This window comes from Suncus etruscus, chromosome 14 (assembly GCF_024139225.1).
Source record: "Suncus etruscus isolate mSunEtr1 chromosome 14, mSunEtr1.pri.cur, whole genome shotgun sequence".
In the NCBI taxonomy this organism is placed as follows: Eukaryota; Metazoa; Chordata; class Mammalia; order Eulipotyphla; family Soricidae; genus Suncus; species Suncus etruscus.
Genome location: NC_064861.1, coordinates 16,113,620 through 16,218,907, shown reverse-complemented (window position 1 = coordinate 16,218,907; position 105,288 = coordinate 16,113,620). Strand labels below are relative to the sequence as shown.

At 37.1% G+C, this 105,288-nt stretch overlaps 1 protein-coding gene and 1 pseudogene across 1 annotated transcript; both read left to right on the top strand.

The window, feature by feature from the left end:
* The first annotated feature begins 47,381 nt into the window (after positions 1 to 47,381).
* NDNF (neuron derived neurotrophic factor) lies at positions 47,382 to 94,170 on the top strand. The gene is made up of 4 exons (XM_049786911.1): positions 47,382 to 47,474; positions 84,774 to 84,962; positions 89,035 to 89,159; positions 92,147 to 94,170. Exons 2-4 carry the CDS (start codon positions 84,775 to 84,777, stop codon positions 93,538 to 93,540), a joined length of 1,707 nt encoding a protein of 568 aa, XP_049642868.1. The 5' UTR covers positions 47,382 to 47,474; position 84,774; the 3' UTR covers positions 93,541 to 94,170.
* A 3,814-nt stretch (positions 94,171 to 97,984) lies between these two features.
* Positions 97,985 to 105,288, top strand: part of LOC126028304 (glutathione S-transferase omega-2-like) — an 11,533-nt pseudogene continuing 4,229 nt past the window's right edge.

The following is a 105,288-nucleotide window of genomic DNA, read 5'->3' as shown; positions in this document are numbered from 1 at the left end:
TCCTTACATTATGTTTATAGCTTTGATGCATTCATATGTACAAATAGAAGTAGTTCAGAGATACTACTGCAATTAAATGTTTCTTTTTTCTGTGGGTTTGACTAATTTATTAATGAAACATAGCATCACTTCTTAAGCCAATCAAAATGGAAAACAAATAAACCCAACTGTATTGTAATGGCCTAATGGGTCTCTCAAAATTCATTGTATTCAGAAGTATTAAGTTCAAGAACTGGAGAGTTAGCACAGTGGGTAAAGTACTTGCATTGAACACAGCAGACAGAAGTTCAATTCCTTGCATTACATATTGTCCCCAGAACCCTGCCAAGAGTGACTCTGAAGTACAAATCCAGAAGTAAGCCCTAAGAATCACTGGGTGTGGTTCAAAAAAACAAAACAAAAATATCTATTAAGTTCACCCTTTTGGTATAGATTCTACAGGACCCACTGGAGAGTCTCTTTGTGAGGAGATACAGCACAGCAGAGTGAATCTTAATATGTATTACTTCTAGAAGTACTGAAGAAAGACCAGGATGTCAGAAAACAACCCCAAGCATAGTAGTTCTATCTTCTAGAATTATTCTGTTTAATTAAAGCTTTTTTTTTTAAATTTCTGGATTTCTAGAAACACTTTATTTCTAGAAACAAAGTCATATAATGGGAAGGTGAAAGAGCCTTAGGAAGTTAAATACATTCAGCCTCAATCTGGCACTCAAAGATAATTATCCTCAAAAATCATCCTTTTATTACATTAATTCTCTAAAGCTTTGTTTTTGCTACCACTTCTGAAAGAGACAAATCATTCTTGTGCAATACGTCAGTGGAAGTGAATCAGAAAAACTGCAGCATTAACAAGTTAGTTGCATTAGATGTTTTGGTAAGTTTTCTTTTTCTTTTTTTTTTTTAAACTTTCATTTCCTGAGATTAGAGAAAAGGTCATTGCCATGTTGACTTTTAATGGTGAGTTGTTAGCCACCAGAATAAAAAGTGAGCACACATACAAGGATTTTAATAGGCTCTATAGATCAGTTCAACAGCAGAAAAGTAAGACTTAACTATCCAATTACTACTCCTAAAGTCACTCTATGACTAATTAGCAAGTTGCCAAACATTGGCAAGATTGTGCAAATGGTAATGAAATGGGAATAAATCCAATTTAAGTGAGACCTAATTTAATTTGAACTCCCAGTGGTGACCACAATGTGGGCAAAAGATTCTTGCCTAGAGTGCCACTGCAAAACTGAGCAGACAGATGTTGTGGTTCTGGTCTTTGAGTCAGCCAAGCGCTCCTGCATCCCTCATCCTGCATCCACTGAGGACTTGTCTGTCTCAGCATAAACTCAGACCCCCTGTGCTGTGGCATTGCTTCATTATCACACACAAGTGGAGGAGACTGTGTGTGAAAGAGAGCTACCTCTCATTGAAAGGAGATGAAGTCACTTTACTCACTTTCTCTGATTTAGGAGAAAAATGTTCAGGCATATTTGGGGATTTTGGTAACCATGAAGAATGTGTTCTTTGATTTAAAAGTACCACCTGAAGAGAAAGTTTGTGTTCACTTTTTTCTTAGTTGGGATGTGAAGAAGAAAAGTGTCCTGGGGGTCCAATTAGTTCTGAGAGTGAGGTCAACTTTTATTGCTTATTAACATTTGAGGAAGGGGAGGTATTCATTTCCCTCAACAACAAAAAGAATACTTTGGACTAGATTATAAATCTAATTTTCTGAACTAATTTCTATATGAATCTCCTTAGTTTATTTACTGGGCAGCAAGATCCTACAAGACAGGTATAATTATTCCATGTTATAAGATGGTTAATAAGGGCAAGAAACAATTTAGTCAGTTTTCTCTCAGCAAGAAAATGGCAGATCCAGATTGAACAGGAAAATAGACCATACAGTTCTGAGTATGCTCGAATTTGCATTTCAGGACACAAAAGCAAGTCAGATTTACTTTTATGGTTTTTAGGTGCTTTATCAAGTCACATTACAGCAGTCTTCTCTTTTCTGGGGAGTCACACCTCAGCAATGCCCAGGGGCTGTTCCTGATTCTGTAATCAGAAAACACTTCTAGAGGACTTGGGGGACAGTATTGGATACTATCGAACCATATTGGACACAGGCAAAGTGAACACCCTAGCTGCTGTACTCTTTACCAGAATGCTAGAAGAATACTAGCAGTATTCTTTACCAGAAAAAATATTCTTATTAAAAATGGTACATATTGTACAGAAATTATTCCCTGGGTTAGACAAATGTTTCATTTTTGCTAAAATATGAGAAAAATGAAATGAGTAAAGTTTATGTTAAAGAGCATTAAGTAGTTTAAAATTGCATATTATTTGCATATATCAACATTAGTTTTGTTTTGGTCTTAACCATACTCAGTGGTTCATAGAGCCTACTCCTAGGTCTGTGCTGAAGGGAGATCATTTAGGATACTGGGGATTGAGCCAGTGTTGGCTGCAAGCAAGAATAGTATTAATTTCTTTAGCAATATTTTGTATATAAATTAGTCACTAGTAAAATAAAATATAAAAGGTTAATGATCTTCCTATTAATCCCAGTTAACAATGATTAAATTTATTAATTTCAAAACTGTCTAGATAGAAGCCACCTCACACTATCTTCCTCTCAGTGTGCTGCTTTTGCTGAGTCTATATTTGGAGGGAAGAGGAAAGACATTTTATTCTTCTCAATGTTAGGGTTCCTTTGTGCTTTTTTTATTTCTGCCATTCCTTTTCCAATGTCCATTGAAAAAACTCATAATTTTGCAATAAAGTCACTGACATTTCTGTCGCAATCAGATTACATGGTCTTTCTTTCCCTGATTCAAAGTTGCCTATGCTTCAATTACACAGTTCAGAAGAAAAGAAAATGTTTGCTGTGATACCTAATTGTCAATACTTTTAGAAATAACTTTTCAGGGCTGGAGTGGCAGTGCAGTGGTAGGACACTGGCCTTGCACATGGCTGTCCCAAGATGGACCTTGGTTCTATCCCTGATGCCCAGAGCAATTTCTGAGCACATAGCCAAGAGTAACCCCTGAACATCACCGGGTGTGGCCCAAAAACAAACAAACAAAAAAAAAACAAAAAACAAAAAAAAACAAGAACTTTTCAAACCTTCTTTATTATTTTCTTTAAATCTTATCTAAAGCATTTAGGGGCTACTCCAGACTCTGTACTTGGGGGATCCTCCATAGTGGTACTCATGGGAACATGTAGTACCTAGGTTTGAGTCCTGAATGCAAACCTTTGAACTCTTTCTTATTTTCTTACATATCTACCTCTTCGCTTTCATCCATGTTCTTCCAAGAGAGAAAGTCGTTTGATATGTGTATGGGGGAAAGGGAGAGTTGAACTCAGTCCCATAGTAAAGCACATTTTTATAATTTCCATTCACACACTCATTATACATATACACACAGATATATTCTATCTCTCTGATCCTCCAAGCCTGCAGGCAACACTATGAAACTCTTGTTTTTCTAATATGACTAGGTAGATTTATTTAAATTTAAGTTTTTCTAAGGACTGCAATATCTTTGAGCCTGAACTAAAAATTTGGGTTACATATACAATAGCTACCACATTTATAAGATAGAATGCTTGCTATAAACTTAATTTTAGATATATCCTAATAGTCCACTCCCATCACCAACCCTATCAACAGTCTTTTAAACTCAACTCTTTGGTTCTTTAAAAATATTTTGTCAGGCAAGCGACACCATCACTGCAGGGCCTGAACTATATATAAAACCTATAACCATTGCGACCACTGAAACAGACAACAGTGTGCCACAAACTTATGTTACAGGTCCCACTCATAGAGTTTTTGCAAATTTCTATTATCCCTTTTCCTTTTTTTCTCTTTTTCTTTCTTTCTGCTTCTTTCCTCTTCTTTCTTCTTTTTCAATGCAATCTATGTTACTATTACATCATAAAGCCCATGCTGTCAGTTTCTTTTTGGAAAGGAACCTCGATGCGCAAAACATGGCATATAATATATATAATACATATGGTAGACACCTCTTATGGTGCTCACTATCATACTGCTTTGTACTTTAGATGTGAAAATCATGCTTATCCTAAAAAGCTCCATTCACAATCTAACTCTGAAAGATTCATTTAGCAGTTTACTCCTGCATTGATGAAGTGGCTAAAAATTGGAAAACTTTCCAACTCCAAGGTGCCAACCAAATTTTTTAACTTATTTTTTCTCTTTTTTCCTTCTTCTCTCTTTCTTTTTCTTTCTTTTTTTTTTTTTTTGCCTTTCCCTCCTAACCTATATTTTAGCTAAGTATGTATCTTTTCTTAAATCATTTACTTTTTTTTTTTTTTGGTTTTTGGGTCACACCTGACAGTGCTCAGGGGTTACTCCTGGCTGTCTGCTCAGAAATAGCTCCTGGTAGGCACGGGGGACCATATGGGACACCGGGATTCGAACCAACCACCTTTGGTCCTCCTGGATCGGCTGCTTGCAAGGCAAACGCCGCTGTGCTATCTCTCCGAGCCCCAAATAATTTACTTTTTAAGCACACAGACTTTCCTATGAGGGTCAGATCTCCAGCAATTTATGAATAGATTTCTAATGTCTGTCTTTAAATTGGGCATGAGTTTGTATACAGTGAACTCCTCTATGTCTGTCCAATCTATAATGTAAACAATCATGCCTATATTGTATATAGCCCCTCTTATATATTATCCCCCCCCACCAGAACTCATTCTAACCTCTAGTCCCCTCAATCCTGATCAATTATCTTTTCCTATTTAACCCTCTTTACCCTCAGTTCTTAACTTATTGGGTACTGAGACCGACCTCCTGCCCCAATAAGACATTACTCAGCTTCCAAAGTGAAAGGAAATCCTCTCACTCCCACAACTAGTGCCCTGGCAAGAAGTTGCGACCACCACTCCTGCTGACTCATTCTATACGGCCCTCTTTCTCACACTCCCTTCCCTAAATGTGGACTGTTGCATGCTACTGAATTCAGCTCTAGAAGGACCCCCAGCTCAAGGACACTACCTGATTCCTTACTGCAGCAAACCATTTCTCAAACTCAATAAGGCCATGATGTGGGGTGAAAAAGTGCCTTGGATCTCATTCCCTCAAGAATATCTCAAAAGACATAATGAGGATATCTATATTTTCTCTGTATATTTAATACCTCAATAGTTATAACTCCAAATGTAAAATAACCTCCTTTATCCATTTATTTTGTATTATTTTTATCTGTGTATTATAATTATTTTTATAATTATTTTATTATCTTTTAAATATTTTTTTGGTTTTTGGGTCACACCTGGCAGCGCTCAGGGTTTACTTCTGGCTCCATGCTCAGAAATCGTTCATGGCAGACTCGGGGGACCATATGGGTTGCCAGGATTCAAACCACTGTCCTTCTGCATGCAAGGCAAATGCCTTACCTCCATGCTGTCTCTCCGGCCCCTATTTTTATTATCTTAATTTTGCTTGTTTTGTTTCTGCTTGGTACAAAATTCTAGGAGAAAAAGTCTAGCTTGGGATAAAAACTCAGGTCAAATCTAAGGCACAGAGAATGTATAGCCTGTCATTCTTACCCTCAAAAGCAGCAGCAATATAATATGACACCATTCCCTTTTGCACAGACATACTAAAGAAGGGGAAATCTATGTATAGTAAGAAGCTCTTATATATTAGGGATAAAAACCCATACATTCTATAATACAGGGTCATATCCCACCCTGAATACTTGTCATGGGGACTCGACTTAGACTCCATGTGATAGGTGACTGTCCAACCCTAACCTCAGATCGCAACCTTAGAACCAACACAGTTTTCTGCAACAGCACCAGGAATCAAACTTCCCCCAAGGAGTTCCTAATACCAAGCTGTCACCAACTTGTGCCAGGTTGATACGCAACAACTTGATCTGAGAGCAGTTTGCTCTACCTCATCAGCTAAGGGTAACATAAAATCAGAAGACACTCTGTCCATTGATCTGTAGAAAAACCAAGATCACTAATTACAGAAGACTGACTTTGACAACTGTGACTGAGCAGAACTCTTCCTGGGACCAATAAGTAAGATGCTAGTCTAGGCTTCAGCATAGGATTTGTAAAAAATCCAAGATCACTAATTTCAGTGGTCTGGTTTTTTTCCTTTATTTAAACATCTTGATTACATATATGATTGTGATTAGGTTTCAGTCATGTAAAGAACACCCCCTTCACCAGTGCAACATTCCCACCACCAATGTTCCAAATCTGATTTTGACAACCGTGATGAAACAAAACTTCTGGAACCATAAGGAAAGACTCTACCCTAGGCCTCGTCCTAGGATCTGTGCAAAAAAAAAGATCACTAATTACAGAAGACTAACTATACAACCATGATGGAGCAGAACTTCTAGAACCATAAAAAAAGCTCCTAGGAGCTGTGCAAATACCAAGATCTCTAATGTCTGAGGACTGGTTTTGTTAGCCACAACTGAGCAGAACATTTCCTGGAACCATAAAAAGACTGTGGGGTTTGACAATAAGTATGTCCGGAACCTGTAGTTGTTAGCATGACAGTACAGTTCAGGAGTGGAGAAACCCTGTATCTCTTAGGCCAATGGAATTCCCTTTCTAACATCCCCAATACTTATTGGGCCTATGCAAATAAACAAAAACAAAAACCTTGCCACACAAGCCTTACCCGTTTTTTTTCTTTTCATTTCTTTTTCTCTTTCTTATTTTTTTTTTTTGTTGTTGTTTTTGCTGTTGTGTTTTTTTGGAGTTTTGCAGTTGCTGGTTGTTTTCATTTTGTTTTGTTTTTCCAACAGAATGACAGAACTTGAATTATCTTGTTCTGCCTCATAAATTGAGGGGGGAGGAAAAATGAATGATACCAGGAGCAAACAGTTGCTTGAAATTTGAGTGGAAATAAAAAAAATGATTAGACCTAAACATCAAACCCAAAGTCAACAACAACAGAATCAATACCCCTAGTCTACAACAAGCTATACACAAAGAGGACCTGTTACACTAGCACTCCAGGTGGCAAAGTGGAGAAGTATCAGATGCAAACTGGGAACAGGAGTGGAGGGAGGACAACACTGGTGGTAATTCATTGTCACTATGTATCTTAAATATAATTTGAAAAACTTGTAATTCACATTGGTTACAATAAAAATATTAAAAAATATTTTTCACAATAGCATACCTGGAGCCTGCATTGATCTGAAAATAAAATTCTGATGGTAGGAACAAGGGATGAGCTTTAGACATAGTTATACTCATATGAAAAAAACAGTTCTACAAAGAAAAAAATATTTTGTCATATGTGTATACGCAAAGAATGGCAAAAAAATTAGTTTCACTGAGGAAAGTTATTCTTATATAATAATTTCTAAAGGTATCAGAGAAACATGTTGCTTTTTTGTTTCCTAAATAGTCATTTTGAGTTCTTTTTAAACGTATCTTAATATCCGGGCCCGGAGAGATAGCACAGCGTTGTTTGCCTTGCAAGCAGCCGATCCAGGACCAAAGGTGGTTGGTTCGAATCCCGGTGTCCCATATGGTCCCCCGTGCCTGCCAGGAGCTATTTCTGAGCAGACAGCCACCCTTGAGCACCGCTGGGTGTGGCCCAAAAACCAAAACCAAAACAAAACAAAACAAAACAAAAAAACATATCTTAATATCCTTTAATAATAATGATCTCTATGATGTCTCCTAGACAAATGACAACCTAGTGACAAATCCAGGGTAGTTGGTCTCTTGTATTTTTGGAGTTGAACTGAAAATCAGTAGAATACCTAAAGGGACCAGTGATGACTATATTATATAATTATATATTAATTTCCTGTGATCTGTCATGTCCTACAGCTTCCCTTACATTTGTGTACTAAGCTAAGCCAATACTTCCTTCATCAATTAGTTAAGTCCGTCAGTTCATTCTTTCTAGTTTGAAGATCATTATTAATAAAAATATGGGAGTTAATACAGTTTATGACAAAGGCACTGTGAAGAATATCTATCTATCTATCTATCTATCTATCTATCTATCTATCTATCTATCTATCTATACATCATCTTTGAAAACTGAGAATAGGCATAATAGAAACCTTATCATAATAGAATTAGAGCAACATCATCAAATGAATTAAACACTCCATTACTTACGTTTACTAGTCGTACACTCTAGTCTTTCGATCATTGTCCAGATATTGGTAGGTTGACACTCACAAACAGTGCTCAGGAGTTCAGGGATCCCTCCCAACAATTCTCAGTCATCCTAGGATTGAACAGGAGTTGGTTGCATGCACTTCACATTAACTACTATACTACCTCTCTAGTCCCTGTGCAGTATATTTTAATGTATATTAGTGGGGAAGATGCAAATAAAAAATAAAATGTAAGTTTTCATTTAAATTTTCTCTTACATCTGATGAAATCCCATTAAAGAGAGTTTAATGAAATAACCTTGGGAAAAGGTCCAATGAAATAAAAGCACCAGATCCCAAGTCTAATTTTCTGATTTTTTTCCAAAGGGCTTGTGTGCATATAACTGATGATTTGCATTTTAATAGGTTGCTAATCACTGCTAATAAATAAGTCATAAGAAATATAATTCCTTTGTGTAAGAACTATTGAGTTCAACTTTAGATAAAGCACAAAATCAGTAGAATAATGGAGTTTCTTTCCAGAAAACTCCAACTCTAGAATAATATACCAAAAGATTTTTTGTAGCAAAATATTAAAGCAAACACAAAATGGACCCTCAATATAAATTTAAGGTTAAATCCCTAGTATTTTCCACATTTTTCTTTCGATAAATGCATTTTTAGACGGTCGATTCTATACATATCTTAACTTTTCTCTTGATCATTTTCCTTGTAATGAATAAATATTTTTATGTTTGTATAAAACTGTGTGTAGTAGGAATGCATTAAATAGGATATTAAAATGCTTTTTAATTTTCATTTGATCCTAGGTTTTCCATTGTCTCTAGAACTAATATCTAATTTATACAAAGCACAGAAGGTAATTACCAAAATGATATCAATCTAAATCAAGCAAAATATAATATTCAAGCATTTTAGGGCAATACTGTCTGTCTTCTTAATAAAATGTGTTTTAATAATCAGCAATATCTGAAAATATATTTTCTCCAATGAAAATTATCTTCTAATTTGTATTTCTTATTTTCATATTTTTATTAGCACAATAAAATTCAGAGATGATGCTAGGGGTATGGGACATCATCAAATCAATGGATTTTTCACCACTACAATTCCTTTTTCTGTTTTATGCTTAAACTGTTTTTCCTCTCCTGCACTAATAGCAAATAGATATGACTTACTCTTCCTTTATTATTTACTTTTTTAGTTTTAATTCTAAATTTAATTTATAGTCTAATTTGATATACCGTATTTTCTGGTGTATAAGACAATCTCCTACTTTTCCTGTTAAAATATAGGGTTTGAGACCCAGATAGCCGCATACCGAGCAGTTGGATGAGATGTGGTGCTCAGTAACTCAGCTCCTCTGTGTGCCCTGAAAGATTAATCAGGACAAGCAGAGGACTGAATGATGACGCCAGGCAGCTGGATGGGATGCAGCAGTAAGAGGGAGGAAGATCACTCGTCCCTGAAGCTAGAGTAAATTTAAGCATCCCGGATACTGGCATATAAGACGATCCCCAACTTTTAAGAAGTTTTTCATGGGTTAAAAAGTTGTCTTACGTGCCAGAAAATATGGTATATTTTTTATTTTATCTGTATAGTTTTATTTATTTTAACTTTTTTGTTTTTGTTCTTGGTTTTGGTTTTTGGACCACAGCTGGCGGCTGCTGAGGGATTACTCTTGGCTCTATGCTCAGTAATTGCTCCTGGCATTCTTGGAGGACCACATGGGATGCCAGGGATTGAACCCTTGTCCATCCCAAGGCAAATGCCCTACCCCTGTGCTATCATTCCAGCCCCTTTTTTAACCATTTTTTATTGAAGTTCTAGGATATACAATATGTTAATTATAATTTGCATGCATGCATTATTCCAGCATCACACCCATCACCAAAGTGCCCACTTCCCTCCAACCAGTGTCCCAAGAACTTCCTATCTCTCCTTTTATGATACCTCAGATCTATGAACCAAACCTCCGTTTTCATTTACTTCTGTCATTTGTTGCTTTCTAACTATGTTTCTTTAAATTCCATATATGAAGAGAAACTTTTTGAAATTTCTTTCAAAATATAGATGACTAAACTTAAACTCGTGAAATTCCACACAATTGTCAATAAGTTAAAAAAACACTTTTTTCAAAAGCTGTATATCTTTTTATATGCATATAACTTGTTAACAGATTTTTATAGGCATATAACTTGTTAATTATATGAATAATTCTACTCCTGCTACATTTTACATTTACATGAAAAGGTAAATTTTCAAATACACAAATGTGTAAGAGAAGACAATTAAGAAAAATTAAAGAGCGGACCAGAGAGAGATAGCACAGTGGTTGGCGTTTGCCTTGCATGTGCCCACCCAAGAAGGACCTGGGGAACGTGGATTCGATTCATGCCATTCCATATGGTCCCTGAGCCTGCCAGGAGAGATTTCTGAGCGCAGAGCCAGGAATAACCCCTGAGCATCAGCGAGTGTGCCCACCCCCCAAAAAAAAAGAAAGAAAAATTAAAGGAAAAATATGATCGGCCTAAAAATGTTTTTTTTTATCCTTAAAAAAGCAATATGTCTTTATATTAAAATATATTATAAGTGCTTAAACAACTACTTCAGTTAGTAAAATGTAATAATAAAAAATCTCTACATGTAAAACATCACCTGATAAACATAGAATATTTAATGTAAATGAAATGGTGATTCATTATAGAAAAGTATATAATCCCTTAGCAAGCTAAAATATATTAATCCTATTTCTATAAGCCTCTAACAATATGACAGAAGTCTCTCTTTAAGATTATACCTGGAATATAGATCAAATGAAAAACTTTACAGAGTTAAAGTGGATTTTTAAATACAAGGAAGTAGAAAACCAATGCTTCTGACATTAAATTAATTCAATTTATTTCTAGTTTTATTATAAGCTTTTCAAGTGAAAATAATTACATGTGACAAACTTTTGAATTTCTTTTTTGAACACTCATTATTGCCATATCACCAAATAATTCAGCATGTATCACATTCAATTTCTATAGTGATTCAGGAAAGAAGGAGTGTGCTAAACTGCTTTTCGAGGGGGGGGGTCTGGAGAAGAGCTCAATAGTGTTAGTGTATGTTTTGCATGCAGAAGACCCAGATTCAGTTTCTTGAGAACAAAACCAGGAGTACTCCTCAAACACTGCCAATTGTGGCCCAAAAAAAGCAAATATAAGAGTAAATATGTAAAATTGAAAATTGTTGAATTTACATTGTGAACTGTTCACAACCTGTTCATATTTTTGGTGAGAAAGAGCACAATTTGAATTAACACACAACAAAACAGAGATACCATTCAATGTTTTATCTTAATAAGGCAGTGGCTAAAAAAGGTTAATTATTTGGGGGTGGGTTTGAAGAAATAAGAGTAGAGTGTTACAAGGGCTTTGATCCTTGGCATCCGCTATGGTAGCCTGATCACCACCAGCAGTAATCCATCCCTGAGTGCTGATCCAGGAGTAAGTCCTACACAAGGTCTAGATGTGGCCCAAAAACAAACAAAAAAAGTGATTATTGGGACCTTTCTTATGAAGCATCCTATTGTTGTTTGGATATATATTCAAAGAAATTTAATAAATAAAGTAAAATCTTCTAGCATAAAGAGACATTGGGTTTTACAAAATGATTACTGTTGGTATATAGAACAAGAACATTTGTTCACAAAAAAGGATGAGCTTGGTTTAGTATTTATTAAAGTTTCCCCCTAAGTAACCTTTAATGATAAGACAAAAACAAATATGTTTGAACATAGATGCTTTGGGCTGTTTTTTTATCTCAGATTAATACTAAGGTCAATTTTGTAACTGAATCCATGATATATGTTTCTGCAGATAAAATATTGAATGAAATTGAGATGCTGATAAAATATATAATATATAACACATAGATGATATTTATCTCCTTAAAACTATTGACTAAAATTGGGTGTAAAAATGTTTTATATATATTCACTGACTCCTATACCACATTCTTCCAAGAATGTTTACTCTGTAGTTTTAAAAAATTGTCAGTACAGTTTCTTGGAATTTAAAGTCTTAATAATATGTTTCCAATGATATTAGATCACAATATCAAACTTTATCACTAGATGCTACCATTTAATGATTTACAGGAATGTGGGAATTCCTTAGTTCAATGTTCCAAACTTATTAGTACATTTAAAAATAAGTATCAGAAAGGTAGACATCCAAATAAAGGAAATTTGGAGGGTTTTTTTTTTGGGGGGGTCATACCCGGTGGCACTCAGGGGTTACTCCTGGCTTTGCACTCAGAAATCACAACTGGCTCAGAGAATCATATGGAAGCCAGGGATCAAACCCATGTTCTTCCTGGGTCAGCTGCGTGCAAGGCAAACACCCTACCACTGTGCTACTACTCTGACCCCACTTTTTTTTAATAACATATTTATTTAATCACATGATTACAAACATATTTGTAATTGTGTTTCAGTGATAAAAAACACCTCCCCTTCATCATTCCCACCACCAATGCCCCCCATTTCCAGGGACATTTTCCAAAATCATGTTGAGAAAAGCTATCAGGGACCTTATGGCAAGAGAATAGAATCTTGACACTTGGAGTGCTATGAGCTTCATTTCTAAAAATTCCAAAAGTCTTTTCAGATGCCTTAGATATGATAAAACAATAAATAGTTGGGATCTTCATACTTAATGTGTGACTTTGAAGTATAAAACAAAGCCATATGTAGGTCTCTACAGAATTTTCATTCACAGGTCATGTAACAAGGTTTTGACTATTTTTCCAAACTCTTATTTTCAGTCATAATCTTCTCAGTTGAAGGCTTTTTTTTTTTACTTTTTGGGGGGTTTTGGTTTGGGGGAAACACCCGGCAGCATTTAGGGGTTACTCCTGGCTCTGCGCTCAGAAAGAATTCCTGGCTCGGTGGACCATATGGGACACCAGGGATTGAACCAGAGTTGATGCGAGCAAGCCAAATGCCCTACTTCACTTCAGCCCCTTAGTTGAAAGATTTATTTATTCTTTAGCTTATTATTTTGAAACCTCCTCATCTTCCTGGCTATTATGGTGATGGTGATGATTTTCCATTGTAAATGCTCAGTTGTATGTAGAGAGAGATTAAGAATGACACCAGGATTTATTCAACAGAATTATGGATTTTAATCAACAAATTTCTGACAACTGCAACTCAGTATGTTCCTTCACAAAAAATGTATTATCTCTAAAGCTCCTAGGACTGACAACTTCCTGCCCCAAATTGAGGATTGTTTAACAATTTAAATCGGCAACATTGGCAATGAAAACAAAGAAAAAAATGTTGCAGTGTTGGATACAAAACTGTCTAAGAAGATCAAGGCCAACCCCAGTAGTGCTTCATAATAAATTGGCATCAGAAACTAAAATTCTGGCACTGATCAAAGATAAGAAAGAAAATACTAGTTTACAGATGCCAACCATATGGCCAGAATTCTTGTTTGGCAAATTGAAGTCAGTATTAGTGTCAATAACAGATATTCTGGAAAACCTTTCTTTGATATTGTAAACAAATCTCTTTGGAGGAATCTCCCCCAAAGTAACAACACCTGTGAAGCAGTAAAGGTAGACCCTGAAATCCTCCCTCACTATTTGGTTCATTTCTGACCGACATCCTGATCCTTGCTTCCACCCTCCTGTGTCCGTGTTTCATCGGATTGATTTCAAACATTTTTCAAAAAAAAGTATTAGTCTGAAAAAGAGAAATAAATGTCTGCTATTTCTTCAGACTTTCCCCATCAAACACAGTGTGCAATGAAAGCTACCTAGTTTTGTATCTAACATTTTCTTTAGATTCACACTTTGTGAAGGTCTATACTAGGAAAGATAATAGCGAGGAGAGTATCCTACATATTGGGCATTCAAAATACTCATAGATACCATAGCAAAGGTTTTGAAACATACCTCGATGTCACCTAAGTGCTTAGAGGAAGACTGATTTCAAGTGAGTTAGTGAGACACTTTTTCCATCAGTGTCTCTAGGATTTGTGTTTATCTATCTTCTATTCCATCCTCATTTTTGGCATATGTCAATAATCAGAGTACATCATGGGAAGAAGTATAATTGAGGTGCCTTTGTGTGTAGAGTTAAATAACACTCCACATTGGTCCTGGTGTTTTGCAGTTATATGGCACATTCCAGACAGACCACGAAAGCAAAGCATGTAACTTAAAGGAAACAGACATTTTCCCAGTATGACTGAGCAGCAACCAGAGGGTGCTATAGTGGCTGGGTCACATTAATCTCAACCAGTCTTTATTTTACCATCTGGTTCCTTTTTTGAGAGCTCCTTCCAAAAGAGGTATCCCTAACTAACCCATCAGGGCCTTCTCTCCTATACATCGGTCCATAAAGAAACAACAAAGGAAATCAATTGTGCTGATTTCTGTGTAAGCCCACATGCCAGGCTTGTTAGCAGAAGCCTCCTCCTTCACCCAGCCTGGGTAGCCTTCACAGTCAGGAGTCTACATTAAGTCCCTTTTAATGAGAGAGCTCAATAGTACCAACCTTTTCTTAAAGGAACTGGGCTCCACTCTCACCCCTTAGCTCTTTGCAATAGCATTTCTAATAAGACTCGAATGCTACTCAACTGGTGCTATTTTTTTCTTTTTCAGAAAAGCAGAGTTATGTTAAGCATACTTCATTTTAAATAGGCTCCCATCATGAATTGCTTTCCAAAATTAGCATCTAGGTGGAAGGTTACATTGAATAATTTTCACAGGTAACATGTACTAGTCACTCATAGATAATTTCAGGAAACTCCTTCAGCAATTTTAGCTCCTTCCATATCCATATGGAATAAACTGTTACCATTTCTTGGGTAAAGCATAGTGAAGAGATGTGTTCAGCAGTCAAAGAAAGGACAGAGTGCAAAAGCTATTTCTGGTCTCAATTATTTCAGTGAAGCATTTCAGATGAAAGAAGCCACTGAATCTAGGAGTGCTTAAATAATGCATAAGCAAGCAGAAGCTTGCTGCATCCCAGTGGTGAATCTTTTGATTGAATATCCAGACCTGCTTGTGGATATCACAAGGAAGTCTGTTCTATACTAGTCATTTACACTTGTTTCCAGCTGACAATGTTCTTCAAATGCAGAGTTAGTATGTTCAAAGATGTGATTAGTGCCAGGCATTACTCAGATACATGATAGATATAAATATATGCCCTCAAATTTATTTTTATGAAATCTTTTTAAAAAATACCCATTGAAGTTGCATTGGTTTATAACACATACCTATAAGTCTTTCATCATTAAATTGAAAATTCTAAACAACTTTGAATGTCTTTTTAACTTCTAATCTTCGGTTGGCATGATCTAACCAATCTTGCCTAACTTTGTTATCCACTCTTCTACTGGAATGTCTGACACATAATAGGTACTGAGTTCCTGTTTGTTGTCTGAATGAATACATAAATTTATCCACCAAAATTAATCTCAGGCATTCTCCCCTGAAAAGAGCCTCTGACAGCAGCCATCTCTTCTGGCTTGCCCTTCTGAGTTCTTAAGGGGTGCTGTGCTATATAACTTAATGTAGAGCAGATAAGCATTGACCTTCAAGCATCTTTCCATGTCTTCAATGAATGCACCTTTCCATCACATAAACGAGTGCTCCTTTTTTGTTTTGATCTTTCATTTTTTTTCTATTGATTTCCACTTCATTGATTTCTGCTTTAAGCTTCTGCCTACCTATTTTGGGTTCATTTTGTTGATCACTTTCTAATTTTATAACTTGTATCATTAAGCTTTTTATATAGGCCCCTTCTTACTGATGTATGCTTGCAAAGCAATAAATTTTACTCTTAACACCGCTTTCGCTGTGTCCTATAAATTCTGATCATTTGTGTCTTCATTGTCATTTGTCTCCAAAAATATTTTGATTTCCTCTTTGATTTTTCATCTCTGACCCATTAGTTGTTTAGTAGTATGCTGTTTAATTTCCAGGTGTTAAAGTTTTTCTTCTGTATCCTTTTGTAGTTCACTTCTAATTGCAGTGCCTTGTAATCTGGGAAGGTAGTCTGTACAATTTCTATCCTCTTGACTTTATGAAGATATGTTTCATAGGCCAATGTGTGGTCTATTCTGGAGAAAGACCTGTGTACCTTGGAGAAGAATGTGTATCCAGTTTTCTGGGGATAAAGTGCCCTATATATATATATATATATATATATATATATATATATATATATATATATATATATATATATATATATATATATATATATATATATATATATATATATATATATATATCTGCTAGTCTACTTTCTTCCATTTCTTTTTTCAGAGCTTTTATATTCTATTGTATTTCACCCTGGTTAACCTATCAAGGGGTGAAAAGGCAGTGTTGAGGTCTCACACTATTATTGTGTTGCTATTGATATTTTCTTTCAGATTTGTCAACAACTGTATTAAATATTTTGCTGGTCTCTCATGGGTGCATAGTGTTTAGGAGTGTGATTTCTTCCTGTTGTACATATCCTTTGATTAGTACAAAATGTCCATATTTGTCCCTTATAAATTTTCTGAATCTAAATTTGTGTCATCTGATATTAATATGGCTACTCCAGCTTTTTTTAAGGGAGTAGTTTGCTTGGATGATTTTCCTTCAGCCTTTTATTCTGAGTCTTTGTTTGTTTTGACTATTCAGATATGTTTCTTATAGGCCTCAAAATGTTGATTCAGCTTTTTAGTCTATTTTGCCACTCTGAGTCTCTTAACAAGAGCATTTAGTTCATTGACATTGAGAGAGATAATTGTCATGGGATTTAGTGTCATCTTTGTGTATAAGTTTGGTGTGTCTGTTGATCTGTCTCGTCTTAAAGTAGACCTTACAGTTTTTCTTTTAAGGCTGGATTTGAGTCTGTAAAGTTTCTTAGCTGTTGTTTATCTGTGAAGCTATGTATGCTTCCTTCAAACCTAAAAGTGAGTCTGGCTGGGTGCAGTATTCTAGGCAAAGCAGTCATTCATTAAGAATTTTGTGTGGGTTGTTGTTGTTGCTGTTGTTGTTGTTTTGGTCTTTGGGTCACACCTGGCAGAGTTCAGGGTTACTCCTGGTTCTGCACTCAGAAATCACTTTTGGCAGGCTGAGGGGACCATATGGAATGCTGGGATTCGAACCACCATCTGTCCTGGATTGGCTGCATGCAAGGAAAACGTCCCCCTGCTGTGCTCTATAGCCTCTCTATTATTAAGTTTTGTTACTATAGCCCACTGCTGCCTTCTGGACTTGAGGGTTTCTTGTGACAGGTCTTCTGTAACTCTTAAGGATACTACTCTTTTGAATACAATTTCTATTTTTGTTATTACTGGTATCAGTATTCTATCCCTATCTGTGCAATAGGATGTATCTTGGGGTGCTTTTCTTTGCGTCTCTTTTATTTGGTACTCTTGGGCATGCAGTATTTGTTTGCATGCAGTCTTTAGTTTGGGAGTTTCTCTGTAATGATGTCCTTGACTATTGATTCTTCCTGGGTATCTGGGACTCCAATGATTCTTAGGTTGTTTCTGGTGAGTTTATCAAAAAATTCTCTTTTCATCTGTTCACTGCATTCTTTGAGTAATTTTTCCATTGTCTAATCATTTGTTTTAAAGTTCTTTTTCAATCTCTTCTGCTGTATGGAGATGCTTTGCATATCATCTTCCAGCTTGCTGATTCTGCCCTCAACTGCTGTTACTCTGTTGGAGAGGCTTTTTATTGAGGTTTTCATATCATCTATAGATCCGAGTTTTTCAGTGCTGTTATTTCAGTTTAGAATTTTTAAATTTCTATCTTTTTGGTATGTTCAGCTCAATCTATGCTTTCTTTGAGTTTGATGAACATCCTCCATATTTCTACTCCAAGCTCCTTATTTGAGAGATTAACTAGGTGATTGCAACTTTTCGGATCATCAGAGCTGCCGTCTTCATTCTCTATGCATGATGTTGTCTTGCATTGTTTCCCCATTGACACTCTTGTAGCATAGATTTTTACTACATGTTGTGATGGGGTTCATGGGCTAGAGGATGCATGCAGCCGTGAAGTGAAGCAGAGCAGCCACACTCCTCTGGCTCCACCCTTCATGGGCAGAGTCAGCCTACCTTGTGCAGAGCCCTGAAGAGATTATGTCCACTCGGGCCTTTCTTGGTTCATGCTCGGCCCTGAAGAGATTTGTGCTGGGACCTTTCTTGGCTGCCTCACGCAGAAAAGCAGGAAACCAAGCAGAGAGCAAAGCAGGAAAACCCAAACTAGTGCTAATTGAGAGCAAGTTATTGACTTCATTTGTGTGCTTCTCGGAACTGTACTTTGCCTACAATGGAACTCAGTTTATTTCAAGAAGTTTTGTATATGGGGCAAACCCATGGAGTTAGGATAAGCCACACAAGTTTCTGTTAATGTTGGAAAACTAAGGTCCAGCAGGTAACCATCCAGAAGCTGCATCAAAAGCTTACTTTATCTACAGGATGTTTTTTTTTTTAAGCTATGACTCTCAGGCTGAAGTGAAGTTATGCTCTTTGCAAGAAAAGGAGAAGTCAGTTCCAACCACTACCTGGAGTTCACTTTCTTTGTCTTTTCTCACAGAAAAAAAACATGCAGAAAAAGACAGAGCATGAAGCACGATAGTTTTAATAAAGAATACTGATAAAAAGCACCATATTTGCCTGAGGGAGAGGGTAAAGTCCTATAAAGTAAAGGAGGCTATACAACTAAAGTAAGGATATAAAAAATTCCAGAACTGAGTATACTGAGTTTCTTTGGAAAGTTATTCATACAGTGTCTTTCTCAAAGTGCTTCAGCTTGGTTTTTCCTACAAGTAGGAATGTATTACTAGCCTTTTGTCTTTAAGGTGCTGCTGTGAACTGGCATCAGGATAACTTCTTTACATCTCAGATTATATCTCTTTGAGTATTTCTTGGTTTTATGGCTTTCTGAAATTCATTGCCAAGGGAACCCCTACCTGACCATCTACCACAAAATGAAGCAAAAAAGGTAAGATACAAAGAAGCAAACTGACAAAAATAAAGCAGTCATCGGGTCAGAATTTGCTTCTATCCTAAAAGGAGAAGCCTCTTTTCATTTACTTTATACTTCAGTATTTCACTTGAGTGTTAACATATTATCATTTTTCTGGTAAAGTAGAACATGCCACAGACTTGATTGTAGACAGTAAATAGTATTTCCAACTAGAAGTGTGAACTTGAGAAAGCAATTCCAATCTTCTAAAGTTTTTATCAGTTTCCTTAAATAATTTGTTGAGAAATTACTATATTGATTCTGTGATAATTTTTATGGTACAGACTATTGTGAAGAAGAATGAAACTACATATATGTAGTTGTGGATATTAGCATTATTTACAAATGGCCACATGCCTCAGCTCTGACACATTAAATACAGCAATGATGTTTCTAAGGTTCACTTTTCATATGTTCTGGTTTCATTGCTACTTTTTTCTTTAGGTAACATTTAGGAGTATTATTTCAAATATTTGTATAGATATAACTTCTCAGGTCTCTTTGTTTCTTTTCTTCTTTATTTGGGGGGTTGGGGGGGAGCATGCCTCACAATGCTCGGGACTTACTCCTGACTCTGTACTCAGGCATCACTCCTAGTGGCACTTAGAGAACCATATGGAGTGCTGTAGATCTACTCTCAGTTAACCAGTTATAAGACAAGTCCCTACCTGTTGTGCTAATTCTTGGGTCTCTCATGTCCTAATTTACAAATATGCTTAACAGGTTTTGTTTTTTTTTTTCATCAAAATGTGGAGTCTACCAAGTCTATCATCAGATCTAACATTCCTTCTACTAGATAATTCTGAAGAGAAATAATTAGAGCATTTTAGACATTCAAGGTTATTTGCATCTGAGTTAATTTGTAGTTCACACACACACACACACACACACACACACACTCACACACACACACATTTGGCTTTTGGGCCACATCCAGTAGTGCTCAAGGATTACTCCTGTCTCTACATTCAGAAATTACTCCTGACAAGCTCAGGAGACCTTATGGGATGCTGGAATACTGGAGATCAAATCTGGTCAGCCATATGCAAGATAAATGTCTTACCTACTTGTTATTACTCTGGCCCATGTAGCTCATATATTCTTAAAAATTATGTAAGTCTTCTTCAAACAGTGAAAAGAAAAACAAAACACAGGCCTATTTATAATGAATGACCATTTTATAATTATAAAGCATATTTTGTCACCCAGAAAATAAATAGGAATTCCTGAAAATATATTAATTCATATGTCTCAATACACTGACCACATCAGGTATCAACACCTTTAGAATATATCATGTTAAATAAAAAATATAGTGACTCTAGACCCTAGTTTCTTAAACTGTGGGTTGAGGCCCCATGTGAGGTTGCATAACTGAATGTGCGAATAATAAAAAATTGGGAGGGGGTCCCTGTCCTCCATTAGTCTTTTGTGGGACAGAGGGTGAGCTCAGTGGGGAGAGCTCAGCAAGTTAAGACCAGCTGTGCCTGTCATTGGCTGTGACAGCTGAGGCTGTGACACAGGCTAACTTTCCACAGAATCTGCATGGTGGGCTGAGTTGGGGTGCCAGACCCTCTTTCAGTTTCAGTTTCTCCCCTTCTTGGTGCTGCCCTCTTTGTCTTCGAGTCCTCTGTGGGGCCACCTTCTTCGCCTGTCTGGAGCAAGGCCAGTGGTGCTGGGGTCCCAGGGGAGGCTGCCTGGGACAGAAAATAGCCCTTTCCCAGGAAAAGTGGGGGCCTAGCGGGCTCGGACAATTCCAGGGCAGCCACCCCTAAAAAATTGGGGAAAGTAAAAATTAACTCTACATCAGCTGGTTAATAAAGCTTGGGTTTTTTTCTGGCAGGAATCACCCTCATTGTACTGTTCAGGCAAAAAAAAAAAGGAGATTTTGAGTGAAAAAAATTTATGAAGCCCTTCTTTAGGCAATATAAAACTGTACTGGAAGTCAGTCTGTCTGCATTGGACTGAGCCAGTTAGTTATAGCCAAAAATATACAGAGTACAAAGAAGCAGAAAGATCCTGTCTGAAACCAGATACCTGGAAATACAATGTGCACACTTTAGAATATTTATTCAGTGCTTATTCATATTAATGCATAACCAAATTAAAATAAATAGTGGATTAAATCAACCATTTTTGTTTTTGAAATAAAATCAGTTAGAAACCTGTAACTAACATGGAACTGTACATAGAATATTAAGATTTTAGTCCATAAGAGGCCTGATAATAATGACTAGAACAATGACCTTAGGTTCGGGCTTATAAGTTTAGCATAGCAGTAGGGCATTTGCCTTAAATGTAGCCGACCCAGGACGGACCCAGATTCAATTCCCGGCATCCATATGGTCCAGGAGCCTGCCAGGGATAACCCTTGAGGGTCACTGGTGTGGCCTAAAAACAAGAAAGAGAAAAAAAGAAAGAAAGAAAGAAAGAAAGAAAGAAAGAAAGAAAGGAAGGAAGGAAGGAAGGAAGGAAGGAAGGAAGGAAGGAAGGAAGGAAGGAAGGAAGGAAGGAAGGAAGGAAGGAAGGAAGGAAGGAAGGAAGGAAGGAAGGAAGGAAGGAAGGAAGGAAGGAAGGAAGGAAGGAAGGAAGAAAGAAAGAAAGAAAGAAAGAAAGAAAGAAAGAAAGAAAGAAAGAAAGAAAGAAAGAAAGAAAGAAAGAAAGAAAGAAAGAAAGAAAGAAAGAAAGAAAGAAAGAAAGAAAGAAAGAAGTTTACTCTGAAATACCTGTTATCTGCCTTTAAAGATAACATAATTGAAAATAACACTGCCATATCAATAAAAAATTTAAAAACCATGCAGGCATTTTGGAATCTTCCAGATGATTAATACTTAGATGATAGGGCCTGAGTGGTGGTACAACGGTAGGGCATTTGCCTTGCACATGGTTGACTCAGAAAGGACCTTGGTTCTATCCCCCAGAGTCCCACATGGTCCCCTAAGCCAGGAGTAATTTCTGAGCACATAGCCAGGAGTTACCCTGAGCATCACCAGGTGTGGCCCAAAAAACAAACAAACAAACAAACAAACAAAAATACTTAGATGAAACAGCACCTTTGCTTTATTCACTAATAGGTTGACAACTATAACTTATATTGATACATTTCTTGTGTTAGAAAGTTATCAGAATACAGTTTCAATCACAGTCTAAAATATATTCTAGCTGAAATGAATCAATGAAAGGATTATATTACATTACATTTGGAAACATTTCGTATATGATTATTTGGAATCAGCTGTAGTTTGTTTCTAGTAATCCACTTTTCTCCAGTGTGGCAATATATTGAACTAAAGTACATTCCTTTCCCATCCCCCACTTTAGATACATTCTTAAATCTATCAAAGGGTTTATTTACAGGTTATTTCTAAGATAATTACTTGATTTCTATTTTTTCATTATCAATTTAATATATTCAATAAATTCTTTTGTCATTTTTGACATTCTTGAATGCTCTTGTCAATTGACATTCTCTTGTCAATGTTTCTTGTCAATTTTTTTCAATGCTGTTTTCATTCAAAAAAGAAAACAGAACTTTCCCAACATTTGTGACTAAAGATTTGTTTATAAGTAAAATGTCCACTAGATGGAACTATTGCCTCAAGAGAACAAGGGTGGTCTAGTTTAGATTATTTTAAAACGTTCCCAAATGAAAGCTACATGACATAAACTCAAAAAAAAAAAAAATTTCCCCCACACCCCCTGTACTGTTTTTTTGTTAGTGACATTAACAATTTTAAAAGTCTGCCACTTGATAGCTTAAAATCAGAGAGTCTCTGCATCGCTAAGACTTTAGTTAATATATCTTACCACTAAGTTCTCATTTTAAAACTTTTTTTCCCTATTTTAATGACGATAAATCAAAGTATCTTAAATTATAGCATGATCCTAAAAATAAAGGTCCTGGGGACTTGCTTAATGAGTCAGAAATTTAAAAAGAATCTCTTGCAGCTAAATAAGAACCCTAATGCTAAAGCATTTAACAGGTATGCCTGTCATGTTATCATAGGAACAATACATTGCATAGTCTTGTCTTCATACACAACTGTATTAAAAGTGCATATTTGGCTATTTGCTCACTCAAATAGCATATAAAGTTGCAAAATTCATTCCATTCATGTTTGCTGCCACTGAAGACAACATACAAATTCTCTCTCTCTCAACTATCTTTAAGTCGCCAAATTTGTCTTTTATTTCAGGCTACTTAAGGCAGTTTCTGAAGCAGTTTTTCATTTCTTACTGTAATGTTTGTGACTGATAACTTTAAGCCCTAAAGCTCATTTTGTTTTATAACTAACAATGCTTCTGAATTCATTATTAACTCACAAAATTTAGAAAGAACAGTTCTGAGTAACAATGTGAAAAAATATATAAAGGCATTTACTTGAAATCTTTATACTGCTAACTTAATGACAAGTTTTCTCCACATGTTATCCTCACTAGTGTCTACTTTCAACAATTGATAAAGGGAAATCAGTCAGCCCCTCAGTAAACTCTCTGAGGTAATAATTGGAAATGTCAAAGACTACTTATTTCATAAAGACTAGTGTGAGTCACCATGATGTCACTGAAAAGACTGTGGTTCTTTTTTCTTGTAAAAACTGATGAGAAGGGTGTACTTTCTTTGCAACACTACCTCAAAGTTATTTCCCCAAGTTCTCACATTAGATATATTTAGAGAATAAATGTTCATTCTTACATGATTTATTTATATAATTTAAAAAAGAAATTAAGGCTCTCAAAAACTAACATGACAATTTCATATTTGTTGTTGTTGTTATTGCTGTTTTTGCTTTTTTTTTTTTTTGCCACACCTGGTGACACTCAGGAATTACTCTTGGCTCTGGGGTCAGAAATTGCTCCTGGCTCTGGGGACCAAATGGGACGCTGAGATATCTAACTGCGATCTGTCCTATGTCAGCCGTGTGCAAGGCAAATGCCCTACTATTGCGCCATGGCTTCGGCCCCGACAATTCTATATTTTTAAATCATTTATCTAAACAGAATTTCAAACATTTGGTTTTCACTTCATACGGTATGTTAGGCACAAACATAAAAGCAGTTCACACCCTGTAAATGTTGCTTATAAATTCTTTGTACTTTGGAACTTTTAGAAGCACTTTTTCATCGTAAAGCTAGACAACTAAATTAGCATCCTACAGGTCAGTTTGTCATATAAAGGACTTACATTCTGTTGTTTGGCACAGAGTGAAAAAGAAAATGACATTTCCCTCTTCACCCTACTTAAACAGTATTTTCGTGACAGTATAGGGCTTGGATTGCAAGGTTAAAATAGCTGCGTATTTCCTTTGTATTTCCATCAAGTTAACCCTTCACTCATAGAATTAGACAGTTCTTCTATTCCTAATATATCCTATTTTAACATTCAGTGTTTTATTGTTTTTATTTTGAGTTCTTGACATACCTTTCTAATTTGATTCTCAAATAGCATACTTTGTCGATGTTTAGAAGAATCTAACCTTCCACTGCCTCCCAACATGTTTTACTCTATAGAGCTGCTGCTTAGATTCTGCTGTGCATTACTTCTTATTTTATAGATCCTGCATCTCTTTCAATCTTGTCTACTCACCTTTCCTCAATACCACCTTAATATGAAAGGCATTGGCCTTTGCTGAAACTATTTTCTTGTTATCGTTAGTGGCCTCTTCTTTTGAATTCCCCACATACTTAGAGGAGTTTTTACCTACTTGAGGAGAAGTACTCCATTCTAAATTAGAAATAACCTTTCCAGTTGCTAAGCTACCATCCCTTGCCTTTATTCTAAGTCTACCATGTCATTTATCATTGTGGACTTAATAACAAAACTATTTTCATATGTTTTTTTTCTCCTTTAAAGAGAATACCAAGGACACAAATAATGTTTAAATGTTAATGCCAATGGACATTTTTTTGACCTTTATTTTTCCTCCTACATCACCTAACATTATTCATCACACTTTACTCTTTCAAGTGCCCTCACCTTTTAGTTTCTGTGATTTCTTATGCTTCTGGATTTCCTCTAAGGTTGGAACTCAACTCATAAAATGTAAAGAGACCTCAGTTAATGTTCTGTCCTTAACTTTCACCAGCTCTAGGTATATGCACTTTATCTCAATAGTCACATAACCTGACTCCCATTATTCTTGTATATCTTTATTTTAGCTTTAATCTGTATTTCTCTCTTTGCCTTATATCTACATAAAACTGTTTGAGACTTTTCTGTTTGTACTGTTCATATGCACCAAGTAAAATAGTATGTCCCAGTACTCATTATGCTTTTCTTTCTTTAACCAAATTTTTTGCTAATTTGTCCCTCACCAGATTGTAAAGTTAGTAACCCTACTCAAGTTTTCAGTATAAGAAATGAGAGTATCTTCTCTGGATTTTACATCTCTCTTCTATATATTCAATCATACGCTGAGCAATATGGATTCCAACAATTAGTAAAGTTATGAGTCTAGCCTTCTTGTCCAATCTCTCCCCCACCACTGTGGTTAACAACCACCATAATTTCTCACCTGGATTCCTGCCATGGTCTTATAATTCATTCATTCTGCCTAAGTCTTACTTTCTGGAAATCCATTTTCCAAACTAAAGGCTGAGTAAACTTGATAAATATAAATCCAATCATCTCTCTTGTAAAACACATCAATCACTCTAATGGTTTGTAGGACGAAGTCCAACTTCCTTAAAATAGTTTACAAGACTGCAAAAACTGATTGCTGCTCTCTTCTCTGCTTTAATCTTTAGTCTCAGCCCTTTTAACATTTGTGATATTCTAGCCCTTCTAACTTTTGTGGATTCCCTCCTCAGCTTACCACATTCTCCCACCTCAAGCTATTCTCCATGTCTAGATTACCCTTTGTCCTAGCTCTAAATTATTTTATAAGGATAATTTCTTCCCCTCTAGAAAGTATCTCATACTTAGCAAATAATCACTATACTAGGATACTTAGCTCAGATATTGGTATTTTATAACTCTGATGACTATTTTACTTTATAAACTACACTTTGCAGAGGATTCATAAACTGATATATAAAAATATTTTATGTATAATCATAATCACAGACATACCAATGACTGATACATGGTGAGTGTATCATAGTGTCTCTTTAATATATATAATATCATGATATATTTTAAAGGAATCAAACCTACTAAAAATTTTATTTTTGTCATGTGATGAACTTTGAAATAATGACTATTTCACTTATGCAAATTTATCACAACCAAGATAAAGAAATAAGAGAAAATTTTTTTTATCAAATTTTATATTTACATAGGAACAAATAAATAAGTTGACAATTATCATATCATAGCTTTTAGGTCATAGTACAGTAATTAATACTGACATATAAGAGGATCAAAACACATAAGTTGTCCAGTAGAAATTATGTACATTACTTAAATTTAAACCCAATCTGCATATGCACTTACTACCAAAACTTCAATGTTGTAGGAACAATTTATCACGTAGTAAGCTAAATACTAGAGAATATTGCTGAATACTGGGGAATATTTCTGTATACTGGATGATTCAATTAATGCAGGGAAATTCTAATAACTTACAAACCAAAGTGAATTATTATATTCAGTTGATATATTAATATCTAATAGAATAATTTTACCTGCCCAAAATGACTTATTGCAAAAAAGAAATTAGGAAATTTAATTGTGCCTTCATACTTTTCTGGAAAGTGTTTAGTATTTAATTGGTAATTTCTACACTGAGTTCCTATGTTTCAGTTCCTTCATTTTACTTTATTTATTTTTGTTTTGTTTGGGGGGGCACATCCAGCAGTGCTCAAGGGCTCCAAGCTCTGCACTCAGAAATCACTCCTGGCAGGCTGGGGGACCATATGGGATATTGGGGATTGAACCCTGTTGGCCATGTGCAAGGCAAACACCCTACCCACTGTATTATGGCTCAAGCTCCAAATTTCCTCATTTTAAAATCAAGTTATTCCAAGAGATTAGGCTTCTATGTTCAGGGTACCCTTCCACATATTGTTAGAAGTATCATAGAGAAACCATATGCCATGACTTCCTACTTGGTGTGTTTTCCTTTGCACTGTGCTTCTGTGGACCACCCTGACTTCCTTTCATTCCCATCCCTAACAACCTCAGACTAGCTCAGGATTTCCTAATCTTGCCACATAGAGGATGTATTTCAATGACATATGCTTGCTAGTTAAGACTCAAAAAAAAAAAAAAAAAGATCCACCCTTATCTGGAGCCAATTAAAAAACAAGGAAAACAAGGAATAGATTTTCTAAGCAATTTAAATCATTGGAAACTACTAAAGTCCCACCTACTGAACAGAGCAAAAATTATGTTAGACTGATTAAAGGGGATATTTTGCACTGGCTGTTGGAAGTTCCAAATTCTGTTATACTACTTCAAGACTATGGAAAAGAATTTATCTGGTATTTATATGAGTCTTAATAGAGTTGAATGACCTCTCTTTTTTATCACAATGTAGTACTAAATACTACAATAAGATAATAATATAACACATATAATCATTTAAAGAAATAATCATGCCTTTTTCCCATTTTTTAATATTTACATATTTTTGATTTAAAAATTTTGGCTGGTGGTCACATCAACATATAGGTTCAAAGAATCCAACCAAGGCTGGCTACATGTGCACAGCAAATGCCCTAACCCTGCACTATCTCTCTTACTCCAACAACTTACATATTAACCCACGTTTTGAAACATACTAGTTTTGGATCATCGGCATCTTATCAAATGCCCTTGCAACTTAGAGATCTGCTCAAGGAGCCAAGCTATTAAAATAGAAGTAATGTCCCAGAAACAGGCTAGTCATGAAATAGTCACATATTCTGTGATATTTTACTTTCCTCTCATTCATGACCATAGATCTACTAATTGTCAAAGCTATTTTATATCTTGTGTCATGTAACCAGGAAACCAGGTCTATCTCATGTAAAAAGAGCCTTCCTTTAAGGGATTTTGCACTGACTTCTTTTTAGAGCCCTTCATATCCTTAGTCTTACAATATCCACAGTACCTATCTTCTCTCTGCTCCACCTTCCACTCCACCCTCCAGGTGCACGTTGCCATTTTAGAGACTTTGATCTCTTTGTACTTCATGTGTGGACCAATGTGATTATCTCTGCACACATACATAAAATAGTCTTTGAGAAAAATAAAGTAAAAACAAATTCCACTTTTGTGATTTGGCCTATCTCCAACTGCAAATACTATAAAAGGGTCTGAAACACTCAACTAATATACAAAGATTGATTGTTGAATATACTGTCTATCTAATTTTTACAGCATGGAACCTAGGGAATCTGTACATGAATATGTCTGTAGTTATGTTTTTTTCACCAAGTTATGTTTTTCATTCCAAGAGGAATGTGCAGCTCAGACCTTGCTATAAGTTCTGTCTTATGAAAGCAGAGCTGACTTTCTAGTCAATCTGTCCTATAGTTCTCAGTTACACAAAGGCAATGAGATACAATACAAATAATCATTCAAAACAAAAAAAGAATTTAGTTGTTAGTCTAAGCTTTAACTGGCTAATTAAACTGGTGAAGTCAGATATGTGTCTTTGCTTCTTTCACACATAAAATGAGAATTTCCTTTTTTTGTTGTTTTTGTTTTTGGGTCACATCCGGCACAGCACTCAGGGAGTTACTCCTGGCTCTGCTCTCAGAAATCGCTCCTGGCAGGCACTGTGAACCATATGGGATGCTGGGAATCGAACTGGGGTTCGTTCTGTGTTTCTGCATATGAGACCAACAAAATGAGAACTTCTACATATTTGCCTCAGATGCTCTTTGTGCTGTTAAGAGCCACTCCTTCATGAAGAAATACTCTGTCACAAATTTGACAAAACTGTAATTCTCAGAATGAGACCTCTGATTCCAGGAACATGGGTCCAGTAAAGTTCAGTTATTACCCAGCTCTTCCGCTCAGAATCTAATGAGCAAGATTAACATGGGAACTCAACTTGTAGAACCCATGCCTAGTCTGTTTCAGGTTCTGAGTTTTATCCATTACATTACATTGTTCTCTCCATCCCTGTAACACTGGGTGGCCCATGAGCATTAAAGGTTGTAGTCCTGGTACTTTACCACATCTAGCATCTTCAGTGTAGCATCAGAGGAATAAACCTTATACAGTAAAAAAGATCAACTTTATGTTGTTATTTTATTTTTCTACTCTTCCATCATTCATTTTCCAATGAAATTTCTATTTGAAGGGAGCTGATGCTAATGTTTAGTTTTTGTTTGTTTTTGTTTTGGGGACACACCTGGTGATGCTTAGGGGCCACTCCTGTCTCTGGACTCGAGGAACCATATGGGATGCCAGAGGATCGAACCATGATCCATCCTAGGTCAGGTGCATGCAATCCAAACACCCTACAACTACACCATCACTCCGGCCCCTAATGTTTACTTTTTTGAGGGTCATGTAACAAAACGCATGGATCAGGGCTCAATCAGAACACGGAAAATATGTGTTCTTTCAACAGAGATAATTTATTCATATAGGAACGAAAGAATTGGAAAGGACACAGTATGGGTAAAAAATGAGAATACCAAGATCTCACAGAGGTAGCAACTCAGAGCAGTGGGGTTCCCTAAGCAGGTAGAAAGAAGATGGCATGATTAAAACTCAGGGTTCTGAAGATGAAACATGGATGCACTATTTTGATTGGCTCGGGTGACTGCATCTAAATTAAGGAAGATATTCCCATTGAACTGTAACCCAATCTCTGAGAACTAATGTGCCTGGATAATGGAGAGGTGCCTGGAGGCTGAACTCCAAAATTGTCAACTGGGCAATCACTGTTCCTGCACGCAATCGCCCCTATTGGATGAGAACTTGGTGCTCAGGCAGCAAGGAAGAGAGCATCCCATCCTCTCCAAAAACTCTGCTTCCTAGCTTCTCAAGCAGAGCCACCGTCAAAGCAGAAATGGCTATTGGAGGGTCCCAGCCCCCACCTCACAGAGCTCTGTTAAGGGAAGGAGGCAAGAACAAAGGGAATAAAAGATCTTAACATAAACTGTCATATACATATACATGTTTAGCTTTAGAAAAAGGTATCATGCCCCAGCCCTAGCAATGAGGTAGCAATATTTGAATAAGATCTTCAAAGTTTCCACTGCTTCTTAGATATTTGTCTATAAATATATAAAATAAATTATAATTTTCTACTCTCATTTTGATACAATTAAAGTATACTGTTATTTGATAAAATGCTATAGCAAATTAATTCATAAGAATATAAATTCTTGGGCGGGAGAGATAGCATGGAGGTAAGGCATTTGCCTTTCATGCAGGAGATCATCGGTTTGAATCCCGGCGTCCCATATGGTCCCCCGTGCCTGCCAGGAGCAATTTCTGAGCCTGGAGCCAGGAATAACCCCTGAGCACTGCCGGGTGTGACCCAAAAACCAGAAAAAATAAAAAATAAAAAAAAGAATATAAATTCTTTCCTTGTCCACTGATGTAAAACTATTCTTTCACTTTAAATGACTGCCTCCTAAAATGCTTGAATTAGCTCTTTCACCTGCTGAGAAATAAAAAGTAAAATATTTTGTTTCTGCTTCTTTTTACATTGACTTGGGTTAAAATTAATTAAGTTGGCCTTTAATTTTTTTTAACCCACTCATCATGGCTTCCCAGTTCCCTTGAATCAAGACAGTGCAAGAAATCTGTGTGTGTACTTAGACCAAATAGAATATAATAGAATCAACATCCCAAAATAAAGTGTGAGTTAGAATTAAACTGTTTGTGTATTGCACCTCTCCCTGACCTACTTCAGTATAGCTCAGTCCCAAATACTTGAGCTCTGTAAATTAAAAAGGGCTTATATTAGATTTATTAAGTTCCAATCTGTCATATCTTTAAAAAACAATAAAAATGGCATTTCAAATAAACATTATCTGTATTGCATTATGTTCATGATTCTTTGTGCAGTTCCAAAGAATGTTATTTTTATAAATTAAAATAGATTTAAAATAGTTGTAAATTGGGTTTTGTTTTAGTTGTCGTTTAGGAAAGGGGCAGACATGGAACTGCTCAGGGGTTCTTCCTCTTTGGTACTTGCTGAGGGGTCATTCTTGGTGGTGCCTGGGAAACCATATGAGGTTCTGAGGGTTAAACTGCGGGTGGCCACAGCAAGGCAAAGATCTTAACTCCTGTACCATCTCTCTGGTCTCTCAAATGGTCACAAATTGTTTACAGTTATTCCCATCAAGAAGCAGAATTGGCTTCCTTATCTCTTGATTCTGGGCTGACTGTGACTTGCTTTAATCAACAGAACGAGATAGAAGTAACTGTTCTCCCAGTGTGCCAGGCTTATGGGACCATTTCCCCATCTCTGCTTTATTTTTTAAGGTGGTGGGTTCACCACCCTTTTCTTTCTTGTATTTCCTGCTCTCTTAAGCTCTTCCCATCCTGTGCATTAGGCCACATCCCTTCTGCCTTTCTGGGAGATTCAATCTATCTCATATGATCTGCATGCAAAGAAGCCACGACATAAGGCAGGATTTTAAATGGTTCCATCACAAATATTTTACTTTTTTAATGTATATGAGAATAAAAATCAGAACCATCACATGAAACCGATATTACTGTTTAGGTTACTAATTTATGTTTAAAGTAAGCTATTTAGTCAAAAAAAAAAAGGCCTACAGTTTAAACAAATCAAGTAAATAATACTAGAGGTTGTACTTAAATAAGAAAAGCTTTGGGGAAATTTTGCTTTAAGGCTTATTGGTTCAAAGCCCACTTGGTGCAAATACAAAGTTCAACTTACTTTCTCTGTTTTTAACCATGAAAAACCCAGTTTCAAGATTCTCCCTGCTTCACAAAGCCTGCTCACTTTCTTTCCCTCAAGTTATCTCTGAGAATCAAACCAGTAACTAATTGATTCTTTCCTAATTGATAGAAGAATGAAAATTTCTGAAATAATTTTCTTTGCTAACTGTTAAAATAACTGCTCAGAAAATGTCATTGTATCTATCCCATTTTTTTCTCTTCATATAAATATTGGCATTTAAAATGATGTTAGTAAAACATAGCAAAGCAGTTTCATCGTTTTTCTGTCTTTCTCTCTATTGCCCATTTTCCCAAGTTTTTCATTTTGCTTTCTCAAATTTACAACCACTGTTTCTTGCATGGCATGTAGATTTGGTATTAAGTCAGATATCATCATTTTACTCTTGTACTCCTTGACTCCTTAATGCATTCGCTGCTCCTCTATGTTATTGTGTTCTTCACTTCTCAAACCCTCTGACTTTATGCCCTCTGTTGATAATGCTTATCATTTTAGTACCAGTCTTTATTTTTCATAACTACCTATTCTTTTTATAGGGACAATGCCAGTGTGAGATACTCAACTTGGGGCCTTACCCATAAAAGGCATATATTCTACCTATCTCCCTCGCCTCTATTTTAACTCTTTGTTCTATTTAATTTTGTTTTTTGAGCCACACTCAGAAGAATTCAGGACTTACCCCTAGCTTGTTGCTCAGGGATCATTTCTGATGGGCTCAGGAACCATCTGGGATGCCATCCATGGCTCAAACCCAGGTTGACCAAGCAAGACAAGCACCCTGTTACACTCCATGTCCACCTCAATTTTTTTAAAGGTTTTAGTACCTACAGCACTCTTTGTTAAATATTTTTTAATTTTTATAATATTTTGGTTTTTGAGCTGCACTTGGCATTGCTCAAGGGTTACTCCTTGCTCTGAGTTCAGAAATCACCAGGCAGGTTAGGGTGCCCATATGGGATGTCCAGGATCAAACCCAATTAGGCCGAATGCAAGGCAAAAGTCCCCTGCTGTACTGCCGCTCTGGACCCATCCATCTTTATTTTAACTTCTAAACCACTATTTCTTGTCATCATTATTTTCTCTTCTCTTTATCCCTATCTTCTTTACTCTTTATTTTACTGTGACCTCCTCCACCACCACTACCATCCCCACACATACTCAAAGTGTTTTTCTGAACTTGCCAGAAAATTGTAGAGGACAATTTTACGGAAAGTTTGTAAATGTGTTTTCCACCTTTGAAATAAAAATGTAGTTATTTCTGCACTTGGATTTTTTATCACTTATTCCCCAAAGAGCACTCTTACGCATACTAAATTGCAAAAATTCTCATATAGAATTGATTTAATATGTTTATCTTTCATTCTTTAATAAGACTGTGTTTAACACAAATTACATATCCTCATAGGTCAGTGGACAATTTACCAAATAATAAAGCCTTTGAAACGTTCTTTTAAAATTAGAATGATTTTTATAATACTCTGATGTACAAATAGATTATTTTTAGGGTTTCAATTGACTTCTGTATTTTCTAACTTATTTGACTTTTCACTGTGTTATTCTCTTCTAATAATAGAAAACTAATCTAACTTCTAAATGTATAGTTTCTTAACAAAAGGATTTCTCTCAAATTTTTACTGAGTGGGTTAGGTTGGGATCTGGGAATAAAATAATACCTCTATAATTATCAACTTATAATAAATATTTATAAACTTACAAATAAAAAGTTACTGGTAAAATACCAGAAAGATTATAGAAAAATTAAGATTCTAAAATGGTTATAATTTGATAAAAATTTATCTGAAAAAATGGAGAAGATATTATACTGAATGATCTAGAGCTTATAAAATATAGCCTTTTATAAAATAAAAATAAAGCTTATAAAATATAGACTTATAAAATATAGACTTTTAAAATATAGACACTTTGTGAAATAAACCAACATATAGGCTTTTTGACACTAGGAGTTTTTAGAATCATATCAATATATTGGAATAGAAGCCATATTCTCAAAATAATTTGATTTAATTATAAAATTATTACCCAAAAAATGACTTTGCATCTTTTAAACGAGCCTAGAATAATGCAATATTTTTCTTCACCAGAGCATAGAATTGAGAATTTATGTTCGAAGATCAAGAGCAACCTCTGTTTCTTATTACCCGTCACATACAGATTTTGAATTTTATAGGATAATGATTCATATTTGATCTAGCTTTATAATAGAATCTGGTTTGGCACAATGAAGTAAATATGAATATATTTCTTTCTTAGATGTGGTACTTAGAAAGTAGCGATGTGAAAGAACTAATATTAACTTGTATAATCCAATATGGAATTTAATATATTGGAATCTAATAGCACATATGGAGCAACTTAACAAAATTTTAAAATAATGTTATTCCATTCAAGAAAAGTTTTATTTGCTCATAGAGAAAATTTTTGCATGCCAAACTACTAAAAAATAGTTTAAAGTTGATGTTGATATAACTGGACTTGGCTAATTTTTAAAGTATTTCATTTATTTTCCATGTTAGTACGGTTCTACCTTGAATCCATTCCAAAGGAGAAGAGAGAGTATCATAGTGAAAGGCACTGCCTGGTTCAGATTTCTTCTTGGCAAGAAACATAACAAGTGCTGACAACTTCAGTAGCTTCAGCTCTAAAAGAAGAATCATAATAATACCTATTGTTATGGTTCTTGTGAGGACAAGTGGCAATAAAAGTAGCAAGCCATAGTAGCCACTCAATAAACAAGAATTAAGCTACCAAAAGGGAGCTTAATAAAAGGATGTCTTTTTTAAGCTGCTAATTCAAGGTTAACAAGTTATTGTCATTCAAATCTGGAAAGTGGCTGGATGAAAGGTATATAAAATCATATCCATATTTTTTTTACAAACTTCACACTTTAGTATTAAAATGTATGAGGACCGCAAAAAAAGATATCTTAAAGGACTGGTATGTATATCTGGCATGTACACAAGGCCCCGAGTTCAATTTCTGGCGCTGTATTGCTGCACCCCTAAGTACTTAAATGCAGTTCTGTGGGTGAACACCAGAACATCTGGCTCTTCAGGCCTACCACTAAGTGAAACCAATTAAGCTAGAACCACAGGCCAAGATTCATACACTGTGAGGCATTTGTCTTGCATGCAGGTGATCCAGGATACAGTGGTTCGAATTTGAGCATCCCATATGGTCCCCCATGCCTGCCAGGAGCAATTTCTGAGTGCAGAGCTAGGAGTAACCCCTGAGAACCTCCAGGTGTGACCCAAAAACAAAAACAAACAAACAAAAATACCCGAAAAGTATTCTCTTGCCCTCTAACATCCCCCAAGTGAATCACTTTAACTTTCTCAACACTTCTTCATGGACAAGCTTCATTTTTGGGAAGAAGGAGGCACATCTTGTGATGCTCAGGAGTTACTCTTGACTGTACTCATGGATCACTCCTGGCAGGCTCAGGGGATGTTCTGGGATTCTGGAGTTTGAACTTGGGTCAGCAAGGCAAATACCCTATCCACTTATTATCACGCCAGCCCCAAATTACTTTTTCTATGAAAGAAAAGGACCCACAGTGTGTCCATAGGATGAAGTGTAAATGTTTTACAAGTAAACTGTTCTGGCAGCTACCATCCAGTGGCTTACCACATAGATACCGGTATTTCAATTTGTGTTACGTAAACCACTTTCAAGCATGTGCCACCACCTGTATGTGCCGATATCAATGTAATAGTCCTTAAAAATATGTGATCTGAGAGGTTTGGGTGAGAACTGATATTTTAAAACACTTTTGTGAAAACAGTTTGTGTGGGTCAACAAGGAAGCACCAAATCAAAATCTGGGGTAAAATTCTCTTATAAAGCTTCTAGAAACAATAGATTTATATAGCAATATAGTAGGCTACAAAATAAACACACAAATATCAATGGCCTTTTTATACACCAATAATGATAGGGAAGAAATAGACATTAAGAAAACAACCTGGGGCCGGGAAGGTGGCGCTAGAGGTAAGGTGTCTGCCTTGCAAGCGCTAGCGTAGGACGAACTGCGGTTCAATCCCCTGGCGTCCCATATGGTCCCCCCAAGCCAGGAGCAACTTCTGAGCGCATAGCCAGGAGTAACCCCTGAGCATCAAACGGGTGTGGCCCAAAAACCAAAAAAAAAAAAAAAGAAAACAACCTCATTCACATTAGTGCCACACAAACTCAAATATCTTGGAGTCAACTTGACTAAAGAAGTGAAGGACCTATACAAAGAAAACTATAAAACCCTGCTCCAAGAAATAAGAGAGGACACACGGAAATGGAAACACATATGGATTGGATTGTAAAAATCCAATCATTAAAATCATTAAAATCCATCATTAAAATGGCAATACTCCCCAAAGCACTGTACATATTTAATGCGATCCCTCTAAAGCAGGGGTCTCAAACTCATGGCCCACGGTCATTTGCAGCCCTCCATACATTTTGTGGCCCGCGGCCAGCCTTCAAATATCGCTTACCGAATAATCGCAATAAAAATCGCATTAGTGGGCCCGGAGAGATAGCACAGCGGCATTTGCCTTGCAAGCAGCCGATCCAGGACCTAAGGTGGTTGGTTCGAATCCCGGTGTCCCATATGGTCCCCCGTGCCTGCCAGGAGCTATTTCTGAGCAGACAGCCAGGAGTAACCCCTGAGCACCGCAGGGTGTGGCCCAAAAACAAAACAAAACAAAACAAAATCGTAAGAGAGTAAGAGAACAGAGCAGTTCTGTTTGCGGTATGCAAATGTTTAATGCGATTTTTTTTTACTAATGCGATTTTTTATTGCAAATATTTGGTAAGCGAAATTCCTTATGCGGCCCTGCCTCACCCTGATTTTGTCTCCTGCGGCCCCCAGGTAAATTGAGTTTGAGACCACTGCTCTAAAGATACCCATGACATTCTTCAAAGAAGTGGATCAAACCCTTCTAAAATTCATTTGGAACAATAAACACACTCAAATAGCTAAATCATTCCTTGGGAAAAGGAATATGAGAGGCATTAATTTCCCTAATTTTAAACTCTATTACAAAGCAATAGTATCAAAACAGCATGGTATTGGAATAAAGACAGACCCTCAGATCAGTGAAATAGGCTTGAGTACTCAGAGAATGTTCCCCAAACATACAATCACCTAATTTTTTATAAAGGACCAAGAAATTCTAAATGGAGCAAGGAAAGCCTCTTCAACAGGTAGTGTTGGTTAACCACTTGAAAAAAAAAAAAAAAGCTAACCAGACCCCCGTCTAACACCATGCATAAAGACCAAATCCAAATGGATAAAAGACCTTGATAACAGGCCTAAAACCATAAGGTATATAGAACAACATGTAGGTAAAGCACCCCATTACATTGGGATGAAAGGTATCTTTAAGGAAGAAACAGCACTCTCCAAACAAGTGGAAGCAGACATAAACAGATGGGAATATATTAAGCTGACATGCTTCTGCACTTCAAAGGAAATAGTGCCCAGAATACATACAATACACTGAGTGGGAGAAACTATTCACCCAATACCCTTCAGATAAGGGGCTAATATTCAAAATATACAGGCACTGATGGAACTTTACAAGGAAAAAAATCTAATCCCATAAAAAATGGGGAGAATAAATGAGCAGAAGTTTTGCCAAAGAAGAAATACAAATGGCCAAAAGACACATGAAAAAATGCTCCACATCACTAATCACCAGGGAGATGCAAATCAAAACAACTATGAGGAACCATCACATGCCACAGCTTGGCGCACATCACAAAGAATGAGAACAAGCAATGCTGGCCGGGATGTGGAGAGAAAGGAACTCTTATTCACTGCTGGTGGGAATGCCATCTAGTCCAACTTTTATGGAAAGCGATATGGAGATTCCTCCAAAAGCTGGAAGTTGAGCTCTCATACGATCCAGCTATACCACTCCTAGGAATATACCCTAGGAACAAAAATTCCTTTCTCACACCTATATTCATTGCAGCACTATTTACAATAGCCAGACTCTGGAAACAACCAAGATGCCCTTCAACAGATGAATGAAACTGTGGTACATATACAATGGAATATTATGCAGCTGTCAGGAGAGATGGAGTCATGAAATTTTCCTGTACATGGATGTACATGGAATCTATTATGCTGAGTGAAATAAGTAAGAGGGAGAGAGATAGATGCCGAATAGTCTCACTCATCTATAGGTTTTAAGAAAAATAAAAGACATTTTTGCAATAATGCTCAGAGACAGAGGAGGACTGAAAGGTCCAGCTCACAACATGAAGTTCACCACAAGTAATGATGAGTGCAGTTAGAGAAATAACTACATTGAAAACTATCATAACAATGTGAACAAATGAGAGAATTAGAAAGCCTGTCTAGAATATGGGTGGGGTGGGGTGGGGAGGAGGGTGATTTGGGACACTGGTGATGGAAATGTTGCACTGGTGAAGGAGGGTATTCTTTATATGACTGAAACCCAACTATAATCATATTTGTAATCAAGGTGTTTAAATAAAGATATTAATAAAAAAAGTGACTATTAATATGGCAGCACCAAAAAAGAGCAAACTGAATCTATAAGATAACTAACGGTGAGGGTTCAGGTAATTATGATAGTATGGCAAACTGATTAAGAGCAGACATTTCAGATTCAGAAATGTGTCTCAAGCCACTCTAAGCACTATGTTGCTAAATCTCTTTATCTGTGAAATCTGAAACATTAACTTTTTCATGGTTAATTTATTTTATGTTATTTTGGTTTTTGGGCCACACCCAGTGATGCTCAGGGATTACTCCTGACTATGCGTTCAGAAATCGCTCTTGGGGGACCATATAGGCTGCCAGGGAATCGAACAGAGGTCCATCCTAGGTTAGCCATGCACAAGGCAAATGCCCTACTACTGCCCCACTGCTCAGTCCCCTTTTTAATGGTTATTTTAAGGGAGAAACTAGATGAAAATTGCTAAAGAAAGAATATTGATAGAGTTCATGCTTTTTTATCAAACTAGAAGTCACTCATTTTTGTTTTCCTAAAGAAAAGTTATAAATTATTTTATTCATTTTATTTATTCATTCATTATATTTACAAATAGTTTCCTCATATTAGTCAACTATATATTCAAAGATTGTTTACTTCAAATAATCATACTGAGGGAATTTTTATGTATATCCATTATACAGATTAAAAAACAGAAATTCCAAGGTTTTAAGTAACTATACAATTTCACACAGTTTCAAAGGTTTTAAGTGATACAGTAGGAAAATGTACCCCAGATTTCTAACTCAGAAGCTAATATTCTTACTTACATTATCTAATGCCACTCTACTTCACATTAAAAAAAAATCTTTGTGTTTGTGTGGCTTTAAGGCACTGACATATACCTTTCAGTCAACTGGGCAAAATTTCTCCATGAAACAGTTTCAGTCTTAAAACTGAAGTTGAACTCTCTAAATAAGCCAGTATATGTAGAAAATATGCTATTTCCAAATAATCTCTTTATAAGAACATATCATGTAATCCCAGACCCGTTATTGTGTCTAAGAAAAAGTTTCCACTCTTGATTCTTTCAGACTGAGTATGGCTCAATATTTTTCTCATTTTATTTATTTTTGATTTGGAGACCACACCTTCCTGTCTCCAGGGCTTACTCCTGACTTTGCCCTCAGAGATCACACCTGGTGGGTCTAGGGATACCAGACAGATTAACAGGGATTGACTATATACAAGACAGGTGCCTTACACACTGTACAATCTCCCCAGTCTCTATTTTTCTCATTTTAAATATTTTTTATGCACATAGCTTCAGTATCCTCACCATTCTTCTGCCAACATAGGTTTGCACTGGTTTTGTTGCTACAGAGTTGATATGGAGGGTGTACTGAAAAAAGCAATCCAAATTGATTTCATCAAAAGTTATAGATCAAAGAACAGTTTATTGTGCCACAGGCTGGTACTTAGTGTCAGCAATGTCTTGGATCTCTCTTCTAGGGCAAAGAGTACCTCTTGGAAAAGTTTTCAGATTTGACACTATAAAATATGTTCATATTAACATCACATAACTTGTTGGCAATAATATGTTAATTTATAGAGATGCCCACATGCAACGTACATATTCTGATGTACAGCAAGCTCACGACTTCATGTTAGAGAAATCCATTTATTATTCTCTAAAGAACTACTTTTTACAAACCCTGAGTACAAACAGTACTTGCTTTGAGACTATTTATTTAGGTTTTGCCTATTTCCAAGGGAATGCCAATTTGTAAATCTTTTTTCCTAACATGATCACTTCAATCTGCCTAACCTTCAATATTGTTTCCTCATTAAATTACATCATTCAAATTCTCCCTAAATAAACATATCAATTTATTTCTTCTGAATGCATTTTGGTGTTTCTTTCCTTTGAATGCTTTCCCAGGATATTTCTTCTTACCCTCTTCTCCATCAATTTAAACTGCTCCAATAGTGACTGTTTATATCTAATAATTTTAGTACTTCCATTTTGTGTTTGATATTCAAAGATATTTGATATTTGAAACTAATTTGTCATTACTGCATTGTATACTCTCTCAGAGTAACGTAAAAATCTGCCTTTTTAATGATGCGTCCTTAGTACCCAGCAAGTTATAGATAATAAATAATTGTTGACTGTCTAAAGAAAAAAAGAAACTAGGGCTCAACTCTATTTGTAAATTTCTATAAACAAATAATGTGCTTTGTAATTTTTGACTCTTTCAGCACTGGATTCAGTTCCTTGAACAAAGTATGGATTTTTAGTTTGAGGATTTTTTATGTGGAGGTGGGCTATAACCTATGATTCATTGGAGGCTACTTCTGACTACCTACTTGGGGATGTGTGCAGTGCCAGGGAACAAAATGAGATTTAAGGCATGTATCTCAGTTCCTATACTATTTACTCCAGTCTCCAAACTAGTTTTTTTTTTTAAGTTTGTTTCCAGTGAATTAGATTAATCTCTGCAAATTCACGCAAAATTGTGTTTGAGGTTTTTTGTTTTTGTTTGCTTTGGGGTCACATCCAGTTGTGTCAGGGGTTACTCCTGGCTCTGCACTCAAAAATCACTCCTGGCAGGCTCAGGGAACCATATGGGATGCTGGGAATTGAACCAGTATTCGTCCTGGTTGGCTGCATGCAAGGACAGGACATTCTTCGGTATGCATTTCGGTGTTTCTTTCCCAGGATATTTCTTCTTACCCACTTCTCCATAAATTTAAACTGCGCCAATAGTGACTGTGTTATATCTAATAATTTTTACGCCCCCCTTACAAGTTATCATTTTGTTTGATATTCAAAGATATTTGATACTCATTTGTCATTATTGCATTGAATACTCTCTCAGGGTAGGTTTTTCTGTTTTTATTCTTTATTGACATTCTTTGCCAAGGATCCCTTTCCCTGATTGCCTGCCTATCTCAGTTCTATAATGTTTGTTATGACTTATTTTATTGTTTGTAGGGTAAGTTTTGGACCACACCCTGTGGTTCTTAGGACTTACTCTTGGTTCTATATATTCGATCCCTGGCATCCCATTTGGTCCCTCAGGCACTGCCAGGAGTAAGTCTGAGTATAGAGGCAGAAGTATCGCTCCGACCCCATGAGTTTGAGATTTTTAATGAAATGTTTTTAATGCAATAATTTTTTGGTAAGATAATTGTGATTTAAACTTAAGTTGAATGTATTATTTTATACTGGCCACTACCAGCTGCACTCTGCCATGCAGTCAGTACCAGGGATCAGATTCAGGTATGTTATTCTCATATTCTATCACATCTGCTATCTCATTCCAAATAAAATGCATTTAAATTCACTATAATGACTTAGAATACCCCATTCTAATTCTCAAACTAAGCTCGAATAAAATATGTTCCTCTTATATACATGTTGAAACTTAAGACAAATGTCCATAACATTTCCTGAATATGTCACAGTCTATGCTATCCTTTCTTCCTTTAAGTTCACTAACCCTCTAGTCATACCCTAAATCAAGCCCAATGCTATTACTTCACTTCCACTTTCCTCATTAACTTCCACAGCACTCCATAATTCTCTGATAATATCACATGGACATTATCTAATTCTTCATTGGACTACAGGCTCCTGACAGGAAGGGTCTTTCATTCCTAACATCAAGCACAGTACCTGGTATATAGTTGATACTCTACATATACAAAGAAAATGTGACTCAAGTCTACTGTTTTAACTTCATATTGGTTAAATATAGAATAATTTACAATTCAAAGACAATCATGAATTCTGAAAGAACTTTAGATAACTACTACTATTAAAATTCTACCATGGGAGATGGGGACAGAGAAGGAATTGAAACTAAGTTCACAGGGAATGCCAGTGCTGAGGCAATAGTAATATTAAACTATCACACTATCATACAGACTTCATAACTTATCTGATGGATGACACCAGGTCTTTTGTCCCAAAATAGAGAAGTCAACCATAACACTGCATAAGACTAAGGATATGCATGCAATGGCCTATGGACATTTGTGTTAAGTGAGAAATGCATTGTGAAAGACAAGTTAAGGTGGTGGCTTATCTATAATCTATATAATATATATTCATATATATAATATAATAATTATATAATATATAATCTATAATAAATGTTTGGGCCTATTTCCTACATAGTGATTTTCAGGATCCCTCAATAGTCTTAAAATTATTAAGGATTTGGCCAGAGAAATAGTATAGGGGTTACTGTGTTTGCGTCATATCTGACCAACTCAAGTTTGATCCCTGACTCTGCATATGGTCTCCAAGCACCACCAAGAGTGACCCCTGAGTACAGAGCCAGGGATAAACCAATGAGGACCACTGGATCCAAATCCTTCTCCTTCCAAAATTATTAAAGATCATAGAGCTTCTGTTTTTGTGGGTTTAATTTAAATACACAATTTATGTAGGTATTTAATAATATAATATTATTTGAAATAGGAAATTTACTCCACATGCCAGGATTTCGTGGGCTTTTGACTGGTATGATGGGGGCTCTGGGAAGGACAGCTAGCCATAGGACCCCTGGGCTGACCACTTAGTCCAGGCGAGCATGATTCCCCCGACACCAGGCGGGTCTTCAGGGCCACGCCTGGTTAATCGGGCCCTGGGGGGAGGGGTGAGAAATTCCTCCCTAGGCATCCAAAAACTACAGAGGCTCGGCTGGGCCCAGAACACTCCACATGCCAGGATTTCGTGGTGTGTTTGCCTGGTATGTTGGGGGCTCTGGGCAGGACAGCTAGCCATAGGACCCCTGGGCTGACCACTTAGTCCAGGGGAACAAGATTCCCCCCACACCAGGCGGGTCTTCACCACGCCTGGTTAATCGGGCCCTGGGGGGAGGGAGTGAGAAATTCCTCCCTAGGCATCCAAAAACTACAGAGGCTCGGCTGGGCCCAGAAAACTCCACATGCCAGGATTTCGTGGGCTTTTGACTGGTATGATGGGGGCTCTGGGAAGGACAGCTAGCCATAGGACCCCTGGGCTGACCACTTAGTCCAGGCGAGCATGATTCCCCCGACACCAGGCGGGTCTTCAGGGCCACGCCTGGTTAATCGGGCCCTGGGGGGAGGGGTGAGAAATTCCTCCCTAGGCATCCAAAAACTACAGAACCGCGCGGGGGCGTGAGCCCCCGCGCGTACTTTATGTACTTCATGTATTCAGAATATTCCTTATTCTTATGTTATGTTTTCCGTATACAGAATGTTTATTTTGTATTCTTCCCTTTCCCACACCCCTACAAAGCTCTTTTTTTCTCCTTAACTCTCTAACCCCCTCTCAAACATCACTAACCTAGTTTACTCTTTTTAACTTCAGTAGTGTACAATCGTAATCACAGTCCAAAGCTGTGCATTGTGTGTGACAACCCCAAAGTGTTTCAAGATACATAAAATGGACACGTATTTCTTTAGAATATTTTGTGTTTTTTTCTCTGACAGCTATAATTCTTACTAAATGTTGTCTTATACAGTGATGATTCTAACCACTTTTTATCTTCTCTTTTTGAGCTGTTGAACAAGGAATTTTGGTGGAAGAGTCCCCCAGTTTAATGCTTATGATTGAACCATGTCATGGGAATCATTGTAATTGTTCTTATGGCCCCCATATGCGCCAATAACACCATGTGGCATTGCTTCTTATTTGCATAGGCACATTAAAATGGGAAAATAGTATAAATACAAATAAGATCCTATCTAATAGAGATTGGAACACACAAATCTTGTAGTGCAAAGGGACCTTACACCCTGAACATTGACATAACGACCTGGCACAGACCTCAGAAGAAAGGGCATATTCCATTCTCCCTTGAACCAGGAAAGCCATCCACGAAACATCCAGGCTGGTCTATAACATCACCTGGAAGCAATCCTCTACCACGGAAGACCTACACTGCTCAGACTTCGACCTGCTCAAAAGAGACTTCCCTTAACACTGAGAAGACTTAACAACAACAACGACCTGCTTACAGGACAGGGCTCCCTGCATTGCCCTTTGATTGTGAGGTGAAAGGAGAGGATGCTCCACGTCCTGACTTCAATGTAAGATATGCAAATTCCAGGATCTTTAATACAGAAACATGATACCAACAACAGAGACTGTGTGAAAAATAAAAGTGTGTTGGCACTACGGACAATGTATTGGATTGGACAATCTAGCTTGCCTGGAGCCTAGACTTGGTCTTGTGCCAGGAAACTTCAGGGGTCTGGTCTCTTTGTACTTAGACCAAGGTTATTTCTTTCCATGTCCCTCATATTTTGGTGGGCCTATGCAAACAACAATTGCCACTCTAACACCATTCTTACTGTGCTCCTTTGACTCTAATCCTTAAAAAGAACTCACTTAAAATTTGAGGTTAACTTAAGCTAATATGCATGTATATGGAAATGTAAGAAAATACTATGCCTGTAATGTTTAAGGAGTTACGTAAGTTTTATGGCTTTAGATTGCCTTGTGTACTGTTAAGAAATATTATAATGTGTTACAATCTGGGGACTTGAGGGACAAAGTAATTGTACATGGATTCTGTCTTATTTATCTTAATGTTCTTTGGCTGAAATTTCAAAGTTAAGATATCAGCAAGGGGACTTCTGAGAATTATGTTATGGGTGATTGTCCTTCCACTGTAACTTTACCTTGTCCTCTTTCTTTGCACCCTTGTTCTCATAATTAAAAAAAAAAGAAAAAAGAATATGCAGGCATTACTGGGGACACTCTAGAGTTTGATGGATTTCATTTGCTCATTAAAGTGAGATGTTTCCAAAAAAAAAAAAAGAAATAGGAAATTTAGAAATATTTATTATTTACTAATAACTATTATTTATTTCATATTTCTGAAAATAATTATGTTTCAAAGAATGAAATTTGGTGAGAAATGTAACATTGCTTTACATCTTTACTTATCTCTTTAATGTCTGACTTAGATTAAGAATGCTAGATTCTATTATTTCTATATCCAATCGTGTATTGTTTGAAGTAAATGAGGAATATCTGGTTTTGCAAAAAGAAGCAGCTGAGAAATGCAACAGCACAGTACTGTAATAACCTTTTAAAATAATTCTGACATTTATGCTACACCCAAAACTCAATAAAGTGTTTTTTATTTTAGTTATTTTGGAGGGATTACACAGTAATCTCAATGTCCCCATTAATCTATATAGGTTTTACAAAGCTATTTTGTGGCGTATATATGGTTTCACAAATACACCTCCTGCCTCAGAGGTACAAAATTTTAAGAGTGCCCGCCGGGACCAGGTTACGCCACCACCACCACCACCAAAAGACCCTAATTTTTAACTAGACTGGGTTAAAGTTGACTTTGCTCTTGTCTAGCTTTTGCTCTGGTCCGAAGGAGAGAGCCTTTTTATGCTTTCAGCTTAATGTCATTCTATTGCAGGATAGGAGGTTCGCACTTGCAGACCAGATTATGGCTCACTCTCCCAGGTTTCGTTTCTGCTCCTTTTCTATGATCCCGCCAGGCTGTTAATGAGGCGAGTTCTTTCCCTAATTACTCGGTCAGCTTAAGGGTTGACCACCCGGCCCAATGCTCCAAATGCAGCTTTTCCTTAGAGTATCCCAAGGAAAAGTTTACAGCCAGGGGGTGGGGTGGGGGGACCTCTAGGGCAATATTGGAAGTGATAGCAGAAAGTGTGGGGGGTGGAGTGGGGTGGACACTGCTGTCCCTGCTTCCCACGACATCCTCTGGGGTTGACCATGACCAACCCCTTGTCACCCCTGAGGTGTTAGGGTGCTTATCCAGGGCGATGCTCAAGTGCTAGAGGGCAGTGGCGGGGGAGCGCCAGAGAGGTGCTCAGTGGCCTCCAGGCGCAACCGTGTTTTGGGGTGGGGGTAAGTGTGGAAGAGAGCAGAGTGGAGGGGTGCATGTGTGTGTGTGAAAAAGCACAGTGTGTGAGAAAAAGTGTGAGCATGTCGTGGTTGTGAGAGCGTGAGAGTGAGGGGGAAGTGTGAGGTAGTTTTGTGAGTGTGTGAATGTATGTATGTGTGTGTGAGGCAGGTGTGTGTGTGTGTGTGTGTGTGTGTGTGTGTGTATGAGCGAGGAAGACTTTTGTGTGTGAGAGCGTGTGGTTTGAGTGTGGAAGCAGATGTGTGCCTGCGTGTGACGTGTGGGCCAGGCCCGCCGCGCGTGTGTGTGAGTGTGGGGTGTGAGTCGTAGTGTGAAGGCGAGTGTGCGTGAGTGCGAGTGCCTGAAAGAGTGCCCGAGTGTGCCGGAGCGTGGCGCGCAGAGGCCGCCCGGACCCCAGCGGCAAGTGGCGCGCGAGTGAACGCGGGGACTGTGGCGGCAGGTGCGAGCGTGGAGCCGCCCGGAGCGCGAGTGCGGGGAGCGTGGACGCAGCCGGGAGCGCGCGAGCGGGGAGCATCCGCGCGTGCGGGAGCGGCGGGAGCGTGCGCGTGTGCCCGCGGGCGGCGCGGGGCGGGCGGGGAGGGGAAGGAGGGAGGGAGGGAGGGAGGCGGCGCGGCGAGGGGCGGCGGGCCGGGCCGGCCGGCGGGCGGGCGGGGCGCGGGGCGCGGGCGGCGGCGGCGGCTCCGGGCTCTCCAGTCCGCGCTCCGAGCCGCCAGCGAGCGGACGCTCCCCCGCCGCCCGGCCCCGCTCCGAGCGCCTCCGCGCCCCGCGCCCCACGCGCCCGCCTCGCGCCGCCCGAGCCCGGGACTCTGCCTCGGCCCCCGGCCCGGCCCCGCGCCGCACTTGGCCGCAACTTCGGCAGCCGCGCGCCGCCCGCACCGTCCTCGCAAGTTGGCAAAGTTGGGGGGACCCGGGGGCCGCTGCCAGTCTCTCCTCGCCCCTCTCCTCCGCCTTCGCCCCGGCTCCCCGACTTTCTTCGGCCCCGGGGTGCCGGTGCCGCGCCGCGGACTTGGAGCGCGGCGCCCCTCGCCTCCAGGCGGGCTTTTCCTCGGCCCCGAGGAGAACCCAACGCTCCTGGAAGGTGAGTAGCCGAGGGCGGCCTCGGCACCCCTGCGCCCCAACCCCGGGCGCCTGCCTCCCCGCCCGAGGGCCGGCGAAGACGGGGTGCGGGCGCGTGTCCCGGACTCGGAGCGGGCGATCTGTCTGTCTGCGCGGGGGAACGGGCGACAGGTCCGAGGAGCCGCTCGAGTGTGTCCCCGACTTGCCCCGGACCTCTCGTCTCTCGGGTCCCCCTTTCCTTAGCGGGCTCCGGGGGCTCTCTGGGTGGAGGGCGCAGAGCGAGGGGTCCGGGGCAGTGGGCGACCCGCGCGCGAGAAACTTCCAGGAGCGGAGCGAGGTGGAGGCGACGGGAGATTGGGGGGACCGAGTTCGCGGATCGGGGTTCACCCGACTTTCTGGTACCCGAGCACGGGGTTCAGGTTCCCAGCTCTTCTTGGGGTGCTCGGAAGACCTCTGGGCAGGGGTAGCCAGTGGGGACGGGGCGGCTTCCCGAGTGCGTCCAGAGCGCCTGGATGAGGAGCGTCCCCGCGATCGGAGTGCGAGGATGCTGGAGATGAGTGGGGGGGACGCCCCGGGCACCCCGGCACATTTCCACCACTTGAACCCCGTCGGGACGCTCTCCAGTCCCGGGGTTCCTACTAGGCTCACCCGAAGCTGAGAAGACCTTGAGCGCGAGATAAACCTGAGCAGAGCACACGCTGCCCGCTCAGGGATGGGATTGCAAACTCCAGCTCCAGCCCACCCCGCACCACCCCGTTTACTTCGGAGCAACTCAAGTGGGGGCGGCCCCATTGCGGGGCGCCCTGATCCCGCTCCTTTCTCTGGACGCAGCGCAGCAGCAGCAGCGCCCGCTCGCCCCACACAGTCCCCGCGCCTCCCCCCGTGCCCCCCGCCGCCTCCTGTCTCGCTTCCTGAACCCTTTTTCTTCTGGCAAGGAGTGAACCTCCGCACCCCCCCTTCTCCTCCTCCCACCCGGCCCGGGAGCGCCTGTGAGAACCCGGGGAGTCGTCAATGGAAATAAATAGGACCCCGCGCCATTCTCCGCCCCCTTCAAACAAGAAAAATCCTCGCTGGGCTGGCAGAAGTGGAGATAAAACATCCCTCCCGAGGGAGCGCTTGTGGGGATTTGATGGGATTGAATTGTTTTATTATCCTCAAGGAGGTGATGGATGGATGTGAGAGCAAATATGTGGGCAGAGCACAGGGACTGCCAGCGAGCGAGCCAGTGAGCGACCCGTATTTGTTCGTCCCCGTTATTGTGTATTAAGAGCCATAATAAGACTGGAACCCTAGCTGAAGGCTGTGTTGATATTTGGTTTGAATTTTGTCAGTCTCTTATTACAAGTGGTTTCCGAAAGGGAAAACACCAAAAGAGTATTAATGCCTCAGCCTCGTTCTGCATATGGCATTAATCAGATGTCAGAAAGATACTGTCATTTTGACCACTTTTAATCCGTGAACTTTTCAAAAGGGACAGTCTTAAAGCAGTGCCCTCATTTGCCATGATTCGTGGTCTTCAGTTTGAAGGGGGGAAAATTAGCAACATAATTAATTATGGTCCCAATTCCCATTTTCAATCTAAACCTATATTCAGGATTATATTAAAATATCGGTTGTGCTTTAAAAAGTGACTCTGATTAGTTTAAATTCTTGGATGAGGGGTTAGAAGGAAGCAAGAAGAACCTAGAGTTAGAGAAATTAGTACTATTTCAAATTTCTCTCAAAAATCTTTCGCTTCAAGAAGGAAATGACAAGGTCTTTGCACAATTCTTAACATCAGCGAATGCCCTTAATTTCTGCCTCACACTCCAAACATAACAGCTTGCAGCTTTTTCTCTATTTTCATTTTTATGTCAAGACAGCTTATTCATTAAACCTGTATGTCGAAAACTTAGGCTTGGCATGGCAGTAACACTCTGTTTTAATTAGTAACTATCATAAAAAAGAAGCTAGAACTCTGTAATGGGCCTAAGTTGCTATGAATTACGTGTGGTTTAAATTATGCCTTTATTGCAGTCGAAATGAAACCATGAATATAAAACATCTTTTAATCACTTGCAGATACAGCTTTTATCTCTTAAGATGTCACAAAATGTATATTTGAAAAACTTCCTTTTGAGAATGAAGGACAACCCTCTCTCTCTCTCCTCACATAATCTGTCTTGGGCCTGTTGAACATTCATGTGGTCAAGTATGGCTTTTAAGACATCATGTTATAACCTTGGCAACACCTTACTGAGGGATCCCTGCATTTCAAGTAGCCACAGTGGGTCAGTCTTCAGATAACTTAACACAGTGACTTTTACAGTCAGTACATGAACCTGGTGATTTCAATTTCCATTTTCTCCCTGTGAATTTATTGACTGAATCTTCTGTGTGAAAAGTGGGGTAAAGTGTGTTGTAGAACTCTTATCTAGCAAGTTGTTTGAAAGAAAAGGGGGGTTGTAGGGGAGGAGGTAGAAATCAAATGTATTGTATTGTTCTCTGATTCTATTTCCACAGAATTCCGTTTAGCTTTAGCCTATCTAGAGGTCAAAATTTTGATTTTAAAAATGACTGTTTTGTACTTCCAGCTGAGCTGGAATTCAGTTTTTATTTTGATATGGCAGCTAAGTAGCTATTGGAAGTGTACTAAGAACCTTGAATTAATAATTTGATTAAATATAAACACATAAAAATAATCTGTATGTCTTATAACTTGCACTTATTAAAATTCTTTTCATCTCTGGTTAGTTTTCTCAGTGATAAGGTAGTTGGTTCCAGTGGCCAAGTCGTGCTCTCAAACTTCTCTTTAAAACAAATAGCAACAAAACTTCTGGTTCTTGTAAGCTCTTGCTTTGGGGATCCTGTATCGTGCTGTCGATTGGTAGTGGTAGTAACTGAACCTCCCGTGGCCAGTCACCAGTGAAAAGGTATATTCCCAGTCATTGGTCTAAGGCAAGTGTAACCAGCAAATATTTAGATTATATGACCTTAAAACAGTAACTGGGTTAAATAATTTTGTGGCAGATAATATAAAGAATAAAGATTTATTTTGATGTTAGTTTACAATAATTAATAGAAACAACTAAATAAAGATTGTACTTGAATAATAAGTAGTAAACCACACCAAATGTTTGCTTTGAAAACTATTTTAAAATTAAAATTCTCTAAGATCCAACACTGCAATTTAAACCTCGAAGTTAGGCAAAATTCTGCCATATTTTCCATTATATTATAGATTCAGATTGATATCTAGGCAGCATACAATCATGCCTCTGCATGTTGATTTCTAGGGGGAAAAGTAAGTAGTTCATGGTTATTTTGTTGCTAAAAAAGCATATAGAATGACATGGAAAAACAGAGCTACTAATAATTTGTTGAATCATATGATGGAAAGTTGATAGTAAATTAATTTAAATATATGGGTAAACCCGGACCATTTTAATGTATCTGTGTCTAAATGTATATATAGATTCATATATCATTTGCTATTTCCTAACCTACCAGTACCGAAAACACTGCTGAAAGCAGGAATATTCCTGACAGCTTACATGCCAAACACAATCTACCCCCCCCCCCAATGTTCTATATCTCCCTTTTTTATTTTTGGTATTTTGCTAAAACCTGAAAACTATCAAATAGATTCATATTAATCCTTAAATATTTGGGAACTATGTAATAAGTTACCCAAGTAAAAAGGTATTTTTATTAAAAATTTTAAGACTAAAATATTTAATCAGTATGGAATAAAAACAAGCAATATGTTTCTACAGAATTTTTTCCTTTGGGATGAAGAGACTGATTTGACCATAGAACAGCTGGATATTGGTTCCTGTTACAATGTCATTTTTTTTTTAAGAACTCACTGAGATAGACTGAATTTAAACTTCATTTTAAAAGTCCAGAGCACTAATGTTTATAAGTTAGGAACTTCCAAATTTATATGTTATTTGTCCTTCAATTATGAATCCTTTGGAAACAAATTTATTTTAATAAGTTGGAGAACAGTTTGGGGGTTTCGTTCATTTTTTTTCTCCCATGGAAAATTTGAATAAGACACATAGCTGATGTCCCACATATTTCTTTCTTCTTCTTACTTTATTTAATTAATTTATTTATTTGTGGATAGAGGGTGGTTTGTGACACATCCAGGTCTGCTTCATACTTATTCCTGGTTCTGTGTTCAGGGACCACTGTTGGCATGCTCAGAAGAACATACGTGGTGTTGAGGATTGAACCATGTGCAAGTCCCCAATGTTTCATATATTATCTCTCTTGCCTCAATTATTTCATTTTTTTTGGAGAATTTATATTTAGTTTTCCTTGTGAAAATTTTGAAAATCTTTTATCTAAAAATGGCAAAGTATCTTATTAAATTTTTAAATGTCTTATTTAATTGTTCCTATGAATGAATTTGTTCTTTTTTATATTTATGAGAAAATAAAAATTTTTTTTTTGTTTTTTTCTTTTCGTTTGAGGGCCACATCCAATGACACACAGGGGTTCTCTGAACTTAAAAATCGCTGCTGACAGGCTTGGGAAACCATATGGGATGCCAGGAATCAAACCTGGGTTGACCATGTGCAAGGCAAATGCCCTACTATCTGTGCTATTGCTCCAGCCTAGAAAACTACATTTTTAGAAATAATGAGGTTACATAAAGTTTGGAAGGAACTCAATGAGAACAAGATTATGATTACGTATGATTGGAATCATCTCCTTAGAATGAACTCTGAGACACTGCCTATGAAGAATGCAGATTTTCTGTGTAATAACCAAATAACAAAATCAAGCTGGCAGTAAACATTAGTATCTGTTTTCTCATAGGAATGAATTCAGCCAGTGGCACAAGAATTGTAACCAATTGAATAGAGATAACTCTACAACTTTCTGTCTGTTGAGGTTTCTTATCTAACATGAAACAAGGGTAAACACCATCTTCCAGCTGTGAGCTCAGAAAGTATATCATGTACTCCAAAAATATAAAGACTTGGCCAAAAAATATGGATTATATTTAAATGAGTATTTTATAAACAACTATAAATTGTCTTAACTGTAACTTATCTTCTGATGCAATGTTCTTATATACATAGATCTATGGGGAAAATGAAATTAAATGTAGTTTTTAAAAGAATACATGGGGAAAAGTGAATGCATAATAAGAAAGAGTTATAAAGTATTATACAGCATGATATCTTGTTTTTGAAATCATCATGGTTTTTTTTTTTTTTTTAGTTTTGGGCCACACCCAGTGACGCTCAGGGGTTACTCCTGGCTCTGCACTCAGAAATAGTTCCTGGCTCAAGGGACCATAGGATGCTGGGGATTGAACCCAGGTCCGTCCTGGGTCAGCCATGTGCAAGGCAAATGCCCTACCACTGTACTATCGCTACAACCCATCATGATTATTTTTTAAGAAAACTATAAACAACTATTTATAGATAGAGATTGGAGGAGGTAGTAGAGGAGCTATGGCATAAGCCTTAATTTGATCTTCAGTACCACATGGTTTCTTGATCATTGCCTTGTATGCCTCTTGAGGACTCTAGCAACAATCTTCAACCTTTTTCATTTAACTACTGATCTGGTTGGATAAGATTTAAACAGGAATGACCCTGGGCCTCCTGAGCACTTTATGTGAGCCCCCAACCTAAAAAAAAAATTAAGCCTTTATAAAAGGAAAAGATTCTGTTTGATTGCTGATTGACAAACAAAATTGGGGACAATGTTATGAAACGTATTTAAAAACATAACATGTAAAAGGGAAAAGCTAATGTTAAAGGATTTGATTTAAGTAGGATTTGTTCTCCATTTTAGATATTTTTTAAATCACTGATTCCTGAAGAAGAAATGGTAACAGTATCACCTTGTAGTAACCTATGCTTTATTCCAGTTATAAAATGTTTCTAAATTATCTGCAATATACTGTAATAAAATTAAAACAAATATAAATTTACTCAATCCATTTAAGTTATCATGTTTGAAATAATAATTATATTTTCCTCTTAATGATATGCTAGCTGCATAATTACTTAACTATAAATATTTATGTATCAATATAAACTAATAACTTAAACTTTTATATTAAATTATAGAACTGAAATTAAATTATAATACCCAAAGTTTCATTTGGGATTGATTCTGAAATCATTTGGTTCTATAATTTAAAGTGAGGCTGTTACATCCAGTGATAGCAGAGATAAGAAACAACATTACTGACTAAAACACTGGGTAAAATAAGAAATGATACCATTTCTTTTTCTCATTGCCTCCCTATGATTCTCCTATATCTCAGTTCTCGGGGTGATCTTTTAAACTGTACCACATGTATTATGAATAGATAAAGCTGTCTCTTAAATGAGAGATAAAATTTTAACTTTCTAGCAATCACAGTAGCAAGACTAACTATATTATTAGATAAACTAATTGGATCAGAGATGATCTGAAAAGCAATGGGGAAGCTTCTCTTGCCCACTGGTATTTTCTAGGCCTCACAGGGTACTAAAATATCATTTGCAAGAATATTTTTTTCTTTTTTGAAGTTATTTGTTTTCCAGAGCATATATGGCATATCCATGGATGGAAAACAAGGTAGGCTATTGAGATTCACTTATATTTTACAAACTTATTAACTAGACAAAACTAGATAGGAATGAGGCTAAGTAAAGACTGAATTTTAGAGAGGAATAATATATATCCCTTTGACCGCTTCTTTCAATAGCTTACCTTTACCATATACCTTTTCTTTGTTCTTTTCCTCTTAAATCGATACTTAATTTTCCTCTTAAATAGATATTTAATTCCATATAAGCCAGAGCCAGGACCAGCTTCATGACCTACACTTGGAAGAACTCCATGCGCTGCTGTCACCATCTTGAAATTTTGATTGTTGAACAAGAAATCTTTCACAGGGCCCCACTGATGATGCAACCTGTCTTCATTCTATTTTGAGGTGATTTTAAACATAGATTCTGATGTTGAGAAATTAGGAAGGAATTTAAGATTAATTTTACAAGGTTAGGTTCCATAAGTATTTGTATTTTAAAACTTGTCTTTTCAGTAAAATTAAAGATGTAGTGTGCTTCTTAAATGTTGAGGTGAAGGTTTCCATTGTCTCTAATTTTGCACTTATCAGATGCCCAGTATCTGACAGGAATTGTCTTATTATGGTTTAAAAAAAATGAGCTTGAAGTCTGTATTTCACTATTTTTATAAATAAGTCATATTAGTTTAATTAGTACTTAATATGTTTATCCAAGAAAAGGTGATTTACGATTAAAGCGATGACCTCATCCACTGGGGGAGGCACTGGAATGATTCTGGGAGAACTGTTAGTTGTTCCGCAGGTGCCACTAGGAGGGCTTTTTTTTTCTTATTAAAGATAAATTTCCAAGGGTGAGACACCACTATTTTCTTCTGAAAAGACTGAGTAAATTTGAGAATCTCTATTTTAGGTAGTCTGAAAATTTAAAAAATTATATTTTTTTGCAAGACTGGGAGATGAGTCAAAGGACTGGTGTTCATGCCTGGCATGTGCAGGTTTAACCTGTGCCTCACTTGACTTCCTGCACACAAGTGGGAAGCCCTCTCACTCAAGTGATGTACAGTTTATTCCTGCTACTTTCTTTCTTTAACTTGAATTTTGTCTCCTTTGACACCAAGTGCTTCTCTCATTTTCAGACAATACCCACTTGCTTCCCTCTGATTATTGCAAGTCTCTGTTTTGTCTCCCCCTTCTGTGCTTACATGATATCATACAGTGTTTATGTTTCTCTACCTTATTTCATTTGCACAATATCTTCAAAGTTTATTCCTGTTGTCAAGATGGCAGTATTTTCCTCTTTTCAATGATGATGAGTATTCCATTACATATGTGCAAGCTCCATCTTCCTTATCCATCATTTGTCATTGGGCTAGGTAATTTCTATTTCTTAACAATTATAAACAAAAACTTTGAAATTAAAATCTTAACTCTAGTTTCAGAAACAAAATTAATGAATATTTTTAAAATGTTTAAATTGAGAATGCCAAATTAATTCACATAGATATATTTTAATTAGAAATTTTATAATGACTCAAAAACATTAATAAGTCTAAATCCATAAGACCTAACTACAGGCAATGTATCTCCTGAATGTCTATGGGGGGGATTTGGGGGCCACTCCTGGTGGTGCTCAGGGGTTACTCCTGCCTGGCTCTGCGCTCAGAAATTGCTCCTGGCAGACTCAGGGGAGCATATGGGATGCCAGAGATTGAACCAAGGTTGGTCACAGGTCAGCTTTGTGCAAGGCAAATGCCCCATCTCTGTGCTATTTCTTTGGCCCCTGTCTATTTCTTTGTATGTGTTAATATTCTAGGAAATGTTTTAGAGAGAAATGATTAAACATTCCCGTTTTTAAATCAATATTAATGGTCATACCTAAAATCTTGCCTAAGTTGTTCTAAATAATACCAAGAGCTAGGAGTAATAAATAATTTCCCTCACCTGCCCTTCTAGAAGATTAATATTTTTTAATTATTTTTAATTTTAACTTTATTTCTGTTTAAGGATGGCTCCTGGGCAATGCTCAGAAGCCTTGGAAACCCCTGGGACCCATCCTAGTAATACTTGTCCTGCAGGTGGTTAACTAATAGGGCTTGAAGATAGGGTGCTGTTCAGGCACAGTGATGCAGGGGTCCACCAGGGCCACTAGCCTGCAGTGCTTGGGGCCATTCAGGCTCATAACCATCAATGCTTGGGAGATCGTATGCTATGGCATAGAAGAAGGGAAGTAGAGCCAGATCAGTAATCTTTATATTAAATCCTGTTCTGGTTCTTTCTCTAAATAAGGGAAGACCATTGAAAGTGAAATAGATAACATTAGTATCTATCTCAGAATATATGTAACTTCAGTTATAAACTTTCTCATCCCTGAACCATATTTACATAGATTTTATCCAAATGAGAACCTATTTTCACTTTGTTGTTTTGAGTCTCCATATGGACAGGGAATTAATATTTGTAGGCACAGCTTTTTTCTTTCTTTATCTATTAAATAATCCAAATGAGAAGCCATTAAAATCTAGAGTTAAAATTGCCCTAAAATACACTATTTGTTGAGTTTAATCTGTGTGTGTGTGTGTGTGTCTGTCTGTCTGTCTGTCTGTCTGTCTGTCTGTCTGTCTGTGAGAGGGTTGGGTGAATGCATTACCTTTACATACTTCATCTGAAAAAGAAAATAGTAAAACATAAGTTCTTTAGTAAACAGAGACTAAGAACAGTAAGTAAGAAAAATGAGTGATGAGTTTATTAGAGATACAAAATCTGTGATATTAAAACATATATCAATTATGTGTTAGAAATATTCAACACTAAACTAAAACTACAAAATTCGTTTTGGATCAGCAGTAATTAATAGTACTTAGTTGTGCAATTACATTACTATTTTGACATTTTAGAGTGTAAGTTAGATTTATTTTAAGGTTTTAAAAAATAATTATTTTAAAAATGGACAAAATTGTACGTTTCTGTAAAAATAATAAAAGGTAATATAGGCATTAAGATAAGAGATTTCTAATATGAAAATTTTAAGCCCTTTAAAACACAGAAAAAGTTCAGACAGAAAAGTATTTTTATACACACATCCAGATTAACATTTCAGCCAAAGAGTTAGTCTATAATAGAAAAATTTTTTGAAATTTTTGGGTGAAAATTTTACTCACACTTCTCAGACTGTCTCAAAAGAGACGTTTTCTAGCATCATTTGTTCTTGGCATGCTCTCTTCTAATGACCATTGAACATAGCTATCTCATAACACTAGTTTACAACCTTTTCTTAATACTTAAAAAAAAAAGTCACCAAAAAATAAAACTCACATATATAAGTGTAACTTACTTCAAAGATAATGGGGGTAGGGGGGTTGAATGAAATTATTGTGAATCTGAACTCCCATATGAGATCATTGTTTTGCACTGTCATCTATCTTAATGTCATAAATATTTTTCTTGTATAATTTTATGAGAATTTGTTATATACTCTTCTTAAAAGTGCCTTTAGGATCTGTCCACATCATCTGCCTTTCCCATGTCCTATTATTTAATCATCTCTTAATCCTTAAATAATAATGCAGAACATCCTAGGAATTGAACCTAATCCTCTACTCTCTTATCTCAACACGTGCATCTTAAATCCTTTGCTAGATCTAGTGTCTGGAACATCTGAACACTTACCTTTGAACCAGTTTTAATCCAGCTTTGTTTAATAAACAGCAATGAAATCTTCAGATATAGTGTTTAAAGACTGAGAAAGAATATAAGAGTGTCTACTGTTTCTGCAGTTACTTTTTAAAATCCTAACAGCTTGTCCATTGCTGTGTGTTTCGAGTCAGACTCAAAAAAGTACCTAACCTTTTACCTATTGGATTAGCTAAGTATAGAATAATGGTGAAAACTCCTGTTTTTACTGTTTTAAAAGTACAGCTCAAAATAAGTGCTTTTGTTTTTTACTAAATTTTGCAACTACTAGAGGTACTAGAGTATATACCCTGTAGCAAAGGAGAACCTTTAAAATTTTAATTTTATTTGAGGGGGACTTGGAGGCTTCCAAAAGGTGTTCCCTAGGAACACCAATGCTCTACTGGTGATTATTGGTGGACCTAACCAGTGGTTTGGTATAAGGGCCTGAGGAATGGTATACTATCTCCTGGCTCAAACTTTTTTTTAATTAAAAAAAAAAAAACACCTTCACATCCTGGATATTAATATCCTGGTAATCCTCAGAATAATTGCTTCTATTGGTTGATGAGGAAACTTAGTCTCAAAAGAGATTAAGAGACTTGCTCAGATTACAAAAGCCAATAGTAGTTTAGGCAGAACTTTGTCAATACATAATTTCTTACTCAGGTCTGCAATCCATTTCTCTATTGCTTTCACAATTATTTTTTAACTATTCTTATACTTAAATGAATGTTTGAACACGTGAGGTGGAAAAATGGAAAAGTCAACAGTTTTGGCTAAGAGTTAAATGAAAATTGTTATAGGAAATTAGATCCTGGAAACAGAGAGATAGTACAGTGGGTAAGGTACATGCCTTGCATATACTGATCTACATTCAATCCTCAGCACCACAAATGTTTTTCTGAACTTTGCCAGGAGTGATTCCCTAACTAAGTACATGCAGAGCCAGAAATAAGCCATGAGCACTGCCTTAGTGACTCAGAAAAGAAAAAATATTAAATTCTGAAATGATAGGAACTAAAGTTCTAAGAAAGGATGAACATGAGGTATTGATATATGATATGAGAGAGCAAGTGAGAAAGAAGAGGACTTTATATATATATATATATATATATATATATATATATATATTATTTCTTCCACATTCTCCACTAGATTTTCTGGAAGTGATGTCCTTGGAGAATATTGTCTCATTGTTCCAACATAGATTCAGTAAATTTACAGTTTGGATTTGACCTTGGATTTTATAAGACAGATGGTAGGAGAAATGATATTTAAAAACTGTTACTTTAATTCATTTCTGTTTTTAAGAATTAGACAAGTTTATATTTGGGTGTACTCACTCTGTATTCTCCTTTTCTTTTTTTTTTCTGGAAATAATAATTCAGGGTTTACCATTCTAAGTGTTTAAACTTTATAGTATATGTATCCCACTCATCTGTGTTTGGGTTGTGATCACTTGATTATAGTTTTTTTAACTTGCTATTTTGATTTTATCCTGTGTTTTATCACTTAGTCTAGCTCTAATCCTCTCTAAAGAGGATTAGAAAGACTTTAATACAGTTTCATTTAAATAATTTCCAGGAGAGAAGAGGGGAGATATAGCCTCAGAACCATTAGGTATTTGACATAATACAAGCTGAATTCATAGAATCAAATACCATTTCTTATTTTATAATAATATATCATTTCTTCCTTTTTGGAGAGAGACACACTGGGCTGTGCTCAAAGTAACTCCTAGCTCTGTACTTAGGAATTAGTCCTGGTGGGAATCAGGGGACCATATGGAATTACAGAGATTGAACTCAGCTCAACCACATGTAGGGTAAGTGCCCTACCCAGTCAAATATCTTTCCAGCCTTATATATGATTTATTCTTAATCATTTTTATTAGTACCATGTTTAAAAGATTCATTAGACATATAAACAAATTAGAAGTTTTGTTGTAACATAAATCTTATGCAGATCTTTCATTTCCTAAATAATCCATTATTGGGTCTTAAGATAAAGTATTGTGGATTTTTTTTAATGTAAAGAAGACAAAGAAAGGGTCTGAGGATGTAGTTCAGTCATAGAGCACATATCTTGCATGTATGAGGCCCTGGGTTTGATCCCCAACACTACAAAAATACAGAGACAGAAATAAAGGACAAATATTTTGATAATTTTGACACAGTAATAATTCAAAAAGGAAAAGGAGAAGGGTGTGTACTTTTTTTCTAGATGTTTAAAACATTGAACATATAATGAAAAATCTCAAAAAATCAAAATTTTAAAGATGAAAATTACAGCACTTCTTACCTGCAATATGGCTACATACAGCATAATTCCTAAACTCTGCATCATTATTTCTGGGCCTACCCCATCTGGATTGAATTCAGCCTGCCTTTAAGCTGAGGGATATGTGTATGTTAGATTTGATCTATACTACTCCTGTCATTATAAAGTTACGCAGTCAAATCAGAATAAGCCTATTTTCAGAGAAAAGAATACCTTCTGAGTAATGGCAAATTATTATTCCTACCAGGACTTTATATTTTTGTTGTTATTTGGGGGCCACGTTAAAGTACTCAGGACTTACTCCAGGCTCTGTACTCAGGTATCAACTTTAGAGGAGTTTAGGGACCTTATGTTGTATCAGGGATCAAATATGGGTTGGGGGTATGCAAGGCAAGCCAAACGCCCTACCCATTCTACTATAGCTCTGGTCCCTCTTACTGGAAGTGTGTGTGTATGTGTGTGTTTTGTGGTGCTAAGAATTGAACCCAGATCTATGTATGCAAAGCATGTGTTTTGCCATTGAACATATTCTCTGTACCATTTTGTATTTTTATGGATTGTAAGGTTTTTTTCCTGACCTCTGGAACATCCTGCTCATACCAAATCTCCATGGCAGCCATGGCGTAATATAAATGTATGTAAAGATATCTCTATATAAATATATATTCCAATATTGTAGGGGGACACATAGTAAATTATTACAAGTTTAACGTCTAAAAAATGATTGAGCACACCCATAACTGATATGTTTTGGGAAACCTAGTGAATTTTATTATCTTCTTAAGCTACATATTATATACTCACAAAAATGTTATGATTATAGGCCTGTTTGGTATTGGACTATATCATCATTATTAACAGTAATAGACATAGGAAGTGTTGTGTATGTAAACATTTCAATGGGATATTATGTTACTGACCCTACCCTGATCGGTGATTGTGCCCTACCTTAGGGTGTGACCTGGCATTCTGCTCCCACCGTAGGGTGGTACCTGATTCTGCTCCCACCATTGGGTGGTACCTAATCCCACCATTGGGTGGTACCTGATTCTGGGGTATAAAAGCAATGGTCTGTGGAAGGTGAGGTTTTTTTTTTTCCTGGGGCTGATTCTGGGGCCTTATGGCTTCAGCCTCTTCCACAGAATAAAAGCTGTTTTCTTCAGAAGCTTGACTGCCTGCTACTTTCTTCTCGCCGCATTCATCTCAGAACCGCCGGCTGAACAAGGTAACAGACTTATGGTCCGAGCTGGAGGAGAAAGGCCTCATCCTCCAGCCCTCCATCAGTCATCCCCATCAAGGGCAGTATTGCAACAGGAAGAATTACTTTCTACCTTGGAATTTCCAAAATATGACATAATTTGAAATGTTCTGCCATAGATTTCTGAGTATAGAAACACGTGTAACTAAATTTCTCTGTGGTTGTAGATGTTTGCAGAATAGTTAGGAATTAGCTCCCCAGAGAAGCAGCAAAGGCATTAAGGCAAGAACTTGTGCAGAGACCAAGAAGCGCAGATCTGGAACTGGAATAGGAGGTGAAGTGTGGGATGGTTTAAGAAAGTGAATGTGTGAGAATAGAGGTATTCTTGCATCATAAATTTCATCTTTTCCTGTGCAGCCTTGTGGTTTATTTTTTTTAGAAGAGTAAAATATCTTTATGAGGATAACAATCTGAGTTTTGTGCAGAGACCGATGAGAAATGAAGAAAGGAATGAGAAGACAGGTGAAATGCTACAAGGGAATATTTTGAGGTATAGTTTGGTTGAGTGAAGAAAAGAGAACAACTTTGAAGAAAGAAGAGAGAATATGCACCTTGGAAAATGCGATAGTTAATAAGAGATGGGCTGGGAAAGTGGGCTCCCACTGGTTCTTGATTACTGAGTACATAATACTGCCAGGCACTGATTTCCATGCCGCATCTTAGGTACCTCTCCAACAGGTTTACCTAAGATGACTGAGCCGTTTCAGTCAGTAGACATGGAAACTGAGGCTCAAAACATATTGGAAATATGCCTATAAGTGAAGTGGTGTGGAGGCCTGGCAGAAGAAAGCAAGCCAGATTCACATTCCAGCCTGACTCCTGAGCCTGGCTTGAAGAAACCACTACTGAATTATTTAGTCATTTTCAGACCCAAAGGGAAATGGATCTGGAGCTAAGAATCTGTCTTGAGGCTTTGGCAAGCCTCTCTGCCCTACTTCTTTGTGCAGATCAGAATCTGTAGGTATCCTTTTCCTTTTCCTTTTTTTTTTTCTTTTGGTTTGTGGGCTATATCCAGCAGTGCTCCTGGCTCTGCACTAGGAATTACTCCTGGCAGTGGTTGAGGGACTGAATGCCAAGGATTGAACTCAGGTCAGCCGCATACAAGGCAAGTTTCCTACACTTTATTACTGCTCCAGTCCAGCAGAGAATATTTTGATGAGGACAAAGAGATTGATGAAATTTCAACTTACCTTATTTTCTACTATAACCCTCTTGAAAATGTTATAGTCAAACAACTATTGTTCAGTGTTACTTTATACAAAAAATATAAAGATGAGTACAATATTATTTTCATCTAAGGAGCATATTCTTGAGTAAACTTGGGTTATGGGAGCTGTTAACTGTACAATTGGTAAGATAATTGCTTTGCACGTGACTGTCCTGGGTTTGATCCTAGGTACCACCAATGGTCCCTGAGTTTCATGTGGTCCAGAACAAAAACAAAACTGAACAAAAATCTAAATAATTGAAGAGTTAATTTTCCTCAGAGAGTTCCCATCCTGTCTCATCAGCCTCAGAGGTCACCACTAGATACTTAGTTTAATAGGTACCTGGCAAACATTGGTTGGTTCAGTGACTGGAAAGAGAGCTCAGATAACAAACACATCATTTTTATGTGAATGTCACCCTTCTGAGTCCTATTAAGGCTCTCCCCAGAGTCTGCCTGGTTTTCTTCCCTTCCTTCCTTTCTCCCTCCCTCCCTCCCTCCCTCCCTCCCTCCCTCCCTCCCTCCCTCCCTTCCTTTCTCCCTCCCTTCCCTTTCTTCCTCCCTCCCTTCTTCCTTCCTTCCTTCCTTCCTTCCTTCCTTCCTTCCTTCCTTTCTCCCTCTTTCCCTCCCTTCTTCCTTCTTTCTTTTCTTCCTTCCTCCCTCCCTTCCTCCTTTTCTTTCTTTCCTTCCTCTCTCCCTTCCTTTCTCTCTTCCTCCCTCCCTTCTTCCTTCCTTCCTTCCTTCCTTTCTCCCTCTTTCCCTCCCTTCTTCCTTCTTTCTTTTCTTCTTTCCTCCCTCCCTTCCTTCCTCCTTTCCTTTCTTCTTTCCTTCCTCTCTCCCTTCCTTTCTCTCTTCCTCCCTTCCTCTCTCCCTTCTTTCTTTTCTTCATTCCTTCCTCCCTCCCTTCCTTCATTATTTCCTTCCTTCCTCTCTACCTCTGTCTCTCCCTTTCTTTCTTTCTCTCTTCCTTCCTCCCACCCTTCCTCTCTTCTTTCCTTCTTTCTTCCTCTCTTCCTTCCTTCCTCCCTTCCTCCCTTCTTCCCTTTTTTCTTTTCTTCCTCCCTCACTCCTTTCCTCTCTCCCTCCTATTTTGGAACTTTCAACCAGAGGGTGCTATTAGCTTATAGTGAAAGTCTAAGGTTCTTTTGAACTAAAACACTTCTGAGATCATAGTGAACATTTAGTTTTGCTTCTTCAGTTCTTGAAACTCAACAATACTGGATAATTAGAAAAAGAAGACAAATCATGATGTTGGTAAGGCTTTAAAAATAAAAGAGTTCTCCAATGTTGAATCCTCTAAGCTAAACCCATAATTTTATTCTCTAGCTACGGGAGGTTTACAAATACTATTCTAAACATTTGGACAGAGAAGGAAAAAAACTGAGAGATTTAGGCAAATAATTATGATTGAATTAAATAATAGTTAATTTGGTTAATTCACTATTTATAAGTGTTAATCATTTAAAGCAACCATGTGATATGAACAAACAAGAAAATAAGAGAATTGAGTTAGGGAAATGAGGACTTTTCTCCTCTCTCCTTCCCTCCCTTCCCCTTCCCTCCCTCCCTCCCTCCCTCTCTCCTTCCCTCCCTCTCTTCCTTCCTCCCTCCCTTCCTTTCTTCCTTCCTTCCCCTTCTCTCCCTTCCTTCCTTCCTCTTTTCCTCTCACCCTCCCGCCCATCTTCCCTCTCTCCCTCCCTCCTTCTCTTCCTCCTTTCCCTCCCTCCCTCCCTCCCTCCCTCTCTCCTTCCTTCTCTTTCAGAATAAGAACCTAGACCCTGGGAATTTGCTGAGCTCCAGATAATCTCCTGCCCTCCTGCCCATTCTCTATCTGATAATGGACCTTTAGACTCTTAGTCTCAGTTTTGCACCCTGTCTTCAGTGCTACCAAGCATCATTCTGTAGCTGAAGTTGTTACAGGGCCTCAGAGAGTTTTCTGGTCCCGCGATAAATTGCTGTGTCCCTCTAGGAGACTCAGGGTGGTAGGGCTCACACCCAATTGAGCATTTCCTCCCATGCAAATTTTCATTAACTCCCCTTCTCATTTTCGCAGAGTGAAGTGAGGAGGATTCAGTCTAGATGACTCTATCCCCCTAACCTTTGCTCGCTGTGGAGTGCCTTTCTTTTACTTTAGCCTGTTCATTTATTTTTATTTGTTTGTTTGTTTGTTTATTGGCTTTTGGGTCACACCAGTAATGCTCAGGGATTACTCCTGGCTATCCCCCTCAGAAATAGCTCCTGGCTTGAGGGACCTTATGGGACACGGGGGATAGAACGGAGATCCATCCTGGATCAGCCACCTGAAAGGCAAATGCCCTACCACTGAGCTATCACTTGAGTCCCTAGCCTGTTTATTTTAGAGCTACAGACCTTCGGTATAGTTGTTCACTCATTCTTTCTCCCCTCTCTACATCCCTACTCTTTTCCTCCCCTCTTTCCTTTTCCTTCTTTTTCTACTTCTCTCTCCTTTGCCTTCCTTTTGTTCTCTTATAACTTTTTTTTTTCTTTTCACACTTGTCCTTGGGTGTTTTCTGCCTTTTAAGCAGCATCGGATTTTAATTCAGAGGCTTGAGCTTGCTGGGTGAAGTTCTTTGAGTCATTTATCTATGTCCTGGGGGCCCTTTCACTGTCTCTCATACCCATTGCCTTGAGAGCTCCACTAGCATAGAGAATTCAAACATATTGTTCATGGCTGTTTTCCCACCATCCCAGGCATTTTCTGGCAGAGAATGACTGTCCCATAAATAAGCAGGGAATCAGCTGGTGAACTCTATATTCCATCAAGCTCCTTTCAAAAAAATTTGCTGTTGTCACTGCCTTGTTGATGGGTCTCACTTCATATTACATCACTGGAAGCTGGGCTATAAAAGATTTCTTTGATCAGAACTTTATGGTACACACAGCCCATGTGTTCTGCAGACATTGCTGGCAGAATTACCAAAGCATTTTTCAGGTTTGTCATCTGAACAGAAAAATCTTTGAACTTGTATTATTGAAGTACCTATGGTCAATAGAACTAAAAAAAAGACTTTTAAATCTTGAAGACCCTTTGAGAAGGGTACAGTTACCTGAGGTAGCAATCAAGTATCTAAAGATTCAAGATGGTTGTGAATACAAGGCATTGATCCCTTTTTTAGAACCTTTTGTTCCTATTTCTGAATTTTCTTTTAATCTTTTAGTGTTGTCCTTGCTCTTACTAACAAAATCAGTAAGATTCTCAGTTCCAACGTTGCAGTGATTGTGCAGTCATTTTGGGCCATTGCTCAATAAGTGGTAGCAAAGTGTCTGAAGAGGGGTTGGGGAAAGTGGACAGAGGTAAGTGCAAGGTCAGGGTTTGAACCCCCTCAGCACCACATGACTACCTGAGCATTAACAAGTACAGCCCTGGAAGCTCCTTCCTCAACAACTCCACTTAGGTAGTCCTGGTCATCGATCCCCAGCACTGCTAGCAAAGTGTCTCATCCTTGAACTTTTGCATTGTACTGACCCTTTCCCCTGAGCACTGCTAGGGAGCCCTGCCCCCACAAGATGTCTGAAGAGATTGATGATTTTTCTATTTTTTTAATATTGAGCTTCAAGGGTAAGATCTAGCTGAACAACCCTAGTTGTCAGTTTTTGCTATTTCCACCTATATCTGTGATCATACTCAGTCTCCTTTTAGTCTTTTCTCACTAAACTTACCCATTCTCCATTCCCTGCCTCCTTTGCATTTTCTCTCGCTGCCTTTAAAATTCTTCTGTGCTGCTCTTCAGCAAAGTGCCTCAGACCACCAGGTACATGACATTTGGTAGACACGGTTACGAGGGAAGTTTATAAATTGAATTTAACCTATCCATGTGAACACAGCTTCTGAAGTCTGGCTGTTTAATTGCACTGTTGCAATGTTTCCTTGTCAGATTTTCTTCATAACTTCTGTATCTGTCTCACTGCACTTCCTGCTCACTTATCATCAACAAATCCTTACCAGAACTAAAATATGCTGGGGCCTCTTCCAAACTCTGGGTACATTGCACAAATTAGCCAGCCTCAAATTTTCTTCAACTCTTTAGTTGAGGTTTAAGTTCAAAGAAGCAGTTGGTGTGTGGGACGGGGGTGGCACATGCTTTAGTGAGTGTTTGATATGTGTGTATAGATGCCTAATGTCTGGTTGTTGAGTGTATGGGGGTGCATTTGTGTATGCTTGCATTTTCCCAGTCTCTCACTCACCTCCCCCATATCCTGCACATCCTATTTCTTCTCATGTCAGCTGAAATCAATATTTTTATTTTTTTCAACCTGCATATCTTGCTACTTCCCACTTCAGTTGTGCTTATTTGTCATTATGAGAAAAGATAATCTTTCTTTATTCTCTTCTTTTAAAATGTCTTGCTTAGTAAGAATTATATGCATAAGCTTATATGCATAAGCCTTTTAAATTTTATTTTAAAACTTATTTTTGATTTTTTTGGGCCACATTCAGCGGTACTTAGGATACTACTGGCTCTGCACTCAGAAGTTACTCCCGGAAGGTGTAACATATGGGGACTTATGGGATGCCAGGTATCAAACTCAGGTGGACCATATGCAAGGCAAATGCCCTACCAATTGTGCTATTGCTCTGGCCCTATTTTAAAACATTTTAAATTATTTTCAAAGTAATTTCCAAAGTAAATCATAGGTGAGTTTTAGATACACAGTGATTCAGCACCAGTTCCACTATTAGTGTCAACCTTCCTCTACTAATATTCCCAGATTTATTCGCATTCCTTCCCCTCTCCAACCCTGTCATCTTGACAGACACATTTTTTTTTTTTGGTTTCTGGGCCACACCCGTTTGACACTCAGGGGTTACTCCTGGCTATGCACTCAGAAATCGTTCCTGGCTTGGGGGGACCATATGGGACACTGGGGTAACAAACCGTGGTCCTTCCTTGGCCGTCCTTCCTTGGCCGTCCTTCCTTGGCTAGCGCTTGCAAGGCAGACACCTTAGTTTGGATATTAAAGTTTGTATCTCATGATTTCAGTCTCATTGACTCCATGATTAGGATAGTTAGCTCTGTCCTTCCTTAATACCACCAATCTTCCAACAACACACCTTGACCTCTCCCCCCTGTTATTTTACATCAGTTCCCCCTCCACTCTTTTTTACTCTTCTCAGTATATTTTGGACCAAGACTGATCCAAGCAACACCCCCTATTAAAAAATTGCATTCATTATGAAATATTCTAACTACTGCATATAAGTGATATCCTGTTTCTATCCTTCTCACTTTCTTCATTTAACATGACATCTTCCTGTTCCATCCATGTTTCAATAAATTACATGACTGAATTATTCCTTGTTGCCATGTAATATTTCATTGTATATATATGCATACATATGTTATATATAATTACTGTCCTCATGGTTCACTCTTTTGTAAACCATCTAGGTTGAAGAATCATATTTTTAATTTTTAAGATGGTCCACAGCTCAAGAATTATTTGATGGGATATATCAAATAATTGCCTAATTCATTTCTCTCTGTTCTCCATCTCTTCAATATTTACTCTTCCCCTCACTTCTTTTCCCCCTCACTCTTAATTCTTTGAAGCTTTCTTTCCATTGTAAGATATTCAAAAATAATTAGCATTTTCCTATCTTTAAGCGCTCTCTTTCCCTCACTTCTACTTTCAACTTATCTCAAGTACATTGAAGCTGATCATTTAACATTTGTTTGACTCTGTTTCACTATATGTGATCCTGCTTGTAGAACTCAGGGGCCTCACACTTAAGGCATGCTCTTGTTATACAATATGAACCACATCCTCAGACTTGTTATTTGGTTGTAACAGTTTGACTGCAGTAAATATCTCAGGTATCTCATCTCTCCATCTCCCCTCTTCAACTCTGGTTCTTTCTTCTCCCCAATTCAACTTCCTTTGAGTCCTATTTTGCTATCACCTTATTGAATATTTATTATCTAAGCCACCCTTTTTTTCTGGATGTTATCTAGCATGGCACAGTACTTTTATGCATAGTTAACTTGCCCTCAACTTAACTGTCAACAGCATAACAGTATTAGATCCATATTGTTCTTTGTACTTTTAAGTATTTTTAGGATATTCAACTCAGCAGGGACTCAGTATTTGTTGACCATGATCATTAATTTATGCCTCACCTTCTAGGCTAATGTGTGCAGTTGCTAGATGATCTGGCCAATGCTGCTAGGCTCCATCATAGCCAGATGTCAATGGAAGATGTTTGCAGTTGGCTTTGGGGAACTGCTTTGGGAAACATTGCACAGGAAGTCATTTTCATTTTGTAGCAGATCAACAGGAAATAAGGCTTAGTTGCCAAACTAATGCAAGAAAAGCAACCAAGCATATTATTCCTTTCTTAGGGTTTTCATTACTTTAAGAGTCATTAAATTCTCTTAAAATAGTGGAAATTATTTCAGCTATCTTAGTTGAAAATACTGAAAAAATTTGACATGAAAAAGATTTGGTTCCTGTATAGCTTTGCATTACCTTCATTCTATCTCTCAGTCAAAATAATGAGAAAGTTTTGAAATGAAGAAGATATTTGATATTTTGTTTCAGTATAACTTTGTATTAACCTTTTTTTTGAGATTCTTTATTTATATTATTTTTATTTGGCAAGTATTTATCACACCATGTCAAATATCTGTGATTTGGTTAACCATGTGGTTGCATAATTCTATCGGAAAACATTTTAGACATATATAGACCATAAGAAAAACTTCTTTAACATTTCAAATACACAGAGTAACCTTTGAATGTCATCAGGTGTGGCCCAAAAACAAAAACAAAAAAATGAACATTTAAAAAAAAAAGCATTTAGGGGGCCGGGAAGGTGGCGCTAGAGGTAAGGTGTCTGCCTTGCAAGCGCTAGCGTAGGACGGACCAAGGTTCGATCCCCCGGCGTCCCATATGGTCCCCCCAAGCCAGGAGCAACTTCTGAGCACATAGCCAGGAGTAACCCCTGAGCATCAAACGGGTGTGGCCCAAAAACCAAAAAAAAAAAAAAAAGCATTTGATGAAATCTAATTCTATAGTGATTTAATCATTCCATCTTCCACTACAAAAATACTTTTTAAACTTGTATTATCCTTTATCATCCATTATACTAGCTTTCTGGTTCCAATTTTTAAATTGTTTTAAATTTTTATCATAACTTCTGATCATCTATCAAATACATTTAAGAATATCTACCCTTTCCTTCAGTAAAATGTGTCTGACTCATGGATCAATAAACTACTATCCTAAGTCTATTATTTTGGCCATTTCGATCATCCATTATTCTTTTTATTGGCGTTATGATGGTTGGAACACAGAGTTTTCTTACTTTAAAATCAGATTTGCTTTTGATCTATTCTTATTCCATAAGATGACTTATCTTTTAAAGGAGAGTGACCATCAATCTTGGCCCCTCAATGAACTACACACCCTGAGAAGTGGGGATGAAATCGAAACTTCATTCCAATCCTTAGCATGTTTTTATTTTACATTGTTTTTTTTCATACTAATTTATTTTCTTTCCAGAATTAAAATTGTCAGTCCCCTAGAGAAGACTCATAGAAGGTTGGAATCATCACAGTTGAAATACATGGGAAGGTCTCTAAGACATAGATTCTTGATATAATGAACTCAGAAACATCCCACTGTGGAATCACAGCCTTTATTTAGAATGTGGTCCATAATTCTGTTTCTAACACTGGCTCTGTTTTGTCAAGCATGAAGTGAGTATTACAGGAGCTACTATATTCTGCAGTTTCTGTGGTATAAGAATTCACCTCAAGTATACCAGATACTTCTCTTTAGATTAGATTTTTCCTCCTGCCTGCTTAATTTCACCCTTTCTGAAATATGGAAGCCTACCCAAGCAAAAGAGTTCTGTTTCCATCAAATGCTCGATCACAGCAGAAGATAGTTTTGCATTTATAAAAATGACCAACAAGCATCAGTTAACACTGTCATTGTTACTAAAGTCAACATTATAAACAGCTTCTGGGACTTTAAAAAAAATTGCTAAGTCTCTGCATGGGAGAATCTGTTTATTTAAGCTGGGTGTTTATTCTACTTTTAATGTGCTCAAAATGACTCTTCTATGCCCATAGAGCAGGTCTCAGAAGACACAGAGGCCCTTCCCCTGACAGAAGTGCATTTTTTTTACAGCTAGATCAAATACTTCAAATTCACTATCAGATGTAGAATGGATGAATCAAGTAAAAAATAATGCCCTTGAGTTTAAAAATAGAAGTGAAAAGAATAATATTCGCTGAAAGAAAGAAAGAAAGAAAGAAAGAAAGAAAGAAAGAAAGAAAGAAAGAAAGAAAGAAAGAAAGAAAGAAAGAAAGAAAGAAAGAAAGAAAGAAAGAAAAAGAAAGAAAGAAAGAAGAAAGAAAGAAAGAAAGAAGAAGAAAGGAAGGAAGGAAGAAGGAAGGAAGGAAGGAAGGAAGGAAGGAAGGAAGGAAGAAAGAGAAGAGAAAGAAAGAAAGAAAGAAAGAAAGAAAGAAAGAAAGAAAGAAAGAAAGAAAGAAAGAAAGAAAGAAAGAAAGAAATAAAGAAATAAAAGAAAGAAAGAAAGAAAGAATAAAAAATAAAAATCTGTGGCCTATGACTCCTTGAAATTATCCTCACTAGATTATAGCCATGTACTTTCCATTCTCTGTTATTAAACATTAGATTTCATTTATTGTAGATGCACTGGCTGCAAATAAAATCAACATTTCCATTCTTCTTTTTGGTCATTGTAAATTTTCACTTCATGTCTGTGTCTACATGTGCTTGACACTTTAGTTTTTTTTGGGGGGTGGGGTGGGGACATACCCGGTGACAACCCGGTGAGCAACAGGGGTTGCTCCAGGCTTTGGGGACCATATGGGATGCCGGGGATCGAACCATCCTGCTGCTGTGCCATTGCTCCAACCCCACTTTAGATACTTTTTAAGTGGATCTTAATGACACTACACTGTGGGTTTGTAAAAATATGCGACATTTATTGCATATTGATAAATGATTTCATTAAGTTTTATAATATGCACTATCTTAAGAGCTCAATGATTTTAATTTCCCATGGAGTCTACTACACACAAACAAGACCTGTGCCTTAACTTCTGTGCTTTCTTTGAAACCACAATGATATCTCTATTTTATTTCATATTTATTATTATTTTTGGTTATGGAGACACCTCTGGTTCTGCAGTCATATGCTTCACTCAGGAATGCCTTCTGGAAGCCTCAGGGGAGCATATGAGATGCTGAGGATTGAATCCAGTTTGGCTGTGTGCAAGACAAGCACCCTACCAGCTGTGCTATTGCTTCAGCCTCTTTTCTTATATATTAATATATGATATATATTCATATATTAATTTATTAAGATATATTCATATAACATATAATCATATGTTAATAAATATTAATATGGGCAGCTGAATTTAAAATATATGGAATGGTTTAGGGAAAAACTTACAGTTAAAAAATATGTTTTTTAGGGGCCGGAGCTGTGGCACAACAGTAGGGCGTTTGCCTTGCACATGGCTGACCTAGGAAGGACTGAGGTTCAATCCCCCCCAGTGTCCTGCTTCTTAATGACATCTTTAAACAAATATATTTACGTGTTTCTGTTGCCATATTTTGGTACTTAGTGGCAGAGGGATAGAAAATTTTGCTTTTATCATATTCCTTAAAGGTAGGAGGGGTGTTCACTACTCTTTTGATAAATAAATATTAAGAAAGGTCACAATGCCTCTAATTTATTTTACACCTTTTATTTTGGGAGCATTTGACAGTTACATGAAAACCTGAAAAATCTTTTTTTTTTTTTTTTGGCAAGATTTGCAAATTCTTTACATCAGTGTGATAGCATAACTCAAAGCAGTCTATAAATATTAAAGACAAGCTTTTGGTGATTTTAAGTAACCAGAGATTCCCCATTAGGTTTTGTGATTAAATTCACATTACATTTTTAAAATAACAAAATAATTTAAATATAATACATATTTAAAATATTAAAATATTTAAGGTAATTTGCTTATTATCACTTTGGAAAATGTTTAAGTAATACATTTGTTATTGAGTTTTGTAATCAAAAATAAATCTTGCAAAATGAAAGTAATATAGCCAACTGCAGACTTTTGGTAGGATCTGAAGGTGTATGCCAAATACAAAGAAAGCCTCTGACAATATCAGTTTTAGGTTTTAACATTGGTAATCTGGATTCATTAGAATTTTTCAGTAAACAAAGTCAATTTGCTCAGTCACAGAATAACACCATTTAGTACCTCTGGGTCCTGCATAAAATTGTGCAACCATGTTGAATGATTTGCCTAGCAAAGTAAAAATATTTGGCAACATCCTACTTCTGAATGAATGAGAGCCTTGATTGTAGAAAGATATCAAAAATTTCTTGCTGAATAGACAGATTTCTAAATTAGCCACCAGTTGCCTAAGATAAACATAATGCTGAAAGTGAAATTCTGAGAAATGCTACTTAATTTAAACATTCAGCTAGATGGGCTCTAGATAGCTAGAAGTAAGATAAAGAAATGAGAGGAAAAGTTATGCCATTAGGGGGCACTTTTGTAATCTTAGAAAAAAAACTCAGCTTCTAGATTAACTTCCTTGAAGCATATTCTTAAAAGGAGTGTATCTTCATGTTTTTATATGTAGTGACTCATTCTTAAGCTCAATATCTGAAGGATAATATAATTATTGTAGGGAAAGTATATATCTTAAATCCCCTTTAAACAATAATTTTAATTTTTAAATTAAAATCATTGAATAAAGTGTAAAACTAGGCACAGTTGTGTTTAAAATTCAGGGCTTCTGTTAAGTACATTTTGATTAAATTAAAACTGCCTGTAACTTGATCAAATGCAAAAATGATTAACATTCCTAATAGCTAAGTATCTTCCAATAATAATTGCATGTTATTAGATGATAATTTGGAAACTGATTCTATAGAGATCTACTGATTTTAATCACTTTATTTGAAAAGGATTTATTTCGCTCATAGTTGATTTGACTGTTAAAATGGTTAAAAATGTTTCTGAAACAAACAAAAAACATGACCTAAAATATTGTAACTGGGGGAGTAAGTTGTTTTTGTTTGTTTGTTTTAAAGCAGAAGATAAACTTGGTTCTTTTTCCCATTCATGGCAATTAATCAGGTGGAATGATTTAACAAAGAAAAGTTTAGTGTCTAGAGTTGTGAAGGGTTACAGATTTTATTCAACTTGCAGACTTGAGCCCTGTTGTATAGTTTTTCAAATACTAACTTACATGTGACTTTTGTCCAGAAATAGAAAACTTTATCAATCATATTAATAGCAGTATTTCCATCATTTCATTGACTCACTAACTTCCTGATCCTCAACTTCCCCAGGAAAATGGAACCAGCAAAATAATACCGTGTGTGTGTGTGTGTGTGTGTGTGTGTGTGTTTGTGTGAGTATGTGAGTGTGTGTGTGTGTGTGTGTGTGTGTGTGTTTCACCACAATGGAGGGTCCCTGAGCTTCAAATTCATACCTTTGGTTATTTATTTTTATTTGTTTGCTCGTGCTTATGACTTCTACAAATGCTAAGGGATCCTTGTTGGCAGTGTTCAGAGGAGAGGACCTAACAATGCAAACACCTTACCTGCTGAACTATTTCTTTGGCTCTTAAACCTTTGCAAAAGGATAGTAATCATGTCTGCTCTTTACTTAAGAGGCTTTATCTTTCCAGCCTATTTACCACCCAAACATCCTGGAAATGATCTCTTGCAAGAAAGACAATCAAGGCTTTTTCCCCATGAAGTTTGCAAAAACAGACATTGAAAATACTCTTCCAGCACTAATTCTGCCTAATCCTATTATCTGAAATAGTTTACCTTACAAAATTTTCAATGAGTAAATAACTGGTGTGGGAATGATAAACATAGTTATCATGTTTTAAATAACTTGGATTTGTCAAGTCTGGTCAGTTCTCTATATGAATTATCCTGTCCACATTCTCATTTTCATCACTAGCAAACTATATATTTTTTTTTAAAAATCACATATTATATGATTATTATGCTAACTTTACACAAGGTATAATGCATATTATATTCAAACTAAAATGTCTTAACATTGGTTTTACTAATTCAAAATGTATCTCTTTTCACACAGAATATCTTAACTTTTTCTCACAGAATAAATTTGTGTCAATCTTAACTAGCTAGTTCTCTGACTCTGGAGTTGACCTAAATATACCAGATATCTTAGGCCATTGAGCAGCTTGTTTTGTTCAACTGTGTGATTGACAATATTTTTTTTTTTTCAAATAGAGGGTCTGGTGAGCCAGGGTTGTCCATGAATGATTCTAGGGCAAACATTTCCAAGTATCTCACACTCATTGCTGCTATCTTGTATCTGTTCTAAAATCCTCCATAAGCCTGGAAAACCAAATTCTAACCAATCCTGAAGTGTTAGGTTTAATTGTTTGACCTTTTTAGGAGACAAAGTTTCAAGGACACTACTGCAAAGCAAGTGGAATTAATTTTATTGTGTTGAAATAATAAGTTTCAAAAATGGGTAGCACATCCAGTTCTGTCCGTATTTTTAATTTTTGTTAACTTCAGGATGAACATTTTTGTTTGTTTTGTGTTTTATTTTTGTGTGTTTGTTTTAGACTATTTTGGGTCATATCCAACACACTTAGGGGTTACTCCTGACTCTGAGCTCAGAAATTACTCCTGGTAGGTTCAGGGGACTATATAGGGAACAAATCCAGGTTAGGTGAATGCAAGACAAACACTCTCCCCAAACCTTCTGGTCTCAGTCACAGTATTTCAGATACAACCACTGAGTTTTCATTTTGAGCTCGTTAGCCATATTTTGTAGTATTCTCCAGTTGATAAGTCACATGTACTCTCTCTTTTAGTACCAACCATCCTTGGATTTTATTTTGACAGTCATTTGCGTATCTGAAATTATTAAATAAAATAATGATTAGTATTATTTCAAAAATGATAGGTACATGAAAAGAAAAGATTACTATTTAGTCTAGAACTATTTGCTTTCAATTGAAAGATCATCTGTCTCATTATATAAACTGTATCATAATCCCGTCTGGGGTCATATAACTGAATATGGAAACCTCTACAAGCAAATCAGAACTTTCTAAATTTTTTTAGGGAAAGTTACAATAGATTATCACTAAATCTTTGATTTTGTGTGTGTGTGTGTGTGTGTGTGTGTGTGTGTGGCTACACATGGTGATGCTCAAAAGTTATTCCTGGTTCTAAATTAAATTAATTAATTTAAAATTAACACCTCTCAGGAATTACTCAAAGCAAATCTTATGATGTTGGGGTTCAACTGCATTAGCTATGTGCAAGAAAAACACTCTACCTGCTGTACTATCTCTCCAGCCCAGTGATTAATTTGTTTAACTACTTTATATAGCTGATTGACATAAAAATTTCTGTGGTTTAAAGGGTTTGCAAGTAGAAAATGTTAAGCACTTGCCTTGCCTGTATCTGGTCCATGTTCAATCTCCAGGATTTCCTATGTTCCACTAGGAACAATCCCAAAGTACAGAACCAAAAATGAGTTCTGAGCACAGTCAGGTGTTACCCAAAAATCAAAACCAAACAAGCAAACAAAAGTATGTTTGATCTATTTAATTCCTTGGGGAAATTGAGGTCTGAGGACAAAGTAATGAGTCATAGTACAACCCTTGCACACAGTACATATCCTAGCATTTAGCTAGGAATAAGCCCTGAACATTGCCACTCCCACTCCTCTCAGGCTCCATCCCTGGCCCACCCACTAAACAAAGAAAAAAACAAAAAGAACCATTGAGGTCTGGAGTTGTCTCCAGATAATATATCTAGTTAAGATAACGTATCTAGTTAAGAGCTAAAACTAAGAACTACTTTCTTAGTTCTTATTCAATTTTTTTCCCAATGGCAATATAATTAAGAAGTAAGGATAAGAAATAAAAACTTTTTGTTGGTGCCAAGGAGATGGCTCAAAAAAACTAAACACATGTTATGCATGCAGGAGGGCCTCTTTAAATTTCTATAGCATCCGCCAAACCCTCAACCACAGCACTAGGAGTTGGCCTTGTTGTACTGGTTATGCTGTGCTTCCTCAAAAATGCAAAACCAACCAAATGAAAAAACTTTTTGTGATAAATTACTCTGGATTCTATTAGGAGATATGCATATGAAAGACTAAAAGTTTAGACTCTGCGGTCAGTTCTACCTTGATTTCTAACCATTTTTTTGTTTCTATAAAAAGAGGCTTATTCTTTTGGTGCTGTTTTAGTTGGTGGGAGAAGTACACCCAGCTGTGCTTAGGACTTACTCCTGGCTCTGTGCTTAAGGATTATTCTTAGAGGATTCAGGGGACTACTACTGAGATTGAACCTGAAAGATTTACTTTTAATAAAAATAGTTCTGAATCCCACTATTATAAGGACTCAATATAGTGATGCATCAGTTAAATTAATGAATTTAAAATTAACACCCTATTTTGCATACACTCATAATCACTGTAGCTGCATTATTTGAAAAACTACAGAATACATGCTCTTCACCATCTTCCCTATCAAAAAAGACATGGAGAAAGAAGTTAAATAAATCTCTTGAAGAAGGCCACTGTAGAGAAACCATTCCTTACCATTCTTAAGAAAGAACAGCTTATTACTGTCACTCAAATTAAAAATTTAAGTCATGATGTTTTAAGTAGAGTTGACCCCATCACTATAGTCATGACTCCTTGAAATAGAGTTGGTTTTACCCACTTCAAATTATGGCAAATATTTGAATTTGATTAACTAACTTTTTAATGTACTTAACTACACTACATTCTCTCATGCTTTAGTTCTCTGATATATGTTGTCAATAAGACAAGGGGAAACAACTCTACCTAGTCTTTTAAATGAGAAAAATAATACCCTATGCTTGAGGAAGCAGGTTTTTCATTGGTCCTTGTCAGAAAGAGAGCTTGCCCTCTTAATGCTTCCAGTATCATTGACCACCCCACCCCACAGCACACAATGGACAGAAGTATCAATAATCGTTGGATGGAAGGCAGTAGTATATGGTAAAACATCACTCATTAAAAAAGATTTATGGGGGCCGGGCGGTGGCGCTAGAGGTAAGGTGCCTGCCTTGCCTGTGCTAGCCTTGGACGGACCGCGGTTCGATCCCCCGGTGTCCCATATGGTCCCCCAAGCCAGGAGCAACTTCTGAGCGTATAGCCAGGAGTAACCCCTGAGCGTCACCGGGTGTGGCCCAAAAACAAAAACAAAACAAAAAAGATTTATGGCCCAATTTCTCAGCAGTCTTGCTTGATCTGTAAATGGGAATCCCACTGTTACTTTCTAATGTGATATAACCTTACTTATAAGTATTGTAGAGGAAACTGCTCATCTAGAGTAGCATTCTTCAATTTCTTTTACAGAGTGGACCAGTGGGAGTGGAGTGATAGCACAGTGGGTAGGGCATTTATGTTGCATTTGGCCAATGATCCCCAGCATCCCATATTGCTCCCCAAGCCTGCCAGTAGTGATTTCTGAGCACAAAGCCAGGAGTAACGCCCGAGTGCTGCTGGGTGTGGCCTCAAATCAAAACAAAACAAACAGCCTCTCTCTTAGATATTGGATCATCATCTGGCCATTAAAACCAAGGTGGTAGACCTTGGTTTTAAACATGTCTACCACTGTTTATGGATCAGTGGCCAAAGACATGTGATCTACATAATATCTTAGCTTTTGTTTTAAATAAATATTTTATTATTTTTTAAAATATTCTCTTTATTTTTCTAGTTAGGATTCAGTCATAAAAAGAACACACCCTTCACCAGTGCAGCATTCTCATTACCAATGTCCCCAATCTCCAACACACACACCTGTATTTGAGACAGGCATTCTACTTTCACTCATTAACATTCTCATCATAGTTGACAGTGTAGTTATTTCTCTAATTGTACTCACCACTCTCTGTAGTGAGTTACAGAACCACAAGGTGGTCCTTCCAGCCCTCAACTCTATTGTCTCTGGGCATTATTACAATAATGCCCTTTATTTTTCTTAAAACCCATAGATGATTGAGAATATTCTGTATTATCTCTCTCCCTCTGAATTATTTCATTCAGCATAATAGATTCCATGTACATCCATGTATAGGAAGATTTTATGACTTCATCTCTCCTGATAGCCGCATAATATTCCATTGTGTATATGTAGCAAAGTTTCTTTAGCCTTTCATATGTTGAAGAGCATCTGGGTTGTTTCCAGAGTCAGGCTATTAAAATTAATGCTGCAATTAATATAGGTGTGAGGAAGGGATTTTTGAATTGTATTTTTGTGTTCCTAGGGTATATCCTAGGGGTATATCCTTAGGAGTGGTATAACATATGAGAGCTCAATTTCCAGATTTTTGAGGAATCTTCACATTGTTTTCCATAAAGACTGAACTAGATGGCATTCTCACCAGCAGTGAATGAGATTTTTCTTCTCTCCACATCCACCAGCATTGATTGTTCTACTTTGTGATATGCGCCAGTTTCTGTGGCATAAGATAGTACCTCATTGTTGTTTTAATTTGCATCTCCCTGATGATTAGTAATGTGGAGCATTTTTTCATGTACCTTTGGTCATTTGTATTTCTTCTTTGAGGAAATATCTGTTCATTTCTTCTCCCCATTTTTTGATGGGGTTAGATGTTTTTTTCTTGTTAAGTTCTGTCAGTACCTTGTATATTTTTGAGATAAGCCCCTTATCTGATGGGTATTGAGTAAATAGTAAATCTTGCCTAATTGCTATAGCAAGAACTTCCAGCACTATATTGAATAGGAGTGGTGAGAGAGGGCAGCTTTATCTTTTAGAGAAAAGGCTTTTAGTTTATCTCCATTGAGAGTAATATTTGCCATTGGCTTGTGGTATATGGCCTTAACTATATTGAGAAAAGTTCCTTCCATTCCTATTTCGATGATAGTTTCTGTAAAGAAAGGTGTTGGATCTCACTGAATGCTTTCTCTGCATCTATTGATAAATCATATTATTTTTATTTTTGTTCATATGGTGTATTATGTTGATTGCTTTACGTATGTTAAACCATCCTTGCGCATTCCTGGAATGAAACCTACTTGGTCACAATGTATGACCTTTTTTTTTATTTTGGGCCACAACCAGTGAAACTCGGGGGTTACTCCTGGCTATGCATTCAGAAATCGCTCCTGGCTTGGAGTTCATATGGGCAGCTGGGAGATCAAACTGCAGTCTGACCTAGGCTAGTGTGGGCAAGGCAGACACCTTACTACTTGCACCACCACTCGGGCCCTGTGTATTATCTTCTTATGAGGCATTGGATCCTATCTGGCAGAATTTTGTTGAGGATCTTTGCATCTATGTTCATGACAGATATTGGTCTGTAATTTTCTTTTTTTTTTTAACAGTATCTCTGTCTGATTTTGGTATCAAGATGATGTTAGCTTCATAAAAACTATTTGGAAAAATTGATTCTTCAATTTCATGAAAGAGTCTGAAAAGGATTGGTAGTAGTTCCTCTTGAAAAATTTAAAAGAATTTGTTAATGAATCCATCTGGGCCTGGGCTTTTGTTTTTGTAAAGACTTCTGATTACCGTTTTAATTTCCTCAGTAGTGATGGGTCTGTTTTGATAAGCTAGATCATTCTGTTTTAACCATGGAAGATTATGAGTCCAAGAACTATTCATTTCTTCTAGATTCTTATGTTTCGTGGCATAGAGTTTCTCAAAGTAGTCTCTGATTACCCTTTGAATCCCTGCAGTATCTGTAGTGAACTCTCCCTTTTCATTTCTAATATGGTTTATTAAGTTTTTCTCTCTCTATTTCTTTGTGAGTTTTGCTAATGGTTTATCAATCTTGTTTATTTTTTCAAAGAACCAGCTTTTGCTTTTGTTTGTCTTTTGGATTATTTTATTGATTTCTACTTCACTGATTTCTGCTCTAATCTTTGTTATTTCATTCTGACAACCTAGTTTTGGTTCATTTTGTTGATCATTTTCTAATTGTATAAGCTGTGTCATTAAGCTTTTTATATAGGCCCCTTCTTCCTTTTGATGTGTGCTTGTAAAGCAATAAATTTTCCTCTAGTACTGCTTTGTCTGTGTCCCATAAATTTTGATAATTTGTGTCTTCATTGTCATTTGTATCCAGAATTATTTTGATTTCCTCTTTGATTTCATTCTGACCAACTGGTTGTTCAGTAGTTAGCTGTTTAATTTCCATGTGTTAAAGTTTTTCTTCTGTGCCCCTTTGTAGTTCACTTCTAATTTCAGTGCCTTGCGGTCTGAGAAGGTAGCCTGTACAGTTTCTTCCCTCTTGACTTTATGGAGATATGTTTTATGGGCCTGCATGTGCTCTTTCCTGGAAAATGGCCCAGGTTCATTGGAAAAGAATGTGTATCCACATTTAGTGCCCTATAATAAAGAATGCGTATCCACATTTAGTGCCCTATATCTATATCTACTAGCCACTTTCTTCCTTTCTTCCATTTCTCTTTTTAGAGCTATTATTTTCTTATTGGATTTCACCTTGGTTGACCTATTAATGGTTGACCTATTAATGGGGCAGTGTTGAGATCTCACACTATTATTGTGTTGCTATTGATATCTTCTTTCAGATTTGTCATTGTATTAAATACTTTGCTGGTTCCTCACTGGGTGCATATATGTTTACGAGTGTGATCTCTTCCTATTGTACATATTTTTGATTAGTTCAAAATGTCTCATAACTTTTTTGAGTGTAAAGTTTGTGTCATCTGATATTAATATCACCACTCCAAATTTTATAAGGCAGTTGTTTGCTTGGATGATTTTTCTCAAACCTTTGATTTTGATTCTTTAATTGCTCTGACTTTTCAGATTTGTTTCTTGTAGGCAGCAAAATGTTGGCTTCAACTTTTTTATCCATTTTGCTACTCTATGTCTCTTAACAGGCGCATTTAGTCCATTGATGTTGAGAGAGATAATTGTCATGGGATTTAGGGTCATCTTTGTATAAAATTTTGGTGTGTCTGTTGTTCTGTCTTGTCTTAAAGTAGATCTTGCAATTTTTCTTTCAAGGTTGGATTTGAATATGTTAAGTTTATGAGCTGTTGTTTATCTGTGAAGCTATGTATACTTCCTTGAAACTTAAAAGGTAGTCTTTCTGGGTGCAGTATTCTAGGCAAAGCATTCATATCATTGAGTTTTGTCACTATATCCTACCACTGCTTCTGACCTTGAGGGTTTCTTGTGACAGGTCTGCTGTAATTCTTAAGGATGCTCCTTTGAATGTAATTTTCCTTTTCGATCTTGCTGCTTTCAGTATTCTATCCCTATCTGTGGGGTTCTTCATTGTGACTAGGAAGATGTTTTGGGGTGCTTTTCTTCAGATCTCTTTTAGCTGGTACTCTTCAGGCATGCAGGATTTAGTTGCATGCATGACCACTTCCTCAGTGAGATGCAACAAGAAAGCTCCCTCCCTGCAGGCAGGCAAGCTGGGCTGTGCTGCAGCTTCATTTTGAGGACTGCACGTGAGCCCAGAGTTTTGTGGAGCTAAAGCCATGTGGCCAACTTGTACAACATGGGGAGTAGCCCACAGCTTACTTACATCTGGAAAACTTGGTGATGGAGTTGGAAAAAAAGAAAGAAAAGAAAAAGAACAGAAGCCAGCATAGCCCAACAGAAGATGATTTTTTTTCTTTTTTTCTTCTCTTTGAGAAGCTGATTTTTAAAACCTCCTGCATTTGAACTGTTTCAGGTTATCTCTTAACCCTAGTTGCATCATTGTTTTGCTGGTTTAAATGTGTTCCTAATTAATATTTCCAATTGCATAATGGTTTATAGTGTACTTTAATGTAGTAGCTTGTTTTCAAACTGTATTTTTTGCAGAAATGTTCTCGTAATTTTGTTTAGGGTAGTTTAATGAAAAGACCTAAGGATGTTCCAGTATAAGTGCTTGGTTAAGAAGCATTAAGAATTTTATGGGGTTGGCAAGGTGGCACTAGAGGTAAGATGTCTGCCTTGCAAGCGCTAGCCAAGGAATGACTAAGGTTCGATCCCCCGACATCCCATATGGTCCCCCCAAGCCAGGGGCAATTTCTGGGCACTTAGCCAGGAGTTCCCTGAGCATCAAACAGGTGTGGCCTGAAAAACCAAAAAAAAAAAAATAATAATTTTAAACTACAGGTGTATTTTTCAGAAAAGTTGTATTTATGGAAAAGGTTAATATTTTAATTATACTTAAACTTTATACTTTATACTTGGGAAATATTAGGTTCCCCACCTTTGGTGGAAGTCAGGATAAGAAAAGCTTTGTAATCTTGTCTCATTTTTTTAAACAAAGAACTGGGAGATGTTACATTTCCCCAAACTTCCTGCCTATCTCACCTGGAAAGGGAAACCCTCCACAGCTGGGAGGGATATGTGGTTGATCATTTAAAGGGTTGCCTGAAGGGTAGAAGAAGAGGTAGAGAGAGATCAGAGACAGCATGGATGCAGAAGAGCAAGTAAGAGGCTGTTCAGCTTAGAAGCCATATGAAATATGCTCATGGTGGTTAAGGTCTTAATAAAGCTGGATGTCTCCTAAAACTTCAACTGATTGCTGTGGATCATTTCCTCACCTTTATCCTGAGCCTACAAACCTGTCAGAGCCAAGAAAGGTCTCATCCATCCATCCATCCACCCACTTCATGCACTGCCAGAACTTTATAATTAATATTTAATACAGCACTGCATCTCATATTCCAGCTCATTAATTCTGTTTTCAGCTGCTGTTACAATGTTGGAGAGGCTTTCTATTGAGGTTTCATTGCATCTACCAAGTTTTTCAGTCCTGTTATTTCAGTTTGCAGTTTTTTGATTTCTATCTTCATGGTTTGTTCAGCTCAATCTATGCTTTCTTTGAGTTCTATGAACATCTTCCATATTTCAACTCTAAACTCCTTATCTTAGAAGTTAACTAAGTGGTTGCTACATTTTGGGTCATCAGAGCTGCCATCTTCATTCTCCATGCATGATATTATCCTGCATTGTTTCCCCATGGACACTCTTGTAGTATGGATTTTACTATGTGCCATGGTAGGGTTCATAGGCTAGAGGAGGCACACAGTCACAAAGTGAAGCAGAGCTGCGGCATTCCTCTGGCTTCGCCCTTCGTGGGTGGAGTCAGCCTACCTTGTGCAGAGCCCGGAAGAAATTATGTCCAATGTAACTTTTCTTGGCTTGTGCTGGGCTCTGAAGAGATTATGTTTGCTGGGCCTTTCTTGACTGCCTCATGCAGAAAAGCCGGAAACCAGGCAAGGAGCAAAGCAGCAGCCTTTTACGTTTTTTTTGTGCCCAAACACACAGCAGGAATAAGACTCCACCATTTATGGGCAGAGTCTGCCTACCTTGTGCAGAGCCCTGAAGAAATTATGTCTGCTGGATCCTTTCTTGGCTTGTGGTAGACCCTGAAGAGATTATGTCTGCTGGTGCTTTTCTTGGTTGCCTCATGCAGAAAAGCAGAAAACCAGGCACTTTTTATATAAGCCTAGCTTCTTTCTTTCTTTCTTTTCTTTTCTTTTCTTTTTTTTTTTTTTTTTTTTTTTGAGAGGGGGCACATCCATTGATGCTCAGGAGTTACTCTTGGCTATATGCTCAGAAATCACTCCTGGCTTGGAGGACCATGTAGAATGCAGGGTGATTGAACCATGGTCCATGCTGGTCAGCCATGTGCAAGGCAAATACCCTACTGCTGCACAATTGGCCCCAGCCTAGATTCTTGAACTGTGGATCTTATCACTAAATGGGGGGTCATAAGAACTTAAATTTATGGTTTATTATCAATAAATGCTTATTTTGTGCTTATTTTATTTAATTATTTATATAGTTATTTAATGTCTTAGGTGAACAGGATTGTAAGCAGGAAATTTTCAGAAGTTCCTCTCTAGTAATTAGACATTAGTGACTTGATTTTTTTAAGTTGTGTGTCAACTGCTTAACTTCTGAGGGCATGAAACTTTGTAATTTTTAAAAATTTATGTTTATGGAACAATATTATAAAATATAATAGATTTTATGTGCAATCTTTAGTTGAATTTTTAAGCATAATAGCAAATAATTGTGCTGATAGGCTTTTGACTATCATTTTTTGTCTTTATGTATCTACAATACAGGATTCTTAATAAGAAGTTGAGATTCTTTCTTTCTGGATGCTCCAAAGGGAAAAATGCACCCAGTTCTTTTGTTTCAAGATCTCTATGACATTTGTAATTGCCATAAGGTCATTTTCAATTACTAGAAATAGTTTAAAGGAAAGAGAATTAAAAGTTGCCTACAATGTTACCCATTAGAAAATTTGTGGCTTATCCAAGTGTCTGACTACAGAACTAACCTAAGCAATTACTCATTCCAGGATGGTGGCCCTTCATTGGTGTCTGCTATGGCTACTCTTACCAATTAGCTCAAGGACCCAGAAGTTACCCACGAGAGATGAAGAACTTTTTCAGATGCAAATCCGGGACAAAACATTTTTTCATGATTCATCAGTAATTCCAGATGGAGCTGAAATTAGTAGCTACCTTTTTAGAGATACTCCAAAAAGGTATTTCTTCTATACTGTTTTCTTTATCAGCAAACTCACAAAATATGTCTCTAAAATGAAAGTCATCTTTTAGACTCATTTTAGATAACTTGCATTAAACCTCCACTTCATATTATGTAACATTAGAAAGAGATAGCAATTGGGCCCGGAGAGATAGCTCAGCGGTGTTTGCCTTGCAAGCAGCCGATCCAGGACCAAAGGTGGTTGGTTCGAATCTCGGTGTCCCATATGGTCTCCCGTGCCTGCCAGGAGCTATTTCTGAGCAAACAGCCAGGAGTAACCTCTGAGCATCGCCGGGTGTGGCCCAAAAACCAAAAAAAAAAAAAAAACAAAAAAAAAACAGAAAACAAAAGCAAACAAAAAAAAAGAAAGAGATAGCAATTGTAAGTATTGTTAGATAAATGAGATAGATAGATAAGATAGAACAGTAAAAATGATATTATATTTTAGGGTTCTATTTATTGACTTAATAGTTCATTAATACAAAAGATGTTTATCAAGCACCTATTTATCAGAATTATGTTCTAATTGATGGTAATAAAATTATATAAAAATTCACTAAGTGGGGGCCGGCGAGGTGGCACTAGAGGTAAGGTGTATGCCTTGCTAGCACTAGCCAAGGAAGGACTGCGGTTCAATCCCCCAGTGTCTCATATGGTCCCCCAAGCCAGGGCAATTTCTGAGCGCTTTGCCAAAAGTATCAAAATGGGTGTGGCCCGAAAAAACGAAACAAAAAAAAATTCACTAAGCAATTAGTCTTTTGTGGGAAAATGACATTAATCAAAAACTGCTACAGATATACCTTTACAAATTTATATTAGTGCCCAAAGTAAACAGTGTAGGGAACTCTGGGAATGTATGAGAAAATAAAATTCGGAATTAAGTGTCAGACCCAGAGAGATAATACAGGAGTTAAAGTGCTTGACTTCCTTGTAGCCAACTCTGGTTCTACCCCTGGCACCACATATAGTCCTCCAAAAACAGCCATGAATAGCTTTTGAGTACAGCCAAGATAGGCCTAAAATCAAAGCCCACATAAAAGAGAATCTGGTTTGTTGGATGTGCCCTCTCAAAAAAAATGAATAAAAATTGTTTTGTCCTCCAAACCTCCATCAATGAAGATGGAAAAATAAAAAGGTAAAGAGACTTACAGGTACCAGCTTGATAAATATGTTGAAGAAAAATGAAGAGGACAAAATCCTGGCAGGCAGGAGACATTATGCATCTGGTTAGAGGGGTCTATAGCAAGATGGCACATGAACAAAAGATAAAGAAGTGATTAAAAAGAAAACCTGAGCTGACTGTCTCAGGTACAGGAATATCAAGTACAAAGGCCCCGAATATAGCATTTTATACTTATTTCAAAGACAATAAAGAGCTATACAAAGGAGGAGAGAGTGTGCTAAGAAAGCAGTGAAGAGATTAACTGGGAATCCAGATCAATGTAAGGTATGTGACTTTTTTCTGAGTTTTTTGAGGGCTTCGAATAATGAGGCGATAGGTGAGTCAGAGGGTCACTGCAATGCGCAGGCTTGAAGTTAAGGTGGCTTGAATGAAGTGCAAACAGGCAAAGTGGAATCAACTGATGAATTCTCAATGGGATTTCAAAGTTAGTGAAACATGTCTGCCAATTTAGTTTTTGCAGAGTTGAAGAGGACAAAGGAACTGTGACTATGCTTGTTCTGAGAGGTCAGAGCTATCATTTACTGAGAAGGGTTGATTTAGAAAAATCCTATCCAGGAGAGAAAAAAATCAAGACGTTGGATGAAATGTCTTAAGTTTGAAAATTTCCATCATATCTTAGTAATATGGCAAGCATATAGTTGTATGTAGAATTTCAGATTGACAGTTTATATTTGGGAATTTCCATATGTCAGCAGTTAAATCTGTGAGTTTGGTGGAGATGGAGTCACTAATAAACAAGAGATACTAAGCAGATACAGGAGGTAAACTTTGCTCTTTTCTGCCATAGAACCATTCAACTACTCTGGGCTTGATAGAATTGAAACCACCATTTGCTCTTTTACAAAATTATAAACTTGAAGGATAATTCAATAAAATCATCTGAGTTTTTTCTAATAAGACTATATGACTTTGCTCTAGTTAAGCAGTACTTATGTTCTTTAAAGAAATTTTTTGGGGGGCTGGAGAGATAGCAGGGAGGTAAGGCGTTTGCCTTTCCTGCAGAAGGTCATTGGTTCGAATCCTGGCATCCCATATGGTCCTCTGAGCCTGCCAGGAGCGATTTCTGAGTGTGGAGCCAGGAGTAACCCCTGAACACTGCTGGGTGTGACCCAAAAAAACAAAAACAAAAAAAAATTTTTTTTTTTGGATCTTTTGGGTCAGATCCAGCCGGCTCATGGCATATTCCTGGTTTTGTGTTCAAGGATAACTCCTATTGAGACTTGAAAAGCCATCTGGGGTGCTTGGATCAAAATCATGTTGACCATGTGCCAGGCAAGTGCCCAACCTGCTGCACAATCCCTCAAGCCTCTTAAAAATACTATGAGGAACCCAGGACATGACTCAACTGGGAAACACATGCCTTTCCATGCATGAAGCCCAGAGCTTGAGCCCCACCACACCACCACTCACAAATTATTAGGTTGTTAAGTTCATCAGGAAATATTGGTGTTATAAAAATGAAGGAGAAGTTTCTTTTTCTACCCATAATGATTTATACTTAATATTTTGCAAATGATAGTTACTTCTTTTTTTTTAATATAATTTTTATTTTGATCATAGTGGCTTACATATTGTTGACAATATTTTAGGTACATATTTACACAAAATCAGGGGGGCTTCCCATCCCCAAATTGTCCTCCCTAACCCTCCGTTTTTGTCCTACCTCCCATTTCCTCTTCCCTCCCCCTCAGGGCGGCTAGAATATATGGTCCCCTCTGTATCTAACCTACTACTTAGTAGTCTTGCATCAGTTTGGTCTTGCTGCCTCCCTTATTTCCCCCTGTAAGTGGGGGCAGGGCTAGCTAGTTCAAGTTACGTGGTTTTGCCTGAAAAAGAGAAAGTAAATACACTGGGGTAAGGGTCTAATACCCCGAAAATGGGTAGAATCCTTCTAGAGGTTCTCATCATCAATTTGGGAAGTGAATGAGAACAAGAAGGTGAAACACTCCACCAGTACCAAAAGAAGTGTCAAATATCCAGTGAGGACTCCGGTTATATCGATAGGCACCACAAAAAACAGATTAAAAATAATAATAGAAAAAAATAAGAAACAAAAACAAAAACAAAACAAAACAAAACAAAAAAAACACGCCGTGGTCTTGAAATAAGAAACATGGCGTAGCACAAAACGAAAGAAGAGAAAGGAAGAGAGAAAAAAAAATAAGAATAATTGGGGACAACAATGATAGTTACTTCTATTCAAACAGGAAAGATGCTTGCCTGGCCTTTCTCTTGATGTAACTTTAAACTGCTCGTTGCCTCCCAAGCACCACCAGAGGTCACTCTTGAGCACAGAGGCAGAAATAGCCCCTGAGCACCACCAGTATAGAGCCCACCTCTCCTTCTCCAAAACTGAATAAAAAATAGTGATATTTAAAAAAAATAGATAGTAATATTTATAATTAGATAATTTTTTTAATATTACTTTGCCATAGACCAGCATGCATTTTAGAATTTTATTGTTATGAAAACAATCTTTAGAAGTCACTGGTAACTAAGTCAGAATGCTCCAGGATAACTGACAAATTTATCAGTAAACTTTTAGGAAGCACCTCTGGGCCCCCATACTGGGAAATTCTTCTTTCTCATAATTTACTCTGCCAAATAACACCCATGAACAAGTTGTTGTTGACTCTTAATCAAAATATTTTTGATTGGCATCTTTTTATTTCACCCATTTCTAATGGTAAATCTGATTACAGAACCTTGTGCTCTTGGACTTGCACAGTTAATGCTAAAAGTTCAGTCAGTTTTTTCATACCTAATAACCCATTTCTTTGCCCTGTTGAGTGAACAAATTGTCAACCCAGTGGGTTTTTTCCCCCTTGTCTTCATCGTAAGTGTTCAAATGCATGACCTTGATCTGAACTGCTCCTCTTTTGCACAGGTACTTCTTTGTGGTTGAAGAAGACAATACTCCACTCTCAGTCACTGTGACCCCCTGTGATGCACCTTTGGAGTGGAAGCTGACTCTGCAGGAGCTTCCAGAGGAGGGGAGTGGGGAAGGCTCAGGTAAGCATCTGTAGATTTTTTCCAGCACTGTGAGTGCAAAGCCAAAAGGCTTAGGAAACAACCTTCTGTTAGTGAGAAAATTTAGCACAGTAGCATAGATAAAGCTACAGGTATGGGATGAAGATGAGGGAAAAGAGGGGGTGGAATCAGATGACTGTGACCTTGGTAAAATAAAAGATCAGAAGAGACAAGTATGAGAACTGAAGGAAGGGTGATAAGGGAGAAGTATGGATGAAGTGTGCATATTAGTCTGAGCTTTAGGATAACCTTTGGAAGCTTGTAATAGTTCTGATGCCTGCATCCTATTCTCCCATATATCTAATTTAATTGCTGGAGTTTATGGTCTGGACATTGGACCATGAAGTGTTCTTAACCTATGAAGCCAAGGTCAAGAATTTTTTTTCCGTTGGGAATAAAGTATAGAAACAAAGAGAAACAAAAATGGTAATTTAATTCTTCCTAGATAAGAAAAAAGTCAGTAGAAGGAATGGTTAAGCATTTAAAGATGATGGAACTAAGAGAAAAAATTGTGCATTCCTGTGTCCATGGAAGCATTATTTATAATAGCCATGAGTAGGAATAACCTAAATACTCATGGAAAGATGAATAAATGACATCTATGCAATAGAACACTACTCAACTATCAAAAAATTAAATCTCATCCTTTTCAACAACATGGACAAACCAAAAGGGAATTATCTTTAATACTACTGTATTAAGCAGATAAGACAAAAGCTACATGTTTTCACACATATGATCCATAAATAAATAAAATGCATGAACTAAATGAAACAAAACTTCTAGACTATTAGAAATGGAATTTGGTTGTTGGCAAAGGGTGAGGAGATGTTTAAAGCTATAATAAAAAAGGATTAATCAGATGATGAATGATTGGTTTATACTTTTAGTGACAAATATAGCATTCTATGTACAGATGTTTAGTGAAAGTAATATACAGCTAACAACTATGTAATACTGTAAACCAGTGTCACTTTATTAAAATTTTTCAATATTAAAAAAGAAAACACAGGGCCAGAGAGATAGTTTAATGTCCTGGGCACATGCTTTGCATGCCAAAGGCCTGGGTTTGATCCCCAATATAGTCTTCTTTATCATAACCATAAAGTAATACAAGCTCTTCTAGGTTTATATCCCCAATTAATTCATTTTAAAAACACACAGAACAAGAAAAGCAATAACAAAATATGAGGAGATGGGTTAGAAGCACTCAGGTGAGCCATGTGAGACCCTACAGTGATGTTATTCCCTTTCAAGTACAAACACATCTTAACTTATTGGTAAAACACTGAATGTGTTCCCAGCAGGACTGGTAGTGATATAGAGATATTGTAACTAGGAGCATACTGGTGCATTTGTGGAAGGATGAGATGAGATGGTGAAAATGAGTGTCTCATGGTTTGGCAACATGAATTCTACCTACTGGGTTCTCTATTTCTAATGAATAGCTGGAAAAGACTTGTTCCCTCTTTTACTACTCAGTATTGTACCAAGTCCTGAAAACTTGACTATGCATCATTACCCATTGAATATTTAGTAGTAACTGTAACCAAATATGAGAAACATTAATTTGGTTTTAATGTTTTTAGTGTACTATTTTAGAGCATGTATGCTATACACTAAAACTTAGGTACTTGTCTCTGTATGATATTCTATAGTTTAACTAGATTGTCCTAACCTGCAAACAAAATTGAAATTAATGTAATGCCTCACACACAATGCAAATTCCACTTATTGAAAGTTTATGCTAAAGAAACAATATAAATTTAATTAAGATGATTATAATTATATAAATTTAATGAATATAATTATAATTATATAATATATACAATATTACATATAGTTATAATATAGATCTCTGTTAAGAATATATAATATAAAAAAACGTGAAAAAAAAAGGGGCCAGCGTGGTGGCACTAGAGGTAAGGTGTCTGCCTTGCCAGCGCTAGCCTAGGACGGACCGCGGTTCGATCCCCCGGCGTCCCATATGGTCCCCCAAGCCAGGAGCGACTTCTGAGCGCATAGCCAGGAGGAACCCCTGAGCATTACTGGATATAAATATATAAAATTGTTATATAAAACAGTATAATATATTATATAGGTATATAATATAAAATGATATAATATAATATAGTAATATATAAATTAATATATAAATATATTATATGTAAAATATATAGACATATAATTACATATAATATACATGTTTATATATACAATGAAATATGCATAAAATTACAATTATATAATATAATTAATATAAATTAATTTATAAATATATATTTATATTTAATTTATAATTAAACAACTATAACATAAATAATATAAATCCTACAAAACATCATCTTAAAAGCCTTATTTAAAATGATCAAAATTGCTTTATAGAATTACTTTGATAATAAAATATTAAGTGAGTAAAGAAAAACAGTATTCAAAAATGGAGACTTGGCCAGTGAGGTGGTGTGAAGGTCTAGAGTGCATGTCCCATATGTAGAACCCCAATTTGAGTCTCCAAGTTTAATCTAATCCTTGACGCCAAATTGTATCCTGAGCACTGCCAGTTATAGCTCTGGTGGACCCAGCATCACAGAACTGTTAGACCTGAGCAGTTGGGGGAAACTCTTCCCCAAATAAAAAATAAATAATTTAAGTGTAGATTTGCTCAGAATATGCATGCAAAAAAATAAATAAATAAAAAGAACATGCATGCATGAGAAGAAAGTAAGTCACAGGAAAAAAATAAAAGGAATCATATTCATTATATGTAAATATGTAGGAGATAAAACTAGAAGGAAATAAGCTAAAAGTAAATAAAGAACTGTCTCTGGTTCAAAATGATTTTTAAAATAGGATTTTCTTTATTTTCAATTTTATTCCATTAGATTATTTTCATAATTAAAAAAAAAAAAGAATATCTCAAAAGCACAGCAGACTTTCTGATTTGTAGCCTGTATTTCTGTGTTTTTCAGGAGATCCAGAACCTCTGGAGCAGCAGAAGCAGCAGATCCTTAATGAGGAAGGCACAGAGCTGTTCTCCTACAAAGGCAACGATGTGGAATATTTTTTATCTTCCAGTTCTCCATCTGGTTTATACCAGTTAGAGCTTCTTTCAACAGAGAAAGACACACATTTTAAAGTCTATGCCACCACAACTCCGGAGTCTGATCAGCCCTACCCTGAATTACCTTATGACCCAAGAGTAGACGTGACCTCCCTGGGACGCACTACTGTCACGTTGGCCTGGAAACCAAGCCCCACGGCCTCTTTGCTAAAACAACCCATTCAGTATTGTGTGGTCATAAACAAGGAACATAATTTTAAAAGTCTTTGTGCAGTGGAAGCAAAACTGAGTGCCGATGATGCATTTATGCTGGCACCCAAACCTGGTCTAGATTTTAGCCCTTTTGACTTCACCCACTTTGGATTTCCTTCCGATAATCTGGGGAAAGATCGTAGCTTCCTCGCAAAGCCTCCTCCCAAATTGGGACGGCACATCTACTCCAGACCCAAGATGGACATTCAGAAAATCTGTATAGGAAACAAGAACCTCTTCACAGTCTCGGATCTGAAACCCGACACACAATATTACTTTGATGTCTTTGTGGCCAACACCAACACCAACATGAGTACTGCTTACGTGGGCACCTTTGCCAGGACCAAGGAAGAAGCGAAACAGAAGACTGTTGAGCTCAAAGATGGGAAGGTTACAGATGTCTTTATTAAAAGAAAAGGAGCAAAGTTTCTTCGGTTTGCACCAGTGTCCTCACATCAAAAGGCCACCTTCTTTATTCACTCTTGTCTGGACGCTATCCAGGTCCAGGTGAGAAGAGATGGGAAACTTCTTCTGTCTCAGAATGTAGAAGGCATTCGGCAGTTTCAGCTCAGAGGAAAACCAAAAGCTAAATATCTCATTCGACTGAAAGGAAACAAGAAAGGTGCCTCCATGTCGAAAATTCTGGCGACCACAAGGCCTAGTAAACAGTCCTTTCCTGCACTGCCCGAAGACACAAGAATCAAGGCCTTTGACAAGCTCCGTACCTGTTCCTCAGCCACTATAGCTTGGCTGGGCACTCGGGAAAGGAACAAGTTTTGCATCTACAAAAAGGAAGTGGATGATAAATACAATGAAGATCAAAAGAAAAGAGAACAAAACCAATGCCTGGGACCAGACACAAGAAAGAAATCAGAAAAGGTTCTCTGTAAATATTTCCACAGTCAAAACCTGCAAAAAGCAGTGACCACAGAAACAATAAAAGGTCTTCAGCCTGGAAAATCTTACCTGCTGGATGTTTATGTCATAGGACATGGGGGCCACTCTGTGAAGTATCAGAGTAAGGTTGTGAAAACCCGAAAGTTCTGCTAATCGGCTTGCGTCCAGAGGTATGACAGGACTCTACAATAGACATGAAATCACTCTAAGGACAAGCTAACTACTCCCACAGCTGAAAGAAGTTGTGACTTGTAATTGTGCCATGGAAAGAAGGATATCAACTTGTGAATATCAATGTTTATATAAGTCATTGTCGGAGGAGACCTGTTCTCATGTGCCCCAGTGGTACCTAGTGTATGTCGGATGCCCCTCAATGTTAAAGATAGACACATCTTGAAGGAACTCCCATTCCTTGCTTTGACCACTGCATGTACTGCTTCTAAATTATTTTATTTACTTAAACATTAAAAATATGCCATTCATTGCACACACCCTCAAATGCAAATCATTCTTCTCTAGAGATGCTAGAATATATATAAATTATTTTATAAAGTCTTGTTTTGTCAGTGTTTCTATGATTGTAAACTATTAAATTCTGTTCCTGTTAAAGCAAAGGTCTAATCCTAAGTATATTAAGTGGACTGTCTTCTAGTCAGTTATATTGCTATTGTAAATTCTTACCTGTTGAGTAAAATGTTTAAATACTGTATGTATCTCATGTACAAAATTGGCATACATTATACTCATGTACATAAAATTAAAGATATTAGATTATATACTGTTCATTTTGCCCAAGCAGTTCCCTTGGTTTATTTGGTTTCTCTTCTTGTCTCCAAACTGCACCTTATATAATTTGGCATCAGAATTGATACTCTTAAAAAAGGCATACTGTAACTCTCATGCTACTGTGGTATTAGAGATGGTTATTACAATTACTATTTTGACATTGAAGAGAAGGTAGCACTTTTTTTGTGTGTATTAAGGAAACTCCCAGGGATTTAGAATAGGACAAACCAAGCACTGTTGCATGATAAATATTCTACATATAGTACTTAACAGCATACTATCTATTCTATATTTAAAATGTGAATTTGTTTTAATCATGAGGTTGAATATTCTACGTATTTTTAGTTGCTTGAATATTAGCAAAGTAATTATTTGAATTTCAATCTAAAGCAATAGAACAACCACCAATTAGGACATTAGTCATGAGAGAACGCTGGATGCTGCTAGTTTTGCAACATTAAATTGACTGCTAGTTTTAACTATGGTTTTTTAATGAATTTTAAAAATAAATTATCTATAAGATAAAATTTAGTTCAATAACTACTTAAATCATCAAAGACTTCAACTGCTGAGCAATTTTAGGTATCCACAGGTTTAATAAATACAATTTTATACAAACACTGGGCCATGATTCAGAAAAATAATTTACAGTCATTCAGGAAAATGTGTTACCTCCTTTTATTTTTATTCATTTCCCACCTATAAAATTAGGTGGTCGTAGTTTTGGATCATATGACATTGTATGATACCTTCTATCAGAAAGCATAAGGCTTTTGTATATTGTATGATTCTAAATGACAATGTGTTTGTGAGACCACAAGTGAGAACAAATAAAATTCTTTAACATGCACATGGGCCCCTCCAGTCAGGCACCCTGTTCAGGAGATGAGCGTGTGTCAGCAGCTTTCCTATGAAGCATATGTTCACTGTGGCTCAGGTCACATGATTGGTTGTCTTATGAAAGGTTCTCTGCTTTTCTTGGGATAAAATAGTCCCCTTGAAAATGTGTTATACAACTCCCCTGTTACGATATCAGAATGAAATCAAACAAGTCTGTACAAGACAGTGAAATACGTAAAGAACTTTAATACATTCTTGACCTGAGGGGGTATAGGTGTTTTCTCTGCATATAACTGACCCTACTTCAATCTTTGGCACCACATTGTCCCCCAAGCACTAATGATGTGGCCCGATGCCTCTGCACACACACATACATACACACACAACACACACGCACAAAAGAGAATTTTAATATATTCATAAAAGTTTTTCAAAGAACATGTATCCAATGGTTATATAACCAACCAATTTTTCAGAATGTTAAATTGACAATGTTCCTGAGGTGTTATATCCAGTTATGAATGTGGTACCTTTGAAAGGAGAATCATAATACTCCCAAATATATTACTACAGAGCAGTGTGCTAAATGAGACTACAGTGATTCAGAAAGTTAGTGCAGTTTCTGAAGGTGATGGGCCTAATTCTCAGATATTACTTAATGCCTGGAAAATCCTGGGAACCAGGCCAAGTCAACTTAACCATGCTGACTTTCTAGCAAGCTGTGATGTTGGTTTCTACATAGCCTGAATAAATAGGAAAATTCTTTTCATGGCCCCAGTGAAATTTGCGATTTTTAAATTATAGAAAAGTTTAATACATGGTGTAAAATGTATAACTCATAAATAAGGAGAAAAATGATTTAAAAACAAAATTCTTCTACTTACGAATATGGTTGGATTTTAGGAGCAATTATGTAAGCTTGGGAAAAGAGGTCATTCTAAATTAAAAAAAATACTAGAAAGTCACTAATGTAAAAATGCCATCTTGTTTGCATTAAATGTTAGGACTGTTATATTGAGAACAGGTCATTTAGAACTTCAAGGATAGTCATTATCACTGACGTTGGAGGAATCTTTAAGAATATTTAGTTCAAGTTTTGCTATCTTTGTTTTTTGGGTACAAAAAAGAGATTTAAGACCAGACGGAATGGCCAAGGTCCCAACTGTTTACCAGAATATAAATCACACATTCTTTGGGGGAAATAAAATTATTTAAGCATTATTTTTCAAAAACAAAAAACCTTTCTCTTATAGAAATCATTTCAATGAATCTTACTTTTTTGTTTCTATTGTTTTGGGCCACATCTGGCACTGTTCAATGGACCATGTAGGGAATTAAACCTGCATGTAGAATGTGTGCTATCTCCTAGGGCCAAAGCAACTTTTTCTTAAAGACATTTAAGATTTCTTTAATAATGTGTGCATAGCCATAGCTATAAATTTCAAACTTGTACAAAAACTTTCTCTTTTTAGAGAAAAAGTTTTCATTTCATACCAACTTGAAAATGAAAACTGTTTTCATTTCATACCAACTTGAGGCTATAAGAGCAATATTGCAATAATTGTAATTCATTTGTTAATAAGACACACACATATATATAAATATATATGTACACATATAAGTTGTTGGAGGATATTTTTGTAGTAGTAGTAGTAGTAGTAGTAGTAGTAGTAGTCAGGGATGACTACTGATTCAGTGTCATTTATGGTGGTATTTAGGGAAACATGTAGTGCTGAGGCTAGAACCCAGGGCTCCAGGATAGAAAGTTTGTGCTCTAGCCCCTAAGGTGTCTCCATGGTTATAACTCTGTACTTTATAATTTAAATATATTCAAAAGCTACAAAAGATTATAATAATATTCTTTATTAGTTGAATTTATAATTAAATTTTGAATTTGAAAAATAAATATCAAAGAATGCATTCAAGTGCTAGAAAAGTTATGGCTATTCTCTGTTTTTCTTACTTAGAATACATTTGAAAGCCTGACAGGTTTTTTTTTTTTGTCTTAAAAACTGGAATCAAGTGACCTTAATTTAGAAATTATATATGAATGGCCAAAGCAGTAGTACAGGAGGTAGAGCACTTGTCTTGCATGTGGCCAACCTGGGCTCTGTACACAGCATCCTACATGGTCTGAGCCTGCCAGAAGTGATTCCTGAGTTTAGAGCCTAGAGTAACCCATGTGAACCACTAGATGTGGCCCCAAAACTAAAAAATATTATATATGAGACCCTGGGTTTTATTTTCATATTATATAAACCTATAAGAGATAGTATAGCCAGTGGGCCATTTGCCTTGCACAGGACGATCTGAGTTCAATCTCCACTATCCATGTAGTTACCTGAGTACCATCAGAAGAGATTCCTGAGCACCTCTTCGTGTAGACCAAAGCCAGACCAAAACAACCACCAGAATAGCATCAGAAATTACTTAAATGACCCTTAGACTTGAAGTCATATGAATGATTCTTGATTGTAATATACAAACATTTTCTGTGAAAACAACATATGTGCACAACTGTATTTTTATTGCAATCCAATGGTCCCCAAACCATTCAGGATCTTTTCTAAGAGTTCTCTTTCAATTCTTTGTCTCTCTTTATTGGCTGACTTCAAAGAAAAATCAGACAAAACAAAACAAAAACTAATGTCCAAACTGAAGAAGGAGGTCCCTTGGAGCATCTCCAGCCACTTTTTTCCCCACTTTGGTATGGTGTGATAGAGATAAAATCAGTTGAAAAATTGACTTTCTCTCCCCAAGATTGAGTGAAGTGACCACTGGCAGATTTCAGCTGTCCTCTGTTTGTAGTTGTCTAAAAGACCTGGGAGGCATCAGGCACATTCATCATTGTGTTTTATCCAGAGACCTTTAGTTAACAACAAAAAAATAAACTTTTGATTAGAATTTGGACTTTCTTATTGTTTTGATATTAGAAAGTGGGGAAAAAGAAAGAAATGAGAGGAAATGAGACATGGCGAAAAGCATAATTTCATCTAGTGGAGAAAAGTATAGTTTTATCTCAGTTAATTCTCTGGAAATTCTGAGAGATCAAGGGAAATTGGAAGTCTAGCATATCTTCATGATTTGAAGATTTTGGTTTCTGTCTTCCATTTGACCTAACAGTGGAATAGCTAGCCTTGATGATCACTGTCTATTAAAATTATATCCTTGTGATAGATCTTCCTTACAATGATTGATTGGGCCAAAATTACATTCATTTCTGTTTATTTATAGTTCTCTCTTTTCAACCTCTTATAAACACATTTTATAATTAAAGCTGAAAGATGAAATTACATAGATTGATTTTGCTTGTCTACCCGATATTTGTTTCAAATGTGTTTTTAAAATATTCCTTTGAAGGGTAAAATAAATAGAAGTCTTGATTGCTATTACAGAAAAAATGGTTTTAAGGTAGAAGAGTATAATACCTTAGGCTATCTCACAACTGTAAGGAGGACAATAGTATAGAAAGTAGCACTATGTGCTAGAAAATATATTTAGTAAAAAAATTAAATAATAATAATTATAATGTATCATGCTATTTCCTACAGAATAGATCTTTCTAGAAACTATAAGAAGTCATGAGACTAAGTTCGGAACACATGAAGTAGCACCCTAACCCTCTCCCCAAATGTGTTTATGTCCCAAGACCTAAGAATTTGAAATACCTTTTTTTCCACTAACATTTGCCTAAATTTTGAACCAAGACCAAAAAGTACAAACCAAACAATTCATAAACTGATTCTTGATATGAGTGATGAGAGTCAGGCAGAAAAAATTAGAAAATATAACCAGAGAGAGGTTAAAAATATGTTGCATTATTTTAATATTATTGTTGTTGTATTACTGATCCTACCCTAATCAATTATTGTACCCCACCTTAGGGTGTTACCTGGTAACAGTATATTGTATTATTCTTTATTTGGTACCTGATTCTTGTCAATAAAAAACAAGGGTCTGAGGAAGGCTGAGGCTCAATTCTTTGGTCTTCTTCATTTGAGCTGCACTCCATCTTAGGAGCAGAAAGCTTTTGTGGTTTGAATTCCTTGCTTGAGCACTGGATTTTCTGAACCGATTCTTGTACCTTTTCACTGTGTGAATTATTTTTCATTGTTCTCTACAACTGGAACTGTTCCCTCTAACCTAATCAGACAGGGGAATGGGAACTCCCTTTCCTGTCTGGGAGCTCTGTGGGAATCAAACCTTAACCAATCTACTAGAGAACGTGACACTTCGATTGTCAGAAACTGTTCGTTGTTGAGTAGCATTTTCCAAATGTTTCCAATTTCTCCATTTTTTGCAGGAAACCTGTTAAGATTAATACACAATTAAATTGTTTTAGATTGAAAATAATCAGGTTATTTTATTAAAAAAAAAAAACATTTTTTTTAATTTTGGTGCCACGTCAGGGTTGCTCATTGCTTAACTTTGGCTTTATGCTCAGGAATCTCTCCTGTTGGACATGAGTTTATAAAGTGTTCCAGGCATGTGCAAGGTAAGTATCTTAACCACTATAATATTGCTCTTTAGGCTTTCAAATATCTTTTCTTATCTATTGTAGTTTTTGGTTTAATCCTCCTAACAATTTGTGTAAGTATAATATAAACACTGGATAATAAACAGTCATTTCAAGATTTACTCAGAAGACCCCAAAATACCTAGAATTATTAAGATAGAATTTTGCTTCTGAGAAAGATTGTTTATAATAAACAGTTCCAAGTCATGGAAGGATTAGAATAATGGAAGGATTAGAAGTTTGGCTGTTGCATTTCACTCTTCCTATAATATGAAGGCAAAAATATTAGACAAGATCAATATATCAGTTACATTTTTTTCACAAGACTGGAAAATTTCCACAAATACAGACCCACAGGCTGTTTTCAGAAGCTATATGCTACCATAAAAGGTCTCAGAGGACTCTACACGTGTTTGACAACTTCATGACCTACAGATTCATGCTGCTACAAATACTTCCTTATGGTTTAACCATTTAGTAGTTTTGGTAACAGACACTGAAGGAGCAATTTATTTAGAGCAATGGATGGAGTCAGATATGGCTCATTTCCATTGTTTGAATTTCCCTGAACCACAGCCCCCATGTTTGCCTGAGTGATATGTCATGCTTCTGCTTTTCCTGGATCTTGTAAGAGTTTTACTTAAAGAAGTAAAAAGGGGTTGGGTGGGGGAAAGAGGAGAGAAACAAGTATGCATATCTTTTTAAAATAAAGTAACATTTCACTTTTTAATGGTAAACATGTCATTTTTAATGCATGCTCTTAATAATAACAGACACTTGTGGCCAACTTTTTAAATGGTAGTATAGAATATTTCCTTCCTGCTGAGTAAAAAGTTTACCATTCTTCCTCCAGTAAGGGGCCAACATTGAAATTATAGGTTGCCCAATTTTTCATGTTTTCAAATATATGATCAAGGTTCCCTTGGGTTATACATAAGTGTTCTTCGGGTTTGTAAAAAGAAGACAGAGAAAAGCAGGAAAAGAATCACCACATTTATATTTAATTGCCTGCATTTTTCTGTGTTTCCTTGACTGAAGGCAGAGAGCTGTGCTTCCAAGCCAGCTGTGTGCTCCACACACCAGACCCCACTCAATACTGTTGGCCAGTTCCTTTGCCAACTCCATGGGCAAAGCATTCTAGAAGACCCAATTTAAAATGTGCAGATAAATTCTCAGTTCTGGAGTTTTTGGTGCCAAAGCATACAGAATACTTCTGTTCTACTATGGAAATCTTGGAAGAACAGAACCTCTTTTTAATATCTCTGAGGAGTTAAAACCATTCTTAGACTGCTTATTGCATTTCATAAGTCACTCCTACTTGAAACATCTCTTGGTGGCTTACCTATATTAAAAGGGGGGGGTGGAAATCCATTCTGATCTCACTGTTTTCTCCACCAGAGTAATAAAAGTACAGCAGACAAAAGAATAGGGCCTTGCATATGTTTCCCACCCCCCTCAACTCCCCCCCACCAGTGGACTCCAGATTTCTTATTTGCAATATGAGAAGGGTGATGATCTCTCAGATTCTTTTTTGGGAAAGCGAGGAAACTAACCACCATTAAGCACACAGTGAGTGCCAGGAATTTGAAATGTCATTATTCAATCCTCAGAACAAGTCTGAGATGAAGACAGTCATTATTTTCTCATTGAAAAGGCAAGGAACTTGAAGAATCAAGAAATTGCCTAATGTGTTCAAGGTCACAGAGTGAATGTAATGTGGATTCATCTCACTCCAAATGTAGGCAACTTTGTACATGTATGAGTCTGAACGCTTTTAGGAAAAGCAGAATTTTACCAGAAGAGAAAAAAAAAAGAGGACTGGATTGTTCAAAATTGGGGCAGAGAAGAGGGTGATGGGCAGAATTAAAATATATTCGAAATTTGGTCCAGACATTGAGGTACAAATGATATTTGACTTGGATTGCTGTGGAGAACTGGAGACAATAAAGAAGTCATTCAAAAAGCATTGCTAAGATCCTCTTACTGTGTAGAGGCATTCCTCTTTAACTGTGTTTTATAACATTGTATAACACCCTTGCTTGGAAATTGCTAGTGTATATATTCATATGTAAAAATTGCTGTATGCTTACATCTGCTATATTGTGTCTGTAATGGGAAGCCAATAAACTTTTGTTTTAATAGCTTTTTATTTTAGCCTATGCAGCATTTTCTCTTGATGTTTTTGTTTCTCTTTTGATGGGACATACTGCCTTCTTCCATTATAGTTTTGTAAATAACAGATACTTATTGAACCTTCATTATATATGTTTCTAAACTATGTGTTATTACCTGAGGTTCCTTGTAATATATATGCAGACTATAATTTTATTATTTTATTCACTGTATTGATGAATAAACCAAGGGTTATAAACCAATATCACACAGGCTTTGTCAGATATTCAGGGTTATAGTGAAGCCAATAACAGAAGGGATTATTCTTGTTCTCTGTCTTGTAAAAGATCTTCTGCAGTTATTTCAATGCGAAACACTGGCATAAATTTACTTTCAAGATTAGTTGAACCGAGAACTTGCTTTTCGAATACATTGAGTATTTGCTAGTGATACTCTTCTCATTCTCAATTAAAACGTTTGTCCCATGCATATTTTTCCTGTGGACTTCACATGTAAGGCATTAGCCAGTGATGACTCAGCTTATGCTAAAAACTGGTAAAGTTTTTGGCATATCTGGGGAAGGAGGGAGCTAATGACTAGAACTCAGGTAGTGTCTTATGGTGGATGGGTATGTGGACAAGTGAGATAGATGTATTAGTTGATTTTGCTTCTTTGGTTGAATATTTTTCCTGGTCCATTCTTGGGAGTACTGACAGATCTGCTTCCCCTTTTTCCACTTTGGACAGTTTATTCCTTAATTCTAAGAGAAAATAATTATGAGGCCAGATATATAGCAAGAAGGGATGGAGCTCTAAACTCCCAGCATTATTTGTTCCACTGCCAGAAGGACCCCTCAAGTATTGACCCATAAATAGCCCCCTAGCACTTCTATGTAGGCTTCCAAACAAAAAAACATAAATAAAATATAATAATAAAATAACATAAATATAATAAATACAAGTCAGATAGCTCAAGTGGTAGCACACATGCCTTGCTGAGTTTAATCCCCTGAATTGAATGTCCCACCCTAGCATATTGGGGTAGTTCTGGCCATCTTTGAGCACTGTTGGGTATAGCCCCAACAATAAACAAATATAATAATATTACTAAAGTATATAATAACATGAGACTTAGCCTTCACTCTAATTCCATTTTTTGCAGAATGGAGTTTTTTGGCACCCAAGATCTTTATACATATAAAGTATGAATTCTACCACTGAGTTACATTCCCACCACAAAGTAAGTTAGTTTTATCTCTTCTATTTACATTCTAATGCTTTTCCCTCTCTAGATATAAACTAATATTTATGAATACATGTTTTTGACTATATGGAAATTATACTATTTACATATCTGGGAACTCACCTCTTTTTTAAGTTGGTATTCTGATCTACATTTATGTCAGCATGATCTTTTATATTTTAAATTGGTTCTTCCAAGATATTCTCCTTAAATGTGTTTAGGCTGTATTAGTATAAATAGATAGTATTGGTTTCCATGTTTTCATATCTTTCAGACCAGCTTCAAATTCTATGCTGATCCATCACTTCCCTTTCCTAAATTCACTATTCTGAGGTCTTTCCTCTCCCAATTAAGTACAAAGCCTCTCCTTGATCTAACTCTGTTTGGACTCATCTGTACCATTTTATTCTGGACCTTAGTGTCTAGCCTTATGGGATCCAGTTTTATCAAAAATATTGTTGAGTCATTCAGCCATACTCTCCCTTATTGCTTACCTGAATGCTCCCAAATTCATGATGACCAAACTCATCAACCCTCACTGCCAGCCACATAATGCCTTCTCACCTTTTTATTTTTATTGTTTTATGTTTTTTACTCTCTTTTAATAATTTTTATTGTTATCAAAGTGAATTATAAGTCTTTCATAGTAATATTTAAGGTACATAGTGACAGTGAATTAGGGCCATTCTCACCACCAGTGTTGTCCTCCCTCCACCCCTGTTCCCAGCATGCATCCCATACCTCCTCCTTTGCCCCATGGATTGCTAGTGTAATAGGTCTCCTTTGTCTATAGCTTATTGTAGATTGGGTATAAATTCTGGTATCCATTGACTTTGGGTTTGGTGCTTAAGTCTGATCATTCTTTATTTTCACTCAATGTTCATACAACTGGTTGCTCCTGGTACCATGCATTTTCCCCCCTCAATTTATGAGGGCAGATCAGATGATTCAAGTTCTGTGGTTCTTTTGTATAAAGAAAAGAAAGACAAAAAAGTTGGGAGGAATCTGTCTAGAGGCTATAAATATCGATTCAAAAGAAGGAAAGAAAAAAAGAAAAGCAAAAACAAAAACAAAACGAGATAAAAAGAAAAACGAGCAATGACAAAAAACACAGCAGCTGCATCAACAAAAATTAAATCATCACCAAAACAACAACCACAAGAAAGAAAAGAAAAAAAAATAAAGCAAAACAAAATGAAAAATGAAGGGCTGGTGTTTTTTTGTTTCATTTTTTGCATAAGCACAATAAGTATTGGGGAAGTTAGAAAGGGAATTTCCTTGGCCTAGGAGATACAGTGTTCCTCCACTCTTAGAGTATACTATCATAGGAGCAACTACAGGCTCCATACATTCTCATTATCAAATCCCAAGGTCTTTATATAGTGCCAGGAAACTTTCTGCTCAGTTGTGGATGACAAAGTCAGGCCTCTGTAGCTAGAGATCTTAGTATTTCAACTGGACAAAGTCTAGGATAGAATTTTTCATTATGGTTCTAGAAGATTTGTTCTGTCACGTTTGTTGTAATCTGTCTTCTGTAAATAGTGATTTTGGTTTTTGTACAGATGCTAGTTCGAAGCCTAGGATAGTCTTTCCTTATGTGTCCAGAAGTTCTGCTCAGTCACAGTTGTCAAAGTCAAAACTCTGGAATTAGAGGTCTTGGTTTTTGTACAAATCCTAGGCTGAAGCATAGACTAGGATCTTTCTTATGGGTCCCAGGAAAAGTTCTGCCCAGTCAAGGTTGTCAAAGTCTGCCTTCTGAAATTAGGGATCTTGGTTTTTGCACAGGTCAAAGGACAGTGTGTCTTCTGATTTGATCTTACCGTTAGGTGATGAGATAGGGAAACCTGCTCTTGGATCAAGTTTTTGCTGTTTCCTCATTATCAGGTTCTATCAACCTGTCGCAAGTTGGAGTCAGAGTGGAATTAGGAATTCCCCAGTGGGAGTTTGGTTCCTGGTGCTGTTGCAAGGAGCTGTGTTGGATCTTTGGGGTTTGGACAATAGCTGTGCAATCATATGGAGTCAAGTTCTCGTGACACATGTTCAGGGTCCCCCTGTATTATAAAATGTAAGAGCTCTTATCCCTAGTAGATAAGAGTTTGGTTCTGGGGCCAGAGTGGTGATGCAGTGGTAGGGCATTTGCCTTAATGCAACTGACTTAGGATGGACCTTGGTTTGATATGGCCACCCAAGCCAGGAACGATTTCTAAGCACATAGCCAGGAGTAACCCCTGAGAGTCACTGGGTGTGGCCCCCAAAAACAAACAAAAAAAGAGTTTGTTTCTATACATAAGATTTCCCCTTTTGTTAGTATGCCTATGCAAAAGGGAATGGTGCCATATTATATTGTTGGTGCATTAGTATCTTGTGCCCTTACAAGAAGCGCAAACCACTATTCCTGCTGACTC

What these genes read in the sequence shown, in the direction of transcription:
- NDNF (XM_049786911.1), top strand. Translation starts at nt 84,775, where the DNA reads ATGGTGGCCCTTCATTGGTGTCTGCTATGGCTACTCTTACCAATTAGC. An exon ending in TTTAGAGATACTCCAAAAAG is followed by an intron (nt 84,963 to 89,034) that starts GTATTTCTTCTA and finishes TCTTTTGCACAG; the next exon opens with GTACTTCTTTGTGGTTGAAG. An exon ending in GGGGAGTGGGGAAGGCTCAG is followed by an intron (nt 89,160 to 92,146) that starts GTAAGCATCTGT and finishes TGTGTTTTTCAG; the next exon opens with GAGATCCAGAACCTCTGGAG.